This window comes from Camarhynchus parvulus, chromosome 1, assembly GCF_901933205.1.
Source record: "Camarhynchus parvulus chromosome 1, STF_HiC, whole genome shotgun sequence".
NCBI classification, from domain to species: domain Eukaryota; kingdom Metazoa; phylum Chordata; class Aves; order Passeriformes; family Thraupidae; genus Camarhynchus; species Camarhynchus parvulus.
Genome location: NC_044571.1, coordinates 103,598,072 through 103,742,250, shown reverse-complemented (window position 1 = coordinate 103,742,250; position 144,179 = coordinate 103,598,072). Strand labels below are relative to the sequence as shown.

The 144,179-nt window shown below is 37.8% G+C and overlaps 2 protein-coding genes across 3 annotated transcripts; one reads left to right on the top strand and one right to left on the bottom strand.

The window, feature by feature from the left end:
• Nucleotides 1-37,131: 37,131 nt before the first annotated feature.
• Nucleotides 37,132-63,456, top strand: CHODL (chondrolectin). 2 transcript variants are annotated; one of them, XM_030957530.1, is made up of 8 exons: nt 37,132-37,317; nt 52,062-52,374; nt 53,056-53,213; nt 56,945-56,992; nt 57,363-57,446; nt 58,790-58,892; nt 61,288-61,366; nt 62,915-63,456. In XM_030957530.1, the coding sequence occupies exons 1-8, from the start codon at nt 37,227-37,229 to the stop codon at nt 62,915-62,917; spliced, it is 879 nt and encodes a 292-aa protein (XP_030813390.1). In that variant the 5' UTR covers nt 37,132-37,226; the 3' UTR covers nt 62,918-63,456. The 2 variants fall into 2 exon arrangements, with proteins under 2 accessions (XP_030813390.1, XP_030813380.1); XM_030957520.1 differs by lacking the exon at nt 61,288-61,366.
• A 3,855-nt stretch (nt 63,457-67,311) lies between these two features.
• TMPRSS15 (transmembrane serine protease 15) lies at nt 67,312-119,723 on the bottom strand. The gene is given in 29 exon segments (XM_030952271.1): nt 67,312-67,467; nt 69,207-69,346; nt 70,252-70,347; nt 70,544-70,725; nt 72,288-72,462; nt 72,932-72,981; nt 76,222-76,317; nt 80,027-80,159; nt 83,073-83,183; nt 85,645-85,776; nt 86,242-86,367; nt 87,602-87,691; nt 91,313-91,454; nt 92,652-92,802; nt 93,253-93,355; nt 95,611-95,760; nt 96,327-96,421; nt 96,423-96,462; nt 97,331-97,440; nt 100,105-100,213; nt 106,703-106,822; nt 109,049-109,090; nt 109,430-109,471; nt 111,746-111,790; nt 113,537-113,673; nt 115,922-115,963; nt 116,730-116,797; nt 117,165-117,295; nt 119,579-119,723. Coding segments are annotated over 29 exon segments (3,159 nt in total).
• Nucleotides 119,724-144,179: the final 24,456 nt, after the last annotated feature.

The following is a 144,179-nucleotide window of genomic DNA, read 5'->3' as shown; positions in this document are numbered from 1 at the left end:
ACCGAGTAACAAAATTGCACAGCAAGTGTGTACACTGAAATGGTGATGATTTTTACAGCTTGCAAATCACACAGGCAAAAAACCAAACCAAACAGGGAAAAACAGAAAAAGAGACTAACAATCCATCAGTTTTTCCATCAGCTGAGGATAAGGAACTCAGATTTGAACTACAGCTTGACTAAATTTGCAGACTTTGTCCTAAAACTAAAATTTTGCAAGCACAAAGTGATAAATGGATTTGTTGCAGCGTCAGAAATTGTCTTTCACATAAGAGGTCAAAGAACCAGGGTGATTATCTCAAGACAACTTAGTTAATGAAAAGCATTTGTCATTAACTGTGGCCAATCCTCATTTGGAGCAGCTAACAATGTGTTTTAGAGGCCAACAGTTGAAAGAAACTGCCTGAAAATTAAAAGCACTTAAAAGCCCTTTGGGGCCAGTTGGAGTTCATTACATTTTTGTTTCAGATGTTGTTTACTTTGGCACGTTAAGCTTTCCAGAATATTCCATCAGCTTGAAAGTGTGCCTTAGCAACATTTACATCTTGGTTCTTGTCTGATCCACAGGGAGGCTGATGGTGCTGCACATGACAGTGCTCCAGAAATGGCCCCATTTCTGCACAAACACTGCCAAAAAGAGCAGCAAACATCTACTCAGTCTTCAAGTACTGATATGTTACACAGTTCTGGATGAAGTAACTACTATTCCATTGGAGAGAATAAAGGTGACTATGCCAAACCCAGCTAACACTTTCATTTATAATATATTCTTGCAACCTGCTCTTGACATTGACATTACCCTCTACAGTCTACTGCAAAGCTTCAGTATGTAAAAGGAGTACCAACCATGCTTGAAATATTCTGCTGTTCATGTGGAAATCCATTTCAGAGTCAAAATCACCCTTTTCCAAGCAGGATTTGTACTGTGTGAGACAGAGTTACACCCACACTCCATCCCAATGAGCAGGTACAGTCCTGTTGTGAGGCTTCAGCACATCTTCCCAGGCTCAGACCACGGCTAGAGCAAAAACCATGTTAATGATTCCATCCATGGCAAATATGCAGAACCAAATCTCACCTCATGCATTTAAAAAATTGTATTTTCTGCAGTCTGCACAATTCATCTGTATTAATACAATGTTGTGGCTGTCATGTCACATACTGTTTTTTCAGTCAATATCACAACTTGTCAGTTCATAATTTTGGAAGCCTGATACTGTGAAAACCTACAGGGGATTAATTTAAAACCACCTGTGGAAAAAAAAATTGGTCTTTAAGACCTCTGATGTTAGGTCAAATATTGCTCATCACTGAAGATTTTTCCTGAATAAAGGAGAAAAGACTCACCTGATTGAGCAAAGAGTAGATCAGCATGACTGAGGAGGGGAATGAATGTGCCAGAGAAATTCAGGTACTGTGAAGCAAATGAGCAAATCAGTGCAGAATGGAGGAGTGGAGCAAAACAGCCACCATATCACCTTGGAGAACAGGTGCTCTTTAGAAAGAATGAAAAAAGACATAAATGATCTTCAGAAAGGAAGGGATATAGGGAACAGGTGTACCTGCTCCACAAAATACCTAAGTGAAATTGTAAGCAGAGTAAAAGCTGGAAAGACCTATGAACTGAGAGACAAGAAACGTGATATTTGCACAGGAGACGAACAGCTAATAACAGATCTGTTAACAGAAAAGTTATGAACAGAAAAGGTTTAGAGGGAGAGAAGTTTGACTGTGAGTTCAGTTGGGACATAGGGAACCAAAGTTCAGTGACTGGAATTACTACTTCTTGTGGAAGATTTCACTTTGAGTGTATAAATACAAAGCAAAACCTACTAGTCAGATCTCAGATAGGACATTTTAACACAGTGCCCCATCAATATAAATGGAAATAACTGGAAATAATGTCTAACTCCTATTACTTTACCTAAGAAATTAAAAATCACCGCTACTTATGAAAGATCTAAACTATTTATCCTGGGACAACAACAGAATTCAAAAGGCCTCTCCCCTTGTCAGTAAAATTTATGCTAACTAAGCATCATTTATTAAGTCACCAAACTAATGCTGAAGTGAAAAAAAACCTCCTTCATTTCACTTTCAATGAAAGCAAGATGGGAGAAAGAAAACCTGCAGCTGGAAAAACTGATAATTGCCAGGGAAAAAATTACCATCACAATGCTTCTGAAATAACCTTGTGAACAAAGTATGTTTAAAGCATAGAAGCCAAGATATTCAGCTCTTGGAAGCAATGTTGATTTACACCACCTGAGAATCTGCACTGTCCACAAGACAACAGACTCTTTCTTCCAAGCACTGAATAGTTCTTTCTACAGTACTCTTGTATTATAATATGACTAGGAAATGTTGCAAATGGATCTAATTATTATTATAATCTTAACAATATAATCTTGAAGTCCTTGTCAAATGTTATTTCCAAGACATAGAGAGATGTCCTACAGGCAAAAGAATTAAAATAAATAGATTAAATAATTTCCTACTGGCGAGATATCCTAAAAAGCTAATAGGTTTAGATTCTGGATTGAATTCTGTAGCAAAGATATTTGATTTACTCGTCAAAATTTAAAGATCTTACAGTCCTCCATCAATCACTATGAACAAGATGGGTTAATTAGAAAATCCAAACTTAACAATTACAATTCAGACAATATTTTGGCAATGTGTATTAACTAGAGGTCAAGTAGGACTGTGCCTTCAGTCTAATATTTTACATCTAGTTAGTACTAGTCCATGTGCTCCACTGTTTCAGATACACAGTAGTAATTCTGTTTTTTTAAAAAATGGTGGCTTCCAGATCCAGTGAACTCTGAAATCCTCCAAAATTTGGATGTGTGGCTTTTATTTGTGACTGCTTGAGTGATGAATACTGAAACCAAGAAAGTAAATGAATCCCTGTCTGCACTGACTGGATTTTCCCAACTCTCTCAGCCTGCTTTCACCTGTTTTTAGAAAACTCTCCCAATAATTCCTTATCAAAAATCCACTCTTTCTGTAAGAAAAGGTTCATAATTGCTTCAGTGTGAAGGGATCTTTTGGTTTGAAGTATATCATTCTGGAAATAAGGACAGTCATTTAATTTGACCTTTACAATATTTGAGTATTTTCCAGATGACTTCCAGACAACAGCAGTGCCTCTTTGGAAGTAATTCTTGCCTGATAAAGGGAATCAAGTTATTAAAAACAAAAAAAAGAAAAAGAAAAAAGTCTCCAAGTGCATAAATAGTATCAAGCAGGTCAGTAGTATTCCAGTATGAGCCAACGTCCCTTATCTTACATTACTTTGATAGTGTTGCCATCTGCTCCACTTAAAAGCTTTCAAGGCAAAAGAGAAGTAGTATTTTATTAGTAAATACTTTCTGCTAATGTACCATCTTCACTTCTGCTTGTGAGCCCTGTAAAAAAGTCACCTTTTACACCCTTTATCTTGCAGATCTTTCTCTAAGAGAGAGTGTTTGGTGGTGCCAAGGAGACAGTGATTCCTGTGGAATCTGCTCTCTTCCCTGCCAGAGCACCTCTCCCTGTGAGGGGGAAGAGAAGGAAAACACCCACTCCTTTCTGTGCCATTGGGAGAGGGAAATGGTGAAAAGCAGAGGAAGAGTGGCCGTGGGAGCTGTGGAGTTGGACTCTGTCAGCTGTGAAGTCTTGCACAAGCACCACTGGTCTTGTCAGTGAGGATACTCTCATCTCTTATCAACAATGATTTAACACCTGCAAGATGTTTTTGCAGCTCTGTAGAGCATTAACCACAAAACCTACTCCTGCTCAGTGCACAAAACCCTGCTGCCCAGAGGCAGATGGATCTTTGGACACCAACCATCCCATCTGAGGCTCTGAAGACAGATCTTGAGTTTGTAAATGACCAGATACAATACCAGGCCATGAGTTCTTCTGAGCAACCAGTAATCTCAAAGCAGGATCCTTTTGCTGTCTTTGCTCCTAATCCCAAAGCAGGATGCTTTTGCTGTCTCTGTTCCTCTCCATGGCTCCTAATCAGTGTTATGGACACTCATATTTTCAGGAATTAGTAGCATTTTGGATGAACTTTGCTGTTAGTGACAATAGGTACCTGAACCCTAAGCCTTGCAGGGCCAAGGTGTAATTCCCCATTCTAAAACCATTGTTAAGTCACTGTTTCTGTGCCCTGGGGGTAAGTTACGCAGGAATTTTCCTGTTTCTCAAGCATTTTGCAAGGATATTGCCCTGGAGTCAGTGAGAAAGTCAGGTGTTTGAGATGCTGAACAGAAATATGGCTTGAGGCAGTTCACATGAAAGGAGAACAGGCAGCAAATAATGTCTGAAGGGTCCTTAATGCACAAATTAACTGAGGGACAAGGTTGCTTTAACTATTCATCATGCAAGAGGAAAAGTTAATCACTTGTGCACTTTCCGGTGCAATTTTTAAACAAATTATTTTTTAATTATAATAATTAGCATGTAACATAAATTAGATGTATTGTCTGTATGTCTTGGGGTGCTCTGTGATGACAGTGATCCCTGATCCTCTGCTTTATGCCCCAAAATGGTTGCTGTATCCTTGAGGTGGGTCCAGAGCAGGGATGAGCCTCGCCCTTGTTGGTGTTTTTTTCCAAAGCCTCGCTCCCCAGGTGTCCAGGCTGTGGTGAGGTCTGGGTTTTGCTTGGCTACCCTTGGTTTTGTTAGCCCAGATGAGAAGGTTTTTCCTTTCCCTGGCCTTGGAGAAGCTGCAGCAGCCACCCTTGGGCAATCTTTTGAGGTAAACTGGCCAGCTTGTTTAGTGCAGGACCAGAGAGAGAAAATGGGACCTGCGGGAGAGGGGCAGGAGAGGGGCTGCTCCATCCTGGCCCCAAACCTCAGGAAAGCTGAGCCCGGGACACAGAGCACACCAAGCCCACCTGCTTGGTGGATTTTTTTTTGTTTTGTTAGGGAATAGTAATGGGATGCTGGGTGGCAGGCACATCTAACGGTGTAGTTACCAGTAACCTCATGACAGGAGGAGAAATATTTGAATTTTTGCATGCATGTGAGAGCACTTCTACAACAATCTCTCTGCCATGCCTCAGTGCAACACTGTGGCACAGAGCATCTTCTGGTGCCCTTTGGCTTCTGTAGAGCTACACTCCCCACAATTCTCAGAATTCACAGACCTTGTCTTGGGAAGGCTGCACTTCTCAGGCTGCACGCCACTGATGTCACAAAGATGAATGCAGTTTGTTACCCAATAAATATGATTTTGTACCTGCCCTGGGCTGAGCTAACTTTAACAGGTGTCTCATGGCCAAATCAATGGGAATGGCTTGCAAGGAAAAAAGAAGGTTTAAATTCAAATACAGAAAAGAAATTAATATTTCTCAGACCAAATTATCGTATAGCTGGTGAATATTTAATACTAGAGGAATTGTTTATTTGGTGAGTTCTTTTCATGCATGAGTAATGTCCCTTTTCAGATTTGAATATTGAAATTAGAGAGATTGCTGCTGGAGACCTGCAGAAAAGTGAGAAATATTTGCCATCTATTTTGTGTAGGGCAGGATGTGTTGAAATGAAGCAGAAGAGTTGCTGACCTCTTTATTGAAAACCGAATGATTTTTCTGTTAACATAAGCTTATACCACTAAAAGATGAAAGATTTATTATTGAATTACTAGGAAACACAAAGAATACAATTAAGATCTGAATCTGTGGCTGCATGTTTTTAATTCTTCATCACAGGCAGGTCTTTCATAAATCACTCATCTTTTATGAAATACATTATGAGAATATGCGTAATGTTCATTTTCTCAAAAAAGGAATTAGAAGGAAGTCAATTATTTCAGCAGACTATATTATTTTAAAACACTGTTTTCCATCAGCTTTGTCAGTCTGTCAGTACAGAATAGCTACCCTTCATTAATTTTTTTTAATTAATAATATTCCATTGTCACCCAGGAAGTGTCTTACACTTGTCCCTGCTGGGAGACATCCCAGGGGTGGTTCCCAGGGGTGTCTGGACTGAGAGGGGCTGAGCTGGGTTCCCAGAGTGCCCTTGCCCAGCTCCTGCTCTGGGAATGCTGCCAGGGAAGGGGCTGGCAGCCCCAGGCAGCTTCACTCCTTCCCGGGGAGCAGGGGGTAGGGAGAAAGCTGAGGGGAGAAGCTGTGGAATGAAGTGGGATGAGACATGAGATTTAGGACACCACCACAGGCAAGGGGGCAATGCCAGGAAGGTGGTTTTGTACATGTAACAACTTTGACTGTATTATTAATAAGGCTTTTTTTTCATTAAATAATTTGGAGTATTTGACCATGAAAGTGCTAATTGGACAAGCATACTATACACTGCCTATTCCCATAACAATATTTAGAGTGTGAGAGTATTTACCACAGCGTCTCAGTTTAGAGACAAATTTAAGAGAAGACACTCTGGAATGAGTTGTCTCCTCTAAAAAGGTTCCCACAGTCCCTTTCTACCAACATGAAATAAATACTAGTGAATCAAAGTGGAAAAAAACCCCACACAACAGTTTATTAACAAACAGAATGCCCACAAGGCGCGGCAAAAATAAAAGTAAATAAATGCTGTCAGACCTTATCCCAATACACAAAGTGGAACAAAAACCCAAAATGCCAGGGAAAAAATACCAGCTCACACCATGCCATAGAGGATGGTGGGGGTTTCTCTCTCAGGGAAACAAACAAATGACACAGAACAAAACACACAGCAGTTTGGGCAGACAGAAGAAAACCTCTGGCATTGACCTGCTCTCCACCAGCAGGTTCCTGGTAACTACACTGTTAGATGTGCCTGCCACTCAGCATCCCATCACTATTCCCTAACAAAACAAAAAAAATCCCCACTAATGCAAACATTGGCTGCATCCAAGGGAAAGAGTAGCAAACTATTATTTGTTCTTTGAGTTAAAACCTCTCCCTCCTTTTGTTTAAATCTTTGAGCTGCTTTGCTTAGTCTAGGACAATTCAATAGCTATTTACATAGCATTGATTTTCTTCTAAAGTCATCAGGTCTTTGGAATACAGCCAGTTTTTCCAAACCTAGATGAATAGAAACCACTGCATAATTTTTAATGGTAGCTAGATTCCAACTCTGAGATTTTCTTCAGCTGTTGGATTGCAAGAATAAATGCTGAACAAACACTCATGTCTCATATCATTATATTTATTGTTCAGAATTGCTGGTTGATATTTTCTTGCACATTAACTAATAGCACTGACTATTTCACTGCCCATACAATATTATAGTTAATAGCAATTTTGATGCCTTGCACCACAATAAAAATTGGCCTCAAAAAAAATCAATATATTCCTTGTTTTGTATCAGGGAAGAGAGACAAATAGTAAATCATAAATTTTGAGTTGATCATTTAGTCTGACAACATGGTATTCAGGATTCCTTTGAATGATAGTTATGATTCTGTGTAGAGTCAAACTCTAATCTGAAATGTATCTCTTAGTGCCATTGCTGTTCTGTTTGGAGACAAGCCACTGCAATAGCATCTCAACAGATTTTCTGAGGCAAAGTGTATAATACAAGTTTGGAATTCACACCACCAGTTTCACCTGATGTTATTTGTGGAATGTTCCAGTTAGAGCAACATGAATTTGACTCATGGTACAACTTCAATAGGTTATCTTACTCTGGTTTGAAACAAAAAGAATATACATATACAATAATAGAAAAGGGATTTACCTAAATGGACCTCCATAAGTTTCAAATATAAGAGTTCTGAGGTTGTCTCAGAGAAAGGATACTTATGAAGGAAAAAAAGACATCCAGCAGCACAAATAACCAAGCAGGTATGGCATTCAGGATACGACAGTAGTCTAAGATAAACACAGAAAAAGGGAATGCCTTTTTGGAGGCTATTTAGACTTAAAAATATTGCCGCTTTTAAGGGAAGAGTTGTCTCAGTTTTATCATAATGATCTGATACAGTGGGGTTTTTTTGATAATTCAAACCCATTTTTTTTCAGAGCAGATATATAAGGATCCAGTATCAATGACGTTTTAGCATGACAAATTATCTTCATTCATACTCTTGGCAGAATAATCTCTTATCTTTTTCTATCTGAACCAATAATGGCTTACTGTAAGACTAAAGCATTGGTTACATTGTCCAGAGGTTTAATACATCAAAAATTCAGCATGGATAATTGCAGAATACTCATGATTGGTAATCCCCTTAGAATCTCCTCATCAAGGACAGCATCTCTCCTGCCTGTGTGTGTTTACATCTGCAATGGTGCTTTGCTTTAAACCCACTCTCTTTATTTCAGAATCATGCGCTGCAGTTTTGCACCAGCAAATAATAGCTGAAGGATAAATCTAGACCTGAAATACTACAATGTCTGCTTTGCTGCATATTTTTTTTTTAATAATTGTGCAATTTGCATATAATTTTTTCCAACCTGGCCCTAAAATATTTGAAGGAACATCAGAGATAACCTATGATGAACTGACCACAGCCCCCATCCCCCTGTGCTATGCAGGGGGAACAGGTGGAGAATCAGGAAAAAGTTAAGCCTACAAAGGATGGAGGGCTGCTTGGAAGGGGTTTTTAAGAATTGAGTTTACTCCCTATAATTCTACTATGATTTGATTGATAAAAAATGAAATTATTTTCCCCAAGTTAAGTCTGTTTTGCCCCTGGGGGTAACTGGTGAGTGACACTCCCTGTCCTTAGCTTAACTCACGATCCTTTTGCTGTAGTTTTCACTCCTGTGTGCAGCTGAAAAGGGGAGTGATAGAGTGGTTGTGGTGAGCACCTGAAGTCCAGCCATGGTCAAATCCCCACAACTAGTTACATTATTAACCTTCTTATTTCTTCATTTCTCTTTCAGATAGAAGACCATGGGCCTCTTGGAGTATCAAAGTAATTTAAGAGAAATTATATTCACAATAATGAAAGAAGTGTGTGTAAAAGACATGCTCAAAAATCCAGCCACAAATAAAATTGAACAATGTGGGTCAAAGGACTACAATGCTTTTGTTTTAAATGTCAAGCTGTTACTGGTGGAAATAAGCACCATGGCAGGATGCAGATGAGGAGAAGGAATTGAATAACAAATAATTTTGATGGAGAAATGTTAAATTATGAGATTCAGGACAATGGACAAATGAGGTGTTAAAGCAGTGTTTGTGTAAGTGTCTTAGGTGATTTGGAGATTATATGCAGAGAGAAGGATACAACAAAAGGACACATGCATATGGAAATAACACAAGGGAAGAAGCAGGAATTATGTAGGAGAATGAAGTGCTAGGATACTGAGAGAGGGCAAAGAATGTGACAAATGGGATGACCAGAGACACGGCAGGTCCCTTTCTGCCTGTGGATTTCCTGCCAAGCACAGCACTGTGTGCCTGCACACTGGCCCCAGCTGTGTGGCAATTGTTGATGCTGTTGCTGAAGGCCATGGATTACACTGACTTGAGAGTAGCAGTAAAACAGATTCTCATCTGTCGCAGACATCTCTTTGTGAAAAATATTTTCTTTTGGATTTTTCTTTCTGAGGAGCTGTGGCCTCAGAGACAGATGTAACCAATGGTTATCTGCTGCTGTGGAATGCAACAGGTCCATCTGAATTGGCCTATCTTGGATGTTTATAGTTAGTGGCCAATCAAGGACTGATTGGCTGATCTCTGTCCGCGAGAGCTGCCTTTGTTATCACTCTTTTCTTTCCTATTCTTAGCTTAGGTAGCTTCTGGAAACCTTTTCCTTCTTTTTCTTTTTAGTATAGTTATAATGTAATATATATATATATATCATAAAATAATAAATCAAGCCTTCTGAACATGGAGTCAATGTTCTCGTCTCTTCCCCAAATCAAGAACCCTTGTGACCACTGTCACACTCATCACTGGTAAAACATCTTTTGGTGAAGGCTTGAATCGCTTCACCACACCAGTTTCTAATTGCCTCATTTCTATCACTTAGCCAACATTTCAAACATTTTGTCTCATCATTATTTCTTTAATATCATTGCCAGACTCACTAATTGGATGCTTTGAATATGCCTCTACTTTGCCCTAAGGTTATTTTATTATACATTTACATTCTTCATCACAACTGATGAAAACAAGCAGAATTTTTAATCTTCAGTCCTTTCATGGCATTTCTTTTGCACTCGCGTCAAATAAATAAATTCATCATTTTGAATTTCACAACAGTCTGGGTCATGATTTCTTACTAATTTTCTTAACAAAAGATATTGAATCATCAATTGCCATTGCTCAAATTGTAATCAGATAAAATTGGCTTTATTTTGCTATTTCATCCTCTCACAAACACAAAGAAAACTGGGAAATAATTTTCAGGAAAACACGTGCGGACCCCTCCTATTACTTCTTGCTAAACAGACCCTGAAATAAAAGCCACTTCCCTGATGATGTTCTCCAGACTTTTCACTTTGTCCCCATGGTCCAGAATCTGGAACTACTGGGAAACAGCTGTGCTATCAAAGCATTCCTGTACAGAGGTCTCAAACACATCAAAAATACCAAACTGGAACTCAATGTTCAGGAAAATTATTCTGAGCAACTACACCTCAAGCAACAGTTAAAAATGCATTTTTTAATAGAAATGGAGGAATATTCCTATTTTAAAGGACCCAAAAAATTACTAAGGAGTCAGCAAAGTGGGAAGACAGAGTAGCAAGTCCCTAGGAAGTCACTGCATACTACTAGTAGCAACTGGACTTAAATAGAGTGAAAATTTAAAAAAAAAGAAAAAGAAAGGTGTTCAATTATTAAGGACATCAATGTTATTTGAACGATATTAATTTTTACCACAGGCTTCTGGTCATGGTGATTAGCAGCAATTCCTTTTACCCTGATGTGGAGGAAAATATGTGTGTGTTTCTGAAATGCAAACTGTACAGGGTTAAGGAATCTGGCTCAAGGAGCCAAATATGTTATTTTTTCTTTCTTAATCCATGATGTCCAAAGCACTAAGTAATCAGGAAGTAAAAAAGAAGAACTGGAATCAAATCAACTTTTTGAGACTATCAGTGCATTTGCCACATGTCTTTCTATCCTTTTTGTTATTTCTGACATTTTATAGAAAAATATGCAATTTGACATTAATAAGACCAAATCAAGATCACAGAAAAGGAGAATTTAATTGAATCCACCTATTAGCAGATCATTCAGCCAGTGATTACCTGTAACTGAGCATCTCAAACCCCATATTTAAGTTCACAGTTTGGAAAGGACCTCTGGAGGTCTATTGCTCACCCAAAGCAGTGCCAGCTACAAGGTCATACAGGTGGCTCAGAGCTTTGTCCAGGGAGGTCTTGAAAACCTCAGGGATGGGGTCTGTGAAGTCTCTCTGGACAACCTGCTCCTGTCTACCTGTCCTCAGGCTGCAGGTACAGATCAAGCAGGACAGATCCCAGGATAATCCTCATCAATATTCCACTTGTTAATAGCCTATGGTTAGGGTAGGAATAAGTGCATCACTCTCTCAGCTGGACCATCAAGACAGTTTTGGATGACCATCTGGGTCATAAAACTGTGATTTGAACACAAGTGTGTCAAAGTGGAAAGTGTCAAAAGCTTTGATAAAATCAAGGTAAATGGTATTTAATTGAGCACCTCTCCTATGAGGAAAGGCTGGGAGAATTGGGATTGTTCACCCTGGGGAAGGGAAGGCTTTGGGGTGATCTGATTGTGGCCTTCCAGGTTCCAAGGAAACCAACAAGGAAGATGGAGAGAAACTATTTCCAAGGGTCTGGAAAGAAAGGACAAGGGGGAATGGATTCAAACTGGCAGAGAGTAGGTTTAGATTAGATTTTAGGAAACAATTCTTCCATGTGAGGGTGGTGAGGCCCTGGCACAGGTTTTCCAGAGAAGCTGTGGATGCCTCATCCCTGGAAATGTTCAAGCCCAGGCTGGGTGGAGCAACCAGGGATAGTGGGAGCTGTCCTTGCCAATGGCAGGGAGACTGGAACTAAGGGATCTTTAATGTCCCTTCCAACCCAGGCCATGCTATGTTTCTGTATCTGCTGCTCTTCTTTGATTCACAGACTAAGGTGTTTCACCTCAGAAGGTAATCAGACAGGCATGATTCACCCCTCATAAATCCACTGTTGTCCCCATCACCACATTCTGCTCTACGCACAGTGAAATACATTCCAGAGTAGATTCCTTCATGGGACTCAAGTGCAGCTGACCAGCTTGCAGTTCCCTGGGTGGATTACTTGGCCATTTTTTTAAATGAATGTGACATTCACCTTCCTCCATTCATCAGAGGTGTCGCTGTGATTGCTATGTCCTTTCAAATATGACAGTGGCTTTGCCAGGACCTTGACCAGCTCTGTCATCCCCTTTGGATGATTCCATGGACTTGTGCTGGTCGAGTTATCCCTGGCTTCCCTCACTGCTGTTTCACAGCTGCACAACAACCATTTTATTGCACTAAAGTATCCCTGGATTTCGATGGGACACATGCAACAATTCATCCTTTGACACTCCTGTATTTCATGCATCTTCTTCTTGTAGCATAACTGGCCATAAATGGGTATCCATAAATACTTATCCCTGAGTAGACAGGGAGAGAATTTAACTACACCTGCTATGAGAAAGATGATAGACTTTTTTAAATAATAGAGTTTGTGGAGAAAAAAAGCATTAAAATATCCTTCACAATGACATGGTGTTTTTAAGCAGGGTTTCAGAGAGCTAGCATCCCAAATTTCTAGCATTCCTACTAAAAAACACGTGCACACAAACATTGGAGTAAATGAAAAAGGAGAGAAATAACTGTTCAGTACTGGTCTATGATAGAAAGAACAATATGAGCAATTTAACACCAAATTAGCTACGAGGAGTACCCAGTAGTTAATTCCTTAGAGAACGAATGAGAGAGGAGCTGTAGCAATTATTCTATAGAGTCATCTTTAAATAGATCTGAAAAGCATTAGTAATATCCAAAGGGATTTTTTTTCATTTTTGTGTAAAGAAATGTTGTGTAAGACATTCTATTTCTCAGAACACTGAGATGTTTTATAGAGCCTTAAAAGAAAGCTGGGACAGAAGAAGAATCTTCTTACACCACTAAGCACAACAACAAGCACCGTTCAAGCTGGCAACCTCCAGAGCCCTCTAACAGCCACTATTCCTTCAGAATCTGGAGCTAAGCTAGGAAGTTCTTAGATGGCACAATGATCCAAGTATTTCTGCTCTGGTCAACACTTCAGAGGTTGAATTTTTGTCTAGAATAAAGTTAAAAATATAAAAATATTATACAGACAAAGTGAAAAAGGTTTCCTTTAATGAGTTGTTAAATTTAATAACTCTACATCCTTCCTGACACATTAATCAGTGTGATTTATTGTGGTAGGGAACACAAATTCAGAGAAATGGAAAGAAATCCCAAAAACAAATTTGTGCTAAGTCCACTGTTATTATACAAAGATAAGTATCTTTCCTAAGGAGTCTGTCTACAGTGAGATAGGTTTGCTTTAAAAATTTAATATCAGCTTTTATGACTGAAAGAAAAAAACTGAAATAAAACATGAGCATAAAGGAAAGAAATTATACAAAAAATTACTATAATTATGAACATCAAAGTTATTTATCAAAACTCCATCTTCTTTATGCAAATTATTTTCCCAACAGATTATTCTGAATAGGATGAAGCCATCTCAGTCATGAAAGAAAACTAGTGTTTTCCTGTTCCCTGATAATTAGTCATTCATATTTAGATAGCCTTCATTCACTGCTGCACAGGTGCCTCAACCTTTGCCACACAACGTAGAGCTGTATTTAAAGAAATACTCTTTGAATACTTGCATAGGAATAATAGAAAACTGTATTAACAGCTTAATCGCCCTGCTCTCTCTGAACAAGAGATCTGTCATGTGAAATTACTCTTTTTTTTTTTTGTCAGAAACATGCACAAAACAGTTCTGACACTAAAATATGACAACGTTGTATCAGCAAGCCTGCTTCAGCAGCCCTGCTAATTTAACACCCTATTCAGCAGATTTTTAATTTCCGTGGCTGTTGGCCATGAAGTTTCAGTGAACTTCTATGGGTTGGCACCTGCAAAGCTTAACTCCAATTCCATAAACATAAATTCCTGCCTTCCTCATTGCAGATATGTTAACTGCTGACTCTGGCTACAATTCTCCTGCATGTCTTATTCCCATAACTATATATAGCAGTCAGCATTACATGTCCATCAGAATGATGAACTTATATTTGGATACACCACAAGTAATGACAAAGTTGTGAGAGGAAAATCAAGTAGGAATAATGGAAATACAGGTGCGCTCAGAGGTGTTGAATCTGAAAAAGTTCTCTGATCAATGTATTCCTCTCTGAAAAGGTTTTTTACTGAAGGCTACAGGACATAGATATTAGAAAACAAACTCTTTACTGTGAGGGATGACCCATCCTTGGAAGTGCTCAAGGTGTGACAGTGCTCTGAGCAACTGGGTCTAGGAAGGTGTCCCTGGCCCATGGCAGGGGGTGGAACATTAAAGATAAATAATCTTTAATGTTCCTTCCAACCCAGGCCATTCTGTGATTATGATCTTCTAACGAGCCAGGATCTTCTAAAGGAGAGGGACTGTTAGGGTGCTTCACTGCCAAAGTAACAATGAGCTTCATTCTGCCACCGATGCTGATCGGTGCATTGTCACTGTCATATTTTCTGAAAAATCTCTTTGCCCAGGATTTCCCTCCTGGGAAGCTGAGACACCTCAGAGAAAAAGGAAAACAATATTATCTCGTTTGCTTCTCCTGTGTTTTGCTGCTTTGGAATGTGGTTGGCAATTATTTATCCAATATGTGAATTGTTTTAACTTAATGACCAATCATGGTCCAGCTGTGTTGGGACTCTGGAAGGAGTCACGAGTTTTTATTAGTATCTTTTATCCTTCTGTCTGTATCCTTTCTCTATTCTTTAGTATAGTTTTAGTATAGTATTCTTTTATATCATATAGATCATAAAATAATAAATTAGCCTTCTAAGAACATAGAGTCAGATTCATCATTTCCTCCCTACAATGGAGACCCCAGAAAATACCACAGTGCATCCAGAGTGGTTTATGCTAGACAGGGAGTTTATCAAAGATTCAGTAAGAAAAGAATGTTTCTGAGTGCCAGGATGTCTGGTTGTGCCATCTCAGTCACAAAACAACTTGGAATCTCAAATCTGGGTGATTTTAATCAGAAAAAGCTGAACAGCACAATTCAAATTGTCATAAAATATCTGATTCACAAGATAAAAGTATCATTATTTTCACTATTCTTTCTAACTCAGGATTACAAGCTAATGAAATAACCAGTGAGAGAGCAGTCTGCTATTTCAATGTTTCTTACTTAAATAAGCATCAACCACTAATAGAAAATTGTGATCACTGATGACAGTTAATAGTTTTCATCGCTTCACTACTCTCAGTGAAAAAAGGGAAAGTATTAGCTGCATCACTGCAAATACATCGTGTGCGTGAGCAGATGAGGCTGATTTGCAAGGCCATGGGAAGAGTTACATGAGATTATCACTAGATCATATTGACTGATTGACAGAGTTCTCCCAGTTCAATGCTGCCAGTCCTTTGCAGTTTTGAAGGCCATTAAAAAAAGTTAAAATAATAAAATAAATGCAATTGATTTGTTCCTGGAATGTGTAGAAAGAATTTCTACTATCCATTTAACCTGGATTCTTACATGCTGTTAGGTTGGTTCAACAATGTGTGCATAGTCCAAGATTTATGGTAGCAGAGATACCTAAATGAGCTTGAAAACAGACTGATATGAAACCTAGAAACTACCTTGCTCAAGCAGGAAGTTTGTCATGGTCTAATTAACCATGTAGAAACAAAAAAATGACACTGATAAGGTTTCACAGTGAAAAACACTGCAAACACCTTTATTTCAGATGACCCAAGATGGCACCTTTCTGGGTGGTCAGAGAAGTCTCAAATTAACAAAACTACTCCAACCTTAAAGCCAGGATAAAGAACTACATGAATTACTGCCTTTGCTAGTAAATGTTAAAAGGGACAAGATATTTATGTGCTGTTACTGAATTGATCTGGTTTGACGTCCTTAAAGAAAGGATATAGGTTTTGAATATACTAATTTTTATTATTCTAATAAACATCAGGACCATTGTCATTTTATTCCAAAAGTTTATTGTCGCAGAAGATCTACACCTCCTTCTTGACCATCACTCCAGGGTCACATTCCTGGCTGCTGGAAGATGAATGACCAGCAGAACAGAAGCAGAAGTGCAGAGAACTGCACACCAGGAATGTTGAGTCTACATTGGCCTCTAGAAGTTGTCTATCCATTTTGGCCAGGTTTTTCCATCTGAAACCTTTCACTGACTGACTCTGTGTTGGCTGGACCTTGGCTGGCTGCCAGGTACCCACCAAAGCCATTCTATGCTCCTCTTGTCAACTGCACAGGAGAGAGAATAAGGACAGAAAAAATTTGAGTGTAGATAAAGGACAGGGAGAGATCACTCACTAATTAATGCCATTGGCAAAACAGACTCGACTTGGGGAAATCAATTTAATTTATTACCAATCAAATCAGAGTAGGGTAATTAGAAATAAAGGCAAATCTTAAAAAAGCACCTTTCTCCTACCCCTTGCCTTCTTCACAGACTCAGCTTCACTCCTGATTTTCACTGCTTCCTCCCCCCACAGAGGCACAGGATGATGGGAAAAGGGGCTTGTGGTCACTTCATCATGGTTGTCTCTGCTGCTGCTTCCTCCACAGGGGGAGGATTCCTCACACTCTTTCCCTGTTCCTGTGCTGAGTCCCTCCCATGGGAGCCAGTCCTCCATGAACTTCTCTAACTGAAGTCCTTCCCATGGGCTCCAGCTCTTCATGAAGTGCTCCAGTGTGGGTCTCCCATGGAGTCACAAGTCCTGCCAACAAACCTGCTCCAACCTGGGCTTCCCATGGAGTCACAGCCTCTTCTGTGCATCCACCTGCTCCAGTGAGGGCTCCTCATGGGCTGCAGGTGGATCTCTCCTCTATCATGGACTTCCCCAGGCTGCAGGTCAATCTCTACCACGGCCCTCTGTCACCGTCATATTTTCTGGAAAATCTCTTTGTCAGGGATTTTCTCCTGGGAAGCTGAAAAGCCTCAGAGAGAAATGAAAACAATAATTATCTGATTTGCTTCTCCCGTGTTTTGCTGCTTTGGAATGTGGTTGGAGATTGTTTATCCAACTGTTGGTTGTTTCATTGGTTTCTGGTGTGAATTGTTTTGACTTGATGGCCAACTGGGGCCAAGCTGTGTTGGATTCTGAAGAGAGAGTCACCAGTTTTCATTAATATCCTTTAGCCTTCTGTTGTATCCTTTCTCTATTCTTTAGTATAGTTTAGTTTAGTATTCTTAAATATAATCTAGATCGTAAAATAATAAATTAGCCTTCTAAGAACGTAGAGTAAGATTCATCATTCCAATGACGGGGGTCCCAGAAAATACAAGAGCCCTCCTCTTCAGGCTTCAGCAGGCTTGTACAGCAGACTTCTCAAACAGTGAGGGAAGGCAGGAGTTAAATAAGGACAGTGTGTAAGGTATGGAGGGAGCAATCAAGTTTAAAACAGAAAATTCAAGAGACTTCATGGATGTGATAAATAATATAGATATCATTGAAATAAATATTCTCAGATAAAATGGAATTTGATGTTAATTGTTCTAAATCACTAATGGCTAGAAATTGAAAACGGTAACATTTTTATTATTATATTAGCTTTAATTGGCAATTCAGTTTTCCAAAAACCTGCCAATCTTCTTGTCTATGCACAGAAGCTTGCCTTTATTTCTGATCTCAGCGACAAAGCTCAAACTGCCCTTGCACTGGTTAGCCTGGAAGAATACCACAGGACTCAGTGATCCCCATCATGGTTAATCTAGGTGAGTGCCCTGTGTTGTGGATGTCATGTGACAGCTATCCAGTCAATATCTGTACAGTCAGCTACAGTCTGTAGATGTACCTGCAGTCAATGTGCATCAATATTGAGTAAATGGATATTGTCTCATTCCACTGGAATATTCTATGCACCTGTTCAGGAACTGCAGCTTTATTAATGAGAATATTAAAGTGCATATCCAAGGGACTCTTCAAACCTAAGTGCATTTTCCAGTCCTGACTGTTGTCACTGATTGAGAAATATGTATTTTGACCAAGGTTCTGTGAGAATTCCGGGGATCTTTGAGCTGGAGAACCTCACTGTGGCTGGGTTCTGCACTGCCAGCTGTGCCCTGACCATAGATCCTTCTCATACAGCATCACCTCAGGGTTCCCAGCATCAGAAATAAGATTTTATAACTGCTATCACCCTTTTTGGGCTACTAATGAATAGTTATCTGCATTGTGAGTGCATTTCTTATGGGATGTGAAAAGAACTGGCACCTCCTCAGGGCAAAGCAGCTCTTGAGCTTCTTGCTGTGCACATAAGAGCAGACCTCTGCCTCTGTGCTGGTAACCTGAGCTAACCTGACTGCACCAGAAATGTGTTGCATTTTTTTCCAGCCCTCCTACACAGCATGATGAACTCTGACAGTGAATTTCACCTCCACAGCCCACTTCTGAGCAGTACCCACAGTAATAAGGAACTGTGGCAAGGAGTGCAGTGGGATATTTTTGGAAATGGGGAAACCCCTCAATTTTCCATAAGACAATAAAATATACTACTGCATGCACTTCAGCAAAAAATTCACAACCTGGCCTTCAGTGTTTCTTTTTTTTAACTCTTGGAAAATGAACAGTATGCTGAAGCTCCATTTAACTGGTTTTCCTTATTAATTTGGCCTCATTTCACAAATGCAGACTGCTCATACCAGGCTTTTATACACTGCTTTTACTTTCTCTCTATACTGTGCCAATAAAAGTGTTTTTCATCTGAAGTCTTGTATTTATTACTTTCAGTGTCACTTAAAGGAATAAATCTATCATGGAGCAAAATGCAAGTCAATAAAGTAATGTACATATATCAGAAAAACTTACCAGCTAAGGTAGCTAGTATGTTGGAGAAAATAGAATTCTTTGAAATATACAGTAAGGTAATATTCTTAACTGTAGTTGTAAATTCTGCAGTGAACCAATAAAAGCATGCTTTTATGCTCTAATAAAAGTCAGTTTTAAATATCTTAGGATGCCTTAGCCTGTTTCAACCTCATCCCTATAGAATTGCTCCTTTGAATAAAATAGAAAATACATTTTATCAAATTTTCCTTAAAAGTAATTAAAAAAAAATCTTTATTGTTGCTATGGCTTCCACAGAAAATCTGTAATGAAGACCTCTATATCCTAAAAGCTCCAGACTCACTAAATCTATATGATTACATAAAATAATGACCTGGAGGGGAGCTATAGAAGTAAAATAAATATCCACAGCCACTTATGCTGTGCATCTTCTCCTGTTTTTCTAGATGGCTCAGCATAAGCCAGAATGATCCATGCTCAGGCCAGAAGCTTACCTTAATGGAGTGGTCCTTTGGCTACCTAATGCAATTGGCAGGAAAGTTTCACTCTGTAGTTTTATTTTTATTTTTTTTCAGATGTTTTGCTGGGAATTTGAAAAGCCCAGACAGCAAAGGGATCTATTTGGTGGACTTATCTCAGTGTGTGGGCTGAGTGGTTGGCTAGACAACCTTCGGGCTGGCTTCTGTCAAAAATTTTGACGGAACCATCACGCCATCCATGGGAACAAAATACCATCTGTAGTGGGCATTATGAGTGCACTAAAAAAATGGGCAGATGAACAGGCACACATGTACATTTGTGAAATAAACTGCATGGCTGTATGAAAGGCAGAAAAGGCCTTGGCTCTGTGCAAGCCTTGCACAGCAATAACAAAAACATCTCTATATTATCTGCTCTGTGTTCAGCACAAATCCAAAACACAGTCCCACACCAGCCTCTGTGGAGAGAATTAACTCTACCCCAGCCAAAACCAGCACAAACTCTTAGAGTTTTCTTCAAGATAAGGAATGGTATGCAAGACTTGGGTATTGCAAATAGCTCCTCTCAGACAGGCCATATGGCCCTGCCACACCACACTGGTTTCAGGATTCTGGGTACGCTGAGCATCGGTGACTTTCAGATTACATTTGCTCAGTTCACATGCAAAACAGTGTTTTGTTTGGATTTTATTACTAGCAGTTCTGTCACAGCATGCTTAAATCTGAAAGCCAAGCTACTTTTTTCTTCCCAGCTCATGCATTTTCCAGTAGAAATGAGGTCTCTGGTGGCCTAATTTCACCCCTGCTCAAACTGACACTAGTCTTGTCCTTAACAAGGGCTTCAAGCTATGCAATTTTACAGAAGGTGTAGAGAGATGAGGGGGTTACATATGTAAAGGCAAATATGTTATGACAGAAGAACTGACATCCAGATGTAAATCATTCTCTTTTTGGATTGGCACAGCAGCAGGAAATAAAGAAGAAACCACATACCTGGCAACACTTGCTCCGTTTAGACGTGCAACAGGAACACTCAGACAAAGCAAAATCAGAAGTCTTTTTCCCCAATCACTTTTCTGACAATTTCATAATGACACAAATTTTGTGTAGTTTGGCTGTGATCTGTGCACATTCATCAGGTTTTTTTCTAGGGTGTTTAACACTGCACATCTTTTAGTACTGAATGCATTTTTTGCCATTATCATTTCTTCTAACCTGACATTTTTTTCAGATTGAGCTTATTTGTGCAAATGGCATGCTGCAAACAATCTGTGAGTACATTATAAAATTCTTTAAAAGAATAAAATTCTTTTCACTGGTTAGCATTATGGTAAGAGTTTAGATATTGCAGTGACTAAACATGTAAATATTTAGCAGCTAAGTTATGAATATTAAATATCAATATTTTGTAATATTGAAGACGATAGGAAACCAAAACTGTTTTTACTGCCTTATCTACCAGCTGAAGAGGTTGTCAAGATTTCTAAGTGCCTGATGATGTCCAGTGACACAGCTCAGAAGACTAATAACCAGCCAACCCAAAAGGCAGATGAAAGGAGACATTTTTCTCTTCGAGGAGAAATGAGGCTGACTAATTTGCAGAAGAAACTGATCAACAGGGAATATTCTGCTCTGATGTTCTGCTTTGACTATGGCAGTGAAGCACAATGTCTTAGCAAAGACAATACAGACAAAGAACTACTGATAAAATAGAAGCAAAAATATTCTCTATGCCATCAGATATCAGCTCCTTGCTGGAATGATTTGTGCTCAGCATTATTATTTATGCTGCTCAGCTGCCTGGAAGCTCTGATCATTGTTGCTACCACCTTGGCTAGGATGATCCAGAAGGAAATCCTGCCTGCCTCAAATCAGATGCTTCTTTTAAAAGAAAGCACTGATAACTGGTGTAAGAGCAGTGCTGTCAACCTTACTTTGCTGATTGGGATCTGAAATACTGCTAGATACTTTCCAGGATGCTGAAAAAGCTAGAAATGAAGACCATCTCAAAGCTTGGCCACACTGACAAATGTCTTAGCATTGGACAGGACAAGGGGGAATATTTTCCAGCTTAAAGAGATTTGGTTTAGAATAATATTAGGAAAAAAATCTTTACTGTGAGAAGGGCAAGGTGCTGGCACAGTTTGCCCAGAGATGCTGTGGTTGCCCCATGCCTGGAGGAGTTCAAGGCCAGGTTGGATGGAGCTCTGAGCAACCCAGTCTGGTGAAAGCTGTCTCTATCCACAGCAGAGGGGTGGGAATGAGATGATCATTAAAGTCCCTTCCAATCCAAGCCATTTTCAGCAATTATGGTGGGTTGAAATGAAATAGGAGCTTTGAGCAGTATTTCTGAGCAAAGGTAAAAAAAGAGGAGAGGAGAGAGGAGAGGAGAGGAGAGGAGAGGAGAGGAGAGGAGAGGAGAGGAGAGGAGAGGAGAGGAGAAGAGAAGAGAGGAAGAGAAGAGAAGAGAAGAGAAGAGAAGAGAAGAGAAGAGAAGAGAAGAGAAGAGAAGAGAAGAAAGAAGAGAAGAGAAGAGAAGAGAAGAGAAGAGAAGAGAAGAGAAGAAGAGAAGAGAAGAGAAGAGAAGAGAAGAGAAGAGAAGAGAAGAGAAGAGAAGAGAAGAGAAGAGAAGAGAAGAGAGAAGGGAAGGTCAAAATTTCTCTGCTGAGCACAACAAGGATGTGTAACAGACCCTTGGGACCTCAGCATGTGATGCAGTTCCTGGGTACACTTCACTGTATGTGAAATACAGTCTGACCCAGCACCAGCAATGGCCCTGTGGCTGGGAAGCTTCTGAAGAGCTGCATCACAGATCTCTGAGAAGCAAAGAGACACATGCTTGAGCCTCATTTCAACCCTCAAGTTCCTGACTGTGTTTCCTTAGAAACAAACCTAAGACTAAAAGTCTTCCAGAAAAGGGCTACATATGCTTTTATCAATCTCAGCCTAATTTTAGTTCCATACAGGACTTGTCCTTCCCACCTTCCTGCAGCTGTCCTTGTGTTTATTCTTTGTCATACTGTTCTCACCTGAAATTAGCCACTGGCAAGAGTAGAGGCTCATAAATGATCATTGTGGGAGGAAAAAACTTCACTTTTTTGATTTTCTTAGTAGGTGACTGCACAGCAGCATCCAGTTTCAGGTTAAATACTTTGCTTTCATTATGAACTAGAAGTAAGGCATTACTTAGCAGATCTGTATTTATATATTTGCTGGACTGTTCCTGTAAATTTTGGTCTTGAGTCTTCTCACTTACATTTCATTTTAGGACTTGCAGGTAGAAAAATTAGACTATTCCTCCAGAGGGAAAATTCTGCTTTCTGATCAAGTCTATTTAAACTGTCAAAATTGAATCCACAGCATGCAGAAAAGTCTGTGTTCCAGAAAAGCACCTTCCCTAACTCCAGTACTTTTTATGACCATTTAGTTCACCTTTGTTCTCTTCCTCTATTTCACAAAGATGACATGAGTAATGATTATTATATTAGCTCTGGTACCATGAATGCTACAGCAGACTTACAGCATAATTCTCTTCCTCCTTAGGGAGCTGATATTTTTAATCACAGCATAAGAAAACCTAGTCTGCAGCCAGAATATTTTTTGCCTATTTCTGTTTCTTTATTTGTTGTTTTGATGCAATAAATTGATTAGATAGACTAGCCAGTAGTTTCATAATCCTGTTCTGAGCCTACCAGAATTAATTAATGTTCACATGATACTATTCAGGAAGTGCGTTTTAAAAAGCAGAGTACTCATTATGATATAATTGTCAAGGATGCCATTCACATGGTATAATTGCCAGTAGATATAGGGATATTGCAAATGGGCAGCACAGCTCTCAGGTGAGGAGGTGTCCAGGGTGCAATGTGTGGTCCTGTGTGATCACATCTCATCAGATCTGATTCTCCCTCATCAGATCTGATTTCCCTTGCCCTGGCTGCAGGTATCAGTGTAATATCAGTGCAGAGGATGTCAAACAGCTGCAGAATGGGTCTGGGTCCAGTGAAATGGGAAACAGCATTAAGTGGCTTCATGACACCACATGTCAGGTGTGCTCAGTGTCCAGTCCCAGCATAGTCTGATCTTTAACACAGTCCTTTGGAAAAGACTTGAGACAGTTTTGATCCAATACTCATGGCTCAAATAATCCAAAATTAATAAAAAGTCATATGAAAGGAGACCTTTTTAGCAGTTTGTTTGCTGTTTGGTAAACATTTCTCAGCATCCACAACAGAAGTAACTTGATAGCTGCGCTTACAGACTGCCAAACTGGGCTTTATGTCTATCTTGTCCAGCTTGTTTTTGGTACTGCCCTTGTACCTGGTCTGTCCCACCACAAAAGAGAAGGAAAACCTCAGATTTTGTTAGTGCACAAACATAAGCAGCTTTCATCAAGAACTTTCTAGCACACCCAAAATTTCTTTAAATTTATTGCCGAGGTCAGTGCTGAAGGGTTTTCTCTCAGTCTAATCTCTCTAAACCCGAAAAGCCGGCCAGTGATGACTCAAGCCCCTATTACAACAACATCACAGAGCTTCTCAAGTTTATCAGTGAATCAAAGGGTCATCTGAGGTACTTAAACACCACGAAACTCTGAACACTACAATATTCTGGAAACTGTGGTGTTCCTATGGATGATTCCTCAGTGTCCTGGCTGCAGCTATTGGGCAGAGTTTAGCACCATGTGGGCAGAGCCAGGTAGAAAAAAACAGGTGTTGGGACTATCTAATTGCAGCCTTGCTGTACCTGAAGGGAGCTTGCAAAAAAATATTGAGAGAGACTATTTACAAGGGTCTGGAGTGACAGGACAAGGGGGAATGGCTTCACACTGACAGAGAATAGGTTTAGATTAAAGATTAGGAAGAAATTCTTTACTGTGAGGGTGGTGAGGCACTGGAACAGGTTTCCCAGAGAAGCTGTGGCTGCCCCTGGATCCCTGGAAGTGTTCAAGGTCAGGCTGGATGGAGCTCTGAGCAACCTGGCCCAGTGGAAGATGTCCCTGCCCATGGCAGGGGAGCTGGAACGAGGTGTTATTTAAAGTCCCTTCCAACAATTCTGTGATTCAATGGGGATTCTGTGGCATCAAGGTGACATTTAGAGAATTATATTCTTCTCTGTCAAAATACAAAGTCTTGAAGAAAACCAACATTTATATTCCTTTGCCACTTTTCTTTTGCACCTTGCATCTGCAGTGATACACACGAATGCTGCACACCTGAAGAGTTCTATAGCTCTGAATGCCTGAAACACATTAACAGCACTGGAATGGGCTAAGGCATACAAATCATTGTTAAAGCAAAAGTGGTTGCCACAGCCCTGGGATAGAGCTAAATGTGATCTTCAGAGGCTATTAAGTTAATGCTGTATCATATTGAACAAAGTAAAGTTAGCCACTGATGATTCATGTCCTTTCCACCACAGCTTAATAAATGGATACAGAAGTTATATTGATTTTCATGGATGAGCAAGTGGATCTGAAATCTGAAAACCTGATGAAATATAAATTATGGAATATGGACCATGTGTGATGATCTCATAAGCGAGTGAGAAGTCTATCGCTTGAAGAAAGTATGCTGAACGGCAAAGTGTTATTTTGACGCACTATCACAAAATGTTTGTTTTTTCTTTCTTTTTTTTTCAATACAGTTTGTCAAACTTCTCCTCGTGCCCATTGGGATTCTCAGAAGCCTTGACTCTATCTGCAGAAAGCTCTAATGTGGAATACCTAGTTTGTCTTAAAGTGGAAAGTAGCAATGTGAAAAGGGCAACTTCATTTAATAGCACCGAATGAACAAATATGAAGAAAAACTAAGTTTCTGTTGTTTTTTAAATGAGAATTTGACAATCAGGTTCCAGATTCATTGTAATTAGAATCATGGGGAAAAAAATAATTTTACAAGATATTTTCTATGTAATAGTTTCCTCTGACTTTACTTTGTGGAAGATTTCAACCATTATGCTTCCACAGATTAATGCTTCCAACAAAGATTTATTCCTATAAAATAAATTTCCCTTTTAATAATGCAGAACCTCTCAAACTTGTAACTCAGATTTTAACCAAAATTAAGAATTTTTCCTAAGTAACTTTTGCCAGCTTGTCCAGGAACTGTGAAAATATTTGGTTTAGTAAAGGCCTGAAGATGAAAGCAGATCCTCTTGTTTATTTTCTGTGCTCTACATGGTCAGATAAAAAAATATTAAACAGAGGAGTACTGAATCATCAGAAATGATACTGCACAGGTTATTCAGAGGTCAGGAGGGTACAAAAGGGAATTTAGCATCCTTGTGTTTCCTGATGTCTGCAAATTAGTTTAAAAAGTCATTGAGGAGTTTTTGAGCCTTTTAAAATAGAGGATATTCTCCTTAAGCTCATTGCTTATGTTTCACTGTTTTAGTTCTTTTCCCTCAATACCCCTGGAGAATGGCAGTGTAATGACACTCTAGGAAGAAGTAGCAGGGCCACAATTTTTGCCCAGTTATTACCAGCAATGCTTTTTAACTATTAGTATTAATTTTTAAATAGAATTTTGTCCATGACCTTATTCACATTGACTAAAGAGGAATCCACCCACCTCCAGAAGAACACATCATGTATCTCAGTACCATCCCAGACATAGCTCCATGAGGTCATGGCAGCCTGGGAACATATGCAGGATATTTGGGAATATTTCTGTGGCATCGTGTCAATCAAGATCAATAAAGCCCCAAAGAGATACTGAGTTTGTATCATTTGTGGAAAGAGGATTCCAAAGTTTTGGGTCATTCAAGTCAGCAGCAAGCACCTCATGGGCTTCAAGGCAAGAATGCAAGGTCTGTAACACACATGTGATGAGAACAGGACGCCTTGAGATTTTTCAGATTTTGTTTATAACATCTAGATCAGAAAAACTAGATTTAAGGTGTTCAGATACTCAAAACTTCTGAAATGCAGCTCCTATAACAGGCAGCAGAATCTCTTACTCCTAGCCTCTGTGTTTCAAGATGGAAAAGTTTTCATCCAGTAAATGGAAAACTAGGAAGAATACTTAATGAGAGACAAAAAAACCCAAAAGTTAAAGTAAAAATTAATTTCCACTCAGATTTTCCTACAGCAAAGCTGTTGCAAGCCTTGTGGTTATATTAATTTCCTTAACATGCTTAGGAGACTGTTAGAAATAAAGTGCCTTGCAGCATTTGCAATTTATCTCATACCTTTTTCTGGTGTTTTTAAGAACTAGACAAGAGCAATTATTTCCTGAGTTAATTCAGCCAGCTAAGACCACTAATTCTATCACAGTCCCCATGCATCTACTTGGCTGCAATTCTGTAGTCCATCTTACTGAAAAAACACTCTCAGGTTTTGCATATTAGGCAGCTGGAACAGCCACAAACACTAAGATGTTTTGCATTTAATGATTTAATCAATTTTGCTCCCTGCTCTCTACAGAGAGGAATTGTGTGCAGCTAACATTGGTGGAGTAGAAGTTGGGGCAATAAAGAGGGGTAAAAGAGAGGTAAAGCGGGATCCAAAGGAAAATATTAATCTAGTGAATGATTATGATGTACTGAATTATCTCCATGAGTGGGAAATTTACTTCTAACTTGAAGGATAACAAATATTTAAACATGAAAGCAAGAAAAATTGAGGATAAAACAGTATGATTCTGTTGGGAGTTGGATTGCTCAATTTGAATGCAAGACAGGAGACTGGCCTCATGAAAAAATCCAGGAAGAAGGGAAAGGAGAATCTACAAAGAAAGAAGAGGAAAATAATCTGATATCAATTTTTAAAAGATAATTATGTGGAGGATTAAGAAAGTAGCACTTGCTCATTTACAGGTCCAAAGACACTTTCCTGACACCCCCCTGACCCCAGCAGGCACACTCTTAGTCTTCTAATTACTTGTTTAACTTTATTTCCTCTCAGAAAAGTCAACCCAACCAAACTCCAAACACTTAAAAAAGGCACAAGTACCTAAACCTGATCACTTGGCTAAAGTTAAGCTAGGAAGATATGGCAATCTAACATTCCTGATTGTATCAGTTATGCCTCTAGAACTCTTTAAATTCCAGTAAAAAGATGGATACATGCACCAAATGACATGACCAATGTCCTCTTCAGTTTTATGGCTGAAAAATCTTGTGCAGAACATAGGAATTAGTAGGTTTTGCATTACTTTGTAACAGATAAACTCATGCTTACAGCACTTGATTATTTTATAGATATCATCACTCTATTTCAGTTGTGGGGAATATTATACTCTAATATGTACACACATGTAGAATATGCACCAACGTATATTAGTATATAACTACATATATATGTCTATATAATATATATTCTCTGATACTTGACGTATTTCTACCTCCCTGAAACTAAATGTTAAAAAAAATTAGTTTTCAAGATTTTTCTCCTATTGAAGTAATCCTAATTAATCAACAACTCCAAAAGAACAGATATTTAGTCCATAATGTGAGCTTTCAAAGAAGAATGAGCAGGTTTTCTGTTGCTGCTTATAGGTATAGTTTAAAATCTCATAGCAGTTCTACTACTCTGATGCTTCCAAAGCTAAGCTAATAGACACCAAAGGCTGACTCCATAGTAACTTTTAGTTTTTATTCTTCTATTTTACTGTTATTACTTATTTAATTTTATTTTGCTGATATATGAAAGGTAACTAGCCTTTATTGTTAAGCAGTATATTTAACTCACCAAAGTCCTTGTTAGCAGTATTTTGATAAAAAAGAGAATCCAAACACATTCAGAGACACTGGCCTTCACTTGGGAAGATGATCTAATAAAGTTAAGAGTCATCCTTAATTTTCTCACCTGTGGAGCTGTCCATATGGTTGAAGATTTGTTGGTAATACCAAGTCAGCAGTTTCACTACATCCATTCCCTAACAGCTGAATTGTGCTACAGCTTATTTGCAAAACTGAGGGCAAGGGTTTACACCACATACAGAAGAATGGCCTGGTAACTCCAAAAGAAATAACAAGCACTGTAATCAGTTTTCTGCAGCAAATTTCCTCCAAGAGGACATGAAGCAATTCCATCCCATCTCCTCATAGATACTACCTGTCATTTGATGTTCCATTCTGGAGAGCTGAAGGCATTCCAAGTTTGGAAACTCATAAAGCCATGGGTCAGTTTGTTCAATATCGTGTTTGACAAGAATCATTTTAATGAGCATATATCCTTAAGGTATGCCACATATTTAAAGTCAGAGAATGTATTGCAGAAGCTTATTACATGGAGCTTTTGTTGTACCAAGTGCAGCCAGCACTCTCGAAGTGCCTGTGTTTGTTTTTACTTAGGTTTACTTAGGATAAAGTCCCTAGGATGTTTGTTTTTTGAAGTAGTATCCTGGGTAGTATATCCTCTTGCAATAAAAATAAGCTTTGTCAGATGTTCTTAAGGAGCAGAATCTTCTCGTATAAAGATACATATTCTTTCCCAGGATTTTACTAATCCAACTTTTTGCATAGGAATTTTTATGTCTTTAATTTCTAGATTTCTTTTTGTGATGCAGATTCGATCAATTTGCTTTCCTTGAACAAAATCTTCAACTTTTGAAAGAATGGAAGCTTTAATTCAACAATGTAGCCCCATGAGATTATTCAGTCTTCTCTGTAAAGCTGAAGTAAAATCTACTGATTAGACTTGAGAGAGAAGATGGTTGTTTTTTTTTATTATTTCATGTATGTTATCCATTCAACTAGCTGATGCAGAGTATTTTATGTGGATTAACTTCCCCTTCCCCAAGTGCACTTCAAGAAGTTACAGGGATTAAGTGATGGAAAGGAAGAAAACAGAACAATTTAAGAGCTGTCGCATGTTCAGATGGTGTCAGTTGCCAAAGCTCAGTTTTGGACAGAAGCATAAAAGTGAAGTCTCCAGAGTTCCTGGCATCCCTAACATTGATTAAACCTCATTGGGAATGCAAGAACAGTAGTTATAACTGGCACTCCTGCTTCTGCAAGGTAGGGAGGATCACAAATAGCTTAGCTCATGAAAAGAGATACCAGATATGTGTCTAGAAGAAAATGAATTCTCTGTCCTGCTGAATCAGCCACCTTATTGCTGCAGAGCTGAATTAGCAACAAGTGACATCTGCAACAGAATTAAGCCCAGCTCTCCAGGAATTAGAATCCTGAAACAGCAAGGAGTTGCTGCCACCCTTACCACCCTCTAAAATACTCAGAGTTGTGAGGCCTTGGTAGTTCTCCCCATTGAGGGCAGACCTATGATGGAGCAATGCCCTGAGGTGTAAATAGTGCTGCATCTGAGAACCCCACCATTTGTTCAAGACAAAAAATCCATAGGGGTCACTGGTTTAGAGTTACATGTTAGATTAGAACAGCAATATGACATTTGGGACAGCTTCATCCAGAGCTTCATCATCACAGCTCATTTGCTTCCAGTCAGAGAGCCAGATCATGTTAATAATGAGCCATACTGTCTAGTCTTTAAATGAAATGCTAAAAGGCCAGTAAACAAGGCAATGTAGGGTATGACTGTAAGGCAGTAATCTTGCTAGAGCTGAGCATTTCCCATAATTGGAATTTTAAAGGTTGCATGTGCTTGATCTAACGAGTCTATGCTTGTAGGTTTTGCTTAATTTGCATCTAGGTAGCAGCCAGACTCTAGCTTTTCCCCACCCCATCCTCTTCCTTTTCTCAAGCTGTATTCATGTCAGTATAGGACACGAAATAACACGAGCACACACACTGCTGCTCTCAAGGTGAAGAAGAAAAGGGAATTTTATTTTCTGACTCCAACATTTATAGTTTTCCAAAAGTGACAGCGGATTGGAGGGTGACAGTGCCACCTCTCCAATGACACTGGTCAAATCAACAGTGCATTAAATTCCTCCTCCTCCATAAAAGAATGCAAAACAATAAGTTATTTACAGAAAGTGTGTGAGAAAGTTCGCTACAAGAATGTCAACATCAGAAGGCTTATAAAATCTTAAAAAATCAGGGCGACATATTCATACAAGCTGCCCATCTTCATCACAGAAAACTTTCACTTTTAAACTGTTCCTATATACAAAAAAAATCCCAAAGGTACACAAGTCTGAGACATTGACTGCCCAGACAGAAAGGCTGACACCTTGGCACTCAGACATCAGCAGCTGAAGCACAGGAGTAGGGCAGCATTCTCCTATGATTCCAGAGAGGGGCAGCTTTGGGGAGCCATGACTTTCAGCACTTGGGGTTAAAACAAAGCCAGAGCTGTGTAGAAACGTGCAAGAAATGTGTTCTGTGTGGGAATGAAAAGAACAAGGCAGCAAGGGCAGCAGCACCTAACCATTACTCTTCAGCAGTGAAGCTTAAGAATTAGGATGATTCCTTTTCATAGAGAGGAATTAAAGAGCTAAGCCACTGGATGTGAAGTCCACAGTTATCCTTCAGTGTTCTGAGGCTTTACCTGCTGTTATACTACAGACACCCACAGTGTCTCTGATCTTGGCCTCTCTCCCATCAAATTTGGGATGAAGTTACACACCAGAGGACTGTCCTCTCCCTAAATGGAGCTCTTAGTGGAAATCTAGATTTAAGTGACAGAAGCTGATCAGATCTGATGGCTGCACATGAGGATGTCATGAGCTGGGAGGAAATATAAAAATTTCAAGCTATGAGCCTTTTCAAGGCCAGCAAGGAAATGCAGGTCAGAGATCCAGGGATTTCTTACTTCTGCTTCAGTTCCAGGCAGAGACTGCCAGGCTGGAAGTCTACACAAGGTTGGGAAGCATTGACTACATAGCACTGATGCAAGCTGACTTTCTTGTGTCAGGCCTCTTGTGTGGAATTTTGGTGTGGCTCTTCAAGAAGGATAATGATTTTTTTCCAGGAAACCTGTTTCTCCTTGAGGTTTTTTAAGTGGTATTGTTATGGCTGGCAAGAGTGGACCAGAAGTGCAACAGGAAAAACTTGAATCATCAGCTGCTGGCATCCAAATAGCCTCTGGAGCCACATTAGATCATCTTGTAGGTTTCTGGTGTCTCTTTTGCTTTGTTCTTGTATTTCTGCCTCAGTTAGTCCCGACTACATTAACTCAGAGTCCACAAAGCTCAGGCAGCAGAGGTGTCAGAAGCCACCCCTGCACACATGTTCATTGCACTCTGGGTGTATCCAGCTTGATATTGAGCATATTTGGTCTGCTTTGACACAACACACAATATACTCTTTTTCACTCCTTCTGCATCACGGGAGAACCCATCAGTCAGGCTGGCTGAGAGATATGAGCTGACCTATCCCAGCTGGGAGGAACAGACTCAAGTAGCTCCTTCTGTGAAGAAGAGTTGGGGAAATGTTGCCAGCATCAACATTGTCCCTTCTCCTGCTTGGAAGAGAGAGGAGCACAACCATCACAAACTCATAACACAAAATGTGGTGAGAGGTTTTGCAAACAAATTTCAAAATTTGATCAGAATGCATTAGAAAACAGGACAAGGCTGTGAAAAAAGTTCTTATTTTCTCTGTTACTTGAATGCTGATTTTACCTTAGTTTGTTAAAAATTTCAGACATCGACAAAATCAAAGACAGAGGAACAAGCAGGACTCCTTGTTCTACTTAAGAAATACTGAGTCCTTTCCAGAGAAGAAGAGAGACAAGACATCCCTCCTGCTCCACAGCTGCCTGAGTACTCTCGTTTCTTCATCTGATGGTGGATCCCATGTGTCAGCATCAGGACTTGACAGAACCTTGCTGTTTAGGAGACCAGGACTAAACAGCATTGCAGAGTTCCTTTCATGGCATTATGGGGCTTGCAGGACATGGTTCAAACTTATCATGAGGAGCAAGAATGAGCTGCAGTTTTATCAGCAACTGCAAAGTTCAGGAGACCAACTGCTGAAGGAAGAGGGTTCAGACAGGGTTCTTGCAGAAACTCCCTCAGAATTATCAAACTGGGATAACAGGGTGAGGTGTAGAGGAACAGAATAAGCATTGGTAGAGCCAAGGAAAAGAGGGAATCTTTGCAATGAAGTGCTAGAAATAAAAAATCACTACACACGCAAAACCAATACATGACATTCCTTTTGTCTCCACAGCCTTGAACCCTTTCTGTTAGCAGGTACAAATGCCTCCAGGGGAAAGAAGAAACAGCAAAACACAACCCACAGCTCAGTTCCACATGGAAAGGAAAGACCCTGAGACTGTCAGGTGATGTCTACTGCTGAGCAGACCTGAGTCATCTTTATTGGCCGCCACATCTCCTTTAAATCACATTTTCTTTTCAAATGCCTGAAAGCAGTTTAGGAGGAAAGAATGGGTGTGTTGGCCCAGTAGTCATGTTTAAAGAAACAGAGAAAGTTTTTAGGAGAAAATAAGCACAAAATCAGATTAAACAATCACAAGGGTCACAGAAAGAGGGAAATGTGCAGTGCATCTTTCATGCAGGGTACAAGGTTTATGTAAATACTGTTAGTAGCTGTAATACATAGCTGTCATCACCTCTGGTATGCAAAGGAAACTGAATAACACTGTGAAAGAGGAATACTAATCTTAATACTTCTACTCTCACAAATTTGCTGTGTGTGTTTGACAAACACCAATAATCAATTGACAAACACCAATAACCAATAATGAGAACTCAAGGACTTGAGTTCTCATTCAAGTCAAGGATCAAGTCAAGATATACACATGCTTGTTCTCATTCAAAGATAGAACTTAAATTCCTCCAGTAGAGACCAGCTGGACTTGGAAGCTGGACATATCTCATAAGAGAATATTGCTATGCACTTGTTGCTTCCACTGAGAAGACAAGGAAAGAAAGGGCTAGAAATTTGACTCAGCTGTTAATTCCAGTGAACAAGTACTTTTACCCAGAAAAATAAATTTTCAAACAATAGTTGCTTTCATTTACCTCCTTGCCTTCAATATATTTTCATAATAAAGTTCTAAAATTGTCAAAATGTTCTTTCTGGCAGTTTGAAACTTAGTTTACTATCTCAGTTTGGGACAGAACTGCAGCTAACTTAGAATGGTTTGAGAATCAGGCTTAATTAACATGCTGAGTTCCATTACTGATTAGTCTGATCCAAGCCCAAGAGACATTAATAATTTGGGCCTCTATTCATGAAGATTTTGCTGAGGAACTTGATTTAATGGGACTTTAAGTGATGGTGGGGGGGGAGGGAAGCATGTCATTTTAGTAGATGCAAGATACCACAGTTTAAAAATATAAAAAAAAAATTGTGAACTTGAAATTTTCGTGCTGATATATAAAAAAAGTCCTGTGGCCTTTAAGAAATCCTGTTTATCTAAACCATTTTGTTCTTTTTTTTTTTTTTTTTGTAAAGCTACTTCTGCTATATGTTACATCTAAATGGATTATAATAGAAGGAAATTCAATTACTTTGGTGCTCCTTGGCAGAACTTGTTGTAGCTGTCAGTCCTGCTGCATTGCACGTACAGGCACAGTGGCATTTTGTGCTGTGCAATGCAGCACTCTGCAGAAACACCCGAGGTAGTGCTGAATTAGCTGTCCTGGGAGCTGCACAGCCTGAGGTGGGAACTCTGCCGGGGGAGCTGGGGGACCACTGGCCCCAGCTAGGCAAACCAGTAGCTACTTGAGATCCAAGCAGTTCGGGAATTTTTAAGCCACACCATAGTGTGCAGGGTGGACATAAATTTTTAAGACACTTGAATACCAAATAAAGGTACAGTTCCATTCTTCTCTCCTGTTCCCCTTTTTTTTTTTGACCTGCATTAAATTTATGGGTGAATGCTACCTCAGTTAATACCAAAAGGGGTGAAGGAAATTTAAAATTTTTGTCACCCCCTTCCCCCATCTAGTATATCTTATATTTTCTCAAATGTTTTTAACATCAGTACTGAATTCCTTTCCGTAACTACAGAATAAATAACCCATTAAAAATATAATGCCATTATGGCCCCAAGAAACTTGGCAGAAGAAGCTAAGTAGCTTAAACCATTTTTGTAAGCCAATGAGATATCAAATTGATGGAGTTCTAGCAAAGTTATCTAATAAATTACCCATGTGCAAGCCACTGCTTTCTCCTCCTACTTTCAGTTGTGTACCAGGGCAGCTCTAAAGACTAAGCTCATGGGCAAATGTCAGAAGGATTTTACATATTAGTGAGAAAACTAAAAAGAAAATATTCATTGCCGAGAAATGAACTCAGAAAACAACTGTAATTCAGATTTTAAACAGAATTCATGAAAGCAGAGTATAGAGCACTGCCACTTTGGGGAACCACAAAGTAGAGGAACTCTAAAGTTGCTGCAAAGAGCAACTATTCCAACTTAAAGTACTTTTTTTACCCTTCTAGCTTTATTTGAAAATTGATTAGTGATATTGAATAGTAGTCATCTTTTAAAATTATCCAAATCTGGTCTTTCAAGTGTTCCTAAAGCAGGGAGAAGCATTTAATGATAATATTTATTAAAAAATGATTCACCTACTTTTTGGAACAACACTGCTCAATTTTATCTATTTTCTTTGATTTATTAGATAATTTCACTCAGAAGAAAAGTTACCTTAGAAAAGTACCTAGCCCTGATTTGAAGATAGCAACATTTTGAAAGCTGTATGTTCAGCTAAACCATTCTCTTTCAATTTCTTATTCTCCAGATGAGGAAATAAAAGTTTGCAACATGGCAAATAAATGATGTCAAAGAAAACATAGTCTTCCCTCAAAGAGTAATTTCATGAACACACAAGTTACTAGGATTTAGTGAAAATAATTACAAAATTTTAGTGTACTGGATGTTATTCATATTCTGGGTACCAAAATCTTGAAATATGTATTGTTAGGCTTCAGAATTAGAAGGTAATTATTGTATTTGCTAAAATTCTGGGTTGCCCAGTCACTTCACAATGCTGTATACGATTTTGGCTAATAAACCAGTACAAAGCATGTCAGAAAGGTGATGCATTATTTACTAAAGACAGAATTTGTTATGTTTCCCTTGCATCCTGCTAATTTCATTGGAAAACAGGTAGTGTGGATGCCTGGAGCCTTTCTTTAGCTGTGCAAATATACAATTGCTGCATTTCAAAATTACTTTAAGGGCTGGCAAGCTAAGAAAACTTAGCATAAGAAAATGATAGATATTTTCAGTGTCTATGGGTGGTATTCAACATATGATTCTCATCAATTTAGAGGCAATTGTCCCTTATTATCCATTAATCATTTCTGAGATACTGTGAGAGTCTACATTCCAGAAAACCAGTAACACCTTTCTAAATTCTCCCACCTCCTTTGGCTGGACATCACTTGAGATCCAAGATTATTTGAAGAAACTTGAACTCCCTTATATTAGCAACTTAGGAGAAGGTTAAAAACATATGGACCACCAAAAATGCTTTAAAATTCTCATTGTATTCATCCTGGGTCTGGATCGTGCTGTTCTTTTCTGCATCAGCTTTACATGAAGGTAAGGTTGAATCTCAGATGCCATGGAGATTCAAGGTAACTTCTCCATTTCAGAATTTATTGTTCAGCATGATCACTGCTCCACTTACCTATAGATGCAGAGTATAATTAGTTATTGCCTGGAAGAATAAATTCACTTGGAAAAAATCTGTACCAGTCAAACAAACAAATAACTCTGCTGTTGAATCGAAAAAGTTGGTAGCAAAACACAACAGTGCTTGAAAAAAATTTCCAATGCCACTTATGAACCTCAAGCGTTTGGGGTACTTTTTTAGTAATAAACTGATCCCAGGTAGTTTTAAGGCAGCTAGGAATCCATCAAATGTTTTAAAATCCATAGTAATCTGAGATGTATTGACTTCTAAACCTGCCTATAAACATCCGAAGGGAAAATGACTTAACAATATGCCATGTATGATTTTTGAGTTCTGAGAAAGATGAAATTAACTGGTAAACCATCTAGCAATTTGCATACAAGATGTCCCTTAAGCACATCTGCAGTGATCTATCACATTTGAAAGCAAAGTAAACGAAGTACACAAGTGTTTGTTGATAAAACCTCAGTGTGACTCTGAAGAATGAGCAAGTCTTGAAAGCGGTCCTTTGAAGAGATCCAGAGAATTATCAGTGCATTTTTGGAGCGTCAGCAATGAGATTTAACTACAGTATCTTCTGGGGCAATGAGAAAAGGGGACTTTCCAGTATATATACTTATAGCCCAGTGCGTGTATGTGCTTTCCAGGTTACCTGTATACATATATTACCACATTTTCAAGCTGGCAACAGGACATTTTTATTCTTCCTAGTGAAAACACGGAGCAGGAAGGTCTACAAATCCCTTAACAGCTATGAAACCCAGACCTGGGTATGGATCACACTCCCAAGCCACTGGGACAGTGACTAACCCTAAATGACCCGGCAGCGAGGCTGGGAGGGACCCGCCGCCCCGCAGCCTCCAACCAGGAGCGGGAAGCGACCGCACACGGGGTACCTGTGCCGGTACTTCTGCGGGGAAGGGGCTGGGCAGGAGGGGCTGGGGCAGGGACAGGGGCTGGGGCTGGATCAGGGACAGGCGCTGGGATAGGAGTTGGGGCTGGGATAGGGGCTGGGGCAAGGGCTGGATCAGGGGCTGGGGCTGGATCGGAGGCTGGGGATGGGATAGGGGTTGGATTAGGGGCTGGGGCTGGGATAGGGGTTGGGGCTGGATCAGGGGTTCGGGCAGGGGCTGGGGCCGTCGCTGGGGCTGGGGGCGGTGCGGGGGCGGTCCCTCCCGGGGGAAGCAGATAAAGGCAGGGCGGCGGGCGGTGGGGAGGTGGCGGAGGGCTGGAGCGCATCTGGGTGCGTGTCCCTCGCTCCCCGGCGGCATCGCCCAGCCGTGAGCGCCTCTGGGAGCCAACCGGCAGCGGGGCAGCGCCATGGGGGCCGGAGGAGGGCTGGGGCTGGCGGCCGTGCTGGCGGCCGCGGTGCTGTGCGGACCCGGGGCGCTCGCCGGGCGCGTCCTCAGCGGTGAGTGCGCGGTGCGGGGCCGGTGCGGGAGCGCAGCGCTCCGGGAGCGGACCCGGGACCGAGCCCGCTGCCGAAGCTGCCGAACCCCCCGCGCATCGGCGGCGAGCGAGCGCCGGGAGCGCATCCCGGGCGCAGCTGCCCCGGCGGAGCGGGGATGCTGCTGCTGCGGGGAACGCGGCGGGATGCGGGGGGAACGCGGCGGGATGCGGGCTCCCGAGGCAGCCCCAAGTCCTCTCCTCCCTCATCTTCGCAGAGCCCTGGTTCGAATTGCTTCAAAAGATGGAGCGTCTGTCTGTGCGCCGAGTTTTGTTGGCAGCTGGACGGGGATGTTTCTTCTTTGTCTGCGGTGCTGTTGGGAGGAGAGGGCAAACTTTTAAGAGCGTGCGGCATAAAATAGTTTTGTTGTGTGTGGGTGCATCCACAACTCTCAAAACCAAAAGGAAGATAATACTTAAGAAACCTGTATCTAACATTGGAGCTTAGATTTAATTTAAGAGCTGTAGACTCCCACTGTGTGTTTGCAGTATACAGGTGTGTATGCTCAGAAACGGCTAAATTTGATGAAAAGACCCCTTTTAAGCTTACTTTGGTTCAGACCCTCCAGACTAAAGCTGACAGGCTCTTGGGGGTATGTTGTGTGTGTGCCTATAGATCCGTGCATTTGCCTGGAAACAAAGATTTTACACTCTCCACTCTGCTTGTTGGCAAGTTGTGTGTGTATATGTGGGTAAGAACGTGGCTCTTACAAACTGTCTCCAGAACAATAAAATTATTTGTGTACTGTTGTTTCAGAGGCTGTAACAGTAGCATATCAACAAAACTTTTTTGTAGATTTTTTTGTTGTTGTTCTTGCAAGCATTTGATTGCTGAATTCAGATAACTTTCTTAGTTGCTGAGGGAGTGCAGTCACTGGACCATTTTGATCATGCTCTGTTTGAAGCAGGTTCTAATGCTACAGCTGAGATGGGCTCTTGGGGTTTTGGTGAAACAGCATCTTCAGGAAATAACAGCTAAGTAGCAGTACTTGCAACACTTCGAAAAAGCTTGTTTGCCTCAACAGTAACCTGAAATATTTAATCTATACTGTGGATTATACTGGTTTGTAGGATACATCAAGCTCTAAGTATTACAATTTATATGACTGCTATTTAACACTAGGGTTTTTTTTAAGGAATAGTGAAGATTAATTATCTGTGAGATGCATTTGGCATTAGCAGCCTCAGTGCAGGAATCCATGTGGCTGAGGAAACCCAGTCCCTTAATCTTCCAGCTGCAGCTTCTGTGTTTAACTGAGACATAGGAAACTGAGGTCCAGCTTTTACAGCCATGTGTGATGTGTGTAAACTGCTTTGTCAGACTGCTCCTAGATGCACATTAGGCTTTGGGGATTTTGAGAGGACACAGCCTCTGCCCCATATTTCCCTGAAGCATTTCAAACCATATGATGAGTCTCATGTCACTGTATCGTGCTGATAATTCTTGTCTGATAAAATACAGGAGAGGGTTTGAAGCCACTTACAGACAGAACCATTTATGTACTATTAGTTTATGGGTTGAATTTGCATTCATTAGATAAAGGTTTCCTAGACAATAACAACCACATTTATTTATTCATGCTTATTGCAGATATCTTATGTACTGGAAGAACTTTTTTTTGTACCCTCTTTCTTCCTCTCAAGGACCACACCCATATTCTGGCACATGCACATGGATAGGTGCAGTACTAGCAGTCCCTGGCATTATTTTAGGCAAGAAACAGTACCATTGAATAATTGGGCAGTGTGTGCTGTCACCTGACTCCCATATATCTTACCTCTCTCTTGCATAAGAACCAGCAGTTTGGACTTAAATAAGCTTATGTTTGAAATAAAAAGTCTATATCTTAAACAGACCTATTCCTAAAAAAAAAAAAATTACTTATGTTTCAGTCATGATTAATAATCTGGCATAGTAGGAAATTCCACTGCTCTCATTCCAAATAAATATGTGGTTCCTATCACTCACCTAAGCTGTTTGTGAGGCTGCTTGAGTGCTGGCTGGACCTGGTGAAGAGTCCCATTAGCTGCAGTAAGTTTGCAGCAGACCTAGCAATAACTGCAAATTTGCTCCCATTTTGATCACAGTGTCAAGAGGACAGAGGAGAAAAGGCCTGCCTTTTCATAATGCCATTTTTTTAAGTAAAGGGTTTCTGTTGCTTTTTCCGAGTATGTTAGTTTTCCTAGGATATAATTAAAACTATTGTTGCCATCAAGCAATTTACATTTTGGTGTTATTTCTTTGCCATCTTTAATTTGGGAAGTTTTAAACAGTGATGCAAAATGCTTTTTAATTTTTAATATATCTAGACAGATGTTCTGTGGGCAGTGCTCACAGCCTCCATATCCAACTGTCTAGTGTTGCCAGACAATTGATTCCTATAGGGAAAAAATCCAAAGCAGTCTCAGGAGAAAGTGCTGAGTCTGCCTTGCTGTCCCATGACATCATAAAGAACATGAAGTGATGATAATGCAGTTTGCAAAGATGCAATTACTTTAAGTATCTATTGGGCAGGAGAGATGCAAGCTAATCTTATTACTAATCATTTAACAGCCTATGTATTAATCATAGATATTATAGCTTAATGACTGCTGTTTGTCTAGTTGTATTTCTACAGCTTTTAAAGTTTTGCTCTTTGCTATTGCTGTGCATCAATAGCAGATTAAATAGTGATGTAGTATTTTAAAACAGTATATATTTTGGTGCAAAAATACCTGGGTATATAAAACACAAAACAAGTGAAAACACTTGGTGAGTCAGGAAACTACCAGAGTTGCCCCTAAACTTTGTTGCTTCAGATGCCTTGAAGGAAGTGGATGTTTTCATTCACATGGCTTATGATCAGATTTGAGTTCTGCATAAAGTACTGCAAAGTAAGAGAATAAGCAGTGTCTTCATGGGTACTGGATTGATGAGAGATAACAAACCCTTTGCCTAAAGATGCATAATTTAATTTGATTTGCTTGGTCTGCTTATTACACCTGAGTTTGTCAAAGTGCAAGCATTTTCTCTAGATGAAACCTTCTGCTGTAAAATTTTGGGTTTGTGGGTTGGTTTTTTTTTTTGTGAAGTGTAAATTTTGAGATACATATGCAGCTCAGAATTTGAAAAGATATAACCTGATAAAAAACCTAAAACCTCATCTACATGTGTAACAGGTGTGTGTTGAACACATTTTGTTGGAAATATGCAGCATGTAGTTCCATACTACAAAAGCTCTTCTTGAACAGGCATACCCAGATAGTACAAGATCCTTTTGCTCAGCTGAATGTCTCAGGAATCACTAAAGCTGAGACTTGGAGAAATGCAAGAGAAGCTGGGCATTGAATTCCCATGGACTCCTTTATTATTTCTTCTCCTTATCCAGCTGTATTGAGCACTGTCTTCTTGGGGGCAAATCAATGAGCTGGGCTCTTAGAGTGAAATGAGGTGATGTTTCTGCTAAACACACCTTGCTGCAAACCAAGAAATTCCACAATACCCTGTGGAATGAGTTTTCATGAGACCTCTTTTGGTTGGAGGAGTCCTTCTGTAGCAGGGTAGAAATATCCAAGTACTTAAATCAGTTTCTAGAGTCAGATTTCTGTATTAGAGGTGATCCCCCTCTCTCTTTGTCAGCCATGTGTAGCTTACCTTCCCCATGAGTGAGAGTTGTACAGGTTGGCCAGGCTGCAGTTCTGTTCAGGGATAAGGGAAGAGACATGGAAAATCCTCGTGCTGTGTCTCAGACCAGCGTGCTGCTTTCCCAGGAATACAGCTTTTTGCTCACAGCAGTTTGTTCAAAAATAGAAAGGCATTGCAAAGCTCAAACTCATGATTGTCAAGTCCCAATATTCCACTTGGCTAAAGAGCCCAAGAGGAAATGCCTGTCATGGTGGGAGCTATGGTAAAAACCTTGTGGAATGGCATGGACAACCTGCTTGCTTTCACATGGCTTTTCTTGCTCCCAGAGAGAGAAAGCTGGGCTCCTGCCTGCTTGAACTCATGTTCTGTACCTTGATTTTAACTCTCTGTAGGTCAGGTCTGATCCTATGCAGGTCAAACTTCTCAGTTGTAAGATGTTTTCAGGGTGACATGCTTTGGTTGATAAAGGGTTCTATACAGCATTTTATTTTTCTGAAACTAATTCCCATAATGGCTTTCTCTTTGCAAATCTCTGATGGATCAGAAAAGAAGGTAGATGCTAATGTACAGTAGGTAAGATGAAACAATCCTTTGATAGCAATTGCTACACTCTAATCCCATTATAATCTAACTCTTACCTCTCACTCACTAGTTGGAACTTGAATCTCTTGCTGAAGCAGTCCCTACTGCCACCACTGACAAACAGTGGGACCTTCTGTTCTGACCAATCTTCAGAAATAATGAATCCTAACTAAAAAGTTGGCATGTCTCTAACTAAATCTGAATGTGGCTGCAGTATCCAGCTAATCTAGGCTCACTTTATCAGAAGGGAAGGAAAAAAGTTGATATTTTGAGAGTGGGATTAATTTCATTTAAATTAGGATTTTGAGTATACTGCAGAACTGTGCTACTGGATACTGCTATCTGTGTTTGTTTTGTTCACTTTTCTACACAGTGAGGTCAGTGAGTCAGTTTAGGTATGGACAGCTTATTGGGAAGAACTTAAGGTTGATGAAATGAATCCCACACTGTATCTCAAGGACTAAATGTAGTGTGAATTAACCAGTGATGCTTTACCTCTGAATTTTCTCTTAGTGTAAATTATCCTTTAAAATATTCTAACAGACTTCTCCTCCCCTCAAACTTCCCCTCAATTTTTGACTTAAGTGAAGTGTCACCAATTTTAAGATTCCATGTGGATTGGCTTTTCCCACTTTCTTAGGAGCAGCTGAATGAGCAAGGTTTTGCTTATTGCTTTCTCTTTTAAATTCTGGAACTGCCACAAAAAGAAAGCACCCCACACTCCTGTACTAAAATGCATAAAGGGTGTTTCACCCTAAGAAGCTCTTAAACCAAAGAAATTAATATAATTTGCACCCAAATATATTACCTAAATCTGTTGCAAATAATTTGGTAATAAATTCATGGAACTACACCTACTTGGAAAAAAGGCATTTGAATTTCACTGAAAATTACTGAGAATGGATGATGCTTGCTATGAAAAATAACTGAGAAGGAGTATGTTTTCTCTCTTCTCATTTTTTCTTCATTTAATTGACATAGAGGGGGATCTGCGGACTGAGGAGATTTGTGTTGATTGTCAGGAAAAGATTCTTCGCCCAGAGGGTGGTTGGGCACAGGAACAGGCTCTCCAGGGGGGTGGTCACTGCCTGACAGGCTTGGTCACACCAAGCCTGACAGACCTCAAGAAGAGTTGGCCAACACTCTCTTGGTGGGGTTCTTGGGGATAGTCCTGTTCAGGGCCAGGAGTTGGACTTGATGATCCTTGGGGATGTCTTCCAAATGAATGATGCTCTGTGATTCTATGACCAAAGAGTTATGAACTATTTCCTTCTGGAGGCAAAAATAAGAAAGAAGCCATCGGCAGCAACTGTCAAAAGTGCCTACATTTATGCCTGGGAGAAAACCTGTTGAGGGAACCAACTGATGAGTATAAAAGTGGATATTTGTGGAAGTGTCTGCTGGTTTAGGATAGGAGAATAAAACTATTCCCTGCTCCCCTTGGCAGGCACACACACCTAAAACATTCAGACTACAATTTTTGTCTATTGTGTCTATTCCACGGCAAGTTAACAACAACTTCTTAGCTGCCATATTATGTCTGTCTTAAAAGCTTCTGTGAATTCTGTTCTGGGCTTCATGGCTACAGAGGGAAAGTATTGATGAATGGACTTAATTTGAATCACAGAACTGTTTGGGTTGGAGGGGACCTTAAAGATCATGTCATTCCAACCCTCTGCCATGGGCAGGGACACCTTCCAGTAGACCAGATTGCTCAGGACCCCATCCAACCTGGCCTTGAACACTTCCAGGGATGGGACATCCACAGTTTCTCTTGGCCAGTCTTGTCAGTATTTATGCTTTTTAATAAACAGCTGAAACTGTAGAGATCTTGGTGTATCTTCAGGCTATGATACATAAAAATTTATTGTGTCACTGTGTTTACAAGAATTAACCCATATATTAGAGAATAAAAAAAACCCCAAAACATAGCAAACCCACTGCTAACAGCTTCAGCTGTTTTGTTTGGTTGAGGTTTTTTGTTCTGAGGTTTTAAAGTTCTGGGTAAAATAATCCACATCCCAGAACAGACTTATAGGTATGTAGCTCTTTCCAACACACTCTATTTCCTCTTACTTTGAATAGGTTCAAATAGATGCCATTGACACTTGGGTGTTATCACTGGCCTGATTCTGTCCAAGTTTTTCCTTAAAAAGGGGAAGGCAATTTACAGCTTTAGGGGGTTGTTTTAGCATCTATGTTGCCACTTTTTGTGAACCTCCAGGTCAGTGCATCTGTGAGCTGGCCCCTTAGAGAAGGAAGTGGCTGACTGCTACGGGGAGCACTGTGATATACACCTGTAAAGTTCACGTGATCAGAAGAAAGGAAAATAGTTATTACAGGAAAAGCTAAATGGGTCTCATGCTTGAAATTTATGATGTGTTAGATAGCTGAAACCAGAGCTGATGCCAAAATGAAGATATGTTTCGCTTAGAAGAAAGGACACCTGTCAGGGCTTTAATGATTTGACCTGGGGGAAAAAAGAAATAGTTTTTGGGAAATACTTTAGAGACTTACCTTTTGACACTGAGTTATGACTTGAGTCAGTGACTAAAACTTTTCCATAAAAATGGATATTAATTTTTCCAGTTGAAGACACCCTGTATTGATTCATGTAATTGTATGTTTTCCTGCAATGGTAATTATGGAGGGTGAAGTGTTGATTAGCTTCTAATGAGGTTTAGACATCAAGCTACTTCTTTACAGCTCTGTTGTCAATGGCCTGAGTTCCCTCCTTTGTGCACCAGGGCTGAGAAGCTAAGTACAAGAAGTAAATGTGTGTTTTCTTTGGGAAATTAGTGAACTGCTGTTTGAAGATGGCAGCTTTCATGCTGGCTGGTATTCCAGTTCCCAGTACATCAAGAACAAGCCTGAAGCACCACATCAGGGATTTTGAAAATCCAGACAAACTTTTGATTTGCTGTGGAAAAGGCAAATTCTCCCACCAATTTATTCAACATGATGAAGAAGATTTTGCAGGATAAGGAATCTTCCTGCATCCTCCCAAGACCTAGAAAAGCACAGGTTCTGAGCTCACAGAGGCTTTGACAAACCTCCCTAGAAATAACCTGCTTAGATCAATACTTGTCACAAGGGGTCTCTTAACTACCTATTTTTGTGACCAGCAATCTTGCTGCATTGTGGAGGGAAGCTCTCAGATCCAATTTTAATTGCACTTCTATTCAACTGATGGCAAAATCCAGGTGTTAGGAATGAGTAACATTTAATATATAAATGGGCACTGCCAGGTGCTCCTTTGCACTGTCTCCTTTTTGATTGCTTGATTTTTTTAAATGTGTAGCTATTTTGGGTCTATTGAGGACAGTTGTCATTCAGAAATAAGCCCACTCTCTGTCCCCAAAATAATAATAAGAAATAATAATAATAATAATAAGAAATACAATAACTGATCTAGTAGAGGCTAACATACAGGTGAAACCCCATTTTCAGCAATAAATGTAGTGAACATCACTTTCCATGGCAAAAGAAAAAATAAAGACAAGGACTGGACAGGAAAAATGCATCTTTTGCAGCTTCATAAGTGTACTAAGTCTCTGTATAAATGGTATAACACAGTAATTTGATTTTACCTAATACTTCATCATCTCTGTTTTTTTTCTCTTTGCAAAAGTTGCACTAATCCTAGAGATACCTGTTTGTCTGAGAACCTCTTGCATCATTGCTAATTCACAAGATATGGGATGGTTAATGGCTGAAGTTACATTATCTGGCCTGTGTTTGAGAGAGAGAAGAAAAAAATCCTATTTATCATTTTAGACTTTCTGTCCACAAATGCATCCATAACTTTTTTTTTCCCAAGAATTTAGCGAGAAGGATATCCATTACAAGAAGTATTTTAAGAATGGCTGATAGATGAGTTTTGCACAAGAAGTTGGGGGCAGGCTCCATTTAGGCACCTTAGACATGGTCTGCATGCTTTGATATGATGCATACAAACTCTGCTGTGCACATCTGCCTGAAGCACAGCTGCTGCATAGACAAATGTGGCCCTCAGGGGTTTTTGTATAAGCCATTAAAAGTGACCTGGAACCTTTGAAAATGTTTCACCCTGGGAAATCACTTAAGAAAAAACTGTATGATGACATTTTAGGCATAATCCTTAATCCAGAATAAATCAGTAGCAACTTTCTTTTCCCTCAGAAGGCTTGGTTTTCAGGAGGATTGGAGGAAAAAGTACCTGCTGAGGTATGGAAGAGATTGCTGTGAAGATAGTACAGATAAAAGCTGGCATGTGATCTGTACAGCAGGTTTTATATGAATGTCAAATTTATGAGCATGTGGAATTCCTTAAACTGCTCAGGACTGTGAGCTGAGAAACATCAGTGCTTTGAACACTGACTCAGCTGGAGAACGATGTGTAACACACTTTTGAGTGTTACGAACTTTGGGGGAGAAGAAGGAAACTTGCTTTTATCATAAATGCAGACAGAATGTAATCATGAAATGTTATCACAGTTGTGGTTTTTTTTAAAGTAATATGAATAATAAAAAAAATTATATTTGGTGGATGGATGCAAATATGATACAGTAAAACATCAACAGCAGTAACGTAATATAGCAAAATGTGACCAGCAGCTGAACCCAGGCAAAATCTGACTGGGTGATACAAAGACCATCTGACAAGATGCATCAGCTTTGGAACAAAATGTAATTAGGAAAATTTATTACCACTTAGTCTCTTCCTGGCCATGTTCTGGAGTGCATCACTGGGACTTGGTGTGGGACAGGTGAAAACAAATTGTGCCCAGTGTTCTGCATGCTGGTTGGTCATCCCTGAGGTCACTGAGCTCGTGCAAGCTCAAGACCAAGACTAGTCTTCATAACACAGGCAGAGAAAATTTTGGTTAATTGCCATAGATTTCTGTTTTGCTATTTCATTATCTCTTTCCCTTAAGTCCTTGTGTTTTTGTTTGTCACTTTGTTTTCAGTCTCCATCAGGCTCTTGCTGCTCTGGTTAATGTTAAATATTTCACACTGCTTTTTGCCAAGTGCTCTTCTCTTTTTTCTGCTGAATCCATTACCTTGGGGAGAAAAAAAAAAGTAAAAATAAAAAAACTTAATGGAGTTTAGTACATCAGGCTTTGTGCATTCATTTTTGTCTCTCTGCACATATGCTGTGCACATGCAGTGGCTGACCTAATCTAGGTGGATGGTAATGTTATCAAACCCTGGATTGCAGGTGAGTTTGTAAGGTTCAAGAAGGGTTAGTTTGTAAGGTTCAAGAGGAAGAGGAATGGGATTTATCAGCAGGGAGCTTATCTTCTACCTGATGTCTTCAAAGACTCCAGCTAAGTGAGGTGTGTCACTCAGGATGACCTTTGTGCCCCTCATGGGCTGTGGGGGTTTAGTTTAGTAATAAGCCTGATGCTCTTAGGGAGAGGAGTCTTTGACCTGGTTATTTTATCAGTAATTTTGCTTCTATGACACTTTGCTGTAACTTCTGTCATGACGGTAATCAAGGAACCTATTATTTGCTTAATGAAGCATGGTTATTAAAACATAATGAAGATATCACTGACTGAAATAACAGCTTGCAATTTGCTTATTTCTTTTTTTCTTGAAGGAGATTTTTTTTCCCTCCCTGTACAATTATCTGCAGAAATATTTTAATGAGCAATTTCGTTTAAAAATAATAATCCTTGTTCTGAGGCTGATATTTAAACATTCTACTATGGAGCTTCTGGGAAACACCCAAAGATGAAAATTGACCCATATAAATGGTAGCTAGCACTTTCTGGAGCAAGTCCTGTTCACTTGCTTTCATCAGCTAATGGGATGATGGGACCAAAAAAAGATTATTTACGTTGTATAGTATTTTAGCATGATTCATTCCAATAGTCTTGCTTACAAATCTAGTTTCTATTCAATTGTGACAGAAAAATTGGAACTCGATTTATACAGCTGAAATAACAAAATGTTGCTTTTGAACTGACTGTGGAGTCTGCTGAAAGATGTTAGAATAAGGTGAAGTAGCACATAGTTGATATTTCCATACTTATCTTGTCTCCTCTACAATGTGGTCCATTCTGTCATTTTTCAGTGGTAAATTATTTCTCCTTTGTAGTTCAGAAATTAGTAGTGAGAGAAGAAAATGAAGCTTTAAAACCTGACATCTCAGTGTGTTCCGAGAAGAGCACTAAAATGTCAACTGATTTGCCAGCTATTAAGGCACAACTGCAGATTTCCATTAACACATTTATCTGCCACGGTGGAACTGGTTCAAAGTCTGCTTCAAAAGAAGAAAGAAAAGATTCAGAGCAGGTCACTGCCTAAACACAGGGATTAAATTAACTAGAACAAGAGAAATTCACAGCTTCTTCCAGAAAGCTTACTGCTCTGCCTAGCACACTTCATTCACACTCTTTGGGTCTATGGATCTTAATGCCAATTATTTCTTTGTTTCTTGCTGTTTTCTCTGTTGGTTTCTGGAGGTATATTCTTGCAGAAATGATCAGCTTGTGAGGAGGAAATTATTTCTTTTGCCATAGATAGAGAGAGCAAAAAAAATGAAAGAGCAGTAATTTAGGAGTTGGATTTCATTCAAATTTTCCTTTTTTCAATTCTTTCACTGTGTAAAACTTGATGTTTAGAGTTACTTAACCCTTCCCAAACATCTGCAATAAAAATGGTGTCTTTAAAAATTATTCTGGTCAGTTTAAGGGAAGAAAGGAAATTTCTTCCACAAAGCTTCAAGGTTTTAACTTGCAAACCCTTGGATAGAAGTTGGGCCTTCACATCTGTATTCTGACAGCTCTGAGTGGGCTCCCTGCTTTGAGTGCACAATGGGAGCAAGCTGGGCACATATTAAGGGCTGCAGTAACTCTTTGCTCTTTGAATCACAAATAGTTTTCATCCTCCTTGCTGCTCCATGCATCCCCATCTGGTTTCCTTGGTGTGGGTGATGGAGCTGAGCATTGATGCAGCCCCTGTGTTGGACAAGTACACAGCACAGCTTATGGATACAAGCCTTGGAGCAGGTCAGAAACAGCACTTGCTGTGACTTGATGGCCTTCAAGGTCTTTGCCAGCCTAAAAGATTCTATGATTCTGCTTGAGTCTCCATGCAGCAGCTGATTGGCAGATGATCATCCTGAGAAAGCTCAGCTAGGCAGCCAGCAAGGATCCATTTGTTTCTCTAGAAGGTTTGGCTCAGATTTTGGGAGAGTCACAGAAAAGCAGAGGCTGTGCATGAGAACAGAGTGTGAGGGGAGCACTTCAGCCGCCTGAGAATCATGCATGGGTGGGGAGTGGATTGTGTGTTATAAAGGCAAAGTTAGCTGTTTTCCCATGAGGGGGAGGAGCAGTACAGGAATTATGATCCATAGTGGTCAGCCTGCTCATCACAGTTGGTTGAAAATTCCTGCATGACTGAAACTGTGACCAGGATGTTTTGATACCTGAATTTGCTCATAACTTGCTGCTTGATGTCAAGGGGAAGTATGTGCACAGAATGAAAGGAATAATGGAAGAGTTTATTTCAAAGATTGTCTGGGAAAATAAAAAGAACAAGACAATGGACAAAGCACGTTTCCTAAATTTGAATGTACATCTTGAATTAATGCTTTGAATCCAATCTTCAACTGCAGGGAAAGGAGTGGTCACTTTTCCTTGGAAGTGATTAGTGTCCTGCATAATTCAGTGCTGGGCTGTGGCTGTGGCTGTTTGTGCTGCTGTGTACACATGTGTACTCTGGCAATGAGCCATTGTCACTCACCCAGCAGTGAGGGTCAAAATGTTGATCAGCTCCTCCTTCCCTGTGCACTCTGTCCTGTCAGTGAGGCACAGCTCCTGGGGAAAATCGATCATGTTGGCAAAGTTGGAATTTCAGCATTGTAGAGGAAGGGAGTGAGCTGGGATTTCATTTCAACAATGAGCATTCATTGTTGCACTTCCCACTTTGGAACATTTAGACTTATCACTTTGTTACTTTGATAATAGTAGTTCTTTTTGTCGAAGAAGTCCAGGAGGAAGCCCATTATTTCATATGCATCTCTGTCAAAGGGTCTGTCCCTTGTTTCTTCAGCACCACAGCCCAGCTAGGATGGTGGCCCTTGCTGCATTTATTGGGAGCAAGGCTCCTAACCTATATAAGTGAAGGGAAATATCAGGAAAGAAATTGGGGCATACGTTGTGCTGTCAGGTCATTATCAGAGAAAGTCAAATTTGGCACTCTCTGCCTGATCTTGGAGCCTGGTTTTTCCCATATCTGTGGCACAATCTTGTCCTTTTTTTAGACTGTTCTTGTTCCTGTGTTATTTTGGTAGATTAATTACTGATAAACAACTAAATTTTCAGAAGTCTGTCTGCCAAGGTAAGAATGAGATTTAAAAGATGCTTTTCTTCCTGATAGTCCTTCTCAAGATAAACTTTAATAGGGTATTATAAAGTGAAGGTTTCAGAGTTTGTTTTTTTTTTCTAGAAAGATTACAAGAATTTTAGGAAACCCTAGAAAGTTAAGCATAGTATATCTCTGTTGCCCCTATAATTTAGCTTTCTACAACAGGAATGGTCCCATAAAAATGAGTTATTTTCAGATTTAGCTAAAAGTCCAGAACTGATCCTATTTTTCCATTCCTATATTAATGCATCTTTGATACAATCTGCTTATTCTCTGCAAATACTTGAAACTATGCTCTTTGCAAATACAGAGATGTCTTCGACAGCCCTTGTGCTGTCTGCTATTGGAAATATCCTACTTATTAAATACAAAAACGAAGCAATGCTAATGCAAAAAGAATGAACTTTATGTAGCTTTTAAGGTTTTTTGTTTGCTTTGATATTTACTCTTTGTGCAGAGGAAAACATTGCCTGGGAAAACATAAATATGGCTGAAGTTATGTGAGGGTGTTGCTGTTTCCCAGTGACAAATTGCAAATTTTTTAAGGTGAAACAGAATAAATCATGTTCAAATGTTATTTACATGAGTCACATATCTGGGTTTGCTTAAAAGTGAGACTAAATACGAGATTTTCAGATGCAAATCTGATACAGTACAATAAATTACTGTATTTTTTGTTGGTGTGGCTTTACCTCAAGTGCTGTGAGCAGTTTTGGGTGCCTCAATATATGAAGGATAAAAAGCCCTTAAGGAGAGTGTCCAAAGGAGAGCTATGAGAATGGTGAAGGGCCTTGAGGGGAAGATCTATGAGGACCCACTCAGGTCATTTGGTCTGTTCCGCCTGGAGGAGACTGAGGGGAGACCTCATTTTGTTCCTCAACATCCTCACAAGAGGAAGTGGAGAGGCAGACACTGATCTCTTCCCTCTGGTGATCAGTGATAGGACCCAAGGGAATGGCCTGAAGCTGTGTCAGGGGAGGTTTAAATTGGATAGCAGGAAAAGGTTTTTCACCCAGAGGGTGGCTTGGCACTGAACAGGCTCCCCAGGGCAGTGGTCACAGCACCAAACCTGACAGAGCTCAAGAAGCTTTTGGACAACACTTTCAGGCATGGTGTGACTCTTGGGCTGTTTTTCACAGGGCTGGGAGTTGGAACTCTATGGTCCTCAGTGATCCCTTCCAGCTCAGCATCTTGTGTGATTGTCAGATTTTCCAGTAAAAGAATGACTTTTGTTGATTTCTAAACAGTCTAGATAATACCTGGTAGTTTTTTGTTACTTTGGTATCCTTCAGTCATTTTTACTTAACAAAATAAATTTTCCTGCTTTTCTTCTACAGTGATAAATTTCTATACTGGAAAAACTTGATTTTATTTTTTTAAGAGATGGTTATATTTAGAAGCCTTATTCTGTCCCTAAATAAACATACTGGATATCAGTTGTGGCTGATAAGTGAGTGTGTTAATTCCTTATCTTGTATATCTTAAATAAACTCTAGAGAGTCTTAGTAGTTGAAAATGATCATTATTTTTCCTTTTTAGGAAACAGACATAAATCTTTCTCACACAAAGAACTGTAAGAAGCAGACTCTCTCCTCCAATAGACCTTTACAGGTTGTGCTTAGGCACATTGTAGTGAAGAGTGCATTATGGATTCCTCTCTTATGTACAGCCTCTCAAGGTTAACTTAATGGATCAAAAAAAAAATTGAGCTGCTTCTTGCCACTAAACATGTGTATTTGAAACTTTTAAAATTGTATAGCTCTGATTATACAATAAAAGTGAAGTTGGTCCATTAGTATGCAATAGTCAAGGAATATGCTCCAAACAGATCCTAGCTACAACAGAGAGGCCTGATGGTACAGTCATTATAAAGTAAATATTTTTTCTAGAGCCTGTTGGGAATCTTCAGTGTTTTGGAGAGTTTCACAGGCCATATCAAGATGGCATAGATTTCCATGAATTGTGTGCTGTTTGAAATTTAAATTAGAGCAAAGGATTTCAGTGGTGCTAGGTTATCACCGTGAATCCTCTCAGGCAAAAATCTCCCGTCCTTCACCAGCATATGCATGATCTGCTGTATTCTTTTCTTGCAGCTTTGATGTTCATCACTGTGCTCTGAACAGTCCCATGTGTTTGTTTTCCAGGCCAGAAGGTGTGCTATGGTGCCTTCAAGCATTCGTGTTACAAACTAGCCTATTTCCAGGACTTGTCTAGACGCGTGGGCTTCCAGGAGGCCCGCCAGGCCTGTGAAATCGATGGTGGGGCTTTACTGAGCTTGGAAAGTGAAGCTGAGCAGCAGCTGATAGAAAACATGCTGCAAAACCTCACCAAATCAGGCTCTGGGATTTCTGATGGTGATTTCTGGATTGGGCTGTGGAGAAGCGGCGATGGACTGGCCACGTCGAGTGCTTGCCCCGACCTCTACCAGTGGGCTGATGGAAGTATGTCACCATTCAGGTAAGGGTGTGAAACTGCCCATTGACAAGGTTCCAAGGAAAGGAATGGAGCCTGAAGTGCCAAACCTTGCTTGACAGCATGAAGTTTGTGGCATCTCCCCCCTGACTTGTCCAGATGAAGGATAGCTGACAATTGGGGTTTTGAATTTGAAGCTTTGACAGGATGGCATTGTGTGTATGGCTTCAGCCTACGGATTCCTTTGCTCCCACCCACAGAGTTTTTGCCTCTGCAGGATGTTTGGAGGTTGTTCTGCCACACACAGAGTCCTTCAGGTGTGGTCTGAAAGCAGGCAGGTAAATTCTGCAAGGCTCTGGCCCCCTCAAATCAGGGAGCCAGCCACCAAATAAATTATTGTGAGATGCTTAGCGTAAATTGTTCTGTTTCTACCCTTTTTGAAAAACCTTTAACTTCCTGATGAAGCCAAAGATTGTAGTAGCAACTCACAGAACTCAAGGAGACAAAGAAGAGTCTAATAGGGAGGAAAGCAGAGCAGTAGGGTGTTATTTCTGCAGAAGTGCTTTGATCAGAATTGTTTAATATTCAGAGATATTCTCGGGCCTTTCACAGAAGGCTTGTGGGAAATGCAGAATGCCTTTGAAGAGGATGGGACTGTTTGGGCTGATGTTTCTTCATTGATGCAAACACTTTGTCATCCTGATGAACCTTATCTTCAAAAACTAGAAACTGGTACACAGATGAGCCTTCCTGTGGAAGTGAAGCCTGTGTGGTGATGTATCACCAGCCAACTGCAAACCCTGGTCTGGGAGGGCCATACCTTTATCAATGGAACGATGACAGATGCAACATGAAGCACAATTTTATTTGCAAATATGCCCCAGGTAGGTAAAACTGAAGTTATATTTCACTGGTGGGGAAATTGTTTTAGAAAACAATTGCCTCTTAATTTGTGAGGGAATCTTCAAGTATCTTTTGGCCTGTGGCACTGGTTCCTTTGGTGTGTGCCTGCGCTGGCAGTAACAGGGGGATATTATATGTCAATAACAACTATTAAAATACATTTTTACTGCATTTAAATAAACCTGTTTATAACTAATAGGAATGATTTCAAAGTCAGCTTCACTATCATGCATTCCCAGGTTTTTTTTTATTTAATTAATTCCCTTACTTCACAAAGGATTTTAAGTCTACATTTTCTACTTTCTAGGTAGGATGACCAAGACATCTTGGTCCTCCTGTAAAAAATATTGCACTGTCCTCATAGTTGCAGCTCTCCCATTTTATACCAACTTACATGTGGTGGTTGGTTTAAAAAGTAATGGCTTGAAGAGTGAAGTCCAGAAGAGCAGGAAAAATTTCTGCATTCATGCATGTAGACTTAGAGAGATATGAAAAGCAGATGCATGCTAGTTGAGATGGTGACAGAAAAAACATATGTTGGGCAATTTGGCTGTATTTTCAGACATGACATAAGTTCTGTATATGTCAATAGAGGAAAAGTGAACTATAAACTAGAACAAGGTGCAAAACCAGAAAGGACATAAAAAGTAAACTTTCCAGTTTGAGCCTGTAAAATTTTCTGTTCTTGGCCATACTTAAAGTAAATGAAAATGTGTTTTTCAGCAGGATTATGCAAATATTTTCAAACAATTTTTGGTGTGTTTGTTTTTCAAAACTAAGCTACAAGTCAGAATGCATATGAAATTACGGATTTAGTACATTTATTAATTAATAAAAACTCAAGAAATGGCCCTTGGGAATCTCATGAGGTCTGACAGACCAAGTCCAAGCTGCTGCACCTGGGTCAGGGCAGCCCCAGCACCAATCCAGGCTGGGGATGAGCAGATCCAGAGCAGCCCTGGGAGAAGGCCCTGGGGGTGCTGGTGGGTGAGAGGCTGGCCATGCCCTGGCCATTGGGAGCCCAGAGCCCCCCGTGTGCTGGGCTCACCCAGAGCCCCGTGGGCAGCAGGGCAGGGAGGGGATTCTGCCCCTCTGCCCCCTCTGCTGAGAGCCCACCTGCAGGGCTGCATCCAGCTCTGGGCTCCCAGCACAGCAAGGACAGGGACCTGCTGCAGCCAGGCCAGAGGAGGCACCAAGGGGATCAGAGGGATGGAGCAGCTCTGCTGGGAGGAAAGGCTGAGAGAAATGGGATTGTTCAGCCTGGAACAGAGAAGGCTTTGGGGTGACCTAATTGCAGTTTTCCAGAACCTGAAGGGAGCCCACGGGAAAGATGGAGAGAGACTCTTTAGAAGGCTCTGGTGTGACAGTATAAGGGCAGACTTCAAACTGACAGAGAGTAGGTTTAGATTAGATATTAGGAAGAAATTATTTTCTGGGAGGGTGGTGAGGCCCTGGCACAGGCTGCCCAGTGAATCTATGGCTGCCCCATCCCTGGGAATGTTCAAGGTCAAGTTGGATGGGGCTCTGAGCAACCTGGTCTAGGGGAAGGTATTCCTGCCCATGGTAGGGGATTGGAAAAAAGCTGTTATTTAAGGTCCCTTCCAACCTAAACCATTCTATGAAATCCTACTCTTAGCAGCTATTTGAACTATATAATCTGCAGTTTCCTACCTTCTTTCTCTATGCTGGTGATCAAAAAATAATCACTCTCTTTGTAGAGATCTGTCTGTCCATACAGATCCAGGCTATTTTGTTCCTCTGGTTTTGGTGGATACATATATTTTTCACTTTTTGGTCACTTAATGAGGATATTAATGGTAATTAATATTGCCAGCAAATATTAAATATTTGGCAGAGTTGATATACCAATGTATTTTGGCATACTATCGCCCCCAAAACCTGTTCCTGCTTTTGAAATTTTTGGTGGTTATCACTGCTTTATGATGATCAGTAGTCATCATAGGCCTTTCAAGGAAATGAAATAATTTTATCACTTTTAGAACTGTTCAAATTATTTTGAAATAGTATAACAAAATAAAAATGCTTCGTGTTGTTTAAAACCCAACATTTTTACGTCAGAAATTGCAGGCTTTATTAAAAAGGTTTGGTTTCAGGTCTATTTTGTAGCTTTAAAAGCAAACAAATTTAAATTAGATAATAATTCTGTACAAGTGAACTGCTTACCATTCTGGTTGAGATGTGATAAAGAATTGCTTTTTCTATTGCTTTTACCATCTGAGAAAATGCTGGATATTTTGGATTGTCAGAAAACAAGGTGATAACAGTAACAATGAAAATGCATTTGTATTTCTTTCTCTAGGTAGAAGTGGGTTACTAGTTTATAATGAGACATATGAGGCAAACAATGCATAGGTAGATTATTGTTAGTATTGACATTGTTATGCAGCTAAATGCAGTACTACTGAATTGTAGCTATTTATTTTTCAAACTGTTGGAATTGTGCTCTTTAGCAAAACAGACTATTCTCCAGAAATGTATTTTGCTGTCACATGGAGGAAAGGAGTAGATGCAAAAATGTATATAAATAGATATATGACATTTCTTTCACTGCCTGAAGAAAGTTACACAATGTTTGTAGGAAAATTACTTTTGTTATCTCAAACCAAATAAGACTTACAAAAGACCTTTTTTTCCCCCCTCAAATCACTGTAAAGGCTTCAGTGTCAGCTCTTAGCAGTGCAAAATACATCCATTTCACCAGGAGTGCTAAAGTGCCACATGCATATTGAATTTCAGCTTGTTATCAGAGTATGTTATTTTTCACAACTCTCCTGTCTGAACTCAGTATAGGGTGCATGACACCAGCCACAGGCCAAAACAGATTGCAGGTGACTTTGATAAAGTTTCATCTAATTGTATCATCAGCAGGTCCAGGACAGTGCTCATTAGGCAGCCTTGCTCAAGCAGCAACTACATTTCTGGTAGACACTTTTATTTTTCCAAGCCCTCCCTTGACAGCATTTACTGCTGCAATGATCAGCCTGGCTTTGGATCTTATTGATCATTCAGCAATCTTAAACTTAATTATAGGTTGGTAATTGCGACCTCATTTAGTTCCTGTCCAGCTCCTGTAGGTTTGATTATGCAATCAAATTAAAAACTCATCTCCTCTTCTGCTGTCAAGAGACAGCAGCTCAGTTCTTTGGGGTATCTTGGTGTCTTTCCTTATATAAGGCCAAATGTAACTATTTTTTACCAATGTAGGTGAAATAATTACCATTATTTACTAGGCTTTATTGCTGTTTTGATTTCTCCTAGCAGTTTGTATTTATCAAGACACTCAGAACTGTAGTCTCATAGCACTTGTTAAGTTAGTATAACCTTATGACAGAGAGAACTTAATATGTTGATTTAGAATTGCCTGCACAAATGAAGCTTTGGATATGTTAGATACTTTATTCAGCACAAGAAGTTAGGGTTTGACCATTAGCCATTAAATCAGAGGCCACCAAGAATTGAAACTAGACTAAATTATGGCCTTCTTCTAAGGAGCAAAAAGTATGAACTAGAGGTGATCTGACACTAGTTTGTAAAGAGTCTTGGTAAAAGATGAAATGCTGAAGAATTAAGCAATTATTGTTTGGGGGAATGTATCAATTTCTGTGATACTGCATGAAAAAAATGGAAACATCTGTTTTATTGCACACATTTTTCATTCTTCAACAATCAATTTCAAATATTGATTTAACAGATAATGTCTTAGAAAAAGAATTAGGAGACAGAGCAGAGCCAGAATACGGTAAGAAATTTTGACACATTACATTCCATTGCACTGGTAAATACATAATTATAAGGATACCATTCAAGAGCCTCCAAAATTACTCAAGTTTAACAGGCACAGTTAAGAACTGGAACATAGGAAAAATTAATTCTTCAGAGAGCAACAGCTAAAAATATATGGCTGTTGTTCAGAATAACACTGCTTGTAATTCTTCTTCCAGATATAATTCCAATTTTTAAAATAAAATCCTGTACACATGTATATTTAATAAATCATAAAAATGTTCATTTTACAAATAGAAATTAAAATGTAATTACTATTAATTTATTAACCAACATAATGGCCATATTTTTTACTGTTTTCCTAAAATGTCTGATCTCCTTTTCAGATATTTTTCCAACAGTGCCAGCAGGAAATCCTTATGACACAAGCAAACCAGAAGATCAGTATCATATTATTGCTACTGAAACAGGTAATGTGTTCATATGAATGTAGTGTTCTGCTAAAAATATTAACAGTGGAATTAAATAAATATTTCAGTTTCCATTTTTGTCAATAGGAGGAAACAGTCTGTTTCCCTGGGAAGTGCCCTGAAAATACATATATTTGAACAAGATTTCAAAAGTCTTAGTCCTTTTAGTTGCTGTGGAAACAAGTTATTTCCTTGTCTCGCCAAACTTAGAATAAACACTGTGTCCATAGCTCCCCCAAGTACCCTGTGTTTTTGGAAAACCATATGCTAAGAGGAGTTCAGTGCCTTGATGAGCTTCCCAGTAGAGATGACACTTGATATTTGGGAAGTGGATACCTACTGCCCATGTTCTGCACTGCCCCAGACTGCTTCATTCAACAGTTTATCTTCTGAGTGGAGTCCCAAGGCTCAGGAAGAGTTGTAGCATGGCTTTGCTTCAAGGAACTGAACATGTCTAAGGAGCAGCCCTGGATTTTACAGGATTGCACCCTGGGATTATGGAAAGGGCGTGCTTTGTTTGCCCACTGGTTGTCTGGTTTTGAGCCAGCTTCCTAACAGATGTTTCCATTATTTTCAACTCCAGAGGAATTATCATATTGAGGAACTGTGGTTTGTAATAAATTATACCTTTTAATACTATCTGTGCGAAGACTCTAAAACTTGAGCACAACATGCATATTCACGTTTATTCTTGCTAGGGAAAATATTTTCAAAATAGGACAATAGGTAAGAAAATCTCCACAATTTGTACATTAAATGTGTACTAGTACAAAACATGGGCATATAGTTACTGGGAAGCAGTACCCTTCTGGAAGCTGCAGACCCCATCCTCTATTGTAGGCAGATGATAGAGTCTCAGTTTGTACCATTTCCCACTCCTTTTGTGCAGGGACCTGCAGAGGAACACCTTTAGCTCTCCTCATTAGTCAAGGAGAGGCTTTTTATGTGTCTTTTAAGGGGAAAGGGAAGATGAGAGCCAGGCTTATTCCCCCTGTGGTCCTGCATGGGCAGGGAATCCACATACAAGGATGACAGAGTCTACAGTTGAAATGGACTGTAAAAAAAATTAGGCTGTGAAATGTACTCCATTAAAACACTTGAATTGTGAATTAAAAAATTGGAAAATATCAGAATTGAAGACCTTAAGATATATTTTCCATATAAGTCAGGTGCTGCTTTATTCTTGATACTGCTGACTTCTCTTTGGAGCTCTTCCTGTAGAAGGAATATATGTGTTCTTTTGTGTAAGTTAATGTATTCCTGTTACTTTACTCCAGATTTTTCCTGACATGGTTAAAAGCATTTCAACATGGGAGACATTAATGAGAATTTTTGTCTTGTAGGTATAATTCCGAATTTAATTTATGTTGTAATACCCACTATACCACTGCTGCTGTTGATACTGGTGGCTTTTGGGACTTGCTGTTTCCAGATGCTTCATAAAAGGTAAAATATACTCATCTGTAGTGGTTTTATGATGCAGAATTCATATTTCCATTGGCAAGCTATTCCTACTGAAAGACTGCTTACATCTATCCCCAAATATGCAAATAAGTGCCTTTTCATCTATTAAAATGCAAGTAGTTTACAGCTGTTACAGCTGAACATTCACCTTCAGGCTTTTTCCACAACATGCTGAGATAATTCTAGGTCTCAAAGAATGCTGCTGCTGGGACTCCACCTGTTCCTGAAGAAAGTCTCTTCGCAGATCACTTGACAGGCAGGGCAGTTGTCAGCACTTTGACTTCACCTCTTTTGTTGTGATTACCACCTGTAAAGTACCTGGCCTGTGGGAAATAGTAGAGGGGTCCCTCACAGATACAGGGTGAGCCCAAGGACTCAATTTCTAACCCAAAGTAAAAATTTGTTCCAAGGACAAACCTAAGGGGCAGCAGCTGCTTAATCCTGTTCCACTGAACATACCATACAAACAACAAATGGACCACTGGAGCACAGGAATTGAAAAGGAAAAGCAAAAGCTTGCTTTGAGCCACACACTAGTGTGATATCCTTTGTACATCATGTATGTGCTTAAGAGGGTGCATAAAATAAATAGATATGTATTCATAGCTGTGGTATCAAGTAAGGGTACTATTATGCAAAAAAGAAACATTTCAGCCTTTGAAATACAGTACAGTTTGCTTCAGGCTTTAAAATTCTTTGGACTTTTCATTTTTCTCAAAATATGATATAGATACGTAAAGACATGACAGCATATAATTTATGTTTTTTTCTGAACTAGTTTTTCTGAAACTCTCAAATATAATTTATCCTTTAGTTCAGGAAGTGTTTTCAACTTAATGCAGTCCAGAAGAGTTTAAACTGAAATATGTTTCATAGATAGATGCTGTGTACATAAAATATCAAGAGTAATAAGCAGATTTGTAAGCTGTTTTCTCTTTTGAAGACCAGGAATATGATATCACAGTTTTAAGAAATTAAAAAAAATTTCTTGCTTATTTTTAGCTCTTTATTTTTTCCTTATGGTTTTTACTTAGTATTTTCTGCCAATAGCTGCAGTAACTTATTTCAGGTGAGAAAACACTCCAAATGTGAAGACTGTTTCTGTGTGAGTGAATGTACAGTGATATTTGCAGTACTTGGTACCATGCCTCATTGAAACAAGTAGCCATAAAGAGCAGAATATTACGAGGTCTGAATAACAAACTTGATTTTTTTTAAAATGCATTTTCTATAAGAAAAGGAAAATGTACACTTTCCAACCTGTCTTATGACAGGCAAATACAAGCCTGTGAGAGGTTGTATAGAAACCTCACCACTGGGGTTGCAGAAGATTGGAAGCTCAAAGCAGAAAAGAGTAGTAAAATAATAATATGTATAACACTAACAATTGCACAGTAATTGAATTCTGGAACCCTTATTACAGTGGCCCTGGATTTCTTGGTAAGTATGGTACATCTTAGTAGCTTTTCTGTCAGGTGCTTCTCTTCTGAGAAAAGTTTTAGCCCTTGAATACTCCTGGGAAAGCAGTGATAGATTCATGGCCCACTGAAATCAATAGAAAAAGTAGTGTAGACTTCAGTGGGCTTTGATCAGGCCTTTGATGCTATAGCACTTCATCCAGAAGTAATTCATCTGAACTTCCAAGACTTCAAAATTGCATGACACAGATATTGGAAATTCACCTTGGAAGATTTCCTTTTTTTTTTCTGTTTGCTGATTAGTTTGATAGATGAAATGATACAAAAATCAAGGACAAAATGGTTTTGATGCAAAACCTTTTTATTGTTTGTTTGTTTGTTTGTTTTTGTTCCCAGAATGTCTATTTTGAGTTACATCAAAACCTTTAATTAAAGAAATTAAACCATTTAAAAAATCATTTAGATGAAAAAAAAAGCTATCACCAAAAAAAAGTATTTTATCTTTTGAAACAAAACTTTGTTTTTAAAAAAATATTTTCCTATCTATTTTTGATTTCCACTTATGACCTCCCTTGCAAACCATTTTAGTTCATCACAAATATGCAGCTCTTGGGCAAAAAACAAATCAAAAGAAGAAACAATAACTTGAACTTATCAGCTGGACACTTTAGAACTTTATGAAAGGGATTCTGTCCTGCTGGGGAAGGAGGGACCCCCAACTTTCCACGTGAACCTGACTTCTCATTCTTTTTTAGGCTTCCACAACATGGTGACCTTTCCTCTGAAAGCCACAACCCATGGCCAACCAGGACATGCCTAGCTTGAAAGGTCATGACTAATTTTGCCTGTCATTGGGCTCTTGAAGGGTAGTAATAAGGCAGAGCAACACCTCGTCCCTGTAGCTGGCAGAAATGATCAGCTCATTCATGCTTAGATGCTCTCCCTTTCATTTCTTCCAGGGAAGCAAGGAGAAACTGCTTCAAAGACCCATCTCCATTATCATCTGAATGCCTTGCAGAAAGTTTAAATTCCAACCTGGTATATTTCTCAGTTTCTATGATTGCATTTGATGGTCAAAACACCAATATGCTCAAGCTATTTATTGCATCTTACCTTTGTCACTAAAATCTGTTTCCTGAACCAGCTGTGAAAATCAGCATAGGTTTGTTGAAGATAAGCTCATTTGATACATTTGATCCGAGGTATTTAGAAATTGCTCCTGCTGTGTGGCAAGGACTCTCCATTCAAAGCCTTTCATCATTATTTTGTGCCTGCTTTTACTGGATTAATCCAGAAGGAAGTAGTGACTTCGTTTCTTTAAGAAGGAAGCGCTGGAACTACTCGGTTCATTGCAATTGCTTTGTTTATAGCATTGTGGCCTGATCTAAAGTCCACTGAAGCCAAAGGGAGTCTTTCCAATTACTCCAATGGGCTCAGGTACATAATGCATTACTTTGTAGGACTTCAGAGGTAAGTCTGGAGGGACTGAAAACTACTGTAGCATTCAGCACCCTCGAAGCACATTTTAAATCAACTCAGACTCGCTTGCATTCACACACCAGGAAAGGAGTAAAACTGAATGTATAGGACTGTTGGGACTCTTAGGTTTCCACCTTACAGAGTTATGTAGGGCTACTTCTCCTCTTCTGGTTTTTATTTAATTGGGGAACAAAAAAACCCAAAACCCATCAGTGTGAAATATTCTACCCAAAGATTGAAGCATTTTCACTGAAATGCAGCTGCAATGGCTCCTGAAGTGGCTCCTATTTCAGTAGTCTGCAGTGCACTGTCGTCTGCCAGTCTAAGTGAGGGAAGATGGTGTATTGTGGCATTTGTAGCCATGGAAAGACTGCCATAAACTTTCTGGATGCCTCAGGGCTCCATGGAAAAATCAGGGCAAACACATGAGCAGTATTGCAGAGCAAGAACTTTTTGGAACCAGTTTTATCCTTTTTTTCTTTTTTTAATTGAAAAACACCAAACACAAAACCTGCTATTGACAGTTTTGACTGAAAACTAGCCCTAAGGAAGCTTTCTACCAGTCATTCATTGCCAGGAGTCTGATCCATGTGCCATCACTTCATGAGATGTCAGGTCAAGCCCCGAAGGGAAGGGGCTCGCTGGCGCAGGGGTGCGCAGTGACCTCGTTGGTGTACCCAGGGTGGGCAGGGGTCTGGTACCCACTGGGGTGGGTGGGCTGCACCTTGGGCATGGATTTAGGGGGTTTGTATGCTCTGCTTCCCCCGCAGACAAAGGGAAGTGCTCAGCTCTCACCAGCCCTGGTCAAACGGAGTCCTTCTCTGAAAAGACTACTCTGTACGAGAGGTGTGGTTGGATGGGAACTGGAAAAAAAATAAATAAAAACCATCCAGGCCAATTCAGTGCAGTTCCTGGGAGCAGCACTGCTAAGCAGAGTGGTCTGGTAATTTTTGGTAGCAGTGCCACTGTGAATGGGAAGCCCACACTGTGAGAGCACCAAATGTGGCCTTGAGATCTGGGGATGGAACGCTCAGGTCTGATCACAGAGCTGAATCAGGACTGGAAAGGCACACATGCACTGAAATAGTTTGTATTTTTATTTTTCAGTAAAGGAAGAACAAAAACCAGTCCAAACCAGTCCACACTATGGATTTCAAAGACGCCTAGGAAGGACAGTAGCATGGAGGTATAATGATTTACTGACTGAAAATGAGGCAAAAATAACATTTTGCAGTGAGGCTGTATTATAATGTCGTCAAAGAACATTAGCTTGGAATGGCTTGAAAATGCAAAGGATCTACAAGAATGAACTGTAAGCTCCCCCTTGAGGCAAATGTTCAGATCATTTTTATATGATGTTTGTTTATTAATTCAGTAACAAAATATGCCATGCTAAATAAAGGGTATGTGTTTATTTTGCTAAGAGATGTAAGTTAGCTAGTTGTGAGCAATGAAATGAACAGAGCATTTGAAGTTTTTATGGGGAAATATCCACAGTGTATGTCAGTTTTAAGACTGTTTGTAGTTAAACAAACCTCCTCTGTTTCTTTTAGTCTCTCATGCATTGTATTGTATAGTCAATGTACAGTAAATGGAACTGACAATTTTACAGTGTAACAATTATTTATCTTTGCATAAAAGTTTGATACAAAATATTTGTTTAGTGTTTATTTGCACACTTAACACAGTTTTTGAACCTCGCGAACAAATATTATTTTATTAAATAATGACATGGTTGCTGACAGAAACAGCTGCCATATTGTGACATCAATCTGATGTGGCAAAATTCAAGGATTCATCAAAGCCCTTTGCTGTCATAGAATGAATTCCTTTTGCCGGGGAATGACTATAACCTTTTTTCATATTGGCTCAAGGTCAACATAAAACTTGGAAAGTGATACATCGTTAATGGTGTGCCCTTTAAAGGCAGCTATGAGTTGTTACTTCAGTCAAATATTTTTCTGATGGAAAAAGAATTTAATTGGGCAAGACTTTAAAATTACTATTTCAGTAAGTCTACATAAAAAAGACATTAAAGGTCATTTAAATATAGCTAATAGTTTGTTAGGAATAATATAATGTTGGAACAAAGAGAAGAAAAAGGCTTTTTCTTGGAAATGGCTCTCATAAATTGATTCCTACATTACTCAGACTATTATCTAGAACCGCATTAATTATATTAATTGATGGATAGATTTAGAGGTAACTGTGTTACATTTAAAGCTGTCTTTTAGAGTTATGATTAGCATCATTAATGTCCATTCTCTTTGGTAGCTTAAGAGCTTTCTGTGCCTTAAGAGTGGTTGTGCCAGTCATTAGGAGCAGTCTGGGGTGGTGGCAGTAGCACTCTGGTTGATTTGTTGGTGACAATCTGGTGTCAGAGCAAAAGTTCAGGGATTTTACTGTTGTTGCAGCAGGAGGTCAAGAGCCTGAGTTCAACCTTGCTGGCTTTAACACAGATTGATAACCACCATTGGCTGAAGAGAGACTGGCCATAGTAGAACTGAGGGGTTGCCTGCACTGTGCTGGCTGATGTTCACCACATCACTTCAGACACAAAAGTGTCTCAATTTTCTGGGTACAGAAAAAAAATATTTAAAGTTTTCATTAATACTAATTGTGCAATTAGTTGCTGAAGCACGTTTGGAAGTATCTTAAAGCTGCTGTTATGCAGTGGCTTTGCTTCCTTTTCAAAGAAAATTCCTCCTGTTGTTCAGGTTAAGTATTGTTATTCCACTTAAAGTATTCTATAGTTCTTCCATTCAGTAGGAACTTCTTTCTTTGTTCAATCCCCTACTTCAATTTCCTTTGCAGTGAGAAAATACTATGATCCTACATGATCACCAAGACCAGAATTGTTTTACTACTGATGTAAATATTGATTAACTCAACTGAGGGGGAGGAGAGACCTCTTTCTTGAGAAGAGTTGTGGTAAAAAGAACTTCATTTTTATGGTCTTGAAGGATTAACTCCCTTTAACTTAAGGATTAACATCTTTATGGTCTTGAAGGATTAACTCCCTTTAATTTAAGGATTAACTATTACTTCTTCCAAAGGACACGTAAAGTTGTCGCTATCAATATCATGGTTAATGGCAGCAGAAGTGATTTTGAAGCAGCAGTTAGGAGAGTGAAAATATCGTCAGGAGTGTTTTTTACGGAGTGAAAGTGATGGATAGGCAGGCATTGGCACAGACCTGTCTCCAACTCTGCATGAAGGCAGATGGGGAAGTGGCATCCAGTGCTTCTGCTGTAGTGTGCTCAGACTGCATGTAGAAATAGGAAATATTGGCTATTGGGGTGAAATATTTCCATATTTATCACCATACCCATCCTCTGTTTCAAAGCATCTTGGAACTGACTCAGTTGCAAATAATCTGTTCTGCCCAAGTGTTTTAACATGGTATTGACTGGTTTCTTCACAGGTTAATTTGCAAGCAACTGAAGCTGAGGATGTTGACCAAAGGCTAGAATGTGGTTGACTAAGGTTATGTTAGTTTTATCTAAACATATTTAGTTGAAATAAAATGGTTTTCAAAATTAAAATAGTTTATGTGATATATCTTTTTATGCCAGGGTTTATATAGTATAAATATATAATATATTATAAATATATATAATATATTTATATATACTTATACAGGTGTATACTGTATAAGTACACAACTTTTTCAGTCTGATGAGTTGTTTTATCAATGTTTATCTCAAAATACGCTTTGCATTTTGGAAAGCAAGAAAATGCACACAAATAAAAGTATCTTACTGTATTCCTGGTAAGCACATTTTCTAGTGACTGGATCTGCTTTCAATTGGTTTTTGTATTTCATTAACAGACTGAAACACAATGTACAATAGTGATGTATGGTAAATAATGCAAAAATCAGGTCATATTTTACTTAAGCATTTTAATGTAATTGCTTAATCCAAATCAATTTATACTGGTAGCAAAATGTTCTACTTTTTAGACTAATAGGAGAAACAATGGTTCACTATGAAAGATAAAATTTGCAGCTCTAATATTTTAATGCCAAAAAACTGTGTCTTTCATATGAGAGACTGTTTAAAACACCTTCTTACCTTCTCTCTGTCATAATTACATTTATCTGTGTTCTTTGTGATCACAGATGTCTTGATAAAGCTGCAGATTTTGGTCTGGACCTAGTTCTCTAATTACAAAGACCTGAAAGCAGTTTGGGACTCTTTTTATCAGTGACTGCCAACATCTGTTTGCAAGCATTCCATACCTTCATTTAGGGTTGTAAGAACCAAATCCAGGAGCTCACAACACCTGTGTGTATATGTGTAGATACACTTATGCAGTAAGTGAGAATGATTTTTGTAGTTTTGGTACTGTGGAATGAGAAATACATTAAAGTCCTACACTGGTGTGAAAATAGAAATAAAGAAGTGCATCATATTACACTAATGCCATAGAATTTGAGGCATTTGAACAAGTAAGTAATTATATTTTAATAGAAACCGATTTATAAAAGAGCTCAAGAAGATAAACCCCTTATTTTAGTTTTCATATTCTTTCCTCTTTAGAATGCTGTAATGGGATAGCCTGCTGGTTTTTTTTACAAAGCACAAAATATATATTAAAAATCACCAGTGCAGGAAAAGCATGTAATATGGAAACACTATTATTCTTGAGAGAGAACTGGTACTCATTATTGTCAAATGTTTTTAGAAACATCAGTTTTTATGAGAAGAAGTTGCAGTATTGTGAGTCTGTGGTTGGGTGTGGAAAAACACATCTCTATAATTGTTTGAATAATTGCCAAACACTTGCCTAGAAAGAAAACTAAAAAGCTTTATTCAATCGTTTTTTAACTCTGTTAATTCCAAGCACATTACACAAGAGAGAACATTTGGCTGACATTCAGTTTATTCATTAGAAAGCAGCATGATCCATGGTCAGCCTTTCTGCACAATCCATAAACCTCACTCCAGAGCCTTTTGTAAGAGGCAAGGCAGAGGAAGTCCCATGAGCCCAGTTTGGAGAGAGGACATGCACCTTCATTTTGATGTGCAGAAGGATTGCTGAGATGAGTTGACTCTGCATTAATATGAAATTGCACATTGAAAAACACAATGTAAAAACATAAACCAGATATTTCACTTGATATTAACAATTTTGATTCTTTTTCACTACAGCATTTACAGTTTGCAAACGTTTTTTTACTCCTCGTGCTTCATAAAGCCTTCCCCTGTGCAGTTAATGCCCTGATGTTCAAAGAATCTGTTTTCCTAAGATCCTGTATAAAACAAAAAGTAAAATGACAAAACTATTTATTAACAAAACCACAGCATCTCTTTTGAAATATTTTGCTCACTTGGAAATGGGTCTTATTAACAAACAAATGTTACCAAAGTTTTCCTCACCAAGATTTACGTGTTTATTTAGTTTCTCTGTGAGATTGAAATGGCAGCCTAGTTTACATCATTATGCAATGTCTTACTTTCAACATCTGAACTCCATTGCTATAATTAAAAAATATCAAGCTAATAGATGATGCTTTTGATCCAGTCCACAAACATGGTGACTCGAGCATACACTCCTGGTCGCTGGGGAAGAGCACATCCTTCTCCAAATGATGTCACACCAACCAAAAACCACTTGTCCCCGTCTTCAAATGTCAGAGGGCCACCTGAATCCCCCTGCAATGACAAATTCAAAAGTTAAAAGTGAGCAGTGTCAACTCTCAGGCAGAGCCTGTTTATGATGTTTGTTCATTTTGTTCCTTAATCACAGATGCTCTATGGCTGTATGTCCTGAGCACCCGGAAGTGAGATCAATATGAATATTTCCATGTAAAAAAAAAAAAAAATTCAAATTATCAATTTCCTTTTTTCTTTATTTTTTAAATGATGTGAGCTTAAGCTGTCATCAGTCTTCCGATACAGGACTGGACTTCAAGAGATTTTTTAAAAAATCTTATTCCTTTAATGTTCAGCCCTTCATATTTCACAAAGCCCAGATAAATGTGGAGGATTTTTTTCTGTTGAATATATTCAGCCAAAACACAGTTCTATTTTCAGTCACCCCAGAGTTTCCACAGTTTCAATTTTAGAGAACAAAATAACAAGATTGCCAGAAAAGGTGTTCTTTTCTCTCACCTCCTTTTCAATAGTTTAGCAGATGTAGCATTGTAATAGAGACTGAATTTGATTTAGCTTGAGTGGGGATGAGTCAGCCATGGGTGTCTTGTTTTGATGAGAAAGAAAACAATTACTATTTTTCATTGTCTATCAAGTTCGTTGAACCAGTATTAATTGTGTCTTCTCCAGGCCCTGTGAATGGATCTTTACCAGAGAATTCTGCAAAGACTCAGCCATTAAAATACTTCTGCCCATAACCCTGGGGCACCCCAGAATGTTAAAGGCTGTGACAGCAGCCTAAAGGGGGATGTGCTATCAGGAATCACTTGTTTATCTTTGCTCATGGCTGACTGGTCATTGATCACAGTGCTGGTCACTTGTACTCTCTATCAGCCTGTGGTCCTACATGGAATTGGTTTTTGTTTTGTTTTGTGTTTCTGTTGTTGTTGTTGTTGTTTTGGTTTTGTTCAGTATAAGGTTCAGAAAGAAAAAGGGAATGAGGAAAACCATCATGAAGGGAAAGGACATTAGGCTTGAAGAGAGTCCTTTTTCTAGACTAAACTGGGCAAAGTCAGGGCAGGTGGTGAAGGCTTAGGTTGGTAGGGCAAGGCAATAGGAATTATGTGAGAATGCTCCTCATCAGCCTTGAGGGAAGGCAGCCAGTCTCCATACCACAGACTCCATATTGCTGGAAGAAAAATCATGTGGCAGCCACCTCTGAGGACATTCTCAAAGAGAAGCAGCGAGTTAAAAAGAGAGCTGGAATGGATAAAAAACTAAACCCACACGAACATATATCAGTGCAGAAAGGCAGCCTCCCTGAAATACTGTGCTGTCTGCTTGGGAAAGGTCTCCAGAGTCTGCAGATTCTGGGGAAAAGCAGCTTTGCTATGTTTCTTTCCCATAATGAAGGATTTCTGAGACTTCAGTCGATTTGGTATTTATTCCTCTGTTCTCTGCATTTCTCCAAGTATGTGTTTCTCTGTTCTCTGCATTTCTCCAAGTATGTGTCTCTCTTCTTCATGGAATTACTCAGCAGGAGTAAAAAGCTAATGCAAAAAATTCCCAGTCCTCATATTTATCTCCTGCCATGATTGTTTATGCCGAGATGGCACACACACAAAAATAAATTAAACTTGTATCCTGATAAATTATTAAATGGGCAAAGTACCATGAGTAGAAGTTACATTAATGGACAGAGATTGTTCTGTTTTTCATGAGTGGAGGATCAGGGAGAGTTTTATTCAGTAACTAGATGAGGTTTATGCCAGTAGTGGAAATGAGTTGCTTCTACTTACCTGGCAGGAATCTATTCCTCCCATGTCATATCCTGCACAGAGCATATTCTCAGTAATATTATATTTTGGCATCCATTGCTGGCATTTTTCATTAGAAAGGAGAGGGACCTCTGCTTCTTGCAATATATTTGAAGAGGGACCTGATGAGAATACAAAGTACATTTACCTGCAGCATTAAATACATGCATCCCACTGGGAACACTGATGGTTTTGTTCCTGTTCCAGCATGCTCAGCACACTCCTGAGCAGCAGGAATCCCTGCCTTACTGCTGTACTACTCAGGCTTATGCTCCTGTAACACAGTCTCTGATTAAACAGGGCTCATTAACTGAATTCTGTCTTTCATTTTTGTAATGGGACTGAATTTGGTTATAATTGAATCAAGATTACTAAAATCAATGACTATGAATTCACTGTGGGGAGATCTAAGGGATGATTAAAGACTTAGGAATATGGGTTGTCTAGTGCTTCCTCGCTATTCATTGTGTAACTTTGGTTATTTAAAGTTTTTTTAAAAAATTATTTTATTAATTACTACCCAAAATTTTAAATGTAATTTAATGTAGAAGTCAATGTATTTAACTGTGGAAGTGAAATGGCATGTTTATTATTTCAGAGAGACTCCAAATCTGTAGCAGATGACATACAAACAGAACATACACTTCACACTGCAGTCAGCTTTCTTGACTTCTGGGGAAAATCATTTGCACATTGTCAGAAAGACTAATCTTCCTCTTCCCCCACCCAATATCTGGAACTGAGATGCACATATTTCATGCTGAGAAAAGTAGTCATCATAACTTCTAAGTGGATGTAAGAAGCTTTCTTCATAGCCTAATGAACTTAGATATGCATGTTTTTTTTCTAAGAGATGTTATAAGTATCATTTTGCTTCAGACAAGGAATAGTGGAATGGCATAGTTCCTAAATTTCATATGGAAGAGTAGCTCTCTAAACTATTTGACCTTATCAACTCCTGTGGAATAGGAACAAGCCTGCCCTCACAGCTACATGCCTGTCAGAATTTTCCAAGCAGATGACCCACCTTCATTGCTAATATCCCCCCAGCCAGCAATGGAGCAGTTAATTCCTGGTGAAAACTGTTGATTTTTTTCTGGTAGGCAGATAGGTTGTATGTAATCTGTGAATGAGAAACAAGTAATCAATTTCAACCTCTTCCCTGTGTTCAGGTTTTTATGAAGTCATACCAGAAAATGTTCATTAATTCAAACCCACTTTTTGCCAAGATATCCAGGAATCACTGAGCAGACTCCACACCACCCTCATATACTTAGCATAATAGAATAAACAGGTCTTTTGGGAAAACAAAAACTCACCTGTATACTGCACTTTGTGTTGAAGGTGCATCAGAGCAATATCACTGTCTTTTGTTTGCTTCATGTAATGAGGGTTTATAATTATTCTGTCAATGTTCTGAACCACTGTTGGAGGCTGTGCCAGGTCTGACTGGCTGTACAAGCCAAGAGCCGCCTGCCAGCGGGACGGCTTCAGTTGTCTCCTAGAAATTGCAGAGAGAGTATTCACAATTAGGAATGATTAATGGAAGTCTTGAAAATTGTGTATCAGATAAAATGCTGATATTTAGCCTCGTGGCAATCCGTAGCATTTGCATGTTTTGTCAAATAAATAGAACGGGGCAGATGTGCTTAGAATTCTGTGAGTATCACTGTCTTAAACATCCACACTGCAGATATGCGTTGCTGATTTTTTTATGGTGAGCTTATAATGCATTATTTATAATGAATTAATCAGGTGGTGGTGCAGAGGAGGGAAATACATTAACTAAATTACCATGGCTTTTTAAACACTATGAAGAATACTGCTGACTGCTGGCAATTAATATCGGTCCTAGTTAGAAAAGTGTAATGGAATGTCTAAGAGGTCTGAGATGTTGGAAATGCTGCAGCTCACAGACTCAGAAAACTAGTCCCTTAGTTTTTAATCTCAGTCAAACAAGATATGCTAAAACAAAATATGACATAATTTGCATTTTTTTTCCTAATCTACACATGCTGGTTTAAGGCTGTGTTCATCAGAGAACCTAAATATTTTCTGTTTTTTAATCAATCACTTTATGGTTTAAAAATTACATTTTGATCCTGATTGTTAGACTGAATTGGTTTCTGCTTATCTTTTGGTTTGACATCAAGATGTTCTTTTGTTCTAATATTAAATGTTCAGAAGGTGTGAAACCGCAGGCTTCAATTTAGGAAAATTCTAGCAAAGGCAAAATTAGATTTAGTTGAAAATAGAAAGGTGATTCACATAAAAAGGAAGTATCAAGACAATTGTGGATTTATTGTGTGGAAACTAAGGGGATTAATCCTTTTCATTTTAGTGTCTTTGTGTGGAATGTAGTGCTTGTCATGCCACGAGGCAGTGTTAGGATTTTGGCATAGTCTCCGCTGCCTTACCATTTAGCTATTTGTAGTGAAAGCTCTACTCTAATTTTGGTTTTGGATTTTTTTGTTGACTTTTTTTTTGCCATTCCAGTTTCTGTATGTCTTTTACAACATCTGTATTTATTGTAGATATTATGAAAGCAAATCTTAGGAAATATTTAAATATGCACCACTTCTTTGAATGGTACAAATAACACCATGGAGAGGATATCCAATATTGCCTAATCAATGCACATAAATCAAGATTCATTCCAGTGATGCACAGTAAATCTTAATCAATCCAGGATAATATGTAGGAGGGATGCTGAGTTTAATTTATGGGATATGATGTCACCTTTTATTCCACTGGTTGAGGGATTCACCCAATTTATGGAGGCCCACAATAATTATGTATTAAGTACCAATGCTCTGTATTAATACCATGCATTTAAAGTGCAATTCCTTATTATTCAGGAAATGCTGCTTGGTTTCCACAATTGTCTGCATTAAAGTAAGGACTGAGGATTTACCAGGAGGTAAAGGACCTTTCAGCTGAGCCCACAAGTGATTCAAAGCGTGTCATTAAATGAGAAGTTTGTTGTTAATTTTTCATATCAGTGTCACAATTTGTTCATAATCTGATGCCTCCTTAGTGAACTTGCACATAAAAGAACTTTACCCATAGACACAGTGTGCTGCTGTCACCAGCCACTCGTCACTGACAAGGGAAGCTCCACAAACGGGTTGGAAATTAAAATGGAGTGAAACTATCCAAGGCCAAGCCTCTCTTCTGGCATCATTTCCACCTACAATTCTTGTTCCATTATTCTGAATTACCAGGTGTTTTCCACAAGCTAAGATAAAATAAAATCAAATTTTAAAAAATTAAAGGAATGTAGCATATTTTATTAGACTAGTCAATTTTCTTGGCAAAAACAATTTTCTTGGCAAAAACTTTGTAGAATCTGAACTGCTCTTCAAAAATACTGTGGAAAAAAGTTTGGGTTTTTATAGCTGAAATCAGGATGCAGCTGTCTAAGTTGGATTGAGATGTTTTCTTTCCTCAAATCTTCTGGAATTTTTATACATTTATTTTAGAAATATTTTCACTACAGATCCCTCTCTAGTGTACACTTAACACTGAAATCGAGTGAAGACTAAATTTTCCTTTGTTTATATCATTTATGAGTATAGCTTTTATAGTCCATTCCCTAACCTTTCCATTCAAGCCATAAACATTTGGCTTTATGGTCTGAACAATTTGATCTGTCTGTGAAATATTCCTGGATTCTGTGTACTTACATTGAACATCATTGTACTTACATTGAATGTTACATTGCAGATGAACCACCAGGTCGTCCCAACAGTGTTCTCTAGAATGAAAGTGCAATTAAATCCCAAATATCTGCACACCAGATAACTCTGACTGTCAAATATATATACATATACCCACACAGAAATTTGTACAATCATATATATGAAAGTACATTCATTTAGCAGTATCAGCTTGTTAAGTATAGTAACTAATGCTACATGTTTAAATTATGTTTTAATTATAAGTATGCAATATTATATGTTACACAGCTTTAAATGTACATATTCCTCTTCAGTGGACACTTAATTGATTTATATTATGGAAATAAAAATAGACTCTTCTTGTGTTTTAGGGTGATGGGTCATCTGCCTGAGAGAGATTTGCAATAAATTATAGCTGCCTATGGCATTTTTTCCTACCTTTGAGATATTTTTAATACCTTACCACTAGAGATCAGTGTGGCCAAAGGATTTAAGGGGTTAGTTTTATATCCCTGTATCATTTTGCTAAGAAAATAATGCTACTGTAAAATACGCAGTTGCATATGTTAGGTTAGAAATTATTTAGCAAATGTATAAAGCCAGAGTCTGAAGACCACAAGACCATAGATCAAAACTGCTCAAGCATTTCTGATACCCAGAGGTTTTAATATTATGTTCATAGTCTGTAATGAATCTGAAACACTTGGGACAGTGTGCGTGCTAGCAATTCAAATCTGATACACACAGAAATGAGAATGAGGGGAAGATAGAAAACCAAGCTCTGCCAACAGTTTGTTTCTAGTGAACATCTCCACATTTCATTTTTAAATTGAGTAGGTGAAGGATACTTTAAACATGATAGGGAATGATGTATCCCTCAACTGTGTTTGCTCTAAAATTTTTCATCTGCTGTGAGTGAGATGTGACCCAGTAATTTCCCAATGGCACAGAGGGACATAAAATAAAGTGGGAACTGCAACCACCCACCACCTCCCCAGTTAAACCTTCAATATAGTGGGGTGCAAATGAGATATTCCTCTGGCCCTGAATAGTCCCACATTGCCATTTTCCACTTCAAAGTAGGTATCTAATCTTAAAGCTGTAATTTAAAAAGTGGAAACCATTTTCTGTGACATGTATCCAAATCCGTAACCAGACAAATATTAAAAAAACAAAAATGCAAGAAACCAAAATCACCTTTGCATAAACTTCAACTAAATACCCTCTTCCATGGTGCCTTCATAGGCCTACAAAGGGGGGGTTCAGTGGTGCTGTATATTAGGTCTTTTACCTAATCCTATGCTTTCTCATAGGTAGATGCATAAACTACCTGAACTAACAACCAAAGTGTCAGATTTGTCCCTATAATTTTACATTTTCAGTGTAAAGGGAGTTGCCTGTCCCACCACAAGTACCTACTGGTTGGTTGCTTCAGCAGAAATTGCTTCATTTGCCTCTGCTTTTTTCTCTCTCTTTGTGGAGCTAGCTCCCAGCAGGAGAAGCACTTCCTTGCCTGCACTTCAGCCCAACAGTTCTGAGCTGCCCCTTGGTCTGCAGAGGAGTGGCCAAAAGGCACCAGAGGCATGTGCTGAACACCCTCCTCTGTGCCTCTCTGAGTGTCAGCTGTCAAGCAGCATGCCAGGCAGAAATCTGGAGCAGTTAGGGTATCTGTGAGCATGATCTTCACTTAGAACTGGCAAAAACAATTAGTTCCTGTGGAATCTGCTCACATGTATCTAAAAGGCAGGATCTGGGGCTCTTACAAAAAAAATCCTGCCAAAAATCACATTACCTAAGGGCACCAGAGAATTCCTTTGCTGACTGTCATTGCAGATTTCAAGCCCTATGTTATATGTGCCCTCCTTTGTTTCAATGGTGGATGCACTTGAATAAAAAAACAAAGACAATGTAAGAAATACATTTTATAATTGGATTACCAGTTAATGAATTCAGTTGCTTAAATTATCACATCTGTGTGATCTTTCTAGCATTCATTATATGTAGAAAAACCATGTGTGAATCTGCAATAGTGTCACCCTGCAAAATGATTCCTATCAGCTGTCCAGATGAAACCTGGGAGAAGACACCTATTTCTGCCACAGAAATACAACTAAGATAAATTAACTTATTCCATTTCCTCCTCCTGGTTTAATCACTTTTAGTGTTTAACAGGTATTAACAGAAGACATCTTTAAATCATTACTGCTCTTCAAGATGTCTTGTGGCAATGCTGGTTTAGACATTCACTCAAGAAAAAAAGAAAAATAGCCTCTATTGATATTCCATTAGTTTAAGGTACTTTCACCACTCATGAGGTTAACAGAGTATAATTAGAACATAAAATGTAACTTTTTTTTTTTGTGTGTGTAGGCAAAATAATAGACCATAGAAAATTAAGATATGTCTCTTGCTTTGTCACTGTGTTGTGTTTATTAAGAGAAGCTGAAAGAACATGGACTCTTGCTGTCCTCAACATGGTTTCAGCATTTTAGCAATTAGACAGTAATTTTCTGGCTCAGTGTTCTGGTGGAAATCCAGAAAAAATTATACAGTAAAGCCTCTTATAAACAGAAAACAGTAATTGAAGTCATTACAATTCTTTAAACTGATGATGGCAAGCCTTTCTGTTTGGGAGTTGTGTTGTAAATCCCACCATATCCTGAGGATGTAATCCTGTGCTAATATCACATTTTCATTAAATCTGAAACAAGAAATTACCAGTTTCTAGTACCCTTCAGAATCCCTTCAGCAGTTATTTGGACTGAGAAAGGTTAGAATAGAATCAAATGTATTCTGAGGATCATGTCGTCTAATGATTCACTTGTAAAAGTGGAGACAAATCCAGAAGTCATCTTTTGAGTGGGGATAGTTTGTTTAAATATAGATTCCTGTCTGTGGATGGCTTAAATTAGGAATCCTCAGTGTGTCCAAAGTCTATATCAATAAAGTTAAAGAGCTATAGAGTGTGACTCATCATATTTCAAGAGATGCCTTGATGGATCACATTTTGCAGTGCTTATTTTTCTGTGCTGATTACAGAGAGAATCTACTTTGACAACTACTCTATAACTATGAGTGATTGTCACTCCATCCTAATTCTTCTATATTATATATATAGGTAGTCTTAATTCTACTATATTGTATACTCATAATTTAGAGATTTCTAGATAAGAAATATTTTCATAAAAGAGCATATAATTTCCACAGTAAATGGATAGAGATGTCAGTTAGGATTTGAGCTATATATTAGTGCATAAATAATCACCACAACACTTAAAGACATTGTTAGTATGAGGAAGAAATCTCGCTGTACCCACCTTTTTGTAAAAATTAGGCTCTGGCTACCTCTTTTGGTGATGGTGACAAATGGGCCATCTCCAGTGAATAATACAGCTGAGGACATATTTGCATCCCTGGGACAAAAAGACACATGCATATATTTAGATATATACCTTATTCCACCAGTGGAGCAATATTTGGGAAATGATTATGCTGATAGAATAAACACCAGCTTTTTAATTTTTTTTTTATTCTCCTCAAATAATGATCCTTTAGCAGGGGATTTTTGAGGCTTGAAACTCGTTTGGATTAAAATGTGAGTCTCTTACTTCCAGTCTTACATCTTATTCTAAGATTTATAATGCTACATTCATATTGAAAGGGATATTAGTTAATTCTTTTGATAGCACTAAATATAAATAAATAAAAAAGTTTGTTTTTTCTGTGCCACAATGAAGGGTTTGAAATACCAGTTCTTAAATGTATGGAGCTAGAACTTGGTATGCCAACAGGGCAGTAATATCTGAACCTTGGGGTATCACAGTCTCGCTTTTTTGAGGGGTGCAGTTATACTATATTGTCTAGGAAAGAAATTGAATTATATTTTTTATAATGAAGAATCTAATGGAGTAAAAAAAAGTTAATTTTCACATCATAGATCTGTTGAAATCAGAATGGCTGTGGAATAAGTCAATAGTGTCATGTTTGCTATTGATCAAGAGTGGGGTGTATTCATTAGAATCACAGAACAGTTTGGGTTGGATGGCACCTTTAAAGGTCATGTAGTCAATTTAAAGGAATTAATTAGTCTATTCTTCAACTTTTTTTTTTTTTGGTAGCAATGGCTTTTTGAACTAAGAATTCTCTGTGCTATTGGTGAGACAATTTTTTTTTGACATTTAGAACCCATATCCAGATTTACTTTCTAGTCCATTCTGCATCATGTACTTCGTGATACTTCTAATGACCAGTTTGGAACACATATCTATGAAACATATTTGCTTTCCCGTGAGGAAGCATGGGGAAAAAAGATAGCTGTGGTTAGACTGAATAATTTTTGGGGGGATGACAACCTCCCATTTGGCCCTTTAACCTTACAAATCTCAGGAGCAAAAAGGGAACCATTTGTTTAATACGCAAGGAGCACCTGCAGGTTTAATGCACAGGGAGCACCTGCACTGTGTCTTCTCTTCAAATGCAGTAAATCTCACTCTCTTGGGAAGGATGAAGTCTGGAATCTGCCTGCAAATCTGCTGTGTATGAAGTAAAGAGGTGTTCAACAACCCTGCTTTGCCACCAGGAGAGCTGTATGATCCACCTGCTGGAAAAGTCACTACTGCTGCATTGCTCAGCCTGGAAGCGCTTTTAGACAGTCTGAGAGGGCAGTAAAGTGCCAAGCCAGGTAGGCAGAGTCAAATTCTATGATGAAGAACTTTGCTGAGACCAGCAAAGTATTCCCAGGTCCTAATTTCCTTCTGAAGAATGTTGCAAGTTCATGAAGAAAATAGAATGAAGGTTTGCAGAGTAAAGACTAAAAACTCTCACACTTGTTGGATTTTTAGGTGTGATAAAATTGCCAGGTCTACCCTCATTCCTGGGTACAATTTAGCAAAGACCCAGCTGGCTCTGGTCCCAGGGAAACAGGATTGTTTTGCATCTGCCCAATGCAATGGTGAAAAGCTCAGGGTGTGATGTTCTTGGTTCCAGGAAATAAGATGCTGACAAAAGATTTTAGCAGCGCTTGCTCAGCTACAAGTGGAAGCTGAGCAAAGGATTATTTTCAGGTTTCTCCAGAGCATCAATTTGTTCATCTTGCAGCCCAGACTCATTAAGAAGATTTGTAAATTATTTGCCTAAGGTGTATTTTGTAGACGCACAATAAGCATGTCCCCAGACTGGCTTCTTGTTTGGTACAAATCACAAATGCAACAGCCACATATTTGAAAAATGGAGGCAGAAGGATTCACACTTAGATTTACTGGAACCTGTGAGGAGCATTGCACTTTGTAGCCCAGGTACATAAATAATCAGGATATGATGCAGGATTCCTATCAGCTCAGTCCTTTTCATAAATTAAACAGAAAGTGAGACTAGCAAATGTATAGGCAATTAATAGTAAAACTAAATTCTCCCAGGTGAAGTTTAGCCTTTCTAATAAAACATGATTCTAGATAGTAATTCAGTGTAGGAGCATAAGCTACAGCCTACTCAGGACCTGCTATTGCAAACATCCATTTAGTAACAAATATGGTGATACTTATTAAGAAATATGCTGCTACAGGGGGATTCAAGGAAAGCAGAATAGTGTGGTGCTCACAGAAGTTACACACCCACATCTCTATATATCTATACCTATTAATATATTAATACATACATAAATATAGACACACCCATATGAGAATTTTGTCCTATCCTGTGACTGCAGTAGTACCCAGGTTACAAAAAGTGATACAAGTTAGGCTTAAAAATATTTTTTCTAGACAACGGGAGTATGTTATAAACTGAGAAATTGAATTATAACAAATAACTAGGAAGCTTGATAGGAACTCTTTTAGTAAGTGCACCTGAGTTGTTTATAGAGACAACCTGAAAGATACTGCTGCAGAAGGTTATGGGGGAAAAAAAAAGCATTAACTAATATTTAAAAGCTAGAATACCATGGAAGGCAAAGCTTGTTGAAGCTTATCAAATATGTCAATGAAATCAGTAGACCACCAAATTACTTCTGTCCAGAAGGGAAAGGAGGCAGGGCAGGGGCAGAAAGAATCAGAAAGAGAAGGCCACTGGTCACTCTAAGGAACAAGGTATTTGACCAGAAGCACATTTAAACACAGTTTGTATGTTCTTATATGCATGCATACATAAATTACAGTCAGGATTTCTGCATGTAGCTACCTGATTTTTATGTAAACTCAGTACTCACCCAAAGGAAAAAAGTAAAAAAACCAATAAACCAGCAGACATTCATCCAATTAGAAGCCTTCCTGAAATAACACTTGGATATTTTTCTAAGTCATTCTAACTCTGTGATTGCTGAAATTAATTTATCAGAAGGGGATTTGTAAGGATCTTTCTTTGGTCACAGACCAAAATAATGAATTGCAAGCTCAGAATTTAGTCTGATTATTAGTTGGGTGAGTGACATTCCCTAAAAACCTCAGCACTACAGGAAAGCTAATTATTTAGTGGATGGAAGTGGAGTAGCACATGATGTAAGGCCAAAATTTAGGCCATAAATTTTACCACAGATTGAAAAATGCCACACCCTACACTCTACAATTCCCATGTTTCCCCTGAAAATTCTTCTGAACAGGGACTAAAGCCAAATCTATTTTTCTACCATATACTTCCCTACTCCATCCCTGCTCTAAGTCTAACTCAACATTCCATTCTACCTGGCAGAATTCCAGAATTCCATTCTACTCTAGCAGAATATCCAAGTGATGATCTCTGCTTGGAATGATCAGCAGCACTACAAAAGCAGAGCAGCCAAGGCTGCTGTTGGCTCCAGCTTTACTCTTGAGCCATCCTTATGAAAGTGAAGATGTAAATGATGACATAAAGTGATGAAAGGGTGATGCATCCACAACATTTTCCCAGTGTTCGCCAGTATGCATCCTCATGCCCAACCTGCCATGTTCAGAGTCATCAATCCTGTGCTGAATGTCACCAAGACAGGGTTTGCCACATTCTCAAATTTGTTGGCACACCAAGCACTCCACTTGACAGATACATTTGCCATTTTTTTGGAGAGTACACCAGTGAAATGAGGAGGAAAATGCCAATATACACTCAGTAAATCTGCAAACAAGTCACAGAGGACAATGAATATTTATCACTCACCCCAACCCCAGCAGCTGGCAAACACTGTCTGAAATCTCTTCACTCCAACCATCTGCACATGCCAGGTGCCATGACTTCCCAACTCTGGCCTGCACCAGCCCTTCAGTGCTCAGAGAGCCATTGAGTAATCTCACTGGAGAACAAAATGGGCAGAAACATTTTAGATAGGTTGCAAACCACTTTCCTCCCCCACCCCAAGCAAACAGAAATGTAATAGAAAGGGATTTATTATTGCCAATGAAGAACACAAAAAAAGGTAAAATGCATTATGGAGGTAATAAACCCGGCATCTCCAGGATGTTGTGTTCCCACAGGAAGGAAATACTATTGTTATTTCCTATATTTCTGCCACAGGAGAGTTTCATACCTTGTATTTTGCAAATGTCTCAGAAATAGACAATAAACAGTCCATTTTCCATCAACGCTAATCAATGCATTTTTTTCTTAGTCAGCATTATATAATTTCTAAATAATGAGTGAAGCCTTAGTACCACGATGCTCAGTAATACTGAATGGAAATAAGGTTGAAATGCTTGTTGATCAAAAAAATAATAGATTTCCAGTTCCAATTGCTACTGTTTTCATTGCAGTTTTAGTTAAAACATTCATATTAATAATTAAAGCTGACTCAAAACGCTTCTATAAGTCCTTCTATAAAAACTTTTCCCAAAAGAAAATATTCAGAACAAGAATTCAGAAACTCATTAACTTATTGGTAAAAAGTCTTATGCTATTGGCATAGTGACTAAGGATTTGGACTGTATGGCCAACAGAATCTCATGTATACACAGGTATATAAAATAAGAATTTTATTATATAATCTTAAATTTATATATAATAATGTCAGAAGAATCTCATATGTGACTTGGCAGCTACAGCTGCATTTTAGGCAGATTACATGTATTGCTGTTGTGAAGTAGAGAAAAGCATGCAATGCATTGACATTTATTGTTTTTCAAAATATATTTTTTAAAAATCTTACTTGTGCAAAAAATCTTTTTCCTCCAAAATGCTTCCACATAGAGTACCCACCATAGTAAATAACACAGATTTTTAGAAATGCCCCTGTGACGCCTGGAGTGCATGAATGAAAGAGGTGATTTACACTGATTAATTAATTAATGGTAAATTTTAGATTAGATTAAATTAAATTGCTGAGCTTCTTAAACATCTTGGAATTGTATGCATTGCAAGATTTCTCCAAATTACTTTTGACACCTCTCTTCTTGAGAGAACTTGAACTATAAGTCCTTTTCCTTTCTCCTCATCAGATCCATGTTCTTCTCCAAATACATTATTAGTAAGAAATAATAAAGTCATTGAGGATCCGACAACTGCTTAATTCAGATATCATAAGTTTTAGAATTTTGGCATTTCTTTGCAGTCCCTGGAAGTTTCAGAAGTTGGAAGATTTGAAAAGACAGTTTGTCTAGTTCAAGTTGCCACTTCTGATAAGTCATTGAAATTGGTTTCAGGAAAATGAGCAAGGCTTTTGGACACTGGAAAGACTCAATGTGAGAGTTTCTAATTGAATTTTCATTTTCTTTTAAGGCATAGATTGATTTATCTAAAGTTTGGATTAAATGGGTTTTTGGAAACAAATCTCCCAGGCTTTTCATGTGAGGTAATTTGTTATGAAGTAATAGACAATCAGTGGCAAAATAAATCTTTGGGAAAATGTACGTCATGTTAATGTAGGTGATGGTTTTCTTGTTCAGATCTTCTTCAACAATGACTGGAAAAATAAATTCAAGGTTTTTTTCCTTAAGAACGAACTGAAGTGAATTTTATTCTATGCATTTTGAAGGAAGAATGTGTTTGCCACAAAATAGTCAATGGCACTAATTTGAGGAGTGAATCTGTGTCTTCAGACGTCTATCTATCTATCCATCTATCATCTACCATCTATCTATAATCTATCTATCTAGATGTATTTACATATGTCATGTATATTTTTATATATATGCATGTAAAAAATATTGAAATCAGCAACTGACTGTCAGCACACATCTAAAACATATCTGATCCCTAGTAGAGCTCTTTAAAACAAAGGAATTGTGCTAAGCTGAAAGACCACTTTTAAATCTTTAATTCTCCAAAGTAGATTGTCAGAAAGAGCAGTTTAACAGCTGTGCTAGGTCAAACATGATTTTAGCAATAGTCTTACATTTAAATTATTGTTTTAGAGAATCTTATTTCCCTGTTGTGTAAAATGAATTCAGATACTGTACACATGCATTTTGGAATGAATTTGGCAATTTGCATCTTGGAATTTCTTTGGAAAGGACCACTTTCCCAGAGAAATAAGCTATAGCAGTGAACAAAGAATGGATGCTGCTTTTGAAGCTGTTCCATCCATTCATCCCATGGAGTCCAGGTGGGCTGGAGGGTGCTGTGTGTTATAGTTTGGCTTCACACTCACAAAACTATTTGGGAATTTCCACCAAGAGCATGTTTATTCTCTACCCTGCACTGCAGAATTTTTACTGCTGTGAAATTCTAATTAATTACAGCAAAAGCCAGTATAATTGGGAAATATAAAATGAATACAGAAGAAAAGCATATGTTGAGTTTTCATTTACTTTTGAGGCAATTATAAACAACTACAGTTTTTGGCACAGAGAAGCTTCCTACCTTTTCCAGAGTTCTTCACCAGATTCCATACAGTATCTCAGAAAAGTGACTGTTTTCCTGGCCCTGACAAAGTCAGTGAGGTACTGCTGTGCAAATTGGCATGGCCTGCAGTGGTCTACATTAACTGAGCTTCTGTGGTGGTTTTCCTAGGCAATTCCTGCCAAATATGCATGGCTTGGGTTCGATACTAGGAAAAATGTCTTCACCAAAAGGGCTGCTGAGCATGTCAACCACTTTGAAGTGGTGGAGTCACCATCCTTGGAAGGGTTTAAAAGATGTGGAGATATAACACTGAGGGACATGGTTTATCAGTGAATTTAACAGTGCTGTATCTATGGTTCAAACTGATGATTTTAATAATCTTTCCCAACATAAATTATTCTATGATTTCTTTGTATGAAGGAAACCTTACTGCATTTTGCTTCGTCAGAGCCATCTTCACACTGAGGGATGTTGTCACACAGGTTGTGCAATGAGATGCATTTCCCACTACCACACTGATGCTCATCAACTGTGCAAGCCCCTGAAGGGAAACAAGAGAGGAAAATTAATCTGTGGTTGTGAGGAAGGTTGATGTTCTCAGGAGGTCTTACAGTTCACCTGAAGAAAAATGTGTAGATATTATGAAGAGCCTTTGATTTCCTTTTCTTTCCATTTCCATCCATCTCTCTTTCAAAATAAAGATAATTTTCAGATAAATAGAAGATAATTAAGAATAAAATCTGTGGTACTCTGCCTTATACCTTCTGCTCTAGTTAGTGTTGCTCAGTTAGTAGTGTTCTTCCATTGCAAGTGATAAACAAGGGAGTGAAAGGTCAGATCCTGTCAAAAGTGACTAATGATTTCAATTTTCAAATGTTCAACATTTTCACAAATTTTAGAGACCTTAAGCTCTGTCAAATCAAGCATATGAGCAAAGAGGCAATGAGAGCTGAGAGTCTCCTTCTGAAATGTATTTGTTGGGAAAGGTGGAAGAAACAAAAGTAAAGGGAATAAGGAAAGCATTCATACAAGTAGGATTAAGCTACTTCAGAATCAGTTATACAATAAAAGCAAATGAGGGAGAGAGTAAATGTAAAGTTATAATTCTTTCTGCAGCCAAAGTGTATTTCAATGGCTTCATTTATATTACAGGAAATATACAGGCATAAACTTAAATTCAAATAATTGTTTACTTTACCTTCCTGGATGTACTGACAGAAATATTTAATTATCTAGAAGTCTTATTTAAAGCAAAATAATTGCTTTACTTCTGAATTTTTAATATTCTTATAAAATGATTCATTCATCAATCAGCATAGTTTGTACCAAATGGAAGCAGAAGAATATGGTTTCTAAAAAGCTTGAACCAGATTTTCACACATTCAGTGTCCGTAACTAATGGCAGATAAAAACTTAATTCTTAATTGAAAGTGTTCACAAAACTTAATTCTTAATTGAAGGTATTTTTATTATATTGCATACTGCCAAAAATTATTTCTGTTCAGATGATTCTTACTTTTCCAAAAACCAATATTTCATAGAAAAAATAAAACACAAAGAAAAATCTGATTTCTTTAAAGTTAATTTTTTTACTGACTAACCTTTTGTCCTTCAGCCTGCATGCTAATGATATTAGTCTCTCTCCTTTGGCTGCAAAGATCATGAATAAGCATAATTCTTTTGTAAATGGAACATTTAAAATATATTTAACCAGAACTGGCAATGGCAACCCCGAGAATTCTGCCTTGCTTAATTTTCATTTTATAAAGTGTGGGCAAGGCTGGCCCAGCAAAGATGCTGAACCAGCTGAAAAAGAAAAAGGCAGAGAGTTGTTGGACTGAACAAATGTGATTGAGAAGGCAGAACAAGAAGCAGCAAAATTTTCATATGGACATTTAAACTAACATCTCAGTCTTGCACAATGGGATTAAACAAAGTTAATTTTATAAATATAGACCAAAGGTGAAGATTTTAAAAAAATATTAAGAAAAGCAATATTGTTACTACTGTGATTCCATGAGAAATCTGCCAGTGGCTAAACAAGCTGGGAACTTGAGAGATTTCTGAGAGTTAAAGTAAGAAAAAGAGCCTAGATCCTTGTTGATTTTCTGTTCAGGTAAGTGCATGGTACTTCACACATCTCTGAATACATACTGCTTGTTCTTTCTGTTTTTCTTCTGTCAGACTTCCATAGAAGTAATATACAGCCTCTAATTAATTCAGTCAAGATGTGGCCTAGAGTTTCTATAATTATTTGTCCTGCTAAGCTTATTACTGTTCCATATAATTTGCATTATGCTTCATTTTGCATATTTTGGTGAGTTGATTGCTGAACTATGAGTGACAAGTCTAATTGCAGTCCCCAAGAAAATCAAGAGCCTTTCAGAAGGGATCTGGCTGGAACCAGAAACACTGCTGTCCAAACATTTAAGAGACTAGTACTTCTCAGATTATTCACTCACTGAAGACCAAATTTTTAGAGATGCAAGAAGGACCACATTACAAATATTGATCAGAGTTACTACATCATAGAGCGGTATATTTTCTTTTCTAGTGCATGTTATCAATAGTAAATATTTTACAAATGCATTTAAACAGACTTTAATGACACACTGAAATGATTTAAAAAGTGATGTTTTTTCTGGCTTTTTTTGTTTTGTTTGGTTTGGGTTTTTTTTTATTTTTTTTTTTAATAGGGAATTGTTAGTATTTGCCCTCTTAACATCTGAAAATATTTTGGTCAAAATAATGAGTCAATTTTCCGCATAATATCACAGGGTTGCACATGATCTAGACATTGCTCCAATTACACTAAGAAAGAAACCCATCACTTTTCCTGCCAGGAAAGATAAAGTAGAGATGAGTAACCAGCCTTTTCCTCTTTAACATTTGGATTTTTTTCTACTGAGCAAGTGCTGAGAGTCACTTTGCACTCTCCATGTTTTCTGAAATACATTTGGCCAGTGGTTTAACCTCATAAATACAAAGGTTGAGGTGCTTACTCAGATGGTAGCCAGTAGTGAAGTTTGCAAGAAATCCCTTCCCAGCTGAAGACTTGTCTGTCTGGAGGATCACTGTCATCTGGTTTGTTGTAGAGAAGACATCTGGCAGTGGGCCTCTCTCTGTGTAGACAGCTATTCACCAGGAAAACATGAGTATATTCAACCTATTTTGTTCATGTGTATTTCAAAATGTTCTGGGTTCAAAAGCACATACTGCCACCACAGGGATGAAGCTGCTCCCCCAAACCTGACTCAGATTGCTCTCAGACCTCAACACCAGATTTGACTAATCAGCATAGAACTATAGGGTTCAGTTAAGAGATTTTCCATCTGTTTGTCCACACACATAAACAAGTCTGATCCACTGAGAAGTTAATTTCACACGGACTGCATGGAAAGCTGAATGTGTGCAAATGTTTTGGAAGCCTGATGTCACATAAAGTATGTTTTCTCAATTTTTTTCTCTGAATTTCCTCTGAAATGAGGCCCAAAAAATGCGAATGAAATGAGAGGAATTTAATTTCCATGATATTATATCCATCAGTTTGCTCCAGCTGTCTGATTACATTCATTTTAGTACCCACTGCTGCAACTTGCCCAAAAGTAAGGAATCTGGTCCTCTGCCATCTCTGATTTCAACCACATCATAAATATTTTCCAGATCAAAAACCTGAAAATGAAGTTGGATGTTTTTTCCATTTTCAGCATTCAAGTACCACACACCTGGAAAATAGTAAAACACATAGATACAAATCACCTTTTCAGTAGTTACATTTACTGTGCCTTTTTCCTGTTGAAGGGCTTTGGGGGGAAAAAAAATCTCCTAAATTGTCAATAATCACCCAAGAAATTAAGAAGTTTAAATCTTGTATTTAAAAGCTGTCAAGATCCAAAATTCTATAGTTTCTCGTTCTTAAAACATTTTTGAAAACTAATTTTAGGGTTCTACAACATATACACAGGTTTTTTAATCACTCATGTTATTTCATCAAGGTAGTAAATCTCATTCTTTTCTGACAGTGACAATGTGACAAATAGTCTTGGCACTTAAGTCTCATTTGATAGTAAGATAATTTCTATAATCCGTTACAGAAGCCTGTCTTTCAAGTTAAAATAGCTCTTTGCTTCTGTTTAGCCTATACTTTCTCATATTTAATCTAAATGTGGATACTATATAAATCTTGTAAAGAAAGTAAAAAAAAATCATGGAGTGAAAAGTATTTTCTCACTATCAGGAATCTCATTTGGGAACTTGTGGAATGAATCCTGGAAATGTGAGCCATATTTCAAGTGAAAAGAAGCACAAAATGACAACTCCTATGATTACCATCCCAGCACAATTGAAGGGATAAATAATTAAAATTTCATTAAGAAGCAATGACAGAGCTCTCTTCCTTGCTTTATCCATCAACAAGACAGAGTGAACCTCCTTGAAGCATTCACTTTTGCCAGCTCTCATTTAATCTAAATCAAGTAACATCAGTAGAATAACATCTTCTCACTAGCACGTTAAGAAACATTCAATAAAGAGAGGATTCTTTACAAAATGCATGCACATATTCTTTGCCTCTAGAAAATTTGAGCTATTTAACAGCAGAAGTGATGATATTAACCTGGCAGATATACCAGGTTATGGTAAAATGGGGGCTTTCATCACCTTATGTGCTGCTGCATTGACATAAAGACATTTGACATCTGAGGCAGGATGGAATTGGCCTGTCTGGACCTGTTCCATTGGATTATGCTTGTTTTCATCCCTTTTTATTCAGCTGGCACGTGCCTCCTTAGCTTCTGCTCAGTACCATATAGAATACAGTTAAAAGATCCCACTGTGTATACCGGAGATCTTTTTTTTGCCTTTTTTTGTTTGACAGTGTCTGAGTTGGAAAAGCAGATTTAGTATCTCTATTTTTATATGGTTAAACTTCTCCTGAAGATTTAGAAAAGAATGACTTACAAGAAGCTAAATTAGGGTAATTGTTTGGAAAGTTTGCAGAGCTGAATGTACTGTTTGGCTCCCAAAGTTCAACTGGCCCTCCACAGTCAGCTGAAAAAGAAAACATTTCAAAAACATAATTAACCTGCTGTCTTAATCTTTTAATCTGTTGTAACAACGATAATTTCTAAAAGTAATACTCATGATTATTTGTTGGCACACTGTAACCATGACAGAAATATGAAGACAAGAATATGATACAGTCATGTAACAATACAGTAATAAAAAAGCTAGGGAATGTTGAGAATAAGAGAGACCTCCAAATACAACCAATTCATGCACTTTGCTTGTATGCCTTTCTTGCTATCTGATCAATCTCAGAACCATTCAGGCTGGAAAAGACCTCTGAGACCACTGAGTCCAGCCTCTGACTGATCAACAGAACCCTGTCAACCTGACCATACCCTGAGTGCCACGTTTGGCTCCTTCCTGAGCACCTCCAGGGACAGTGACTCCACCACCTCCCAGGGTAACCCTTCCACTCTTTTGGTGGAGAGATTATTCTTGCAGCATCAGCAGAGATACTCAAATATAAAGCTCTTTTTGTCATTTAGCAAGTAAACTTCCAGCAAAAACCACAAACTGTTACTGTGTTTTTCTCAGGACCCCAAAACCTTTTACAGCTAAAAGGTTTTGCTCTTTCCTTAAAACAACTGTTCTAGTAGGAAAGACCTTTGTCATAAAGATGTTTATGTACTTACAGGTAAAAATTAATAAAATTTCTGTAAAGCAAACATTGTAGGTATGTATACACACAAATACATGCACTCACAACAGGGACACGGCTAATTGTACTTTATATTTTCAATATTCTGTTTCACTTATAATTTTGATGGTGGTTTACATCCCAAATATGTCAGCTTCACATCCAAAATCTTTACTTGATATTGAGAAATATTATTTCTTTTCATTTTAGCCATCAGAATGACTAAATGAACCATGAGAATAAACTTTTCATTCAAAAATGAACAGTGCTCCTCCACTTGCTTCAGGAAATCGTAAAATCATAGTTAAGGCAAAACAGCTTTACCTTCTTTGTTTTTTTTTTTTTTTTCTTTTCGGCTTTTTTTGGTTGTTGTTGTTTTTTTGGGTTTTTTTTAAATGTTTTATTTCTTGAATTAAAATTGTTGCTTTTTTTTTTAAACTCTCAAACTCTGGCTAAACTTTAACTCTCTCCTCCCCACCCCTTATGGCTCAAATTTGCATGCCATGATGTCTGATAGCATCTCACACCTTGAGCCCCTTGGCTGGGGACTGCATAATCTACATGTCCAAGTCTGACCACTGAATCCCATTGGGAGAAAGCTAAAAATAAAACAAAACCCAAAACCCCAAAACCAAGAAAAACTTGAACTTCCTCACAACAGCCATTTTCTAGAACTTTCTATTTCACTGAATCACTCCTGGCAAGAAAAGCCAAAAGCTCAGAAAGGAAAAGGAACTGTTAACAATCTCATCCTGACTAATAATTATATTATGTTTCAGCCATATGGCTCACAAGGAAGATTATTTTCTATAAATACCATGGACAACAGATAAAGATTACATTGGGTTTTTTTAATGGAATATTACAGCTTGTGAGATCTGATCTGGTCTTGACTACACGTAGGGCACATTAGCAGTGATCTTTGTCTACCCTGGAAAAATGAGAGAAGAAATTGAATTTACTCATGTCTTGAAATAATGTTTTAAAAATTTCCAGTGATCTTTGAACATCTCATATGGAGTTATTCATACAGCTGTTGCATATTAGAGAACCAAATAGTAATCACTACCAACAATCTTGGTTGAGCACAAGAGATGTGAGAGAGCACAACTTTTCTCAACACTTTAGAAATTATATATGACCTGTATCTCTGTTCTTTGGCTAAAAGTTCAGTTTATATTGATATAAGTATGGAATGTACACTGTCTTTTCCACACCGTTGTTTGTGTTAAAAGATAGATTATAAATTAACATGAAGATGAAAGCAATCTTTGTTTTAGATGAAAGTGTAAGGTGACAGACTTGAACAAAAGACAAAAGCAAATCCAGCTTTCCCATGCCACCATCAAAAATATCCTTTTTTACATTTCAAGGAGCTTTTGTGGCACTGTGAATGATGCCAGTGACTCGTACTGAGGCTCTAATTCTAGTAAAAGAAATTGACTCAGCTCAAATTCTTTCATGTCTTGTTTATGGACATGACATTTACAGTGAAATCATTAGTGTTAGTAAGCTTGTACACATCCATCAAAGTAATTTCATGCTTCTTTGAAGATGATTGATAACATGCACATTTTTTCATCAGGTTACAGATGGCATGTAGTAGCATGTACCAATAAAATTATGAAAACAAGTTTTTTTTCCCCAGCAACAGCTTAGACTGTCCTTTTGTACCGTGGATCTCTTTAATCTCTTTCATAAGGAGTTATAAGCCATATTACCATGTCCCTTTTTTGAATGCTAACATTTTATGACCATGCACTGGCTAGAGATCTACAGTTTGGTATTCCTTTGGTGTTTCTCAGAAGCACTCAGCCACTGCTCACCACAGGGCTGTTCCGCCACTAATCATGAGCCTGCTGCTGACTTGTGAGGTGTGTTTACCCACAGCACCTGAAGGTTAGCTGGAGGGGGCAGACATCAGCATCTCTCCACGAAATTACTTTAATAAAAACTGCTATTGAATTCCAAAACTCATTTTGAGAAACTATGACTAAAATTACTACTGTTATTAAAATTTCATTTTGCTGACAGACGCACCTTGTTGAACTTTACCTCCCCACGTCTCAGGATGGAGCTCTAAAACTGCATTTTACTCTTCTATTTAAAAGGTTTTTCCTTACCTGTCCTGATACAGTAGATTTGGAGGTACAGATTTGAGAGAATAATAATAGTATACAGTGTTTCAACATGAATACAATATGAACAGTCTTACTATTATTCTAATTTTAGACCATTTAGGCTATTTTTTAAATTCTTTACGTTGTCAAGAGAGAAACCAGCTGTGCTTTGAAAGGCACAGGAAATCTAATAAAAGGTAGTCCTGGAACATGCTCAATGTTTGCTTTAATGATTTGAAGCTATATCTGAACAGGCCTTTTGTAGATTTTTTTTTCCAAAATTTTATCCACTTGCAGAATAAATTACAAAGTAAGCCCCATCCGATAATTTAATATTTTCACAAGGAAAAATCATTAAAATATCAGATTTTTTAGATTTTATCAGATTTTAATTTTTTTTGTTTTTTGCTTTGAATGGGCTTGGACTTCTTTATCATCATATACAATATTTCCTCTCTCTTTTATACAAGTTTACAAGTTTTCCAGATTTACAAGGATAAATCTGGGGTTTTTAAATCTGGGGTTTATAAGGTTTTCTCTGGGGTTTTTTTGTTTGTTTGTTTTTATTTGTTTGTTTGATTTTTTTTTTCTGAGAGATTTTCCTGTTTAGCTCTGTGAAACTGGAATATTTTGAGGAAGCTTAAACCTCTGTGCTTTCCTCTAAAATACTCTGCTCAAGCTGTACAACCTGTCTGTAGAGGCATGGAACTTGATCTTAGAGTGTTATCCTGGAGAGAACTTTATAATGCTGACCAGAGGTTTTTATAAAACTGAGGCTGAAAATTCTGACCCACTCAAATACAAATACAGCAATAGGAAATCAACAGTGATTTGGTGTTGACTCACTGGGAACTAATGGGGTGGTGGCAGCAGTTGGCCTCACAGTTGGCTCTACATAATTTTCTTCATTACACTTTCCCTTCGTCAGGCCAGTGTCGTCCACGGCAATGTCACTGGGACCATGCCTTTTAAAGGCATCAAAAATAACCTGAATTCAGGAAAAAAAATTAGGATTTTATAATTTAATGAACAATTTTCAGGTTCCTACACTCTACCATTCTGTCTTTTCTTGAATGCTCTTATTTCCACTGTAATCTACATTGCTGCTACACTCAGGGGAGGGTTTGCAGTGAAATTCTCTCTCACTGGGGATGAGATAGAATTTCTCATAAAACAAAACAGCACTATGCAAACCAAGTGGATCATTCTAAGGAATGTAGTAGTTTCTTCATTTAAATGATGTTCATGATTCAAAAATATTCAATACCTTTGCTTTTTATATATATTTTTAAAATGTAATTTTAAAAACAAGTCTGCATTGCTCATCAGCCCAAACTTCTCCTGAACTAATGGCACAAAAAGCTAAAATTGATCTCATTTGTTCTTAACTGCTATTTAATATCCACATATTTAAAGTAATCCTGCAAACAAGGAATTAGTGCTGGTGAACTACAGTTAGATTTAGCAATCTTCTTGAGATTGTATGTGGTTACATATTTCCTGGAAATCTGATGCAGCCAGGTCCCAGATGCATTTATTTCCTCAGATGTTAAATGTATCTTTCTAGCAGTGCTTGCCAGAAATCAATCAAAACTACTGTAGCAGGGCAAGCCATCCCAAATGCCTATAAAAAGAAATTGTTTTCAAAAGAGAGGAGCTGAAAGAATTGTCTGGAATAAACCTCCTCCTTTTGTTTACAGATAAGTCAAGTCAGTTGTTAATCATTGCACTTCCATCCGCAACACACTTTCAGTGGATTAATCTGTAAGCAATTAGTGAAAACAGTGATTCACAATCTGAAGGAATTTAAATTTAAATCTTCTCATGGCTAAATGCTTCACATCACCCTCACTACTGACATTTTATATTCTACAGCAGATTTTGATAGGCTTTGAACACTCTTGTTTTGTGGAAAGCTCTCACGATAACATTCATTATTCCTTGACAATGATCATGTTTTCTGAAATATTAATACTTTAAATTCCAGGGTAGGGAAAAGGGACTGTGAGAATTCAAATAGAGATTCCAATCTTCTGCATGCTAATATTTATTTGACGGCAGGCATCTTTAAATGATACAAAGTATTATCTTTGGAACAGTGGAATTTTGGGTTCATTTCACAAAAGTCTCTGATATCAGTTTAGCTAAAATAAATGAAAAAAGGAAAAAAAGCAGCTTAACAAACCTTAAAATCAGCTGTTTCATTTAAAGTTACTTGTCCATAATTCCAATTGTTTCCATAGTTTCCTTCTTTCTCAAATATTATCTTTTCCTGACCATGCTCATCACTTATGCTAACTCTTAAACGGTAAACATTAGCCCCATACATGAAATACCTAGAGGAGGAAAAGCATTTTGGAATTATTAGAACAAAGTCAGATTCCAGGAAAAAATGTCACTCTTTTTATTTTATGATGCTTTATGAATTAGGATTAATTTGAAGCAAGCATGAAAATAATATTATATCTGTATGTTTAAACTACACCTGGAAGTTTAGAGGCTTAAGCTTCATGATAAAAACCATTTCAGGGATTCTTAATATAATTTTTGCATAGAAATGAATATTGGATGTGGGGTGAAAAAGAACATACATTATAGCTAACTGCAAAAGTCAAAGCTATGAAGGAGTTAAACTTCAGGCCTGGAGCTGAGACTGATTGTGGAAATCTGAACAGAACCAGGCTGGTGTTGCTGGCACGCTGGGTGGGATTAATATTTTAAATGAAAGAAAGCTCTTTGGGTATATTCTTAAACAAAATACAGGTTTAGGAATTATGTAACAATACCAGAAGCTTAGACAATACGTATCTGAAGGGACCAAAGGCAAACTCAGAATCCGGACTCGCTCTTCTATGAATCCAAGTCCAATGGGTGTTGAAATATAAAATCCTGCAAGATAATGGTCACACTTTAGCCAGGACAGAAGAAATGTTTTTTTTTTTACTTTTTTACTTATTGAATTAGAGTTTTTATTTTTAAAATAACACCAAACAGAGATAGTGTTGCATGATTTGGGGGATTCCCAACACAGTAAATGTGAGAGATTATCCCAAGATACGTTCATCAGTCAACGAGATATTAAATTGAACTTTTAAGCTTCTTGGATACACCTTAGAACTAGATAAGCAATGGGAAACTAGTCCTTTCCAAGTCAGTGGGAATCCTGCCTCATATTCTGTGAAGGGGGCAATTCTCCTGCCTTTATAAAAACGTCTTCCTCTTTGATATTGCTTGTGATTTTACAGAAGAATTTCCCAACATTTTCATAATTTGTATCCGCAAATGACAATGGGAAATATGGATTGTGTGTTGAGAGGGTGACAGAATGACTATGTGAATATTTTATGGCAAGGTGAAACATTATAAACAACCTCCCCTTTAGTTGTGAAATTGGGTTTGTAGCTTTTTTCTGAGATAATTTGTTGCAGCTGGGAATTTGGACTTCTTGTTGCCATATGAGGCCAGGCCATAGAAGTACTGAGATTTGTCATCAGAAATGCAAACTTAGGCAGCTTTAAAATAAAATTCTTGCTTTATTCAAATCATGGGTTTAAGCTCATATTTTCTTCTATCTAACTAATACATACATATGCAACTATTATATTAATAGAATTTTCAAATTAATATATTTATAATTATATTAATTAAATGATAGACACTGTATTCTGTTACTCATACTTCCAGATTATCTAGTTTTTTCATTTGGGAGGCTAAAATTCCTGAAAATTAATCTAAAATCTGAACCAGGCTTTTAATTTCCTCTGTTGACTTAGAGAGCCTGCAGTAAAATAGACGTGGTGCCTAACTTAAAGAAAAAGGTCTTCACATAGTCAAAGGGACAAATCTCTCCCTTTGTTTCATCAATTCCCTGAGCATTCATAATCAATTTTTGAATGTGTATTAAGGCCTTTACTTTTCAGGAGAAGAAAAAAAAAGTGTTTCATGAATGCAATAGCTTGATATTTATGATGCAATTTACTCAAAATACAGGTCACAGAAATATAAATATGCAATACAATAGTAACATTACACATAGGAACATTACATATGCCAGCTTAGACTTGGCACAGGAAAACTGAGAGCACCTAAAATGGATTAATATTTTTGAGAGAGAGAAATCATTGTCAAGTGTTTTGTTAAACAAATTTTACATTCTTTCATCTGATTTGCATTCTAGGAGCCAAGTGGGAAAACAAAACAGTGTTCTGAAGATTGTTTAGAAAATGTTCATTTACTCAGAGACAGGTGCATAATTTCTATCTGATAAGGTGCAGAATACTATTTTTCTTTTCCCAGGAGTAACTTCTTTCAGAATAATTTGCAATTTTCTCACTCATTTGTCACTGAATAAATTTTATGTAAGTCTTGCATAGAATGCATATAAACATTGCAAAATCCAATTTGTATTTTATCTTGTTTTAGCTGGACTGACAAATCACCTGAGAGATTGATTGTTTGGCTTTATTGTTGAAGCAGAAAAAACCGTATGGAGTCTAATGCTGGCATAAGGATTCACGATACATTCAAAATCCAATTCCTATCAGTATTGCCTCTTTAAATAGATTCCACTTTTGATATGACCATTCTTCCAATTAAGTTATTTAACTGTAACAGTTACTGGAGTGTTTGTGGTGTGTTTGGCACAGTAGGTAAGTTTTCTGTGCAGTAACAAGGGACACAGATGCCCCCTGTAAACTGCAGGTCAACGTTATTTAAATGAAAATTATTTTGTGACAACCATGAGGATGTCAGCAGTAGAGAGGGATGAAACAGAAATGTTTTGCCTAATCATGCAAGTTATACTTTTTTTCCCTCAAGTTAAACATGCAGATTTTTGACCTATAACATTTTTGCCCAATAGAAATTCCTTTCTCAGATAAGGCATTTTGGTGTAATAAGAGCATTGAAAGTTTTAGTACCTCACACTTAAATAATTTTACTTATTCTTTTGTTTTTCCTTTTAGTTTTGGTAGGTTTCCACAAGATGACAATCAGAAGGATAAAACACTTTATTTAGTAACCCTGACATTTTATGGCAGAATAACACAACATCTTAGTAATACCACTATGAAGAATCCATAATGCAGTGCTATAAACTAGATAAAGTTTTTCCTTTAATCTTCAAGCCACTTTTTTGATCTTACCTGACAAGTTGCCAAATGTATGATCAAATTCAGGACCACTCATCAAGGGAAAGGTAGGACCCTGAACTCTGTCCCAGTCTGAATCATCATCTAAATCTTGTATCCAGAAACAAAAGCCGTCTTCAAAAGTGCAATTGATTTTCTCATAATCTGTGAATAAGAGCTTCAAGTAAATAAAAGATGACAGAGGTGGTAAGTTTTTTCTTAGAATTACACGGGGACCAGTGATGAATAATGTCAATTTTTAAATATGTTTGTAAACCAGCACACAGTGACTTAATTTCCTCTTTATGTAATGCAGCAAAATTACTCAAATAAGTGTGTTTCCCTGAATGCTGTTTCTAGATGTTGTTCTGAATGTTTTATTTTATAAAGACATTGTGGTCAATGATTTCATAATGTTGTTTAGTGAACAAACTGGCTGAGAGGAATCTGATGGAGGCACAGACAGAGTTTTATTTACACAGATGAGTTTTGTAAGACATCATCCTACTGCTAGATACAGGCCTGTAAATATGTGAATGGCCTTAGAGAAATAACTTATTTGATATTAAAATCAGTATGAATTTATTGAAAGTGGATCTAGTTATTGGACTGAGGACAGAAATTGCTGCTTCCCTTTCCACTGCCCTTTTCTCAAACTGAAAGTGTAGGTTCAACAAAATTACAAAAAAGAAACAAAAAAGCAAACACACACACACACAGAGAACACTTACTGTTTAGTTCACTTGCATTAAATGCAGTGTATGTTGCATTAAAGCCATTATAGTTCTCTGAATAATCGGACATAAACTGTGCTGTAGCCTCATGAAAAAATGTAAATTGTTTCAAGATTGGTCCCTGACAGAGAAGCTGAAAACAAATAAAAAAGCATAAATTCAGAGAGAAAATAATCACAGGCATATTAAAATTTCCAGCGTTGACACAAAACCACAGTGGATTAGTTTATTGAGTCTTAAGGAATGCTTTTCCTGTTGTACTGTTATCCTGCTACAACAGCTTCAAACTCTTGAAGCATTTAGCTGTTTGGCTGACATATAAATATTCTGCATATTCCATCTCTCAAAACCATCAATATGGATATCAGCTAGTCTTCTGCCATTTCTCATTCCTATTCTCTACCTATTTCCAAAAATAAGGACAAATAATAATATATCTTTCTGATATACTTATCTTCCTGTAGTCTATTTCAGAATATGTTTTCCATCTCTGATGGAATTCAGCTGTATAGATTGAGTCTTGTGAAAAATGGGTACAATCCCAGCTTTCAGAGTAGAATATAGAAACAAGGTATCATCAGTATTTCAAGATCTGAGGAAAACAATGTATTTACCAATACTTGTAAAGATTTTCAGGAAGTTTTGTAGCAATTTTCTCACCTGTTTAGTTTAGATGCTTCCATTTTATGTTACTATGTGTGATATTACAGGAACTTCTGACAATATATTTCCAATGAAACATGGACCCCACAAGACCATGAGGATGATAAAGTTATCAAGATCATTCAAATAAGATCACAAAAAACAAGTAGAAATTTCATAATGTATACGTGTTTTATCTGGTCAAATTAAAAGGCAGGTAGGTATATTGAGATTGTCTAGCAGGGCAATTTTGTGCAGATCCAGTCTTCCTTTTAAACATCCATGTGCAGCTTTTGATACCTCAAAATGCTTATTTTACCACTTAGATTTTAGTATTGTTAGCTGAAAAATAAACTTACCTCTTAAAACCTTGTTTTGTCCTAATCCTTCAAAAATACTCAGCTCGTCTGCATATGGTTGTGTTTCAAAAGAAGTGAAGTTCAGTTTAATGGACAACCCTTGAGGCACCCTAAGGCAACAAAAGAAACATAAACTCAAAACTGAAAATCTGTTATTTGACTTCAGTAAAGTCACTGAAGTCATTGCGTGCTTGAAGGATAAGTTCAGAAGCAACATGAAATTATTTTTATCAAGATTATTGATCAAGATGATCTATTTGTCTAATTTTTAGCTTGCAAAATTGCCAAAGGAATTGGACATAAACATTTTGTAACAGTGTGCACACCTTTACAAACTAAAGTTAAGTGTTTTCTAGAAACGGAATGTTCTGAACTCTAGAATTGTGTTATTAGTTCTAGAAGGGGTTTTTTGGATGGTTTTGCCTGGGTTTTGTTGTCCTCTGCATCTCATTGAATTGCAACCACCTTTTTCATACATGTTACTCTTAGATATCTCACAGCTCAGGCAGCCTTTCCAAACCCAGAGGAACAGTATCAAGATATCAATATGAACAGCAAGATAACAAAATCTTTCTTCTGAAAGTCCAAAACACTGTCTCTTATGACAAAAACAGGATTTTCATGCAGATTTGATGATCTCAAACCCACCCTTTGGGAAATTGTTACAAATCCAAATCATCACACACAAAGTTTAATGACAGAAGTCACTTGACGTAAAGTGTAAAGATTCTTGGCCTTATTTTGCTACAGTTATGCTCTATGAATAACTTATATTTAATTTGTTCTCCCATTTCCTTTCCACTAGACACATATGGTAGTCCAAATTCTAAAATACTACCAGCTTAGCTACCACAATGGGGTTTTTTCAGAATTCAGAGCATTAATGAAAATAAGCTTTTAACAGCAATCTGCTGGTGCTTTTCAGTAATGATAAGTAGAGAAATTTGAAATAAATACTTAGATATTTTGCCTTTTAAAATTTTTTGTTCTTGTAGTAATTTTCTATTTCTCCAGATAGAAGAAACAGCTTTGGTTAGAAAAGAGCAAAACATATAGTTGGAAGGTTCAGGAAGCAAAACTTTCAGGGAAATATTAAGCATATTGCTCTCTAAGGAGATGAGATTGGATCTTAATTTGGAGTTAAAGGGCATGAAAATGCAAAAGCTCTTCCTAAAGGTAATGGGGAAATATTTCTAGACAAAGGCAGGCACAAGAAAAATCCAATCTTGGATGTATTATAGTGTGCCTTTAACACATTTTTATAGGGATAATAAAAAATGTAGGTTGCTGGAAAACACAAAAGTTCCCTCATGGAAACAACTCTGAAAAAAGACAAAATTTGAGTGCCACTTTGAATTTCTTACGGCTTTACTCTTAGTGTTGCCTGATTTCTTAAAGCAGCTAAGTGGAAAATAAATTCAGATGGTTGGTTTCTGTCATTTTTCAATCTGTAATTACACATATCTGCAGAACTTCTACTGTATTATTTGCAATTGCTCACGATTCTTTCCCAAATGATGTTTTTACCAGCTACATCCCTGGTGTAGGTATCTACCTAATACAATGTTTCTTGCAGCTATAGCAGCACTTGGAAGGAGGGCACTGGGGCCATGTTTATTTACGGATCTCAAATTCTGCAATGCCATGAAATGAGGAACAAAGCAGATATATTCTGAAGGGAAAAAAAATTGTTTTCTTTTCCTGGGACACACCTGTATTTTAAAGCCAGGTGTTGTCAGTAATTACTGGTGAACAGTGCCACTGATGGTGAGAAGGAAAAAATGTACTAAACAGAAGGAAAACTGGGATTTCAGGGTAAAGATGAAAGTTCTGAACAAAATCAAAGCTTAACACTTTCAAAGGAGCCTTTGGAATGAGAAGCTCAAACCTTTTGCAATTTTAAAGGCAGTTTCTGAATATCCTTTGAAATCTTCTGCCAAATTAATACTTCTCAGAATCAAAGAGCAAGCCATTATTATGAAACCATAATAAGAATTACTGCTTTTCAAAGCAGTAACTTCTGAATTGGTAATCATAGGAGAGATTTTTAGGACTGTCTAACTTGTGATCATCCAATTTTTTTTTTTGATATGTACTTTTGGGTGAGATTTATCATATAGTGTGGCTATCTTTTTTCTCCCTATCCTAAGAACTGGACCTAGAGAGTCAAAATCAAACAATTGTCCCTGTCTGTAGGTATATGTCCTTGATAAAAAAAAAAATTCCACTTCTTGTTCCCAAGGCTTAACATTTGGTGTTATTATGTAAAATGCTAACTATGCAATTCTAAAACATATTTCTAAATTACATAGGTACACAGGTACTCTTAATTTACATATGAAACCTTTACACCTAAGTGACAAGGGAATTCTTGAAAACTCTGTTAAATAAAAATTACATAATATAAAGCCATCATCTGAAGATTACTATTTAATATAATCTTTGGGGAAAAAATCATGCAATTATTTTGAGTTATGTGATTTATTTTGAACTTACACTTATGTTCCTCTGGATGTATATAACACACAAGGTTTCTCAAAATTGTACCTAAGAATTTTTGTAAGTGGAAAAATTCTTGATATAATTATGGAGCTCATGCATGAAGGTTTTTAAAGAAAAGTCACATAAACAGAAAGAAGAAAATGATATTATGTATTTTCTATGTTGGGGTATTTGGGAATAAAAGCAAATGGCATAAGACTATTGCGCAGGAAACAAGATCACCTCATAATCCAAAAAAATGTTAGGTACAAAATTATTGGAAAATGGCTTACACTATTATCCATTTGCAAACAATGTTTTCATTATATGGCTTTGGATAATTCATAGAGTGAAAAAACCCAGAGGAGCCAGTCAACATGAATTTTCCATCACAAACTGCAGCTGTAAAGATATAATGAAGAACATTTGTCAGCATGACATTTGGAAAACAGAATCAGAGCCAAAGCCTGGGTGACCCTGGATATTGATTTACATGGATTACCTTTGAACTGCTTTGTATGCAACAATAGGAAGACAAAATAAAATACACTATCAACTTATTCCCATTTCTAATTCTTATCACCGTTTGATCTCAAAGTACTATATGAGAAGAAAAGCAGTACAGAAAATTATTTTTTAAATTAGACACAATCCAACTAATCCAAACTAATCTAAACCAATCCAAATAATTCAAAAACAGCAACTGGATTTAGCTAATCCAATACTTTCATTTTACTCTATACTTTTATAAGGAAACAGGATCTTGCCTTACCAGTTCTTATCTACAACTACTTTAAATCAGAAAACTATGTTTGTACTACCAGAGACAATTTGATATCACAGGAATAAAAGCAAAAGGGGATATGGTTGACTATTGTTATCTCTACTTTTATAAGCTTCCTGGTTCCCTGCCTTATATATTACTGAGTACTCGAAGAGATAAGTGGATCTCCCAAGTTTTCCTGCCAGCTATTGAATTCCTTCAGCTGAGGTAAATGTCATTTATCATCATCTATTTTTTCAAAGGGCTTTCAATAGTTTTTTTCCATGGTGTTGGTATTCTAGTCTATGAAAATTCTTCACTTTAGAAATAGGGGATAAAAAGTATTTTTAAGCCTCAGCAAGATTGGAAATGATAATTCATGCAGAGATTTTTATTTCAGCAGACACTGAAGAACTGCTGAAGATTTTGCTTCATCTCTTGAACATTTTATTAGAAATCTGTTGAATAATGTTTTCTCTTTAGTTGCTCAAAAAGAATCACAATGCTTTCACACAAAGATAAAATTAATACCACACATTATTATCTGGAGAGGTAAGGACAAGTTCATCAGTTTGAGGCAGCTGATCAGAAATTATATAGAGCTTTTAATTAATTTCAGAAATTGAGTCATACCTATAATGACAGTCCAAATTACGAATAACCAAACATATTGAAAATTAAATGGGAATTTTATTGAACATAGTCCTCCTCTGGGAAATTATATGTAAATAAATAATTTGGACCTCCTTGCGTGTTCATTTTATAAGTGTAAAATTCTTTCTGCCTATCACTGTAGCAAACACAAAATAAAAGTCAAGCTTTGTTTCATGCAGCCGTACACCATAAATAAAGACTGTGCAGAATGAACTTTGCCAACATGCCTAATGCATGAGCTGAAATAGAAACATATTCCCTTTTGCAATCTTTGAGAGGAAAACAGAACACATAAGATTTTAAGCACACAGAGAGAAAAGGTCCATGAATGATAGTTATTATTCTATATTAGCATTAGAGTTGGGTATTGCTATAGAGGTACTTTTTTCCTCCACTTTAATTCACATATTCCCTGTCCTTACCAATGAGAAGAAGAAAATCAGTGTGAGAGGAAGGAAAGCACCCAGCTTGTTATCATGAAAGATTACAGAATGAAGATTACAAAAATGTGGTGCTGTTAACAAGTAAGACGTAATCCGATCTAAAAGGAATCTTGCAGTATGAACAATAATAAAAAAGCATGCATTTGTAATAAAGTCAATGTCAAGTATTCACTCATTCATTTCTCTTAGAATCACAGAATGAATCAGGTGGGAAGGGACCACAATGGGTCCAACCTCCCTGCTCAAGCAGGATCAACCTAGAGCAGCTGGGACAGGATTGTGTCCAGATGGTTCTGGAATATCCCCAGGGAGGGAGACTCCACAGCCTCTCTGGGTGATGTGTCCCAGTGTTTGGTCACTGCACAGTGAAGAATTTCTTCCTCCTGTTCAGGTGAAACTTCCTGTGCATCAATTCCTGCCCATTGCCCCTGTCCCATTGCTGGGCACCATTGAGCAGAGCCTGGTCCCTGCTCTGACCCCTCCCTGCAGGCACTGACAGACACTGATGAGGTCCCCTCTCAGTCATCTCTTCTTGAGGCCGAACAGGCCCAGCTCCCTCAGCCTTTCCTCATAAGAAAGATGCTCCAGCCCCCTATAACTATGATTGTTCTTATCTTCTTATCGTTCTGTTTTGTTTGTTCCTTACCTCTTAAGAGACAATGAGTAAATTCAAGCAGGTAGACCTGTCAAGTGTAGGTAGACCTAGCAATAGTTAGTGCTTAGTGTCAGGAATGAGCAGGAAGACAGCAGGGACTGGTCCTTTTCCCCCAGAGAACCTGCCAGTGCTTCTTCTTTGCAGGGAGAAAGCAGCTGTGGTCAAAGATGGATGGGCATGGAAGTCATTATGTATTTGCCTCATCCTGGAGCCCAAAGAAAAGCTGCAGGTATTCTCCTAAGGAGACAGGAGATATCCTTTGAAGGTGCCACTTCTACTCTTTCCCCAGTATGTATCCTGCTGTCCACTTCTATTTACTTCTGTTCCATACATGGGACATTATGAGGGCTTCATCCTGTTAGCCTTGAATTTGAGGGAGAAGCTCCCCAAACTGGTCAAATCCAGCCCACATATTTCACTTGACAGCATCTTTCTCTGCCAAAGGCCAGTCCGTTACTTTCTGATTAATCTCTCTCAGTGCTGCAGTGATGCTGTGAGGTGAGTAATCACAAAAATGATAGTCTAGACATATAATAACTGCGAAGAGTCTGCAGAAACCCCTCCTGGGATCAGCCTCCATTCTCCTTTTCTGTATCCCTACGTGCTATGTGGCTGCTTTACAGCAATGCCAGTCATTATTAGTGGCTGCTGCTCAGACTTCACATTTCTCTAGAGACCCTTTCACTGAAATTGCTAGCTGTACTTTTGTGAAGCCTTTTGTTACTGCACTGCATTGCAGAGCCAGAAAGAAGCTCTCAAGATAATTTTAATCAATAAAACAAACAAACAAAAAAAGGTGCTTCGTTGCCTGAATCTCTTCTAAGAATCTGAGATTTTACTGAATTCTCTCTAATGCAGGAAAGAGATGACTAAAATTCACTTTTTAATCTTATATTTTTAAACCATTGACATGAAATCAGAAATACTAGAGGGAATAACAATCAAGATGAAAAACAAATCAAGTTCTTTAGAGATCAGCAACTCCTTTTATATGCAGGAGCACTTGTAGAATGACTTATGAATTGGTCATAAATCTCATTGTGAAACTCTAAAGAACTTCTGAAAATCCAAACAATTTTAGATTTCATGTGACCATATTAAGTTTCTAGGAATGGGACAAATGTGAAACATTAAAGATGTGCAAAAATTGGCAGCTATCCCAAAGGTGCATCCAGCTTCTTACCCCTTATTCCACTGGTTTTATAAAATCTGTTAAGAAACTTAAATATATAAAATTAGAGAAGCTCTGAGTTTTTTTGTAGGAAAGACTGACAATGTAATTTAAGAAACATGGATCAACAATTTGTCCTCCAGCCAGAACTGTATTTCTATAAGGTTATGAGCCAAAAATGCTGCACTAGGGGTAACTGACCAAATTGTTTGGAAATACCAGGCATCAGTGAAGATGAACAAGGGCAAATCATCCAGCTCTCTGAACTGTAACTACAGCTCCCTTCCGACAGTTTTCCCTTCTGACACTGACTATTTTTATTCTTATTAATATTTATTTTATATTTTTATTTTTACTTTTATTACTTTTATTATTTGTACTTTTTATTTTATTTACTACTTTTATTAAGTATGCACATTCCTGAAATTTTTAGTTCAGTAGTGCTGAAATGAGGAATAGTGTCCTTAGTTACAAAGGGGAAAACATTCACAAATTATATTTGGGGAGATGTGCAAATCACATCCAAAAAACCCTGTGCATAAGAGTCTGTCTATGCCTCAGCTGAAAAACTCTACTCAAGCAGAATTCATAACTTAAACCCCTGTGTGGCCTCCAAGGCACAGCTGAGTCATGTCTACACAGCTTTGACTTCAAGTATTTGAGCTTATTTTTGTCTGTATCTACCAATATATAATATCAATTAAATTCTGTCATATATAATAGGTATGAATGTAATATCTTCAATGAAATGTGGGTGAAACTTGTAAATTCAGACCTAGTCAGGGCATTGACCTGCTAGAGTGAGTCCAGAGGCAGCCACCAAGGTGATCAAAGGGATGGAGCTCTTCTGCTATGAGGAAAGGCTGAAAAAATTGGGGTTGTTCAACTTGGAGAAAAAAAGGTTTTGGGGTGACATAATTGTGTCCTTTCTCTGAAGGGACTCTACAAGAGAGATGGAGAGAGTCTATCTACAAGGGCCTGGAGTGACAGGACAAGGGGGAATGGAGTCAAACTGACAGAGAATAGGTTTAGGTAAGATATTAGGAAAAGCTTCTGGAACAGGTTGCTCAGAAACTGTATGGATGTCCCATCCCTGGAAGTGTTCAAGGCCAGGTTGGATGGGGCTCTGAGCAACCAGGTCTAGTGTAAGGTGCCTCTGTAAATGGCAGAAGGTTGGAATGAGATGATCCTTAAGGTCCCTTCCAACCCAGGCCATTCTGAGAGTCTCTGATGGTAACTAAAAAGCATTCATTTTATGAGATCTACAATATTACTTTATGAATATAAGGGCCTACATTTTTCTTATTTAGCAATACCTAAAATTAAAAAAAAATTTAAATTAACAAATACCTCTAGAATAATATCTGTCTCAAAAAAAAAAAAAAAACCCAAAACAAAAACAAACCCTATGATGGTAGAAATGAATGACTGAATAACTTCTTGGTGTTATGTTATCTAATGCTTTCCATGGAACTAAGATCTAGCTGACCCTTAGGACCTTTTGATTTCCTCAACTGTAGAAAGACCAACTCAGAGCCAATACTTATTATGATCTAGCTAGATGCAGCTGTTATGATAAGTTGACATTTTGATGTGCTTCGGTGGATTTAGTACTGAAGTATTCTGATGGATATTTTCCCCAAAATGTCCAGCCAAGTCTCCCTTCTGAGCTGACTGCAGGCAGCACAAAATGTAGCTAATGGGCAGATAATCTGCAATTCTCTTTTCTTTTTTTTTCTGAAGAAAATTGCACTTATGAGAGAGAAGTTCAGCCTGTCACAAAGCTTCAGGATCAAGCTTTCAGATTCTTTAAAAACATAATTGGGCTTTTAATTGTTTGTTTGTTTGTTTTTAGAGCCCAGCATTTCACATGCTTCGGAAAGTTTGAAGCAGACTGCCCTCGCTGTTTTCCTCTTCTCACAGCAGAATGGAAAGAAGCTTTCCAGATTTCTAGCATCAAATTCTATGTTAAACAACAAAACAAATAAACCCAACAAACAAACAAGCAAAAAAACCACTCAGGGAGTTAATTGCTCCCATTTCTCCTAAAGCATTTGCAATGTTCTATTTGAGAGACAACTTGACAGAGTTTTAACTGAGAGCTGAGGCTGTGGAGAGCAATGTTAAGAGCATTAACCCACACGCCTCCCCAGCAGACCTGCAGAGCAGTTGGGTAAGGAGCACTGCTGTCAAACTCCTTGGTACAAACAGTTTCTTGGGGAAACCGGGAAGCCAAATGGAATCAGAGAGTAGAATCACTTAGGTTAGGAGAGACCTCCACGGTCATTGAACTCAGCTTTTGCCGGATCACCACCTTGTCTGCCAGACCATGCCCAGTCCTTTCTCAAACACCTCCAAGGATGGTGACTCCACCACCTCCCTGGGCAGCCCATTCCAATGCTGGACAACCATCTCTGTGAAGAAATTCTCCCTGATGTCCAACCTGAATGTCCCCTGGCACATCTTGAGGCCATTTCCTCTTGTTCTGTCACTGGTTACCTGGGAGAAGATCCTGACCTGCACCTGGCTCCACCCTCCTCTCAGGGAATTGTACAGAATGAGAAGTTGATCCCTGACCTGCCTTTCCTCCAGGCTGAGGCCTCCCAGCGTCTCACATGGATTATTCTGCAATTTTATTGCCCTTCCTCTCCAGTCCCTCAATGTCCTTCTTGTAGTGAGTGGCCCAGAAATGGGCACAGTACTCAAGGATAATACAAAAGCAAACAAACTGACTGGCACTGCAGGATAAGAACTCTTTTTGTTAAACTCCAATGGGGTTTCAGGTCTGTAATTTCATAGAATCACAGACGGGCTGAGGTTGATGGGACCTGTATAGGTCATCTGGTCTGAACACTGTTTGATCTCACTGATGCAAATCTTCATACTAAATTTGTATATTATTTTGTAATTTACATAGGATTTATGTTAGTAATATTTCTATAGTAAGCAACAAATGTATAACTTTATATTAAAACAGACAGACTCTAATATTTCATTATTTATTAAGAATATGCTTAATTAGTGAGAATTTTACAGAACATTGTTTCCTCTTGCAAGATAAATATTATAAAAATCACTCATTATTATGTTTAATAGAATTGATTTGGACTTCACTGTGCAGTTTATTGCCCATAAACAATTTACAAATGACTGACAGTGTTAAGCATGTGTAAAAAGACTGATTTACAGGAGTTTGCATTCTTACCACATCTTTTTTCAGATTCATCTGAACCATCTGGGCAGTTCAAGACTCCATCACAAAAGAATTCTTCACTAATGCAGGTTGCACCATCAGCACAGAGTTCAGCAGGTGGCAAACACTCAGCTGGAATAATAAGGATGAGAACAATAACAGCACAACAGTAATGCAGTCTCACTACAAAGGAAAATTGACTTACCTCTGGTTGCTTTACCACAAATCAAATCAACCACTCTATTGTGTTTTACAAAACTGCATTTTTAGAAGCCTGGAATGAAATATCACATACTAAAAAGATAAATTTGGCAGAGAATGGAGAGAGTTCTCAGAAGTGAAATATGTTTTGAAACTAAGCTTGAAGCAAGGCTGGAAAAAAATGTTTGTGAATTCCTTTTTTTTCCCCTTTACACAAATAAACTACTTTATGCAATATAATGAATGACATTTTCCAATTTCTTATGTTCAAATAATGTGAGAAAGCTGTACTTTGGTTTAAATAACAGTGAATAATCCCTGGGTTTAGGTAAATAGAATTTAACTGATTTCTTCAGCTTTAACACATCACACTGTTGCACCTCATCATGCTAAGAAATCTGATTTTTTAACGAGCATATCCTAAAAAAAGAGCCTTTAGATTCTTAAACACCAGAATTATCAGAAACCATATTCTTTTCAGATTTACAAATTAAATGTATAAGTTAAGAGCAAATTTCTGTTAGAAGAATACACGGGCACATCCTTGAAATTATAGATGTTACTAATAGCCTTTTCCTAGAGCATAAATGTTCATCTACTGCAAACAAACTCTTCATCTTTAGAGGGTTTTGGTCTTAGATATCTTTAGAATTGAAGTAGGTCCTATTAAAGTGAACAGAAACATACAGCTAAACTAAGCTTTGGAGAGCCACTGATTTCAAAATTGTTAAAATTGCATTAAATTCTATAGAACTATTCACACAGTTCCTTGTCTCTACTTCAATAAATGCTTACAGAAAAAGGTCAACATTTCTGATTCAAGAAGGAAAAATAGTAATTTGTAAAATTTCATCTTTTTTTTTAATAGAGCTGTTAGTTCTGTAATCAGATTAAGTATGATATTGTTCTGTGTGTCTCAGACTGACATTGGTGTGGATGTATTGTAGCACCTCAAAGTGCTTTACAAAACGCCCTCAGAGTTGGCAATGCAAATGTCACAAAGCCACAAGATTTACCATTTTGCATCCAACTGGAAATTAAAATGACCCAAACATCCTCCAGTAAAGTGTTGGAGGTGACACAGGGCCAGTGAATGAATTTCCACAGATGAGCAGAGACAAAACTGTGCATTCTAGACCCAGAGCAAAAATTCCAACCAATAACCCAGGAAGAGATTTCACACAAGCCCATCAGGCAAGAAATTATTGTTTACATACAACATGATCAATCCTTGGTTTATTCAACACAAAAAACTAAACAGCACTGCCACCTCCTGGGTTGAAAGAAATCAACTTTTCCTGCTTAAACATTCTGACTTCTCTTTTAAATGGCAAATTATCTTAAATCGTGCTGTAAGTGTTACAGTCAATTAAATAAGGGCAGTAAACACATAAGACTTGAACACATTAGATTGCTTGTAGGAATCATATATATATCACCATGTAAGAAGGCTGGAGAATGCTTTTAAAGACTCAAATATCTTCAGCTTTCTGCCCATTGGAAGCCATACTTTGCTATCAGTTTGCTTATTTTATTTTCCTCATAAAAGTCAAGAAATAATATGAATTTTTAAAAAAAGAGCATCTAGAATTAGTGTCAATGTGTGCATCAACATGCATAACACATGAAGCATTTTTGTAGCACGTACAGTCTTAGAAGTCCCTTCTCCTTGAAGAAGTCACCTTGGTCTAAGGTAAACCTGCATATCCTGAATTTTCAGGAATGGAATACAAGGATTGAATGCTGTGAGGAGAGGCTGTACATGAGCAGTGCAACTTTGCAACCTCAGATTGCTCTGTGTAATCTCCCTGCTCCTCCACACACACAGAGTTACTCACCCACTGTTGTTGAGGGCTTGATTGTGGTGAGTTGTCCTGAACCTGGACAAACACAACCCAAGGTTAGAACTCTACTTTTTGTCCCCTCCCTGCTCCTGAACCCCTCAGCTGTCCTGAACCTGGACAAACACAACCCAAAGTTAGAATTCTACTTCTTGTCCCCTCTCTGCTGCTCCACACACACACAGAGTTACTCAACCACTGTTGTTGAGGGCTTGATTGTGGTGAGTTGTCCTGAACCTGGACAAATACAACCCAAAGTTAGAATTCTACTCCTTGTCCCCTCTCAGCTGCTCCACACGCACACAGAGTTACTCACCCACTGTTGTTGAGGGCTTGATTGTAGTGAGTTGTCCTGAACCTGGACAAACACAACCCAAGGTTAGAACTCTACTCCTTGCTCTCTGGGAGCACCTCTGTGGTTGCTTGGGCAGAGTAAAGCAGCAGCCAATCTGCTTTTATAGCTGTATTATTGCAGATATTAAAGAAAAAAAAACCAAAAACCAAAAAATATCTCCCCATATTCCAGGTAGTGCCAGCTTCAGTGGATTGGTCCTGAAGCTCAAGTGTCACAATAAACATAAGAAAAATTATGTGAAACCCAAGTGTTAAAATAACTTCAAAAGATTTCTTTTCTCCTTCCTCCTTCCCCCCACTAAAATAGGAGCAATTTCTTGTCTTGCCCTGTGAAAGTTCTCACCTGGAGTTGGTGTCAGGGAACTTGTAATTAAACTCGTGGGATCTGGTGAAACAATAAAAGTTATGACAACTTCAACATTCGTGCTAAAGGAAAATGTACATTTTCTGACAAATAAAATTGTTCTACAAATCAATTAGGAGCCTAAAACATATCTAGTGTTTGTCTATTTACATACAGGTATATATATATATCTATATATATAGACTGTGGGTGTGCATGTTTACACATGAACAAATGCCTGGGTAAATAAGCAGATGTAATTAGTGATTGTAAACTGCAAAACATTCTGGAGAAATGGAATGTGTATTTGTGATTGCTCCAAGAGAAGTTCCACCTAATTGAGGATGCACCTGGCATTTCCAGCTCCCAAACAGTCTTTTTTCTTTTCCTCTCTGAATTTGCTTTAGCATTCCAGTTTACTATTTCTACTTTGTAAATTAAAACTCAAATATGTGAGTAGGATGATGATATCTTTGACTGAAAACAATTCCCAAGTCACTGCAGGTACTGGGTCCAGTGCCTCAGTTTATAGGATGAGGGGCCTGAAGGAATAAAGTGGAAGATGCAGTAAGAATTTCTCTATAGTTTGTCACCCATCAGTTTTGTGGGCAGAAGCTGCTGACCATTGGCCATCACCAACTTACTTTTGTTAGATATTCCTGCTCTCCCAGACCTAGTGCACAAACTTGCAGGAGGATTTCCCACCAATTTTTGATCAAAACATGCTTATTTAGCAAATACTGTTAAGCTGAACTGAGCCATTCTTGTTACGGTGCATTCTGTGTCAGCAAATTTAGGGACATGGTTTCTTTGGCAGAGAGAGAGAAGAGCAGTGAATAGATGGACTGTTCTCACAGCTTCTGCGGAGAAAAAAAGCTCAATTCACACCATCACAGGTTTCAAAGTGATACACACACACACACACACACATATATATATTTTTTTTTATACCAGCATATCTGTCTACACATTTACTACAGGATAACCTTCCAAACGTTCCATACATACATGCAGGAGCAAACAATGCTAAGGAAACAGTTAGCAGGGAGCTGCATCTTGAAAACTGCTGAAAAATTGTGGTTGCTACAGATGTTCCCAAAAGTGCATGCACAAGTCGACAGCAAAAAGGAAAACACAGGACAGTGATAGAAGCAGCAGTGATATAAGCACAATTACTAGAAAATCTCACTAAAGTAACAGGTTGAGATGGCAAAGGATGTTTTTAGGGTCAGCAGAGCCATAACCATATCCAGCAGGTGTAAATGTACCTCATATGCTAAAATGTAGGTATTTCATGACATTTGGACTGAAATATAAAGAACAAGGAAGCAGGCAATATTAACAAAAAATACAAAAATGACCTCAAGCAGACCCAAGGCCAAGGGAGAAGAAATTCACACCAGGAATATTGTTGGCATTCCAACCTTGGGTGCTGACAATTCCCAACTCCCTTCCTCTTTGCTTAGGAACCTCCCCCAGTCTCCAAATTTTGCTTGGAGTTGATTAGCAACATCGAACTTAGGACCAGGGGAGCATTAAGAGAGAATACCAGAGGAAGGGATGGAAAGGGAAAAACCTGAATGTTAGCAGTTTAAACTGTATCTTTGGGAATAGATTATAGTACTTGCACACTTTGGACTATACACGTCGGTAGGCCTGTACCCAGACTAACAGTAACTCTTTCATCACTATGGCTTAATTAGAATATCAATAAATACTTGTCTCCTATATTTATAGGGGCAGTTGTTTAGCTTCTGATCTGGTACCCTGTGCCCTGGAGAGTTTGTGTGTGATAATTTTAATGTAGTTTGTGTGTGACTATCTGCACCTAGTGCTATAAAGCACTTATTGTATTGTTTATCTCTCTTGCTGACTTTTGGCAGGTTTGTGAGACTAAGTTTGTCTGCTTCATGTCTTATCATTGTAAAACTTCCAGGGATAGTGGAAGGAAAATCTGCCTGTCAACATTGCTTAGTAAATCAATAACCACAACATGAGAGCAGGACTCCCCAGCCTGATCTACCTCTCTAAATCTGCAAAATCTTCAGCTTGCAGCTCAGCTGGTTAATGAATTCTCTGCTCTTGGTTTGGTACTCTAATTAAGCTCCTACGGATTTTGTACAGACTACAGATCACTCGCTGCTTTCTCAAATAGTCAGAATGGTGAAAGCAGTTAATTATCATTGAATGGACCCTGGCAGTCAAGCCCCAGCTGCAGCCAGGGTAGCCTTACTAAGTTATATGAGTTTAACAGCAATTCTTGTTCATCTTGTATTGGTAACAAAAATTAGTGCCTGCTTTGAGAAAGATACTGACCTGATGAGGTTAAAGGTGTTGTTGTAGTAGGATTTTCAGCAGCTACTGGAAGAAAACAAGTTGATTATAAACTTCTTTTATGGCACAGTGTCTAGTTTTAGATGACAGAAATAAAGACTAAAAAGAAATCAGCTGTGACTATTTCTCATTGAATCACTGTCAGCGTCCTGCTTCCCTCATTTTGCCTCATCCTGTTCCCAATCTTTTCTCAAACTCCATGATCTTCCCAAGGAAGAAAGATCCCAAAAATGAGTTGGAGTTATGAGGTTTCAAAGCCACTGCAGTTCCTTTCAATCCTCAATCCCTACTGATTGTACTGCACATAGAATATCTTCACCTGGGAAATCTCTCTCGAGGCTTTTTATTCTATACAGATTTGCAGAGCCCTCGTGTCTTAGAAAACAGTGTTTAGAAGAGTTGAATGAGTTAAAATTAACCTGCCATAGTTTACAAGAAAGAAAGCTACTTTTAATCACTGTGAAAACTCACTTCAAGCAAGTCATGCCTGTGTGACAGCTCTCTCCCTCTCTGAAATAGGAATGTCTCTAGCAGAACATGTTGATATGCACAATTCAAAAGTTCCTCATATGATTGTGATTGTTAATTAGTTACAATTATTTTACTGAAGAACTCCTGGTAGAATGGACAGGTGATTTCTCATGTGAAAAGAGGCATTTTAATGATACACAGCAGTAAAAGTTTGACTACTTCAAAGTTCATCACTGGATGAACTTTTTAAGAGGCTATTAATTATTTTTTTGGTGGCATTTCTGAAGTATAATGAGCAATCAATTTCCACAGTGTTGTGTGGTAATTTGTAATAAACAAGCAGTAAAGAGAACTAAATATGCCCAGACTCTGAATTTAGCCTTTGAATACTTGAAGTACTTAGCAAAAAATGTAGCTTTTAGTATAGATTAAGAGACATTGCACAGCAGATTGCCACTCCTCAGTTTTTACTTAGTAGTAACTCCAGCAGATCTTCAAATGTCAGCTCATCAACTTCTGCTTCAAAGAATTCAGATTGTTTTTTAACCTCATCCTCAATGAAGGGCTGTTTTGAAGGTTTGTTCAGGTAAAAAAAAAAATGATTCCCACTGATCTTGAAGGGTTTCCATTTAGATCTTCATATATTTTCTAGTACTTACATAAAATATCTGTATATTTGCAGAATGTAAAGTTACCTAGTCCTTAAATCCCTATTTCTTTCTCCACTACTTACATTTGCCTAAGCTCTACAGGAATATGGAGCCAGTTCCCTGGGCGCACTGCTCCCAGAGCAGTTTGTTTTTCTACAGGACATATTTTTCAGTAAAAGGGTCTTTACTCCCTGCAACTCTGAGCCCTTTTCTCATTCTTCAGCAAAATAAAATTGTAACTGTATTTACTTATGAAACAACAGGGTTGGGGCTTAATTGCTTTAATTAGAGGGCTAAAAATTACAAATATTATGCTTCATAAGAGGTGAAATTTAGTGCTTTTCACTGGGAAACCGCTACTTTGCCCTTTACTCCCTCCTTAGGGAATGTACACAATGCTGGCTCATGCTTTCTAGTAGAAAAGGTTGTAAATTCTTTAAGCTGCTACTGAAAGTTATGTAATAGGGGAGGAGGGCACCTAGGAGAAAAAGTAACAATCCAATTGCTGTCTGAGAGCCAAAGCTTTCATTCCTGCTACCTGTAGTTCTGAGGTGTGTTTAGAATTAAAACCAAAAAAAAACTCCAAACAAAACCACCCCCCCTAAAAAAAAAAAGGAACAAAAACCTCAAAAAAAACCCTTTCTAATATTACCTGTGATTTGTATGCTGTTCACATCAATTTTCAAAGTCTTGGTAGGGTTATTTGCAGTGACACCCAAAACCAGCTCATTTTTTATTTTCTCAAGAGTTACCATATGGGTAAAATAAAGGGTGAGGATCACAACCACACTAGCAATACAAAACAGAGAAATTGATTAGTTATTCAAACTGATGAAAAAAATCTGCTATGCAACATCATCTAGACAATATTTCATTCTAACTCTGGTTCCATTGGCAAAGGCAAATTGTTTTTTTTTTAATATTGGCTGGCAAAGATGACATAAAGAAACATCTCTTAGTCATCAGGTTAGATTGAACCTCGGAGGAACTTTGTTTTTTCCTTATCTACTCTTACTATCACTATCAGGAAAAAAAAAACCCAAAAAACAAGACAACGTTCATTTCAATTGCTGCAATGGAGTTGAACTTGAGAAAAACTAAAGAAATAGCTTTACTGTTGTTCAACAGGTCTATTAGTTTTAGCCCTAAAATACTGAAGGTGAACCAGGAATTATTATGAAAATTGTGTAATATGGCAAAATATAATACGAAGTGACCATTTTTATAAAGCAAATCTGTGGATTCTGCATTTTAGCAGATCTGCTGTGTGATTGCCTGGATTCTCACAAGGAAACAAAGGTGGCTGAAAACAGAGATATTTAGAAATTGTGGTTAAACTGCATTTAACTTCTATGAATTTCATCCAGAGTGTTTTCTGTTTGCTCTCTCCATCCTTTCTAGACACTATTATGAAGTTTTATGTTTGCAGCTAGAGTAAGGTAATGTTGAAGTATGATGCTTGCCAAAGATAAACATTTTCTCCTTTACTTAAATTTAGGTGCAAACATTTTACCCTTAAACTACCCGCTTGCAACTGACTCAGTACTGCTCTTTGTAAGGAGTGATTAATCCTGTCGTCTTGCTGAGCATGGTTTGTAGTTTGCAATATGTAGAAAAGCTCCCCTTCTTGCATATTTCTGATAACCTCTAGGCCATGCTGAGCAAACAAACGCTTTTATTGCTCTCCTTGTGACTCAGCAGCAGCAGCGTTTCAAGGGTGAAATGCCAAGCAGATTGCCTGAAGGGGTAAACACGGTTTAAATGAAAAGCAAGTAATGTCTGAGACAAAGTTATTAGATGCAGAAGTTAAGACAGATCCTTACTGTTTTATTAAAAACAAGATCCACCATTCAAACCCAGTAGATTTTCTGCAATTTCTATGATTGTTGTGTCAAGATACAGTGGTGGGATGAGTTTTGCCAACACAGTTATTTACAGTGTAGATATCTAGATTCTCATTTTGGTTGACAGAAAGAAATGAGCTGTTCTTTGGCATAATTGGTCTCCTCCAGAAAGGCTTCTAAATTAACCAGATGAGAAAACTAAAAACCCAGCACTTACAAAGGTAGTCTTGAGCAAACTGCTCAGAGATATCTCCATCTTTGATGCCCAAATTTTGATGAGAATAGTCCCTTTCTTTGTGCAGAACCCAAATTTCCTGGCTGGATCTACCTTTCCAAGGACAACACTTTGGAAGTGGCCTACTCCTGCTGCTGTGCAGTCCATTCCCTTAATATTATATAATCCTTCATAAAGTGTTCATACTCTGCTTTCTAGCTAATAGGGTTATGTCCTCACTATTCCAATCAAAAGATTGCTCCAATGTAAATCTGCTTCCCATTCCTTACTGATATTCATGGTCAGATAATATCCCAATATCTTGTTTGTGTTTTTTTTTTTCAAGGACAGTCATTCAAATAAACTAATCTCCTCTACATATTTATCAACTTTATGTACTTACACTGATATCACAAGAACATGTGGTAGCACAAAACTATTGATCTGTTGTCATGTAATGTGTACTTTAATTTTCTGGGTTCACCTATGAGACAGCCAGTTATACCATCCATTTCCCAGGGTTCTTCAGTTCTAGAGTCAATCTTTTATCCTCTCTTTTATTCTTGCCTATCACAGTGTGTCATTAGACTTCTCTTGATTTAAAACTTGAGTTACTGGTAGTGGCATGAGATCTGACCTCAGTTTAAGCAGTTTTACATGAGCAAACAGCACAAACCTATTTCTTTTCCTTTCTAGATAGTTTCTTACCTCTCTCTTACTTACTCTTCCATTTTTCTTTCTAAATTGACAGTCCCAGGGACTATCATTTTTTAAAATCTAATCCTAAAGGAAGTTTTAAGCAAAAATATATGTCTTGAATCTTCATTCTCTTTAGAGGGCCTTATCTAAATTCTAAAAATATTTGTTTTTTGTTTGTTTTTTTTTTTAATCTATTCACAGCCCACAGTAGAACTGTCTAAATTACCAGTATCATTGTCTCTTGCCTGTATTTTAAGTAAACTTTGTTATATACAATTACCTGCTCTCTGTTGTCAATCTGTCGTGGTCATCTTCTGATCTCCTGTAGAAAAAGAAGCAACAATAAAAAAGAAAAAGAAAAACCACAACCAACACCACATGGTTCCCATTGAGATTAGAATGTTTTGGACAGGATAGGAACACATCATGGAACTGTGTAATAATGAGAGACAGTGTTACAGGTGTTTTGCTGAACCAGGACTTTATTAAGAATAGCGCAGATGGAATTAACACCACAGACATCGCTGTATAACTTTTGTCAGCTGGCCTTCAGTAGGACAACCAACACCCCAGAATATTGAAAATGAGCTTTACTAAAAGAAGCAGACTCACAGAATCTTTAGGACACAGAGGCTGCAGTTTTTCCTGGTGTCAAATGACAGCCTTACTTGTTAACATCCTAAGGAAGGTGAATTAAGTGGATCATAGGGACATATCAGTGCCTGAGCCTCCAGGCTTATGCCAGGAGATCTCTAACCTGAAATTTGTTCCAGATGGCAAGGATCAGCAACCCTGCAAACAGCACCTTGGTAAAAAAATAATTCAGCAGTCCTTTGAAATATGGAATTTTTCTGAGTGGGTGTTAGGGCTCAGCCTTACTGGTTTGGTCAAGGCAGGGACTGCTTGAGAAGAAAGTTTGCCCAAACTCAGTTTGTCAAACTGAGCACATTGGAAGATGTAGCATGCGAAAGGCATAACATAGGAGGTTCCCAAGGACGTCTTGATAATCAAGATAAATACTTCTGAGAGAAATATCTAAGTAAGGACATTTGACATTTATTTTCAAAGTTAAATTAAACTGTACCTACTTGAACTGGGAAATTTCACATCTCTCAAACTTGTGTTTCAGATCACTTTCGTGAAAGATGTTTTGTATCTATATGAAAAAGAGAAATCTTGAACCAATACAATAATAAAAAATTAATAATATAATAATATTATAATAATATATAATAATATATTATTAATAAAATAATAAAAATTATTAATAATTAAATATACACACATTCTCACACTATAATCATGGTTGTAGTACTAAATAACTTTTTCTCGACTACAGAAGCAAGGTATTTCTTTGACGATTCATTGATTTTCTCAAGTAAGGAATATATTGGGTTCTGATCAGGCTTAGGACCTGAAATAACCCTTTTTTGGAAAGGAAAAACCATCAACAGCAGTTAATGTTAAGGAATTAATGTACCTACAAATAATCTTGAATAAACCACAAGCTGATAGGTTCTTACCAATTTTTCGACATCAAAGGCAAGGACTTTGAAATCTGCTGAGGAACTGTTTTGTAAGGTTGAAGTGAAAGATGTACCAGAGACTATTTTTAATATTCCCATATAGCTATGAGTAATCACATCTGCTTCAGCTAGATAATGAAAAAAAAAAGGTGTTTTAATGATATAGAAATAAATGAAAAATGTTACATTAGATTTTATTTCACACAGATCATCAATACAATAATTTCTAGGGGTTTTTTTTACTGCTTTGTGATCAGAGATGTTCTGCCTAGTGCTGAGTTTAAAGAAAAAAATAGACTTTTTAATGTTTACAATAGTTATAATGGTGATCATATTTTTATGAATTCTATTTGCCCTTAGATCTCATTACTTTCAATTTTGTTTTAGATGCTGTTTTTCTGCAACACTGTGTGTGCAAAAAGGATACAATGATATGCCCAGTTATATCTAACACAAAGGATGGAGATAAACGGGAAGGCAAATAGTGAATTATGAGTATTTTCTATGTTCTGGATAAAAAAAAATATTATGAAATATTGCCTCACACTTTATGTATTTGTGCTGTGCCCTTTTTTATATGTGTAAACTGGTTTCGATGATAACCCTGGAAACATCCAATGTCAGAATAGTGAAATTATTTTTGACCTGACCTTTCTCACCAATGCACACATGAAATTCTGGGAGAATTTATAAAGAAATTAGACAACTGATCCTCGCTGCAAATTTAATCTTGATTTTAATATGCTACAGGACATGAGGTATACATAAAGGAATTCATTATACATTAAAAAAAATATTTCTTCACTGTGTAACACACGGGAAATTCTCAGAAAATATCTGAATTAAGGTTGATTGATAGGAAATGCCTTTTTCTTACTGGTTGCAGTACCAGTAGTATTTTAGGTTGTGTTTGAAGGCATTAACATCAAAGCAAGTTTTAAGACAAAAGCAGACGCCAGAGACTGAAATATTATCATTCATAGTTTAAACATGGTTATGAAGGAGTTTTGCCCTTTATGGCAAAACAGCATAAAGAGGCTGTGACAACCAAAGCTCTCTCCTCCCTGAAGACACCTCCTAACAGGAACCTGGGCATTGCCACCTGGCCCAAAATTATATTAATCCGCTGGATTCTGTGTTTTTCAAGAAACCTTCACCACCAAGAAGATCAACAGGTTGCCATTGGGATCCATGGAGTGTTGATATTTTCTACTTGATCTTTCTCCACCTTACTCGTCCCTCCCAGTCTCATCTTTCTTATTTCTTCCTTTTTATCTCTCTTGCTTACTGTCAGATAAAATCCATACTATTGACTTTGGCATACGGTCTCATTCTCATGTTAATTTGGGCATAGGCATTTCTAATAAATTTAATAAATTAATCATAACAGCAGATAAGCAATAAACACTACAATGAACAGTTTATTATGGAAGGCATAACATAGTAACACCAATTTAATATCAATTAATAATAGCAGACTGCTTTGAGCTCCTTTGAAGGCTGATCTTTAAAATAATTGCAAATCTTACCTTATATCCACATGATTTCTTAACCAAAATTTTAATTCCATTTAAACATCATGAAACATTCTATCTATCTATCTATCTATCTATCTATCTATCTATCTATCTATCTATCTATCTATCTATCTATCTACCATACATATGTATCAATATATATATTTTATATATATCTCTCAATATATGCATTTATATATATATATCAATATATGTTTTTTATAAATATATCTATCTATATATATAGATATTTTAATTTAATTTGCTTTGAGTATCAGTAACTTCTTCCATTACATTCTGAGCACTGAATAAAGACTAAGAATGACTTTACCTGGGGCAAGCAACTGACTGATGCAGGAACTCTTTCACACCAATAAGTAACTAGATTTTTTTAAAATAAAAACATTAATAGACTCCAAGGGGTGGGCCCCACAAACTCTAGGAGATTATTAGCTTTTCAGTGGATTATTTGTGTTCTGATTCAAAACTCATACATGGAGAAAAAGGTAAAATTTCACAGTTTTCCATATTACCTTCACTAGCTGAAGAATGTGGGGAGTAACCCAAGCTTTATGACTTGGATTGCATCTTAGGGATCTTTTCCAAAGCCTAAACCATGAAAATTACTTTATATGCCTTCAGAGCATGATTTCTGTGCTTGGTTTTTCCCCCTGTTTTGTTCACATCATTTTTCAGGGCAGGAAAACACAGAAACCCTAAAACACCACTTCTCCTGTCCCCAGCATTAAAAACATAGCATGAAATAAAAAAACCCCAAAAAAACAAAAAACAAAACAACAACAAAAAAATTAAAAAACCCCTACAATTTTAAGAGTAATGTCTTCAATGTCTAAGAAATTCCTAAAGCTCTGTAGCTAAAGGTTGGCTACTTACCTCGTTCCAACTCCTGGATTGATAACCAAGAAAGTACAATCAGTCCAACACAAACACACACAAAAATTGCAAGCAGAGAAGCAAAGAAAATCTCATAGCTACTAGGAGAAACATATTTCTCATCAGATGATTTTTTCAGCTTCATTTCTGTCTCAAAAACTTCTGTGAATTAAGGCCTGACAAAAGACACAGCCTGAGAAGGAAAGTAATAATCCACACAAACAGATATTTATAGGAGATGCTTGTAAATGAATTACATCATAAAACTTCACTGACATAGGTTTTTACAACATTCTGAGCAGTCATAATCATGCACAGGATATGCAAATAAGAAGAAAAGAAATCCACTCAGAGGGGGAGCGCTGAAGACACTTGTCTCAGATAAAACACAAGCAAACCCACAGAAATGTAAGGCAGGTCACTGGATTTGCACTATTTCTTGTAATTTGATATTTTTAAGTGACAATATAAATAAAATATTGCTGCCAAATTTATTGCTTATACAGTTTTCTTTTGATAATTCCTCACAAGGGTAATTATGAGGACAACAGTGAAAGCTGTATCTTTCCTCATTCTGCTTAAAAAGTTCCTTTAAAAGTAATTTCATTTATAAAGGAAGAGCTGGGAAATGAATTGTTTAGTAATGTGCCATAGCTCAGCAACATGTTCAGCACTGAACAGTAATTCAGCAGCACAAATTTAATCTGTGTAAGACATGGTTCTTTGACCACAGAACTGGAGAACTAATCAGAGAAGACATTATGAAATGCATGCTTGTTTTGTATTTTCTTGCCAGGCATAAATGTGCCATGGGATGCAAGTCCTTGATAAAGTTAAAGCACAGTGGAGGGTGAGAGCTGCAGCTGTAGTAGAGCAAGAGTGAATTAAACAGGCAGTGTACTAACCAATGTAACCATTTGGTTATAAATTTAATCTGTCAAAACTTTTGAGCTTCAGAAAAGTAAAGGCATACTGATTCTATGTTTTGAGCCCTGGGAGTTACTGTTTCTGATTCTCAATCAGAGCGCTAAACCCTGATTTGTGGTATGACACTCTTCCTTGTGGAGAATCTGGGCACACCAGCCATATTCCTGCCTGTCAAAGGAAAGGCAATCTTTGGAAGAGAGAAGCTCTATCTGTTAATTGACAGAAATGGAGATAATATAAATTGGGAAGAAACGAGAAAGTCTTGAAATGAGACTCTTGGATGACATCGCAGTTCTCTGTCCATACTTCCTTTACTAGTTTGAGAACTAGTCCCTTGTCTCACTCTTTGAGAACTATGGTATTTGAAAAATTGCCATTTGAAAGGATATAAAGCACTAAATCACAATCAAAATCTTGGCCTGACAGCAGGAACCTCAATTTAGTGTAATATCTATCATACCATAATGAAAGCAATATAGTAATATTTCACCTTGCTAAAAAGAAATAATTATTTACTTAAGCACAAAAGTTTTTAAAACAAAATTCAGTGCAGCTTAATCATACTGCCCTTAAAGAGCAAGAGAAAACTGAGTCTGTATCTGGCAAATGGATTAGATCTCTGGGTCATCATGCTAGACAGAGTAGGAATTGCTCTTCTATATATTATATCTCACAGACACACACATATATGAATACAAATGTGTGTAGATGTAGATGCATAATTATGACCAGGTCATGTTTGTAGTGCTGAGCTCTGCTGAACTGTGCCATAGTGGTGTCTTTGTAACTTTTTGTGCTTTCTCAGCAATTATTTTAATAGCCTTCATTTTAAGAGGTTTGACATCTTTCTGAACACTGACTCTAGCACACAAGTTGATGATTTCTCTAAACAATTCACTTTGCTCAGCTGCACATATTAGGTTATCCCACACCTAGCAGAGTTGTGCCACTGCAGGGAGTAGGGGAAGAAGAGGAGGGAGTGACAGAGAGCTGTTATGGACTGACCACAAGCTCTCAGTCCTCATCTCCCTGCACCACTTGAGGATGGCTGTAAATTACTTTTGCCCTGCTGTGTTGAGGAGGGCTCTGAGGAATCTTCTGGGTGGGCATCTGGCAGCCAGGCAAGGTTAAATCATTGCAATTGTCCATGCTGTCTGAAACAATACTAGTTTAGTCCTGCCTTATTCCTAATCAAATGGTTTTTGTCACACGTCTGAGGAACTTTGTGTTGATGGACTTTGGATTCATTTGTCATGTTTTGCATAATTTTGCTGTTTGTATCAATTGACACTATGTATAATTAATAAAAGACAAACACTATTACCCAAGATGCCTCTGCATTTTAAATTTTGAATTAATGCTCTAATGGTGAAGAGATTAGCCCAGAAGAGCAAAAACTGTGGCCACTTACAGTTCATACAGGTTGATTACAGTGTGGCCAAAGACATGACTTAGCATGGGTCGTCTCAAGTTGGAGCTGTGACTCCTGCAAATGAAGTCATTTGCTAAACAATTTTATCTGGCAATAAGGCCATAGTAGCAATAATTAATAGGCAAGCCATGGACACTGAGCTGATAGTAATTAAAAGTGAGTTCTTGCATTAATTTGTTTGTGAAATATTATAGTCTGTAATAGTATGAGCTGGTTGTAAGTTCTTACAGGATACGAACCCATGTTTCCACATTTTCATTTGTGAACCTTCAATATGAGGGGAGCAGAATTCAGCAGTGTGCCAATGCTTGCTTGCCAGCAGTCAGGAATTACAGAAGCAAAGAGGTTTATGCTGAAAGGGACCTATGACAAGCATCTGGTCCCACTCCTGCTTGAGACTGGGTTAACCAGAAATTAGATGAGGCTGTTGAGGGCCATGTCAAGGCAAGATCTGAATACTTCCAAGGTGGAAGACTCCATAAACACCAGGCATTGACTCCCTGCATAGTGACTTTCTTCTCCTCTCTGTGTCTTATTGGAATATCAGCTGCTGCAATTTGTGTTTTTTGCCTCTTGGGCTTTCCCTTTGCAATTCTGAGAAGAGTCCATTTGCCTTCCCTGCAATCATCCCTTAGATATCTAAAGGCAGCAATTAGACATCCCTATCAGCTTGTCAGGCTCAGTCAGTGCTGGGACATTGTGTTATTTCACCCCAAATGCTGGACTTTGGACTTGTTGACCTTGGTTGAACATTATGAAGTTTATTCCAGGCCATTTCTATGCCTTTTAATGACAAGCACATCTTGTGACTTGCAAACTGCCCTCTAGACATTGACTTAGTTTGCTTCTACTTTTATTCCTCTTATAATTTTCTTGCTCATTCTTCTTCTGCAGTCTTAGTTACATTTTTTTTTTAATTTTTGGCCTAATCCTATAATTTGCTTCTCACTTTAATTTCTTTAGTGAATTGATAGGACTCTTGAAAGTTGGATTTGGTTGGTTTGCTACATGACTAAACTGGTGAAATGGTATGATCCACTCAGGAAAAGAGTGAGCATTAGCCGCTGTTACTAACGGTTTACTACCATCTACTGCAAGTTGTGAATACTCACAGGTCATGGACACCTTGCAGCAAAGAAATTAATCACCCAAGGAAATACTGCAAAATTAAAAAGAAATGAGATTACTCAGTTGAAACTAATTAAATCATTTGCATGTTATTTTCTAAACTCAGCTTTATGATACTACTTACAAACTTTATGACAAAATAATGCAATATGATTTTAAAATACTTTAAATTATATAAAGTCAAATACTCTATTAGTGTGATAAAACCCAGAGAAAGATGACAACTTATTTAATTTTGATAATCAAAGTTTCTATAAATTAATATAGCCATACAAGGGAAACATCAGGTTAGGTCATTTTTAAAGAAGTAGGCCATTGACAGGGTAGAAATCTAAGAGATTCACAATTTAGGTCATTTATACTGCATCCATATCTGCAGCTCCACAGGTTTTCTAGCTTTATTGGGCTGTTTTCATTTCCTTGCTTGATCAGTCTCCAGCACAGGATGAAAAGACTGCTGACATAGGAGGAGAGGGGATGCTGTGCTCAGATAATTCCTCTAGTACCCAGACTATCACAAACACACTTAAAGCCTGACATTACATTAATAGCCAGCTCTCTGTGGGAAAACATTTTGTCACCCCCACAGACTTGCCTTGACCTATCAAAATGAAATGAAAATCTGCTTTCTTTTGGCAGCTTTTTTCAGATGTCTGAAGTGTTTGTCCCTTTCCCTACGCAGACTTCCAGAGAAGCAGATAGAAAACCAAAGCAAAAGATTGCTGTGAAGGTACAGAAATGGACTATGAGCTGTTTGCACCACTGCAGCAAAAGGAGAAGTTTAAAATGGAGATCACATGGAAGAATAACTTCTCAGTAATCATGTACTGACCTGGGTTGAAAGGAAACTTAAAGATCATCCCATTCCAACCTTCCTGCCATGGACAGGAACACCTTCCACTAGAAGGAAGGAAGGAAGGAAGGTTACTCAGAGCCCCATCCAACCCGTGCCTGTGCCTCACCACCCCCAAAGTAAAGAATTCCTTCCCAATATCCAATCTAAACCTACCATATTTCAGTGTGAAGCCATTCCTCCTTGTCCTATCACTCCAGGTGCAAGTAAATAGTCTCTCTCCATCTTTCCTGTGGGCTCCCTTCAGGTACTGGAAGGCTGAAATTAGATCACCCCAAAGCCTTCTCTTCTCCAGGCTGAACGATCCCAGTTCTCTCAGCCCTTCCTCGCAGGAGAGGTGCTCCATCCCTCTGATCACCTTGGTGGCCCTTCTTTGGATGTGCTCCAACAACTCCTCCTGTGCTGGGGACTCCAGAGCTGGATTGCAGTAACACCATACTAAAAAAAAAGGGGGGGATTAAAAAGATCCATGGTCTGATAGTGATCATCCAACTGTGAAACTTCATATGGAAGAAAAAACATGGAGCTCATTTACTAAACAAGTTATCAGATGTTTTAATTAGAAATATTTAATTCTTTATGTAATTCATTATTAAACGTTGCCTGACGAAAAGCCACATAATATACATCAGTAATGTTCTCTCTTCAAAATATACTCTCTTCAAAGATCTTCTCATGTTTGACCCAGCAAGACATAACTCAGAGGAGTCATGGGAGCAGAGGGGTACATAGTCTTTGTATTCACCCTTTTTTCACCTGTTTCCAGAATAACCCAGCTGAGAGAATTTACTAAATCTTCTGTTTTCTGGAATGCTATTTCTTATCCTGAGGTTCCTACAGAAGATCACAAAATTTTAAAAGTACATGCAGTATTAAAGATATCAGAAATGAGCAACATTATTTTATTTAAATTGGATTAGAGGTGGTGAGAAAACTATGCTGTAAAACACAAAAGTATTGAACAAATTTGGGAATACCTGCATTTTAATCAAGAGAAAGGTATGAAGGAGCAGTGTCTCTGTTTCCCTCCTGAAGTCATATAGTTTATGATAATTAAAAATCCAACCAATTGACCATCCTAAGCCCTCCAAAACCAAACTGAAAGAACCCCAACCTGCTTTCAAGGCCATGGAACAAGTGTAAGTGTCCCTAGGTCTAGGTTAGGTAGATCTCCATTGGCCTGTAGTATGTCAAAGGTGGGAAGATAGAGAAGGGAAATGGACCTGATATCTACCTTCAGTCCCTAAACATTCCCCAAATCCTGAGTCTAAGTGTATATTGAGCTAGCAATTATTGAAATCTCTGAGTTGATGTCTGGTGGCCTCATCACATTGGAAGATTTCCTGTAGTGGGAAGATCTTCTTGTGGAGTCATGTGAGTGTTTGCTCTGAGACACTGCCCAAGAACTTTCACATGCACACCCAACAAGATTCCTAGGGGTTATCACTAAACAGAGGGGATGTGTAATGTGCAAAATAATACAGTAATGGATAATATAGTAACGGATGAAGTAACCAATACATTTGCTTTGTGTGGAAGACCATACAGAAACGGACAAAAGGTTCTGAGGAGTTTTAGATTCCTATCACACGAGCAAATACCATGTTGTTTTGTGCATTCATAGTTTAAATCCTGACTTCCAGTAAGACCATAATGAAAAGGAAGAAAAAAAGTATAAATCCCTTACAGATTTTATACATCCCTTGAAAAGTGTTCAGAAATTTGGATTAAGCTGAATTATTAAATTAAAAGATCCAAATAAATTGCTGGCGAGTAATCTGCCTTCATGTTAACAAGTCTATATCAGGAAAGTGATTAAAAAGGCACTGCTGTCATTAGGGATAGTTCTTCAGACTGTCTTGGAAAAAGAATTGCGCAGAAAGCAAAACTGGAATATGTCACCTTCCCCTCAATTTGAAAGAAGGCCTTTTTAAAGCAAACAAAACACTTGCCTTGTTTCAGCACATCCAGGAAGATCTGACGGGACAGCACTGAGGTTCTTTTCTGGGTCAGTCCATGGCATGTCTGACTGGTTAGCTGCAGCTCAACATTCCCTTCCTTTTCTCAGCAGTTTCCAAGACAGAATCAAAGAATCTTAAGTCAGAATCAGAGAAATATGTTTCTGAATATATTATAATAAAAAGTGGGGCTATTTAAAAGTATCCAAAAAGGAAATCTGTGATTAATCCAGTTGACTTCAGCAGAAGTGATCACAGAGCCAGCAAGAGGCACTGAGAATAAAGGAAGAATTTCACCTAACTTTACAGACCCAATGGTGAGGGTAAGAATTTGCTTCTGGAGGCAATCAAATCCTTCTGCAATGACAAAATATCATAAATAAATATCTTATCATAAATGTCCAATTTTTAATAAATTAAAATTAGATAAAATGAGAACAGCATTATGCCTTGCATTCAAAAAATAAACTGATAGACCACATTGAATTATTTAGCTGAGTTTAAACAACTACATGCACATACTTCCTTATATTCCCCTTTATTGTTAGGAGAAAAAAGGTGTGGATCATGGGAGTAAACCAATCAAGAAGAAAACAGAAAACAGCATGAACTACCTGAGCAATGGAAAAAACATGTCAATGCAAAGTTCTCTGTGACAAGTAAATGGGATGAGTTAGGAGCAGATATGGCACACCAGGGAAAGAATCAGAGTCAACTCAGCTGATAACACTGTGCAGCAAAATAGGCAGGTAAAAAAGACAAAGGTCAAGAGGAAGTAGCAACATTATTGCTTCTCTGAATTCTCTGATTAACTGATGTAAATTGATGCCAGTGTGGAGCAATCACTGAAAACAGCAGTAAATTTGCCACAATGTAATATTTTCTATGAATAAAACAAATCACAGGGATATTGCCGTGTATGAAGATTTGTGCCTTGTAGGCTATTATGGAAGCATTGAAAAGAAAATTCAAGTGGCAGGGGAATGGTTCTCCCCTTTCATCCTTGTCTTTTGTTCAGAATGATAGAATAAATGCAAACTAAGTTTTCTATACTACACATCAAAGGGCTTTGTCAGTATATGTTTGTTTCCAAAGAAGTTTGAAAGAAAATCTTCATCTCTGTTTGCAGGTTAAAGGGCCACAAAATACAGAAGAAGGAAAGGTCTGAAACAAGGACTTAGATATGGGGTAGTTTAGCTTCTTTCTGTCCTATGTAAACCACTTCAGGATATCTATAACCACTGCAAAATATGGGGAAAAATCTGGAGGCAAGGTTTCCTGTCATTAAAATGCATCTTCATCTTTTGTGTAGTTTGTAGCAGTCTTTCCAAAGTTTGTCCATGATACTTAGAAAACTGTTATTCTTGATGAATATTCAGAGATTTAAATCTCAAAAATATGAAAAAATGAGTAAATTTGCATTCAAGTAATAATTAAAACATTAAGATCTGTATTTCATGAATGTTATTTCAACTGCTCAATGAACACTCTTGACTGCAGATTTTGACAAGCATTGCTATGCCCTTTTCTACATATTAGCTTGCTGCAGGTACTTAAGAGGCCCTTAAATTTTAACTAATAAAAATATGAATAGCATCTGTTTCTTAGAAATTTAAGTCCTTTAAAATTCCCAGGTCCTCTTGCTAAATATCTGTCTCTTTTAGACCAACAGATATTTAAGCTGATCTCTTTTCTTAAGACTGAAAAACCCTAACCATTGGTATCTCCATAACAGGAGAAGTAAGAAATGCTTAAGGAGCAATAATTATCTCTCTTGCTAGCTTATACAATCAATAATACCAAGATAGCTTGTCCATAACCCTTTGGAATGATTTTGGAAATCTGTGTGTGGAAATCCGATCTGGTTTAATGAAGCATTTATTCTCTTGTGTACCTGTGTTATGGATGTAACATTCTTAACTGCCTGAGATTCTGCTGGGCAGACCATAAGAAACAAACCCTCAAATTTCTCCATCGTTATACCTTTTGTTGCCACCTCATGTGGTTAATTTTTTGTTGTCCACGTCAGGCAGAGCAAAGGAAAATCAGATACGTGGGTCAGAAACAGATTACCCAAATAAAAGGAGAAGAGAGGAAGGAGTATATCTGAAATCCTTGTAGTTTACTCCCAAATAGCACAAAAAAATGAGGTGAAAGCTGAGGCCAGAGAGGCTGCAAAACAGAACTGATAAGCATTTACCTAGTGCTCAGTGTGTCAAGTGTAAGAATAAGCTTACTCTCTAAATACACATATTCCAAAGCATACTGGCAGCATGACATTTTTTTGATGTTAAAAATTATCTATACATCCTTCAAAAAACATTCAGCCTCAGCCTTGCTCCTTTCCTTTTGAAATTTGTTGTGCAGCTTTCAGCAGAAGCTGAGCCTGACTTGAAAAAGATTTATATCAGTGCAGATCCTTTGAAAAATCCTACCTAACATAACAGCAAGACAATAATTATGTGTGGGTTTTGGAGGAAAGGTGTGACAGGGAAACTATTGTACTTTATCTTAAAAGATTCCCCAAACCAAGTTAAACAGATCTCAAGTTACAGCACTAAATGATTTGGTCATTCTTATTTTCTTGTCCTCTGTCCATGACCCTCTAAATAACTACTGAACTAAAAGTAATTTATATTCTTTTAAACACATGTGGAGAGATATTCACATCAGACCTCTATGATAATCCATTAGGTTCTTGCACCAAATTAGCTTTTCACACTGGACCTTTGACAAGATGATTAATAAACAAAATTAAGTACAATTGGTTTCTTAGGTTTTTTTTTTAACACAATAATTATTTTAGCAGTAGCTGACAGGTAACACAGAAGGATGAGGAAAATGCTGTTGGATTTTGAATGCAGCTAAGCATGTAATTACTTTTTCAAAGATTCAAATAACTGGGCTCACCTATTTGAACAGGAGTCCAAATTTTGGTCCTTGTGTTCAAATTGTTCCTCATTACCTATTGTAGGTACTACAAAGAGAACACTTTTTATTTCAAAACTCTTTAAATACTCCCAAGATACTGAATGGAAAAATGTTTTATAACTCTCTGTTGCTGAATCTATCAACAACTTCTTTTTTTTAATGCCTGTCTAAATTGGGAAAAAAACCCCTGAAATCAAACACAACAGAAAATACTAACAATGATATTTGAAATTTTATAGCTTTTTTTCTATTACAAGCCTTCAGCTTCAGTTTTTCTTCATTTAAAAATTGGAATTGCCACTGAAAAAACAATGAGAACTGGACAACTGAGACACAGGATTAGTCTGTGTGGAAGGACTTACATCTCAATGTAAATCAACTCTGGAAGATTTCATATGGTTTGGAGGAAAAGAAACAAACAAACAAAAACAAAAAAAGAAAAAACTTGCTCTTTTAAGTCAGTCTGAAACATGGCAAAAGCATAAAAATTATTAGAAACAGATCAAATGCAATGATGCCAAAAATCAGGGCTTACAAAACCCTTATAGAAATGACCAATATTTCAGATTTCATATTTTTTTTTCCTTTGTAGGAAGGAAGGGACAGGCAATGGGAATGGGATGATTCAGTGCAATTCTACAAAAAGCATTTAAAAGCTTGCAAATATATCTGCATTTTAGCTTGTATTCATCCATCACTATACAATTACACTAGAGTTTTAGCATTTCCAGCTAAAATATATATAAATTATTTCAATAGAAAAGTCATAACCCTGCAAACATTATATTGCCTATAAACCCCTTGATTTTCTCTCAACTTTTCAGAAACAACACATTTTGAAACAATTTACCTTTAAAAATATGTCTTGTCAAGTACAAGCCCAGCAGATGGATTTGAGATCTCTGCTTTTTTTCATTTACATATAGAATTGATGAAAGATTACAGAAGTGGAACCAAGTTGGAAATTCCATTGCTAAAAGGCTGCAGTTCCCTCTCTCATACCTCTGTCAATTCTTCAAATTATAAATGAGAAATTAATCTGTTTCAGTCACAGAAGACTGAACTTGAATTTAAAATTGTAAGATCATATTGAGTTGAAAATATAATTTTAGGAATCATTGTTAGTGTACAACTGTATTGCAAAATTTTCCTGTTACTACCAACTGAAAAAATTCCATGTATGTTTACAGTTATTAGAATTATTGTCTTGGGAACAAAAACTTTTAGCACAGTCTTCTATAAAATGCCCTTAAAATCTCTGCTCCAAAAGAATAAGGATTTTTAAGTCTAACAAGTTGAACGAACAAGACAGATATAACATTCAGAATCTGTAAATGCTGAATGAGTCCCACATATTTTATAACAAATATTTAGCTTCTATTTCTTTTGCAGAAGAAAGAATAATCATGATTGATGACTGCTTCTAAACAAACATATAATGACAATTTAATCTAGTTTATTTTAATTTGGTTTTTTTCTTATTTCTTAAGTAAAATATTTTCCTACACTGTAGCACATGTCTGACTTTCTTCCATGAGCTTAGAGTTTCATTTGGGGACACTAAGATCCTGCATTTTCCTTTTCTTGCCCAGTAGTACTTGTTTTTGTTGGTTATCTTTGAGATTTTATCTTTGAGATGAAGTTTATCCAAGAGAAAAAGTAGGTCATATAAAATAAAGCCAAATTATGTTGTCACACATATTTTTGCAGCATTTTCAAGAAAAAAGACTATGTGGAGGCTGAAAACAGCACAATCTCCCACAAAAAATGATTTTCACTGCAGTCACATGTGAACACATGAAAACAGTCAAATACAAAGAAAAAGTAACTTTTCAGGGGGAAGCAGGCTGGCAAAATGCCTAATAAATGGTAGAATAGTGCAACTGTACAAATGATCATATTTATTCAAATTCTAAACACTTGAGAAGTAAAAGGATAACAGAATTATAAATATAATTTCCTCCTATCATATAATTTCATATGTTCTCTATTGTCTGGGATTTATGTGAAACAAATAAAAATATTTAGAGATATTTTTGTTTAAAAATATTTTTAAACCATCTCCTGTAAATACATGAAAAACACACTTTTGAAACAGATGAGGTTGTTAATAGCACTTACACCACCCTTGGGAAAGTCAACAAGATATACTTGGTCGTTCAAAAATCATAGAAATGAAGACAAACAATTTGTTAAATGAAGGACAAAAGCTGAATTTTCACTTAATTTCTAATAACTAAAATCCTCACTCATCAGAGAGAAAATTAAAATACATAGAATTAGCAGACATTCTGTTCCAAGTGAGTTTTAGATTCGGTAAGATGAAAGTTAAAGAGGTAACATGTTGGAAGGTTATGCCAGAAAACTAGAAAAAAATACAATCCAGGTAAAAAATGCCAGAAATATCAGGGAAGGTAAAATTAAAAACAAAAAAGAAAAAACAACCCAAAAATGAGAGAAGGTAATGTATTTTGAAAACATCACAATGTACAGGCTAAACTATGACATAATGTGGAAAAAAAATTGTCAGCTATGAGTAATTCAGGTGGTAATTATTCAAATTTTTCTTAAAGAAACTCATTGTTTTCTCTTCTCTACAGTAATGCAAAATTTTGCATATTACAGTGAAGAAAATATCTGTTAAGCACTATTTAAGCTATTGAAATATATAATGTTATATATTTCAATAATATCATTTCAATATACGGTGAGTATATACCAGCAAGCTGAAGAAAGACATTTCATTGGGACCTGTAGAGATAGGATAATGGGTACAAATTAAAGGAGGGGAAATTTAGGTTAGATATTAGGAAGAAATTCTTCCTTGAGAGGGTGCTGAGGCCCTGGCACAGGTTTCCCAGAGAAGCTGTGGATGTTCCATTCCTGGGAGTGTTCAAGGCCAGGTTGGACGGGGCTCTGAGCAACCTGGTCTAGTGGAAGGTGTCCCTGCCTATGGTCGGGGTTTGGAACAAGATGGTCTCTAAGGTCCCTTCCAACCCTTTAACATTCTGTAATTTTTATCCTGGCTTGCTGAAGAATGAGAAACATATTCACCTCTAAAATTTTGCTAGAAATTTAGAAATCTGTCTACCAAATGTGTCAGAGAACTGCATTTGCCTGCAACGCTGGAGCCTGGTTGCAGGGAGCTGGGAAAGGGTGCTCTAAATTTCCCTTCCTGAATGTGGCTTTGATGACATTAAAGCTGTTTCTGCAGTGCAGCTGGATAGGGACAAACACACAACCAGTGACTCCTACAGAGGTGCCATCGGTCTTGTGTTGGCACCGCCACTTCCAAACCATAGCAAGGAATTCCAAAGGTTCAGTAAAATACAAGCCAGTGTTGTTGCAGTGTTTTTCATTGCTAAGCATGATGTTATATGGCATGGACTATCCCTCTGACCTGGCTTTGTCCCACCCTGCTCACTGTGGGAGTCAGAATGGGAGACAGAGAAAACCTGGGCACTGCTCAGCCATAGCCAAAATATGAGAGAGTTTCACACACGATTACAAAACACGGTGTTATACAGGCTGCTGTGAAGAAAATTAACTTCACCCTAGCTGGACCCAATGCAATAGATAAAAAGAATATTACTTAATCGAATGATGCAATTTAGTGAGTAAATAAATATTAATAAACTAGATATGATAACCACTACATCTACTTCAATGATATGAAGTTTTCACATTGGTGACAGTTGGTGACACTAAATGACAAGGTAAAGAGAGGAAAAAAAAGAAAGGTGAAGGTGATTTTTCCAATACTTACCACTGTTTAGGTGATGGGGAATTTTAGCCTCCTGGGAAGGAAACTCTTAACTAACTGCTAATTCTGAAAAGTTGCAAGAAGATATGAATCCCTGCATTGACAAAACTCAGTCAGACCAATACTGTTAAAAATCACACTCCTTGCTTGATCTGCCACCCTTTTGGAAACAATATATTCAATATCAGGAGGCAGCCACTGTGTTTATTGTTGAATCTTATTCCCTGCACAATATTCCTATTTTAACTCAGACAAATAAAACATAGTTTTCTTTTTCCATGTTAAAAACCAAGTTTTTTAATTCTCATTGATCAGGCTCTATACGACTGTATGAACTGCTTTGTGCTACAGGATTTACACTGACCATCCCTTCTTTCTTTTACAGTCTGTTTAACTTTCACAGTCATGTTCCACTGTGCATTGAAGTCAATATGACAAATTTGAAACAGACATTTGACTGTAGTATGTCCCCTGGGCTCACTGAACAATATACCAGTAGTGACAATTTTGGGACCTGCTGGACAGGTCCTATTTTCAAACATTTTAAGATACATCTTTCTAAAAGTCCTCCTTCATAAAGAGTGCTTACATAGATTTTAGACCCCTAGTACATCAAAACTTTTTCAAGAACTTCTAAAGGTTTCTGAATTAGTGGAAGGTGTCTCTCTCCACTGTAGTGGCTTGGAACTAGATAATCTGTAAGGACCTTTCCAACCCAGGCCATTCTGACTCTATAGGAATGTGTAATAGAATATTAGACTATGTCAATGTGAGTGGGAATTAGCTTGTTTCCAGCTGTATGACATCCTTCTATTGGCTAAGTGCACATTTAGGCAATGCCCATATGATCTGTGACCCTAACAGATTTCTCTGAGTCACCCAACTTTTTATGCTTTCTAAGCACATTCTGTGCTCTCTAAAGGAGAGGGTTTTTTGCCACTGGGCTATATCAGATTAAAATTGTGCTCCTTGAGCTGGCTCAGCTAAGCCAGACATGACTGAAGAGGGATCAGCGAGAATTAACCCTTCACTCCATACCACTGAACTGCTCACAGAAAACTACATGTGGTCTCCTCACGCTGCCTAACAACATCAAAGAAAATCCAGGCAGGTGATCCCAGGGATTGTGGTGCTGATGAAGTGATACACAGGTTATGTAGCATGGATAAGGGAGACAAATTCAAGACCTATATTCATGCTCAATTCGGTGGGCTACATATGGAACCAGAGTCTGGCAGCCCTGCAAACACCCTGAGTCACTCACAACTTCCTTGACCTTAGATGTCAAGGTAGGCAAAGTGACTGAACTAATCATAGATTTTTTTTCTCTATAATTTTAAAGATAGATTTAAGCCAAGAACTGAAGTTTTCAGTTTTTAAAAGCTTTCAATTCTTAAAAAGAGGGAGTTTTGGAAAAAGTCAGTCTGTCGTGTTTGGGAGTCAATATAAAATTCTAGCTAAATGAAAAGTAGAGGGGAAAAAACCTCTTGGTTTTGGTGTTGTTTTTTTTTTTTTTTTGGTGTGGTTTGTTGATTTGGTTTTTTTTTTTTCTTCTAGTTTTGGTTTCTGTGTTGGTCTCACCCAGACTTGGCTTTTTGCCTGGTCATTTCCTAGTGCCCAATGGGAAACATCAAAGAGGCTGGTGCATCAACTCACTATCTGCAAACTAAGAAGGAGAAAAAGAAAAAAAAAAGACCAATTTCATGGCACAAAGAGTCTAAAGTGATAGTGCAGGGAAAAGGTTTCAAATGTCATTACCTGCTGTCAGAAATGGATCTCTAATGGCAGATAAAAGCTGACCGTGTCCCTGAAGTAAAATAAACCAAAGAATGACAGCAAAAGATATTCATAGGGAGTGAAAGGAAAGTGCTTTGCTTTGGAATCAGGCCATAAGGAAAAGTGCAGCTAAGGACAATTAATTTTACAATCCTCCTCAGGCTGTATTAGTCCTTTTGCAATTTTGGAGAATAATAGAACTAAAATGTTCTTTCCTGGAGCTGTGAGTTCAGCTTCATTAGGTCTTTTTTTCTGTATATTGGAATTTAGATAGCAGGGAGATATGTCCCTTTCATCACCCAAAATGTACAGATACAGATCATTAAATTGTCTCTTCTAATATCTGGAAGTATCAGCTAAGCTTGGGGATGTAGTGCATGTTTCTCCAGAAACAGCCCACCATTTTTCTAGGAATTATGTCAACCAACTCTTACAAATCCATCTGGTCATAGCTGGAAGTTGATGTTAACAGGCCTGATCCAAAGCCCCTCAAACTGGGAGACACTCACTGATATCGCCATTGCAGCCATCACTGGTTGTAGAGGAAGCCCCAGGACATCACAGAATAGTGATTATATTTATAAAAATTATTTTAAAAATTATACCTGCATTTTAATCTTACTACACTTCATATTTATACTGGTTAAATAAAACTGAAATGCAATGTAAATATCTCAGATTTCAATAATGTTTTAAATCTATATTCAAATACAGCTTTTTAAACATATATTTAATTAAGAAACAATGTTTAAAAGTAATTTTCTAACAAACTGTGATGTATATCTCATTGAGTTATTGCATTTGTAAAAGAGTCAGCTTAGCTTTAAACTCTTCTCAGCACATGAAAAGAAGCTAAGCCACATTAAAAGTCCCTACATTATTTCAACTAATAACTCTACAGTGAACTTTAGTCCCACATTTTAACAAGAGCATTTATTTGAGATGGTGATGATCTTGAGAATGGTTTTAGAATAAATTGCATGATCATGAATACTAAACAAATTAATTGTTGAGGGAAACATATTGCTGTGGCAGTTGGAAAATCAGCAAGAGAAAATTAAACCTGATTCATAATTTTAACACCAATTCAGTAAAGTATGGAAACACATGCTTAAAGCTAACACAGAGCTCATAAGTCAGGTCAGCCTCAAGGTGAAGTAAAAAGTCCTCCCTCTGAGGAATATCTGTTGAGCCTGAGAGATTATCCAAGGGTAGAAAATTAGTTGGAGCATTAAATATAAATTTTTTTAAGGGAAGATGTGCCAATAAAACCAGTAAAGGAGCAAATATTGGTTTTTTATATTTCAGCCACATCCATATGGCTAGAGAAGTGAATATTTGCAAGAGCGGGTCTTAGCTCGAAGTGTGGGTGAAAAAGTCCTGGTGAGAAAGTATTTAGTATTAAAGACATGCTTTCAGCTAACTGGGTGTGAGGAAATTTTTCTTAAGGTACTTGAAAGACCCAAAACATCTCCCAAAATTAATCTTAAACTACTAGTGTTAAAGGAATCCAGAAGGACTTTCACCATGTAATATATTCAGAAAAAAAAGGAAAAAGAGCTGGCAAAACCCCCAAACCTACCAGTGCAGGTTGAATTCCCAGGCCAAGTGTCTGGAAAAAAATGGAAAAAAATACTCCAACTCATTGTAAGCATCCCAAATGACATATAAATGTTAGGAAAACATAGGACATGGTCATTTTAAAAGAAATTCACTCAGAACGATTCTCATTCTACTTTTTTGTTTTTTACAAGAAGAGGAAGAGAGCAGGTTTAGACTAGATACTACCAAAAAAAACCAAAAAAAACAAACCAACGAAACAAACAAACAAAAAAAAAAAACCAAAAAAAAAAACCAACAAAAAACACCAAAACAAAACAAAACAAAACCAAAAAAAAAAAAGAAAGAAAAAAAAGGAAAAAAGAGAGAAATTTTCACTGTGAGGGTGGTGAGGCCCTGGCACAGGTTTCCCAGAGAAGCTGTGGCTGCCCCATCCCTGGAAGTGTTCAAGGCCAGGTTGTATGGGGCTCTGGGCAACCTAGTCTAAGGGAAGGTGTCCCTGCCCATGGCAGGGAGGTTGCAATGAGTTGATCTTTAAGGTCCTTTCCAACTCAAACAATTCCAGAATTTTACCATAGCAAAGGTTTTAGATTGACTTAGTCAGATGTTTTGACGTAAGCAGACTTCTGATTCTGTTTTATATATAAATTTATCATAATTAAGCTTTGCAAGGTGAATGCAAATCTTTTGAAATCCTGTTCTCAGAAAGCTCCTATCAGTGGTTTGGTACCTGGAAGGAAGCCTGTGAAAGGGTTCCATAAGAATTAAATTTCAGCAGAAACAACAGCTTAACAACATTATTTCTATGTAAACATAGTTGTATATATGCAAATTTAAAACATACACATTTTATTCCTTTGTTGTTCCTGATTAACTTCAAATAAAAACATTTTGCTATTGATTTGAGTTAGTCTTTATTGTGCTCTGTTCAATAACTAAAAGCGGAATATTTTATTCCAATCAGATTAATGGCAAATGGTGATTTGGGGTTGAAAATGTGAGACAGTGAATCAGACATGAAGGAAGTAAACTCACCTTTACTGACACTGTAGCAGTTTCAGTTTACAAAAGATATGTCTTTTGTAACACTCCCCTTCTATTTTGCAGTGATTTCTAATCTTACATAGAAGTATTTTACAGATTTCTGAAAAAAAAAAAGGCAAAAACCAAAACCACAACCCTCCAAAAATAAAAGAGTTTTCATTATTCATGTTCAAACCTTACCCTGAAAGTTTCAATACTTATGTTTTACTGGGAGTACCGTTCTAGGCATTGCTTTTTAAATATTTCAAGATCTGAAGGAAAACCAAGGCTTCCCTCTGTGAAGGATTAATCTGCCCACCGGAGGGCAGTGCTGCTCTTTCCAAATCCCATATTTTTCCTCTTTTATTTGGAAGGGAAAAAAGGACAAGCATTAGAAGCCTGGGTTTCAGGGTGCATCTTTGCAGTTGTTCTGCTTGTCTTAGTGTTGCTCTGACAGTTTAGGATAGGGAAAACACACAGGAATGTTCCCAAAGTTATGTTCTGGATGGAGTTAACTAACTACTAAAACCATGTTTGCATGAAATCTTTGTGTTGATACTTCCACAATTTAGTTTCACCCTGATTTGACCACACTCAGCCTGTGCAACTTTGACAGAAATAACACATCTCAGTTTGAATCACACAAAAAAGAAAGAATTGAACAATAAACTCTATTTCTGAAAATGCCAGCCTTGATTTCCTACTCCAGAGAGACATTTTTCCTGATTTGTTATTATGGTTACAGTTATGAAATTTTAGAAAATAGCTACAAACAAACTTTGTTTTTGGTAAAAACTGCAGTTACCAGGCATTGTTGTATTTATTCTTCAAGCATTACATTTTGGTCTCTGAGTAATTATCAAAACAGTTTCATTCTTTCATTCACTTAGAAACTGATGATCACACAGACTATGCTAGAACAATTCTGCTTCTTGATAAAAGGATTGCCTCTTCCCAAAAATCAGGAAAAGCAATGCATTCCAGATGGCTTCACAGACTCCTTAGGCATGGATCCTTCAGCAGCACACATGTTTATGTATCTCCTAGACTAATTTTTTATTCAAATCCTTGAAAACATGGTAGCATACCACCAAAAATTAATTTAGACTATTTTTGTTGAAAACTTTCAGTTTAAGAAAGATAAAAAGGGAGTAAAAGCTGTTGATGTTTTTTATTCAGAAAAATGGAGATGCTTTTTTATTAGCATTTGTTCTTACCCTCTGTACTGCACTCATTAAGATGAGACAAACATTCCTTAGGTTCTGCTTTACCAGTACCTATGTAAATATTACTATATAATCAACTTCAAATGTGTGAAGAGGATACAGTGGTTTTTAATCACTCAGGATTTCAGCACAGAAAAATAAAACTTCCATTTTTTTTTTTCATGTTTACAGAACCCAGAAATATCCCACAGAATTTCTAAGGTGATACATCTCCAGCATGGTGGTGATTTTATCCACAATTTAGTGTGGTCTTTTCTACAGGATTTTTAATGAAATCCATCCAAGCTCAACAACAGCTGTAGATGGGAAATGAGATTGAATATGTCAAAGGAGATTTATGTGTGGATCATTATTTATAGGCAGAAGAGAATGATAGCTGTCTTGGGGAAAGAGTTATGGTCCTGAAACTCTTATCCAGTTACATGGGTTTAAAAAAAAATTAATTACAAGAATGAGGATGACCTGTTTGTGAAATTATAGTCCTTTTTAGTTGGTTTCTATAGTTTTAATTGTCAAATTAGATTCCTTCTTGAGAAATAATTTCCAGGGAACATTTTCTTAGATAAAGATCAGTGAATGCAGCTTTATTCTGATTACATCTCCCTGATTCTTGTTTTCCAATCTTGCTCACATCATCATTTTTCAAAGGATTTGGATATGGAATCTGTGACTTACCTTTTGGATAACTGAAAGGGTCCCTCTAGATTTGTCGACTCTGTATTGGCACCACTTGCACTTCTCACAACTGCTGAGGCAGATCTGATCTGATATTAAATTAGGACAAGTTTTGTGTGGTAATTACAAGGCTCAAAATTCAACTTGGTGCATGTCCCAGAGGTTTTATATTTTCACCTTCCAGCCCCTTCTCCACATCCACAGCTCACTTCTAGTAAGATCCCTGTGTCTTCAAATTCACTGATTCTTTAGCTCCACAACAAAAATCCATTTAGATGTTATCATAACGCTGGACCATAATCAGAAACTATGAGGAGAAAGATAGAAAGTTCATAAAGAATTATTCTTTTTCATTTTCTTACTGCTAAAGGGTTTTAAACTGACAGACTGCAAATAATCAAATAATCAGTAAATAGGGAAACTCAGCTCACTTCTCTTAACCTTTGAATAAGAAGCATAGAGAGCTAAATAGCCAGAAATTACCTGAAAAATGACACTGATATCTCAGATGTTGTTGACATAGTCAACAAGGCCATTTGAAGAAAAATAAGAGGAAAAATAGCTGTCAGCTTATGAAGAGCCCCTCTGTAGCTAATCTATCTACTTGCACCATTTTTAACTCTTCATTTAAATTAGGGTTTAATTTTTCTTGCAAGCAAGGCTGGTGGAATCTGCTGTTTAGCTGGAGGTTCCACATGTAAACTCTTCTACAGTTTCATATGTACTTATCTTTCCATCTTCATCACTTATCGTGAATATTGTGCTAGGCCTTGATTTTGCCTCAGGGTTTGCTGTGACTTAAAAATAGATGTGCAAATCAAATTTGCTTATTGCCTTGCACAGACCTGCTGTATGAATAGCGCTGAACACCATTAAAAACAATGTGATGGGTGGAGGGCAATACGCATTAAACACGGAGCCAAGAATTTCCTGTTAGCCTAATAAAAATCTTAACACAAATGCAAATGAAGATGAAGTTATTAGAGTTACAAAACACTAACACAGAGTTCAAACTAGCAAATAAAAAAAACAACTTACTGACTATAAAAACTTAAGAGCTGTACAGGAAGAGTTAGAAGTTGTCTGTGCCTCTCACGTGTTATGCTCGTCTTTTCTACAGCTGCTACAGTCGGTTGTGACAATTTTCTTGAGGCAGAGAGATCTAGAGTGGCATCAGCATACCAAAGACTTTTCAAAGGAGAAGGATGCTGATGGTGGATTTTGTTTTGTCTCACCTGCTGCGTTTCCTCTGCTCCCAGAGAAAGGGTGGAAGCTGCTCTACAGCCCCCTAGAAGGGGCCTGCCTGGGGCTGCATCCCTTTCCCTGGTGGCACTTCCAGAGCTGGAGCTCAGGCAGGCTGGGCAGGGGGAACCCAGCTCAGCCCCCCTCAGGCCAAGGACACTCCAGTGCAAATAACACCCAGGAGAAAAACGTATTACTGGTAGTTCTAAGCAGGTTTCCTGAGGCTGTCCCAAGAATTTTTCTTGGCCTCAGGGAGAAAACAGTTTGTTCCATGTATAAATGATGCCCATTTTAGCTCCTGGGGTAATGATTAGAATACCAACTCACTCTGATGTTTTCTAGAAACCAGAAGAAAAAATAAGGGAACACCAGAGACACCTGAATTTATATTGGAAAGTTGATTTTTGCTAAAGTTACTAGCTAAAAGTAGAATGAAAAAAAAATCCTACCCTTTAACCACACTGTAACTGTTGTGAAGCAGCAGGAACAGCTTCCACAATCAGCCTATTCCTGACTAAGTAGATACAGAAGACTTACATGTAGAAAAATATATTACATTATCTCTTTGAAGATATTGTATTATCTCTTTGAACAAAGTAATTGGGAGAGAAAATTTAGCACATAGTGCTAAATTTTCATTAATGAATCTAGAAAAATAAACAAGGTCAGATTGGATAAAAAAGGATATTTATTTTAATTTTGCTTATTTAACTTGGGAAAACATTCTCTCCCTGTTCTGTCCCATCAGAATCATCCCATGAAAGAATCCAAGTAATCCATGAAGGAATCCTTCACAGATAGGAAGATCATAGGAAGCTATTCAAAGAATATTTACTTTTATCAGCCTGTGTCAGTTGCAAGAAGAAATAACAATCTTGCGTCCATACAAAAGCAAACAAGTACAAGCTATCTGTAGTAAATATTGCATTCTGAGAGAGTCTTCCACATAAGGAATATGAAAGATGAACTTTTTTTATAAAGATAAATAATCAGTCCATGAAGAAAATGCATGTTGACATTTTCTATGGCAGTAGACACCTAGAGCTCCTCTCACAGAAGTTCTGAGCACTCGCCACCAGCTGTCATTCCAGTTTTCCTGGGTCAGAATCTCCTGAGCCAGTCATGATACCTCAGACACAGAAGAGTGTATCTGAATGACTTTGAAGAGGTTGGTGATTATGTTGCATTCCTTTAGACACTTCCAAAGCATTTGAGGTTAATACATACCATGCAGGCCCTCTGATGTGGTCTAGGGAAGAACAAAATGTCCTTCTGAATTCTTCTTTGAATGAAGATAACCTTATAATACCCAAAAAATAATTTGGCTGTTCTGAGAGTTTTGAATTCATGCCTTCATGACTACAACTGCTGCTCCAGTTTTGGCCTGACACACTCCCCATGCTAAGATCTGATGGATGCTCTGTTCAAAGACAGAACAAGATGTTGTTGGGATGGAATGAAGGGGAAGGAGGAGAGGCCACTCTACAACCATTACCACCCTGAGCTTGCCCTTTCCTGAAGATATCACCTGCTGCCCTCTTGCACAGCAATTGTCTGGAAGTCTCTTCAGAATCAGTGAGTAATGGATGTGGTACAGACCAAACTTCCAAGATGGAAATACACTGGCTTACCTCAAGCTTAGCCTTAGGCTGTGCCAAAGGAGACTCAGGCTAGACATAAAGAGGAATTTCTTCACTGAAAGGGTCATTAAACATGGGAATGGGCTGTCCAGGAGAGTGGAGTCACAATTAAATCCCTGAAGGTGCTCAAGAAATGACTGAACGTGGCTGTGGTGTTTGTCAGGGTACCCAGGATGAGGTGACAGATGAGAATTTGACTCCATGTTCTCAGAAGGCTGATTTATTATTTTATGATATTATATTATATTAAAGAATGCTACACTAAAACTATGCTAAAGAAAGAGAAAGGATGCATCAGAAGGTTTAACAAGAATGATAAAGAAAGACCCGTGACTCCTCAGAGCCTCAATACAGCTGGACCATGATTGGTCATTAAATTAAAACAATTCACATGCTGGATAAACAATCTCCAAATCACATTCCAAAGCAGCAAAATATGGAGAACCTGAAGCTTCCCAGCTTCCCAGGAGAAGAAATCCTGGCAAAGGGATTTTTCAGAAAATATCATGGTGACACGTGGCACTTGGTGCCATGGTCTGGTTGACAAGGTGGTGATCAGTCAAAGGTTGAACTCTGTGATCTCAGAGGTTTATCTCAACCATAAGGATTGCATGATTCCTTGAAAAAATGTTGAAACAGTTCCAGCAGCGGCTGGACTGCCGAGGCTTTTGTGCTTCCCAGAGTGATGCAGGGGAGGAAGATGAAGAATGAGCTCTCTCACCATTTTGCTCATAGACATGTGAGTCTGTACAAAGGGAATTGAGGCAATATTTGTCTTGTTTGGTTTTACTTTGGCTAATGAGCTCATAAAATAAAGCTTAATTTATAGAGACCATTGTTTTTTAAATTTGAGATATTCAAATGAACTGTGACTATGATGTTTACTGAAAGAGGACCTCACATTCCTCTGGTGCACAAATAGTATTGCGATTAGGACAAATAATAATACTATGAATGTTCATATTAACTTAATTATTAGTTATCATTGCTAGCCATGGGATCAGTGAAGTTGTTAATGATTGCTGCATTCATAGACCAGGTGGAAAAGCAAGATAAGGAGCCCTTGGAACAGCTACATCCAGGCTGGTATGCACAAATTTGAGCAAAGGTTGTCCTATCATGTTATAAAAGTCTGAGATGGTTCCCAAGCAACCTGTTAAACATGCTTATAATGCACTGTGCTCTGTACTGCCTGTAGAGTAAATAAATCTGTCCTTGGCCTAGTGGGCTTTTTTTTTTCTTACTTTTCCTGCTCATTTATTCAGCTTTAAAGCCTGTGAACAAAAGTGGCAATCCCTTGCAGCCTTAGACCTTACTTCCCCCTGTAATCCCTGCCCTTCAAATACTTCAATAAGCTCATGTCCCCTGTCAGGCTTGGGAAGATCAGTTTTGAAGGTTAACACTCAAATGAGACCTTCCAAAAGTGATCAGCACTTCTGTTCTTTAATGTTGTGAGCTGTCCTGAAAAAGAAGTCTGAGCAAATCATACCTCCTCCACCATTTACAGTCTGTTTCCAGGCAAGACCAGCAGCTCAGAGAGAATTTGATATTTTTAGGCCAGGCCTGAGGTGTGTATTACTTCTAGGTATCTTAGACAAGAATTTCTAAAGCGGCCAAATTTAAAAAGAATTTTGAAACTCTCCTGTGACAGTGGTCACAGGGGTCTTAGGATGAGGGAAGAGGCGTAGATCTGACTCCATATTTCAGAAGGCTTGATGTATTATTTTAAGATCTATATTACATTAAAACTACACTAAAAGAATAGAAGAAAAGGTTTCCTCTCCAAAGGCTAGCTAAGCTAAGAATAGAAGAGAATGAATCAACAAAGGTCTGTGGCTCGGACAGAGAGAGAGCCAGCTCTGCCGTGATTGGCCATTAATTCCAAACATCCACACAAGACCAATCACAGATCCACCTGTTGCATTCCACAGCAGCAGATAATCATTGTTTACATTTTGTTTCTGAGGCCTCTCAGCTTCTCAGAGGGAAAAAAAAAATCTCAAGGAAAGGATTTTCATAAAAAGATGTCTGTGACACTCTCCCCTAGTACACAAGTTACTAACGGGATTTCAGAAAGGAGCACAACATTATTTGATGTCATCACATCCTTATTTGATCAGGCAATAAATGTGACTTGCTTAGAAACTCAAGGGTGGCAGAATTCTCAGTGTTTATGTTCTGTACATTAAAATGATAGCAAACCATTTTAGAGGGTACTGGTGTCACAGCAGAAGCTATGTTGTTCTCTTAGCCCCTGCACAACCTTCAGAGAGTGACCTGAGTTGGAAAGGACCTTACAGATCATCCAGTTCCAACCCCCCTTTCACTAGATCAGTGTTCTGGCCTTGAACACTGCCAGGGGTGGAGCAGCCACAGCTTCTTTGGGTATCTCATAGCATTTTCAATTTAAGTCTTGCAGTTATGAATTATTATATTTTTTCCTTTTCTAGCCTTCCACTATGATTCT

What these genes read in the sequence shown, in the direction of transcription:
- CHODL (XM_030957520.1), top strand. Translation starts at nt 37,227, where the DNA reads ATGGGGGCCGGAGGAGGGCTGGGGCTGGCGGCCGTGCTGGCGGCCGCG. An exon ending in TATTTGCAAATATGCCCCAG is followed by an intron (nt 53,214 to 56,944) that starts GTAGGTAAAACT and finishes TTGATTTAACAG; the next exon opens with ATAATGTCTTAGAAAAAGAA. An exon ending in TATTATTGCTACTGAAACAG is followed by an intron (nt 57,447 to 58,789) that starts GTAATGTGTTCA and finishes TTTGTCTTGTAG; the next exon opens with GTATAATTCCGAATTTAATT.